Source organism: Aquarana catesbeiana, linkage group LG02 (genome assembly GCF_042186555.1).
Source record: "Aquarana catesbeiana isolate 2022-GZ linkage group LG02, ASM4218655v1, whole genome shotgun sequence".
In the NCBI taxonomy this organism is placed as follows: Eukaryota; Metazoa; Chordata; class Amphibia; order Anura; family Ranidae; genus Aquarana; species Aquarana catesbeiana.
Window position 1 is genome coordinate 584,756,534 of NC_133325.1, and position 144,179 is coordinate 584,900,712.

A 144,179-nucleotide genomic window follows, 5' to 3' on the forward strand; every position below is an offset into this window, starting at 1 on the left:
GTTTATGTGTTGAAATTTCTCTATTTCTTCAGGAACACTCCAGTGCCCATACCCAAGGCATTTTTGTTAGGCTGGATGGTATCATTGTTTCATTTGTATGGGCAGGTAAGACTCCTACAGTGGCGTGGAAAACACTCCAACTGCCCCTCTCTCAAGGGGGATTGGTTCTGTCTAATTTTCAACTTTATTATTGGGTGAGAGTACTTGTCATGGTTTGCTGGTGGTTTAGTCAGCCTACACACAATGCAGTGGTTACTCTAAAGTCAGCCCTTCTGGGATCCTATGCTGCCAGCTTTGTTTATCAGGTTCCCAAAACCTATTCCTTAGTTACGTGACCCGTGCATACAACAATTAGTGTTTGGGTGCAGGCTAGAGCAGTCTACAGGGAGGATGCTACCTATTCCCCTCACATTCCCATTGGGGTAACACCTGTTTCAACTTCCAGAACCCCAGGTATGGGCGACTAAGGGAATTGTGGCCTTAAGGCATTGTATCACAGATGGGACATTTTCCTCCATTGCATTTGCGAGAAAAGTTTGGGTTATCGGCTTCCATGCACTGTTGATATAAGACACGCTGTTCAGGAACAATATCCTAAGCCACGTGTCCTGCAATCGGATTAGGTGGAGAGCTTGCTAACGTCTAAGGTGCTTGGAAATCCATTTATCTTCGTGTGTCTGTGGCGTATGCTCCTAATTCTATTAGAACCCTTGACAAATGGAAAGGTGACATTCCTGACCTTACAGATAATGACTGGGAAGACTGTATAGGCCCCTATGTTACTAATATGATTTCTGCTAGAGATAGATTTATACAGTTAAAGTTCTTACATAGTGTTTACTATACCCCACAGAGACCAGCAACCATTTACCCCTTGGTTAGGCCTCTCTGTACACGCTGTTAATCCTCTACTGGCACCTTCTTTCATATGGTGTGGCAATGCCCATCTAACAATATACATACAGGCCAGCACACCATGGATCTTCAATTGCAGTCCAAGGCTTTTATTGTAGAGCAATCACATAACAAAAGAACAAATGCAGCATTTATGAGCCACGCAGGGACCCTTCTTCAGGCAAGTGAAGGGGTCCTGTGTGGCTCCGAAAGTTGCACTTGTTCTTTTGTGATGTGATCTCTCTACAATAAAAGCTTTGAACTGCAACTGAAGATCCATGGTGTGCTGGCGAATATGTATATTGTTTTGTGATATCCTGTGTCCACCTGGTAATCGCTACAGCACCCGCTACAGATGAGCCTGTGATCGAGGAAAGTGTATGATGGGAATATAGGCAATGCCCATCTATTCGCTCGTTTTTGAAATCGGCGATTGATGCTCTGAATGCCCTTGGTGACTTGTCTCTACAGCTGGATTCGTGAATGATCTGTGAATGACCACAGCTCGTCCTCAACGGGAGTGGATGAACCACTGTACATCTTTACATGTGCTATATTCGTTTTTATCTTGTGAGTTTTTACTGTTATCCTTGAAATAAATGTTATATCGTTACTGCACTTAGATGGCGCTGCTCTCCTTCTGTTCTGCATCCGTGAATTATGTCACTGGGAATTATGGAAGATATAGGATCTAATAGATATTTTGAGCTATTTTTTGTTTTTTGCACTTTATTATGCCCGTAGGGATCTACTTCTAAAATGGAAAAAACCTGCTCCTATTGTGCATACGTAGTCTGTAAGTCTGGAAGTCTGCAGTGAAAACGGTTTTGCCATTGTATAAGATAACCTATGAGAGCAGAAACTGAAAAAGTTTTACAAAATCTGGTCAGCCTGGATTGATGCATATGGCTCAGAAGTGAACAATGATGTATAAGGAGGAGGACATTTACGTGACAGCTCATGTGGCATTTTTACCCTCGATCTACCCTCTACCTTATAATTTTCTTTTTTCTCCCCTGCCCCCCTTCTAAATTTAAAGTACAACTAAGGCATTCTGTATAAACAAGTAGCAAATCCAGTCACTATACTATGCACAAACCTCAACAAGGAAAAAAAAAATATTAGGCTTTTACCTCTTCGGACTGAGCCAAATCCTCCTTCATGTGTGTCTCCCATGCCCCCTTACTCTAGATCACAGGGGCAGTACTGCCAGTCCAGAAAAAAATGGGCAGGACTGGTTGCGGCCAGGTGCTCATTAGCAAGCTACAGGAACCAGCTTGTGAACCAGCAGTGACAATGCTCCCTGCACAACCCTTTTTCCTGTTTTCATCTGACTAGTGTAAACAGGTACAGCCTACATGAATGTGGCAACTATGCTGTGAAATCAAGAGCAGTGCAGCATTGTTACCACAGCATCATAGGAAGCTGCACTAGGTGGACTTCACTGACAGGCTCAATGGGTATTTGTGGGGCTTTGCAGAGGGACAAAGGGAAAAATGTAAGTGCAGATGTACTTATAATTACATGTTGTAGCACATATTTTTTTAAAGGTAGGAGACAGTTCTAGTTTAAAGTACATCTAATCGCAAACTTAATTTTGTTGTTTTTAAGCTATGCCTGTATGGTTCACTCATACAATTCACCAATAACTGGAGATTAGTTGAAATCATTTAAAAAAGATTTTATGCAGCCCCCATTTCTATAGAGGTGCATAAGAAAAGTGCCACCCCCCACTTACTCAATGCTGCCAAAAGCTTGATTCTGATATTCTGGAAAAAATGCAGATGCCCTCAATTGAGAATTGGATTAAAAAAGTTGAGTCTATCATGGCAGCTGAGCAATGGGTACATATCTGCCAGGACAGATACTATATATGCTATAAAATATGGGCAACCTGGATCAATTTTTTATCCTCTAGAGCAGCGATCCCCAAACTTTTTAGCACCGGGGACCAGTTGAGTGGACGTAAATTGTTCCAAGGACCGGGGGGGTGGGAGGGTGGGGGCAGGCACGCTGGGTAAACGATTTTTCACAGGCAATGGCTGGTGTTAGAGCTTCAATCATCACAGCACCATGCTTGATATGGTGTCAGGGTAATTGAAGCGCCTTAGTTCTATTATTACATTGTAGTAATAAATGAAATAGTTCAATTCACCATAATGCAGAATCAGCGGGAGCCCTGAGCGTGTAATTTTCAACTGTTGCCGGTCACCAGATGCGGAATGTCACTTGCCACATCACTTGCCACGTTGCCTGTCAACAAATGGGGAATGTCACTGGCCACATTGCATGTCACCAGATGCGGAATGTCACTTGCCACGCTATCTGGCACCACTGCATTGGTGGCAGCACTGGTCAATTTAGCACAGAGGCAGGCCTCTGTGCAGTGGTGGGTTCTGAATTGTGGGCAGGAGAGCGGTGATGCGGGGTGGGCGGTGAGAGATGATGTCATCTCTCTGCTCCCCGCTACACCTCCGACATTGAGGCTGACAAAACACCGGCTTGGAGGGCGGAAGAGTGGTGATGCGGGGGGCAAAGAGAAATGATCTTATCTCTGCTTGCCCGTCCGCTCGCTTCTTCCATCCACCCAGCTCTCATATGCCGGCCGCTCGGCTGTCTCATGCTGTCCACCCAGCTCTTTCATGTTGCCTGCCCGCCCAGGTGTCTCATGCCAGCCGCCTGCACCAGCCGCCCAGCTGCAGAAAGGCCACAGCCCGGTAGTGGGCCATGGCCTGGTGGTTGATGACCACTGCTCTAGAAATAGACATTAACTAATGAATAACTTGTTTTGACACATGTTGGAACCTGAAAAGGATGCCTTCTTTTGATGACTAAGTAAAGCCTGAGTTTGTTTTTATTATTATCACTGGTCCCTATGTATCCCTTCCTCTGTTTTTTCTTTGCATCCCATTCCACTATCTTCACTTCCTTTCCCTTTTCACTTCCCTTTACTACTCTACACTAATGTTAAAATGTTGAGTATAGCCCCGAGAGGGATACGGAGTATATATTGGAACGGATGCACAAGTTTGATTATCAAAATGAATTTTGCAGTGCATGACTTGATCTTATAAACATATGGTTGTCATATAACGCACTGTTTGTACTGTCATATAACTCTCTATTTAAGGTGACCAGATTTTTAAAATGAAATCCGGGGACATATTTTTTTTTTTAATTGGAAAATGGTAAACTATTTTATAAGCATATTTTCCTCACATTATATATGCAGTGTATGTGGTATGTGTTTATGGAATGATTGTATGATATATATGTTATTTCTCACATTTCGTCCATGAGATTAAAAAAAAAAGATACTTAGAATTTTTTGGGATATGACTATCAAATGTAAAAAAGATAAGATAGAGAAAAAACTTTTCAATGCACATTTTGTATTTTATTTTTACCAAATAATCTCAGAGGTGCGCTATGTACAGAGTTCAGGGGTGCGCTATGTACAGAGTGCAAAGTTCAGGGGTCAGCTATGTACAGAGTGCAGAGTTTAGGGGTGCGCGATGTACAGAGTGCAGAATACAGGGGTGCGTGATGTACAGAGTGCAGAGTTCCAGGGTGCGTGATGTACAGAATGCAGATTTCAGGGGTGCGCTATGTACAGAGTGCAGAGTTCATGGGTGCGCGATGTACAGAGTGCAGAGTACAGAGGTGCGCGATGTACAGAGTGCAGAATTCAGGGGTGCACAATGTACAGAGTGCAAAGTTCAGGGGTGTGGGTGTGTGATGTACAGAGTGTAGAGTTCAGGGGTGCGCTATGTACAGAGTTCAGGCGTGCGCAACATTAAGAGTGCAGAGTTCAAGGGTGCGCTATATACAGAGTTCAGGAGTGTGTTACGTACAGAGTGCAGGGTTCAATAGTGTGCTACGTACACAGTGCAAAGATCAGGAGTGCGCTACGTACACAGTGCAGAGATCAGGAGTGCGCTACGTACACAGTGCAGAGATCAGGAGTGCGCTACGTACACGGTGCAGAGATCAGAAATGTGCTATGTACACAGTGCAGAGATCAGGAGTGTGCTACGGACACAGTGCAGAGAACAGGAGTGTGCTACATACGCAGTGCAGAGATCAGGAGTGCGCTACGTACACAGTGCAGAGATCAGGAGTGTGCTACTTACACAGTGCAGAGATCAGGAATGCGCTACTTACACAGTGCAGAGATTAGGAATGTGCTAAGTACACAGTGCAGAGATTAGGAGTGCGCTACGTACACAGTGCAGAGATCAGGAATGTGCTACGTACACAGTGCAGAGATCAGGAATGCGATACGAACACAGTGAAGAGATCATGAATGTGCTATGTACACAGCGCAGAGATCAGGAATGCACTACGAACACAGTACATAGATCAGGAGTGTGCTACGTACACAGTGCGCAGATCAGGAGTGCGCTACGTACACAGTGCACAGATCAGGAGTGTGCTATCTACAGAGTTTAGGAGCACGCTGTGTACATAGTGCAGGGTTCAGGAGTGCGCTATATACAGAGTGTAGCATGCAGGCATGCATTACATAGAGTGCGGAGTTGCGAATTAGCTGATTCTCTTGAAAAGATTGCATTTGGTGATGATACTGACCACCAAACTCAGTATGGGATATCATTTACACTAACATGAGAAGAGAGAGATAGTACAGAGAGAAAGTTCACATTACTTTTATTGAGATTCATGGCTCTTGCACACAGGTGGCCGAGCCCATTCAGTGTAATTACAGCCCAGGAGCAGTGTACAGCCCGTCACTCACATGAATAGTTGTACACTGCTGTACTCAACTTTATGATCACTGTATAGAGTAATATAGCAGCACACAACTATTCATGTCAGTGGTGGGCCGTACACTGCACCTGGGCTGCAATTACACTGAATGGGCTCAGCCACCTGTGTGCAAGAGCCCTGGCCTAATGGCCTGGATGGAGGGAGGGATGGATGGTTGGATGGAGGGAGGGAGGGAGGGATGGTTGGATGGATGGTTAGATAAAGGGATGGATGAAGGGGGGATGGTTGGATGGAGGAAGGGATGGGTGGATGGAGGGAGGGATGGTTGGATAGAGGGAGGGATGGTTAAATAGACGGAGGGAGGGATGGATGGATAGAGGGAGGGATAGATGGAGGCTAGAGGGAGGGATGGATGGAGGATGGAGGGAGGGAGGGATGGAAAGAGGGATGGAAAGAGGGATGGAAGGAGTAGTCACTTTGGGCGGGAGGCCCATTGGAACCCAGAATCCCTTGGAGAGGTTGGGAAAACCTTGTTTCAGCTCCCCATGCACCTCCTATGTCTAATGCCTTGTACACACGAATGGAATGTCTGACAGAAAAAGTCTGACGGGAGCTTTTCATTGTATATTCCGATCGTGTGTATGCCCCATCGGACTTTTTACGTCAAAAATTCTGACAGACCTAGAAAGAGAACATGTTCTAAATTTTTCCAACGGAAGCAATTCCTATCGGGAAAATCGCTTGTCTGTATGCTGTTCCGACGTACCAAAAACGACGCATGCTCTGAAGCAAGTATGAGACGGAAGCTATTGGCTACCGGCTATTGAACTTCCATTTTCTAGTCCCATCGTACGTCTTGTACGTCACCGCGTTCTGGACGGTCGGAATTTGGTGTGACCATGTGTATGCAAGACAGCTTGAGCGGAATTCCGTCGGAACTCCGTCGGAAAAACCTTCAGAATTTATTCAGACAGGAAAACCGGTCCTGTGTACAGGGCATAAGTCACCCTGTGTCCCTAATAGAGGCACAGGGTGACCGAGAACCCCAGTCTGATCTGTGATAGGCGGACTTGCTGTATAGACACACTGGAATGTTGTATATATGTGTATATTGTGTGTTGTCTCATGCTATTGGACTCTTTGCTGGTATCGTTTGGGGTGTGGTTGTATTCCATTGTTCTATTGTGTCTGTCTGCCTTGGGAAAAAGTATATTATGGGATGTATGTCTACGTGGAGGGGGGAAATTCCTCCAGCACCCCTTCCCTGCTGATAAGACTGTTTACTGATTAGTGTCAGGGCTGGGCTCAGCCCTTCCTTCTCTGAGCTGTCCGCTCGGCTGTCAGCTAATTGCCAGCTCCTATCTCTCCACTGAGACTCACCTGTTGATGATATCCTGCTCGTCAGTCCTGCCTACTTAAGCCGTCCAGCCCAGATCTCTGCCTTCACCTTGGTCACATCTCTAGAGACGCTCTCCTGTGTTCCTGTTGAAGACTTGCTTGGCTGACATTCCTTCATGCTCCAGACCCTGCTTGCTGTTCCATTAGGCTCATCTCTGGCTCCCTGACATTTTGGCTTATCTGACTACCCGTTCCGGTTCCTGAACTCTGGCTATGTTTTGACTACTTTTACTCTGTTTACCTTTTTTTATTATTATTAAACAAGTAAGATTTAACTGTACTTCTGTCTCAGTCTGATTCATGGTTACTGACAATGAGAAGTTTGAATACACCTGACCTGTGTGTCTATTGTTATTGGACAGTTTACCCCGCCCTGAATGCAAAGGGAGGGGGAGGGGTTGTCCCTGAGCGTTACCTCTCTGTACATGTGTTTCAATAAACAGTTCATTCTGAGCAATAAAATGAGTACTGCCTTGTTATTAGTTGCCAGCGGTTTGGAATATCTGATATCTATATTCAGACTGGGAGAAAGTGTTATATCACAAAAGCGCTCAAGCAGAGTGTGGAACATTTCGTTACATTGGTGGCAAGCAGTGGGACGCTTCCTGAAGTCTGGGACATCCAAACCTCCACCTGGATCCAAGATCAGGATAGCAGACTTCGGTCACCCCAGCGGAAATATGGATCTGGCATCAGAGTTCCCGGGGCTGCTGCGGATTGTCCTTTCAGCATACCCAGGACTGTGTCTGTGGATGAATACCTGGATCTCAGGCAGCAGATTCGGGTAGGACTCTGGATTGAAGCCCTCCAGGTCGCTGGTATGCAACAGGGCAAGTGCTCTCCAACCCCAGAGCAACGGGCCAGTGACCAGCGGGCATTGCGGATGGCATTCCTGGGAGAGAGGGCCCAGGAGCAACGGGTGACTGAGTTGGATGAGCTGGTCCAGCAGGAAATAGAGCTGGACAATCAGTATCGGGCTCTACAATGGCATATGACTTTGGCGGCCCTGGATTGCTGTGGGAGAGCCTTACAGATTGTTTTGTGTTTGGCGATGAAGGAGAACCTACCCTTGAGGACCTGTGAGACTATAGAGAGGCTATGCTCGGTCTTGCAGGGGTCTCAGAGCTTAACCCTGATCTGGATTATTTGCTAAGGAAGGAATAGTATCTGGAAAGGGCATACAGGAAACTGCTAGAACACGTTTCAGCAGCATGCCAGAGAATTGGCAGTGGAAACTCCGGAGATTTCTGTCTCCAAAGCTGAAGTTCTGACAACATGGCAGAGCTCTGCTAACCTCTGCCCAGCACCAACAGCAGCTTCAGCCTCCCTGAGAGAAGAGGCAGTCAGCCTTTCTCCCACAATACTGACAGAGACATGGGATTTTCTGCCAGCAGCATCTGAGGAGTTACCAGAAACTTCTGCAGCTGAAGCGCTGACAACTGGAAAGAGGGTCCAAGACCTCTGCCCCACACCTGCGACAGTTCCAGAGGCTCAGGGTGAGAAGGAGATGGTCACTTCCCAGCAGCAGATTAAGATCCAGGGGAAGAAGGTAGAGGAGGTGTTCGTCGTCCCTCCCCAACAGTTGGCTAGGGTGGAGGAAGCTGTCTTTCCTCCCCAGCAAAGATCAGTGCACCTGGGAGACAGTACCAGAGACATGTCGTCCCAGCAGCCAGGTGAGGGTAAGGGAGATGGAGCAGCTGGCTCCCCTTCCCAGCAGCAGATGGCACCCCAGAATGATGCCACCAACCCAGCAGAGGAGCTGGCAACAGAGCAGAGTGCTGCTGGCCTCTGCCCTCAACTAACAAAAGGTGCAGTATCCATCTGTGTACTCCAGGGATGCTGGGCAGCGGCCCAGATCCCCAACAGCATGATGAAGTGAGCCCAGCCACCCTGACGTCTTTTCAGCGGCTGACAGGACTCCAGGGAGAAGGGCCAGTCCGCACTTCTCCCCAGTAGCTGATATGTTCTCTAAGAGAGGCAGAGGTTGGCTGGGTGAGTAATACTATGTTTGGGACAATTTATTTGGGGTACTGTTAGGGGCATAACTAGAAACCACAGGGCCCCATAGCAAAATGTTGTATGGGCCCCCCCTGCAAACCGCCTCCCCCCCCCACAAAAAAGAACTAATGCCATTGAACAACAGATTACCGCACCCATGCACAGTACCCAGGCAACAACTTATATGAATTTTGAAAAACAAAGTATGCAGTATACTGTATGCAGCCCCTGAAGGACACACATTGCTGACCTCCATGCCTTCTAACCAATTTCTGTTCTGTTCTATAAAATGAAATAGTTCAACTCACCATAATGCAGGATCAGTGGGAGCCCTGAGCGTGTCACTTGCCACCGTCGCCTGCCACCAGATGCAACTTGTCATGGAATGTCACTTGCCACATCACCCGCCACACGTTGCAGATTGTCCACTTACCACATTGCCGATTGTCCACTTGCCACGTCCCGGATTGTCACTTGCCACGTCACCTGCCACACATTACTGATTGTCACTTGCCACGTCCCAGATCGTCACTTGCCACACATTACGGATTGTCACTTGCCGCATCCCAGATTGTCACTTGCCACGTCACCTGCCACACATTACGGATTGTCACTTGCCACGTCACCTGCCACACATTATGGATCATCACTTGCCACGTCACCTGCCACACATTACGGATTGTCACTTGCCACGTCCCGGATTGTCACTTGCCACGTCGCCTGCCACATGTTACGGATTGTCACTTGCCACATCACCTGCCACACATTATGGATTGTCACTTGCCACGTCCCGGATTGTCACTTGCCACACATTACAGATTGTCACTTGCCACGTCACCTGTCACACATTACGGATTGTCACTTGCCACGCCCCAGATTGTCACTTGCCACGTCACCTGCCACACATTATGGATTGTCACTTGCCACGTCCCGGATTGTCACTTGCCACACATTACGGATTGTCACTTGCCACGTCACCTGCCACACATTACGGATTGTCACTTGCCACACATTATGGATTGTCACTTGCCACGTCACCTGCCACACATTACGGATTGTCACTTGCCACGTCCCAGATTGTCACTTGCCACTTCACCTGTCACACATTATGGATTGTCACTTGCTGTGTCACTTTCCTGCTGTGTCCCAGAGTCAGGCAGCAGATCATCAGTCAGGCAGCAGAGAGATAATGTCATCAAATGAGTACTGCCTTGTTATTGGTTGTCAGCAATTTGGAATATCTGATATCTATATTCAGACTGGGAGGAACCATTATATGACAAAAGCACTCAAGTGGAGTGTGGGACATTTAGTTACAGAGGGATATAGGGAGGGATGGATGATGGAAGGAGGGATGGATGGGGGGATGGATGGAGGGATAGATGGATGGAGGGATGGAGGGAGGGATGAACGGATAGAGGGAGGGATGGCAGAAGGGATGAATGGATAGAGGGAGGGATAGATGGATGGAAGGAGGGATAAATGGATGGATGGAGAGAGGGAGGGATAGAACACACAGACATCCTGTCCTGGTGCAGCTCTTCTAACTTTCTGTATCACACTGTGAAAACAGCCTCTGCTCTCTCATTGCTGGCAGAAGCTGTTTCTTTAGATTCATGGGCTCACTGCAGAGGCTGAGAATTGATCTTGTAATCCATCCTTCATGGCAGGCTGTGTTCCCTCTACTCCTCTCCTGTCCCCCTCCTATTGATCTGCTGGCACCTCCTCCTGATAGAGCTTAGCTTAGAAGTCAAATCAGGTGGGATGAGGAAGGGGGCGGGTACGCTTTCTCATTGGCTGAGGAAACAGCAGAGAAGCTCTATATCAATCTGCCTAGGCTGCTGGGTTCGACTAAAGATTATCGGCTTATGCAGCTTATGTGGCCGAAGCAGCTGTATCCCTCCACAGGAAAAAAGAGTCCCCTGCCTTCTGGCATCAATAGAGGATGTACAGGTACAAAAAAATAAAAATAAAATTGTGACATATACAATAAGTACACCCAAGCACCCACCTGGTGCCAGGGACAAGACCGGGCACAGACTTGGTTGGGGGACAGTGTCCTCAGTTCGGGGACTGCCCCTCAAAATGGGGACATCTAGCAGTATAGTCAGTATTATCTGGTGCTCCAAATGGAGTAATCCTTAGGTATATAGTGTGTGGCTGTAAAAGCTGGATGGTGATGTATCCATAAGTTGGGTGGTTGGAAAAGAAAGGGGTATTAAGGGTTAAAAAGGAAGGCAGCCATCCTTCAGAGTGTGTCCAGAACTCCGCAAGACATGTAAGGGAAAAAAACAGGGAGGGGGAGGCGTCGACCTGAGTGTAGTATTAAAATGATGACTTTAATAGGATAAGATTAAAAACACTTACAAGATGATAGAAGAAGATGCATGCTCGTCAAAGTAAAGTCGCATTCCACATGGCTCTGCGGGTCCCACCACTGTTTCGGGTAGCTGGAAAGGATTGGGCAGCTGTCTGGAATGGATCACAGTGTTTCTCCAGGAACCAGAAAGTTCCACGCTGAAGTGACGTCACAAAGTTGTCCATAAATATATATTGCTCACACATGCCATGGGTATATGTGAAATTACACCCTAAAATACATTTTGCTGCTTCTCCTGAGTACAGGGAGACCACGTGTTGGACTTTTTGGCAGTCTAGCCACGTACAGGACCCCGAAAACCAATCGCCGCCTTCAGACTTTCTAAGGGCGTAAATTGTTTATTTCACATCTCACTACCTGTCACAGTTTCGGAGGCCATGAAATGCCCAGATAGCACAAAAAACCCCAGATGACCCCATTTTGGAAAGTAGATATTCCAAGCTATTTGCTGAGAGGCATGTTGAGTATTTCGCAGATCTCACCTTTTGTCACAGTTTTGAAAATTTAAAAAAAAAAAATGCACTCACCATGCCTCTTAGGAAATAACTTGGGGTGTCTACCTTCCAAAATGGGGTCATTTGTGCTATCTTGACATTTCAGGGCCTCTGAAACTGTGATAGGTAGTGAGGAAGTGAAATCACCATTTTACACCCTTAGAAACCCTGAAGGCGATGATTGTTATTTTGCAGTCCTGTATGCAGCTAGGCTCCCAAAAAGTCCCACACATGTGGTATCCCCGTACTCGGGAGAAGCCGCAGAATGTATTTTGGGGTGTAATTCCAAATAAAAAATTACATTGACTCAACATGCCTCTCAGCCCATAGCTTGGGGTGTCTACTTTCCAAAATGGGGTCTTGGGGGGTTTTGTGCTATCTTGGCATTTCATGGTCTCCGAAGCTGTGATAGGTAGTGAGGAAGTGAAATCAGCATTTTACGCCCTTAGAAAGCCTGAAGGCGGTGCTTGGTTTTCGGGGTCCTGTACGCGGCTAGGCTCCCTAAAAGTCTCACACATGTGGTATCTCCGTACTCAGGAGAAGCAGCAGAATGTATTCTGGTGTGTAATTTCACATATACCCATGCCACGTGTGAGCAATATATCATTTAGTGACAACTTTGTGTAAAAAAAAAAAATTCCCCAAATTTCTGGCAAAATATAAAATATTCCATGGACTCAATATGCCTATCAGCAAATAGTTTGGGGTGTCTACTTTTAAAAAAGGGGTCATGGGGGGGGGGGGGTTGAACTGTCCTGGCATTTTATGCACAGCATTAGAAGCTTATGCCACACATCACCCACTCTTCTATCCACTGTTTATATGAAAAAAATATATTTTTTTTGCTAGAAAATTACTTTGAACCCCCAAACAGTGGGGCAAAAAAGTATTTAGTCAGCCACCAATTGTGCAAGTTCTCCCACTTAAAAAGATGAGAGAGGCCTGTAATTGTCATCGTAGGTATACCTCAACTATGAGAGACAAACTGTGGAAACAAATCCAGACAATGACATTGTCTGATTTTTGAAAGAATTTATTTGCAAATTATGGTGGAAAATGAGTATTTGGTCAATATCAAAAGTTCATCTCAGTACTTTGTTATATATCCTTTGTTGGCAATGACAGAGGTCAAACGTTTTCTGTAAGTCTTCACAAGGTTGTCACACACTGTTGCTGGTATGTTGGCCCATTCCTCCATGCAGATCTTCTCTAGAGCAGTGATGTTTTGGGGCTGTCGCTGGACAACACGGACTTTCAACTCACTCCAAAGGTTTTCTATGGGGTTGAGATCTGGAGACTGGCTAGGCCACTCCAGGACCTTAAAATGCTTCTTACGAAGCCACTCCTTCATTGCCCGGGTGGTGTGTTTGGGATCATTGTCATGCTGAAAGACCCAGCCACGTTTCATCTTCAATGCCCTTGCTGATGGGAGGAGGTTTGCACTCAAAATCTCACGATACATGGCCCCATTCATTCTTTCATGTACACAGATCAGTTGTCCTGTTCCCTTTTCAGAGAAACAGCCCCAAAGCATGATGTTGCCACCCCCATGCTTCACAGTAGGTATGGTGTTCTTTGGTTGCAACTGAGCATTCTCTCTCTTGCAAACACGACGAGTTGTGTTTCTACCAAACAGTTCTACTTTGGTTTCATCTGACCATATGACATTCTCCCAATCCTCTTCTGGATCATCCAAATGCTTTCCAGCAAACCTCAGACGGGCCCGGACATGTACTGGCTTAAGCAGGGGAACACGTCTGGCACTTCAGGATCTGAGTCCCTGGCGGCATAGTGTCTTACTGATGGTAGCCTTTGTTACGTTGGTCCCAGCTCTCTGCAGGTCATTCACTAGGTCCCCCCCCGTGTGGTTCTGGGATTTTTGCTCACCGTTCTTGTGATCATTTTGACCCCACGGGGTGAGATCTTGCGTGGAGCCCCAGATCGAGGGAGATTATCAGTGGTCTTGTATGTCTTCCATTTTCTAATTATTGCTCCCACAGTTGATTTCTTCACACCAAGCTGCTTGCCTATTGCAGATTCAGTCTTCCCAGCCTGGTGCAGTTCTACAACTTTTTTTTCTGGTATCCTTCGACAGCTCTTTGGTTTTCACCATAGTGGAGTTTGGAGTGTGGCTGTTTAAGATTGTGGACAGGTGTCTTTTATACTGATAATAAGTTCAAACGGGTGCCATTGATAAAGGTAATGAGTGGAGGACAGAGGAGCCTCTTAAAGAAGAAAATACAGGTCTGTGAGAGACAGAAATCTTGCTTGTTTATAGGTGACCAAATACTTATTTTCCACCATAATTTGCAAATAAATTCTTTCAATGTGATTGTCTGGATTTGTTTCCACATTTTGTCTCCCATAGTTGAGGTATACCTATGATGACAATTACAGGCCTCTCTCATCTTTTAAGTGGGAGAACTTGCACAATTGGTGGCTGACTAAATACTTTTTTGCCCCACTGTATACTATTTATTTTTTATATTTTTTGTTTGGTAAAAAATGAAAGAAGATCTTATGCCGAATACATATATACCAAACACGACATGCTTTAAAATTGCGAACAACCGTGCAGTGGCAACAAACTACATACATTTTTTAAAAGCCTTTAAAAGCCTTTATAGGTTACCACTTTAGATTTACAGAGGAGGTCTACTGCTTGAATTACTGCCCTTGATCTGACGTTCGTGGTGATACCATAACGGCATGGTGCAATTGCTGTTTACATATGACACAAGACCATGGGGGGACAGGGGTGCTCTATTTTTTACTTATTTTTTTAATTATTTATTTTGCTTTTTTTTATTTTTACACTGTTCCTTTTTTTTTTTCTTTTTTATAATTTTTATTGTTATCACAGGGAATGTAACTATCCCCTATGATAGAAATAGATAGTGACAGGTACTCTTTTTTTTTAAAAATTTGGGTCTATTAGACTCTAGATCTCTCCTCTGCCCTCAAAGCATCTGACCACATCAAGATTGGTGTAATAAGATGCTTTCATATTTTCCCAATGGCGCTGTTTATATCTGGCGAAACCAAAGTCATGAAATATTCATAGCTTCCGGTTTCTTAGGCCACAGAGATAGCTGGCAGAACTACCGTCTGTATTCTTGGGTTCCCCAGTGGGACAGGAGAACCCGAGAAAACCATGGAAGATGGTGAGAGATGGGGGGATGTTCCTTCCCACTGCTTGTAAAAGCAGTCTAGAAGCTAATTAACCGCTAGGATTGCTTTTACATGAAAGCCGACCGTCGGATTAAAAGAACAATACCAAGATGATACCTAAACCTGCAGGCATCATTCTGGTATAACCACTCAAAGTCCAGCAACATACCAGTACGTCACTGGTCCTTGTTGGGCATGTATTGTAATGTTCTTTTTTTTCATGCAGCCTGTGGGCTGCATGAAAAAAGAGATTGGTTGGTGGGTATGCCCACCATTAGAATACCGCCCTGCATCCACCCACTTCTAATAATGGACATACATGCACCGTTCTCTTTTTACAGCTCTGGATTTGCTGATTTACGTATCATGAGAGCAAACCCTGTTGCTGTCAAAATAAATAAATCCATGCTGCAGCTGAATGTACCTGAAAAGCAAACAATGGTAACAATAAAACATTAACTCTATAAAACAATTTTTTTTATTGCAATCTGTGCATAAAAAAATAATATATACATGCCGAAGCATGGGGGAAATCCGCCCTTAATGTTATGGGCAAATCACCCTCCACCCCTGCCCCCATGCTTCAGCATATATGCTCTTTTTTTAACTGTGGTGGTAAAATCACCTCCTACAGCACTGGAGTCCCTGATTTACGTATCGTGAGAGCAAACGCTGTTGCTGTCAAGATAAACAAATCAGTGCTGCGGCTGAATGGCGTACCTACAAAGAAACAATAAAACACAGTAAACAGTAAAGTATAAAAGAATTACATACCTGAAAAGCAAACATGATAAAACATAGCAGTTAAGCATAAAATACAGTAAAACAGAGCAGAACAATAGAGAGAGAACAATAGAGAGAAGAATAAGAAAATGACATACTGTTTTTGGCTTTTTTTTTTTTTAATTTTTTTTTTACACTTTTATTTGTAACTGTAACTGTAAAGGTTACAGGTTTGAGTCTCTAAAAATGCGATGGCATCTTTGGAGACCCTATTAAAGTGTGCCCTAGACTGTGCAGTGCTTTACCCTACGCTAATACTCCACTAGTGCGAAGGAAACATTCACCGATGCAGAGACCAGGTTGGTCAGGACAGGAGAGCAATAAAAGCAGATGTCACACCTGTATCCTAGTTTCCTACAGACACAACATCTTTTTTGGGGTGTTGTTTGGCCTGTGGCACCACAGAGGACTTCTGGGAAGTGCCTCCCATTTGGCTGGCTCACTGCATTTGCATTGGGAAGTTGGGGCACAGCACCATCTGGAAACAGAAGGGCTGTGACGATTTCTTCTTGGAATTTAAGGAAGGATCCAGTTCATCCTGACGCTTTGTATAGCACATAAGCATTCAGCAGAGCCAATTGGAATAAGTATACAGACACTTTTTTATACCAGCATCTGGCTTTACGGGCAATTAAGTACGGAGCCATCAACTGGTCATTGAAGTCCACCCCTCCCATATTAACCACTTGCCGACCGCCGCACGACTATATACGTCGACAGAGCGGCACGGGCAGGCAAAAGGACGTGTATGTACGTCCTTGCCTGCCCACGGGTGGGGGGTCCGATCGGACCCCCCCCCGGTGCCTGCGGCGGTCGGCAAATCTCCCCCGGCGATCGGAGGTGAGGGGGAGGCCATCCATTCGTGGCCCCCCCCTCGCGATCGCTCTCAGCCAATGGGATCATTTCCCTGCCTCTGTATTGTACACAGAGGCAGAGGAAATGATGTCATCTCTCCTCGGCTCGGTATTTTCCGTTCCGGGCCGAGGAGAGAAGACTGAAATGTGAGTGCACAACACACACACACACAGTAGAACATGCCAGGCACACTAAACACCCCGATCCCCCCCCCGATCGCCCCCCGATCACCCCCCCCCTGTCACAAACTGACACCAAGCAGGTTTTTTTTTTTTTTTTTTTTTTTTTCTGATTACTGTATTGGTGTCAGTTTGTGACAGTTACAGTGTCAGGGCAGTGAGTGTTAGGCCCCCTGTAGGTCTAGGGTACCCCCCTAACCCCCCCTAATAAAGTTTTAACCCCTTGATCACCCTCTGTCACCAGTGTCGCTAAGCGATCATTTTTCTGATCACTGTATTAGTGTCGCTGGTGATGCTAGTTAGGGACGTAAATATTTAGGTTCGCCGTCAGAGTTTTATAGCGACAGGGACCCCCATATACTATCTAATAAATGTTTTAACCCCTTGATTGCCCCCTAGTTAACCCTTTCACCACTGATCACTGTATAACCGTTACGGGTGACGCTGGTTAGTTTGTTTATTTTTTATAATGTCAGGGCACCCGCCGTTTATTACCGAATAAAGATTTAGCCCCCTGATCGCCCGGCGGTGATATGCGTCGCCCCAGGCAGCGTCAGATTAGCGCCAGTACCGCTAACACCCACGCACGCAGCATACGCCTCCCTTAGTGGTATAGTATCTGTACAGATCAATATCTGATCCGATCAGATCTATACTAGCGTCCCCAGCAGTTTAGGGTTCCCAAAAACACAGTGTTAGCGGGATCAGCCCAGATACCTGCTAGCACCTGCGTTTTGCCCCTCCGCCCAGCTCGGCCCAGCCCACCCAAGTGCAGTATCGATCGATCACTGTCACTTACAAAACACTAAACGCATAACTGCAGCGTTCGCAGAGTCAGGCCTGATCCCTGCGATCGCTAACAGTTTTTTTTGTAGCGTTTTGGTGAACTGGCAAGCACCAGCCCCAGGCAGCGTCAGGTTAGTGCCAGTAGCGCTAACACCCACGCACGCACCGTACACCTCCCTTAGTGGTATAGTATCTGAACGCATCAATATCTGATCCGATCAGATCTATACTAGCGTCCCCAGCAGTTTAGGGTTCCCAAAAACGCAGTGTTAGCGGGATCAACCCAGATACCTGCTAGCAACTGCGTTTTACCCCTCCGCCTGGCCCAGCCCAGCCCACCCAAGTGCAGTATCGATCGATCACTGTCACTTACAAAACACTAAACGCATAACTGCAGCGTTCGCAGAGTCAGGCCTGATCCCTGCGATCGCTAACAGTTTTTTTTGTAGCGTTTTGGTGAACTGGCAAGCACCAGCCCCAGGCAGCGTCAGGTTAGTGCCAGTAGCGCTAACACCCACGCACGCACTGTACACCTCCCTTAGTGGTATAGTATCTGAACTGATCAATATCTGATCCGATCAGATCTATACTAGCGTCCCCAGCAGTTTAGGGTTCCCAAAAACGCAGTGTTAGCGGGATCAGCCCAGATACCTGCTAGCACCTGCGTTTTGCCCCTCCGCCCGGCCCAGCCCAGCCCACCCAAGTGCAGTATCGATCGATCACTGTCACTTACAAAACACTAAATGCATAACTGCAGCGTTCGCAGAGTCAGGCCTGATCCCTGCGATCGTTTACAGTTTTTTTGGTAGCGTTTTGGTGAACTGGCAAGCGCCAGCGGCCTAGTACACCCCGGTCGTAGTCAAACCAGCACTGCAGTAACACTTGGTGACGTGGCGAGTCCCATAAGTGCAGTTCAAGCTGGTGAGGTGGCAAGCACAAGTAGTGTCCCGCTGCCACCAAGAAGACAAACACAGGCCCGTCATGCCCATAGTGCCCTTCCTGGTGCATTCGCCAATCCTAATTGGGAACCCACCACTTCTGCAGCGCCCGTACTTCCCCCATTCACATCCCCAACCAAATGCAGTCGGCTGCATGAGAGGCATTTTTATGTCCTCCCGAGTACCCCTACCCAACGAACCCCCCCAAAAAAGATGTTGTGTCTGCAGCAAGCGCGGATATAGGCGTGACACCCGCTATTATTGTCCCTCCTGTCCTGACAATCCTGGTCTTTGCATTGGTGAATGTTTTGAACGCTACCATTCACTAGCTGAGTATTAGCGTAGGGTACAGCATTCCACAGACTAGGCACACTTTCACAGGGTCTCCCAAGATGCCATCGCATTTTGAGAGACCCGAACCTGGAACCGGTTACAGTTATAAAAGTTACAGTTACAAAAAAAGTGTAAAAAAAAAAAAAAAAAAAAAAAACACAAACAAAAATATAAAATAAAAAATAATAGTTGTCGTTTTATTGTTCTCTCTCTCTTTATTCTCTCTCTATTGTTCTGCTCTTTTTTACTGTATTCTATTCTGCAATGTTTTATTGTTATTATGTTTTATCATGTTTGTTTTTCAGGTATGTAATTATTTATACTTTACCGTTTACTGTGCTTTATTGTTAACCATTTTTTTGTCTTCAGGTACAGCATTCACGACTTTGAGTGGTTATACCAGAATGATGCTTGCAGGTTTAGGTATCATCTTGGTATCATTCTTTTCAGCCAGCGGTCGGCTTTCATGTAGAAGCAATCCTAGCGGCTAATTAGCCTCTAGACTGCTTTTACAAGCAGTGGGAGAGAATGCCCCCCCCCCCACCGTCTTCCGTGTTTTTCTCTGGCTCTCCTGTCTCAACAGGGAACCTGAGAATGCAGCCGGTGATTCAGCCAGCTGACCATAGAGCTGATCAGAGACCAGAGTGGCTCCAAACATCTCTATGGCCTAAGAAACCGGAAGCTACGAGCATTTTATGACTTAGATTTCGCCGGATGTAAATAGCGCCATTGGGAAATTGGGAAAGCATTTTATCATACCTATCTTGGTGTGGTCAGATGCTTTGAGGGCAGAGGAGAAATCTAGGGTCTAATAGACCCCAATTTTTTCAAAAAAGAGTACCTGTCACTACCTATTGCTATCATAGGGGATATTTACATTCCCTGAGATAACAATAAAAATGATTAAAAAAAAAAAAAAATGAAAGGAACAGTTTTAAAATAAGATAAAAAAGCAAAAAAATAATAAAGAAAAAAAAAAAAAAAAAAAAAAGCACCCCTGTCCCCCCTGCTCTCGCGCTAAGGCGAACGCAAGCGTCGGTCTGGCATCAAATGTAAACAGCAATTGCACCATGCATGTGAGGTATCACCGCGACGGTCAGATCGAGGGCAGTAATTTTAGCAGTAGACCTCCTCTGTAAATCTAAAGTGGTAACCTGTAAAGGCTTTTAAAGGCTTTTAAAAATGTATTTATTTTGTTGTCACTGCACGTTTGTGCGCAATTGTAAAGCATGTCATGTTTGGTATCCATGTACTCGGCCTAAGATCATCTTTTTTATTTCATCAAACATTTGGGCAATATAGTGTGTTTTAGTGCATTAAAATGTAAAAAAGTGTGTTTTTTCCCCAAAAAATGCGTTTGAAAAATCGCTGCGCAAATACTGTGTGAAAAAAAAAAATTAAACACCCACCATTTTAATCTGTAGGGCATTTGCTTTAAAAAAATATATAATGTGTGGGGGTTCAAAGTAATTTTCTTGCAAAAAAAAATAATTTTTTCATGTAATCAAAAAGTGTCAGAAAGGGCTTTGTCTTCAAGTGGTTAGAAGAGTGGATGATGTGTGACATAAGCTTCTAAATGTTGTGCATAAAATGCCAGGACAGTTCAACCCCCCCCCAAATGACCCCATTTTGGAAAGTAGACACCCCAAGCTATTTGCTGAGAGGCATGTCGAGTCCATGGAATATTTTATATTGTGACACAAGTTGCGGGAAAGAGACAAATTATTATTTTTTTTTTTTTTTTTTGCACAAAGTTGTCACTAAATGATATATTGCTCAAACATGCAATGGGAATATGTGAAATTACACCCCAAAATACATTCTGCTGCTTCTCCTGAGTACGGGGATACCACATGTGTGAGACTTTTTGGGAGCCTAGCCACGTATGGGACCCCGAAAACCAAGCACCGCCTTCAGGCTTTCTAAGGGCGTAAATTTTTGATTTCACTCTTCACTGCCTATCACAGTCTCGGAGGCCATGGAATGCCCAGGTGGCACAAACCCCCCCCAAATGACCCCATTTTGGAAAGTAGACACCCCAAGCTATTTGCTGAGAGGTATAGTGAGTATTTTGCAGACCTCACTTTTTGTCACAAAGTTTTGAAAATTAAAAAAAGAAAAAAAAAATTTTTTTTTTTGTCTTTCTTCATTTTCAAAAACAAATGAGAGCTGCAAAATACTCACCATGCCTCTCAGCAAATAGCTTGGGGTGTCTACTTTCCAAAATGGGGTCATTTGGGGGGGGTTTGTGCCACCTGGGCATTCCATGGCCTCCGAAACTGTGATAGGCAGTGAAGAGTGAAATCAAAAATGTACACCCTTAGAAATCCTGAAGGCGGTGATTGGTTTTCGGGGTCCCGTACGCGGCTAGGCTCCTAAAAAGTCCCACACATGTGGTATCCCCGTACTCAAGAGAAGCAGCAGAATGTATTTTGGGGTGCAATTCCACATATGCCCATGACCTGTGTGAGCAATATATCATTTAGTGACAACTTTGTGCAAAAAAAAAAAAAAATAAATAAATAAATTGTCACTTTCCCGCAACTTGTGTCAAAATATAAAATATTCCATGGACTCAACATGCCTCTCAGCAAATAGCTTGGGGTGTCTACTTTCCAAAATGGGGTCATTTGGGGGGGGTTTGTGCCATCTGGGCATTTTATGGCCTTCAAAACTGTGATAGGTAGTGAGGAGTAAAATCAAAAATGTACGCCCTTAGAAATCCTGAAGGCAGTGATTGGTTTTCGGGGCCCCGTATGCGGCTAGGCTCCCAAAAAGTCCCACACATGTGGTATCCCCATACTCAGGAGAAGCAGCTAAATGTATTTTGGGGTGCAATTCCACATATGCCCATGGCCTGTGTGAGCAATATATCATTTAGTGACAACTTTTTGTAATTTTTTTTTTTTTTTTTTTTTTTTTTTTCATTATTCAATCACTTGGGACAAAAAAAATGAATATTCAATGGGCTCAACATGCCTCTCAGCAATTTCCTTGGGGTGTCTACTTTCCAAAATGGGGTCATTTGTGGGGGTTTTGTACTGCCCTGTCATTTTAGCACCTCAAGAAATGACATAGGCAGTCATAAATTAAAGACTGTGTAAATTCCAGAAAATGTACCCTAGTTTGTAGGCGCTATAACTTTTGCGCAAACCAATAAATATACACTTATTGACATTTTTTTTACCAAAGACATGTGGCCAAATACATTTTGGCCTAAATGTATGACTAAAATTGAGTTTATTGGATTTTTTTTAGAACAAAAAGTAGAAAATATCATTTTTTTTCAAAATTTTCGGTCTTTTTCCGTGTATAGCGCAAAAAATAAAAACGGCAGAGGTGATCAAATACCATCAAAAGAAAGCTCTATTTGTGGGAAGAAAAGGACGCAAATTTCGTTTGGTTACAGCATTGCATGACCGCGCAATTAGCAGTTAAAGCGACGCAGTGCCAAATTGTAAAAAGTGCTCTGGTCAGGAAGGGGGTAAATCCTTCCGGGGCTGAAGTGGTTAAGGTTGTATTCGTGGACACAGAGGGGCTTCACAACAACACCAATAGCCGTTGGAATTTGGACAGTCGTATCTGCATGAAGGGAGGACAGAGCGAAAACATTCCGATTATTCCTCCACTTCACTGCGAGCAAATTATTACTTCTCAAGCAGGCTTTCTCCCCCTGTCTAAGTCGGGATTCTACAAGCCATTGGGGGAAGCTCCAACAATTAGATCACGCGGTGCCATGTGCGCCAATTCCACAATCAAAAAGGTGACTAAAAAGTTGCACGCTTGTGTAATAATTGTCCACGTACAAGTAGTACCCCTTTCAGAATAAGGATGACACCAAGTCCCAAACAATCTTATAGCTGTTCCCTATGTAGTCTGGGCAGTTTGGGGGGGGGGGGCGCCACATGACTATGTCTTCCCTCGTAAACCATAAAAAAATATTTATAGCCTGTTGCCCTGTCACAGAGCTTATACAACTTGACCCCATATCTGGCACGCTTGCTGGGGAGATACTGTTTGAAAGACAAGCGGACAGAAAACGTAATCAGGGACTCATCAACGCAGACAACTTCAGGAGTAAACAAGGCTGCAAACTGTTGGTTGAAGTGGTTTACAAGGGGCCGAATTTTGTGGAGCCTATCAAATTCAGGGTCACCCCGTGGACGACAGAGTTCATTGTCATTAAAATGCATGAACCGCAAGATCTGCTCATATCGTGTCCTGGCCATGCAAGCAGAGAACACGGACGGGCATATGGTGAATTGGGTCAGTGTACAAAATATGACCGCAACTCACTTTTTTTAGTTATGCCCATGAGGAGGGATAGGCCCAGAAAGGTCTTAAATTCAGAAACAGTAATAGGTTTCCATTCTCTGGCAAGGGTCAAATGGGAATTAGCAGCGATGAATTGACCAGCATACAAATTGCTTTGGTCCACAATAGATCTATAGAGATCTTCCGTGAAAAACAGTGGATAAAAATCAAGTGGCGTAAAATCACCTGTTTCCACCTGAATTCCGGATTGACCAGTGAATGGGGGAAGTACGGGCCCTGCAGAAGTGATGGGCTCCCAATTAGGATTGGCAAATGCAGCAGGAAGGGCACTATGGGCTCTACGGGCCTGTGTTTGTCTTCTTGGTGGCTGAGGGACACCGCACCAGCTTGAACTGCACTTATAGGGCTCGCCACATCAGCACGTGTTACTGAAGTGCTGGTTTGACTACGACCAGGATGTACTAGGCCGCTGGTGCTTGCCAGTTCACTAGAAGGATGAGCGGCACTAGTACTGGCTCTCTGCTCCATACAAGAGCTCTGCGGTTCTTGCACCTCAGCAACTGAAGAACGGGATCGGGTACGCCTGATCTCAACAGGGACCATTACTCCATCAAGGAAAGATTACTCCTGCGCTTGTGAGGGTGTGTTAGGTTTAGATTGGTAGTATTGTAAACAATAGAGGAACTGAAAGGGATGGTATTGCGTGTCCCACTGCCCAAACTGACCCCGGGGTGGTCAGAGTAAGACTAAATGGAGAAGGGTGGATGGAGGGCGCGTGATCAATTGCTCACATCAAAGTGTGTATAATTTATTTATATATAATGAAATAAAAACAAATAAATAATAACAATACTATGTTTCATGGAAACAGGTAACAAAATATGCAATAAAAGGAAAAAATAGGTTAAAAGTAACACAAGCCCATGTTAAGGTGAGTGTTTAGAATCCGCTGACGCGTTTTGAGGATAACCTCTTCATCAGAGCCTTGAGAACCAGGGCACAGTCTGTATAGGCCGGTAGGCCAACATGTGTACATAAAAAGGAATGGCTAGTTGGGAGGTGTAGCCTGTGATGAATAGTTAGTTATTCTGAGCTCCATGGACGCTGCCTGGAATTGACGCTGACCCTAACTGACACTAAAACCTATACTGGGGGGCGATCAGGGGGTTAAAACTTTATTCAATAATAAATGACAGTAACTAGCTAACTGGCTAACTAGCGTCACCCATGACACTAAATACACTGATCAGAAAAGAGATCTGTACACTATATTAGTGACACTGGTGACAGGGGGTGAAAGGGTTAACTGGGGGGTGATCAAGGGGTTTAACCTTTATTAGGGGGTTAATGGTGGGTACCCTAAAGCTACCTGGGCCTACTACTAACTGCCCAAAGGCTGATTAGTGTCACAAGTGACACCAGTACAGTGATCAGTGAAAAATCTTAAAACTGCACTTGGTGACACTGTGGCAGGGAGTGAAAGGGTTAACTGAGGGGTGATCGGGGGGGGTAAAAAGTGCACCTATGTGTACTGTGTCAGGGTAGTGTTGGTGCAACTCGCTTTTAGATCTCCCCTCTCTCTAGAACTGAAAAGGATTCCAAAAGGGGAGGTGGCATCACTTCCTCTGCCTGTGTTTACAATTCCCAGGCAGAGGAGGCATTTCATTTGCCAGAACCGATCACCAGGTCCAGGCTAGAAAACATTGGCCTGGGCATGAAGACTGATCGGTTATGGAACGAATCCGATTGATGCGGGCACTGTGGCCGCTGGCACGAGCGCCGTACAGCTACGGCGACACAACGGTGCAATTGTGTCGCCGTATAACGACGGCAGACGGGAAGTGGTTAATCTTATCCTATTAAAGTCATCATTTTAATACTACACTCAGGTCGGCGCCTCCCCCTCCCTGTTTTTTTCCCTAACTGGGGACATCTGGTCACCCTATCTCTGTTTCATTCAAGTTTTCAACATTACTATCCTGTGCTTTCAAAAGAACTGTATGATTGTGAATATTTTTCTCTGTATACCCTTCGGATCAGGCTGTTTTTTTTTTTTTTTTACAATTAAAAAATGAGGAAAAAATATATATATACTGTATATATATATATATATATATATATATATATATATATATATATATATATATATATATATATATATATATATATATATATATATATATATATATATATGGTTTATGTTCCATGCATTTACAGAATTTAACAGAATCTTACTGTGGTCTAGTAGCTGTTGATCTTTTCTTTGCAGTTGTGTTGTCTAGATTGCCCTGCACATAAGAGTAATCTTTCAGTATAATCCACTTTTACATTAACACTGTATCTTTCAACAGGTGCAAGGATGTATTGGTGCTCAATGCAGCATATGCGGTTAAGCATGTAACATATAGCATATGTTTTTCTGCTGTGTTTAGGTCTGTGTGTGCCATGTGCACAGCTGTCGCTACCCTACACCCCCCCACTTCCAGTGTCCGGCTGAAAGACCTTGGGACTATTTATAATTTGAGACACACCCCCTTGGTAAGGCCAAGCAGAAGAAAACTGTATACACTTCGAACTGGTATATACTCACACAGTGACACACTATACAAAACACACGTGTATACAAATCACCGAGTATTCCCATTAGATTGTAAACACATAACAAAAATCAATATAAAATACATACACTAGTTTGTAGATGTAAAGTTTACTGTATCTGAAAATAACACAGAAACGCACCTAGAGACTTGTGCACATATATCACATTTTATTATTACCTGTAACACTTATTCACCTGACTTTATGGGATCAGAAGAGGACTTACGGAAGATCGGAAGGCGGCTGGAGAAGAGAATCAGTGAACAGAACATGGTGAGTGGAACTACGCAGTTTTTTTTTTAGATATTTGAGATGTAGGCTGAACTCAGGAGGAGAAATAGTACTATATGGAATACTTGTATAGTGTAGATCTTAATACAGGGCTGATTAAAAATAAACTAGATTGAGAGATGTAGTGTACATAGCAGCCAGTCACTTTTTGGACGCATTCACACCTGCGATTGCACCCTGCCTGCGATTAGATGCGAGAACCCCAGTGGGGGTACCTACAATTAGCTGTGAGTTGGCAGCCCCTTTAAAAGCATTAGGAGGCTGCCAGCTCTTACAGCAAATTGTACCCACTTGCATGTAAGTGCTCATGCAGCGATCACATGCGAGTGATTGGCCCTGGACACAGACTACCCGTGTTCACGGCCAATCACTGTTCTGTGATTGTTGCTTGAGAGATTACATGAATGTGGCTGCTATTTGCTGCTAGAGCCGACAGCCTCCTATTGCATTCAATGGGGCTGCCGACTCACAGCTAATCGTGGGAACCCCCTGCTGGGCTTCTCGCATCTAATCGCAGACAGGGCACATTCGCAAGTGTGAATGCACTTTTATGCTTCTTTGTCCTTGTGCAGGTTAGAGACTGAAACCCAGACTTGATGGAAATGGGTTTTAGACCCCATTCATACCTCCCAACTTATTGAGATGGGAATGAGGGATACCTATTGGCAAAAGTATGTGCACATAGGACACGCCCCTTGGCACACCCCCTTAAAGAATTGTACAAAAAAAAATGGTTAAACCCACAAGTGCTTTTTTACCACTATTATTCCTTTATACTGGCTTTTGGAATTTACAAATGCAGCAATTTAGAAATTGAATGAAAGGTTTAGCACTGGGAAAAACTTTTTGAAAGATAAAAAGTGCATTTTATGTGCAACTATATAGATCAGACTTAATGAGGCACAGATGAGGAGGAAAAAGGGACAGAGGGACTTTGTTCCAATTAGGGACAGTCCCTCGAAATCAGGGACAGTTGGGACCTATGCCAATCCACACCTATGTATTTGGGTTGCATACAAACATAAATGTGAATGGTCTTTGTTATTCATTTCATTTTGCATACACGCAAACCAGCCACATTAGAAGTGTATGTAAACCTTAACAATGGACTGCTATTATTTTCTCCCTTTCAAAAGTTTTTATTGTTTTAAATAGCTATTAGTTTAGTTAAAGTCCCTGTGTTGTTTTTTGCCTTACCTTGTAATGATGAGCTCACATGTTGCATCAGCTATCTTGTCCCTATGCGCCAAAGGAACAAGACCATTTCCTGTTCCGGGTCAAACAGCATCCAATACATGCCTCCTCATCATCTCTGTGTTGCATCACAAATGTGGGAGTACTAATGTGTTGAAACACCACATGAGTGAGCTCTATGTAAGTCTGTGAAGGCTCTGCCTGCTGTGTCTGTATCAGACCTAAGCTATGTAGATCTCACCTGCACCAGCACTAGATTGAGGGACCCAGGAATTGTGGGATATGTAGTTTCTTTACAGGAAGTGTCAGGTTTCTCACTACAGACAGAGGTAATGCATCAACCTCTGCACTGCTATGCTCACAAGCCTCACGTTTCAACACAAACTGAAACCGCTGACTTTGGAAATTGAAGATTTGTTCTACTATAGTTTGTGCATACAGGGCAACAAATGACACCATAAAGCTACATCATTAATGTACATCCTTTTGAGATGAAAAACACAAGGAGCCATTAGAAATTTTTACCATGCCTTTAAATCTATCATTGTTTTGTTATGTCTGTTCAAGTGCAAAAAAAAAATACCTGTTGGCTCTGCCTGAACTCTTGTAACCTGAAACATCTATTTCTATGAACAGTGGCGGCTGGTGCTCAAAATTTTTTGGGGGAGGGCGCAAACAAACTGAAAAATTCTGAAAAATACTTAAAAAAAAAACATCAATTGCAGCCTCACTGTGCCTATCAAATTCAGCCACTTTGCCCATCAAATGCAGCCACTGTGCCATCAATTGCAGCCACTGTGCCCAGCAAATGCAGCCACTGTACCATCAAATGCAGCCACTGTGCCCATAATATTCAGCCACTGTGCCCATAATATTCAGCCACTGTGCCCATCAAATGCAGCCACTGTGCCCATTATATGCAGCCACTGTGCCCACCAAATGCAGCCACTGTGCCCACCATGTGCAGCTACTGTGCCCAGCATATGCAGCCACTGTGCCCACCAAATACAGTCGCTGTGCCCGTCATAAGCAGCCACTGTGCCCAGCATATGCAGCCACTGTGCCCGCCAAATACAGCCACTGTGCCCATCAAATGCAGCCACTTGTGCCCATCATATGCAGCCATTTGTGCCCATCAAATTCAACCACTTGTGCCCGTCAAATGCAGCCACTTGTGTCCAGTATAAGCAGCCACTTGTGCCCAGTCAATGCTGCCACTTGTGCCCATCAAATGCAGCCATTTGTGCCCATCAAATGCAGCCACTTGTACCCAGTATATGCAGCCACTTGTGCCCAGTTTATGCAGCCACTGTGCCCACTGACCCCCCCACTGGCGGGGCTCGCGGGCTCTAGCAGCACCCCCAACCCCCCCCACGCGCGTCTCTGACAGACCCCCGGCACTTACCGCGGCGCCAGGCAGCAGCTTCCCTCCTCGCACCAGAGCGGCGGCGGCGGCCTCCGCTCCAGTGTGTGTCTCCTCCGCTCCTCTTCCTAAGCACCAGGCATCCAATAGGGTGCTCTGGCGCTTTGGCCAATCAGGAAACAGGCCTCCTGATTGGCAGGGAAGAAGGTTAATGTGAAAATAGCAATAATTAATTTGCTATCGTCACACAATTGGGTGGGATCAGGGTGCACTCTCTGCGCCCCAAGCCCACCCTATTTTGAAGCCTATTAGAGCCTCTGGCTCTAATCAGGTGCTTCAAAATGTACCACCCCCTCCCACCCCTGCCATAGGAATCCATGCGTCCGGCATCCTGAAAGGGGCCAGGTGCATGGATGGGGGGCCGGCGCCCGTGCGCCCACACCACTGTCTATGAACTACAAAACACCTCTCCCTATGCTATGGAATTGTGGGGTATGAGAAACATAGCCTGGAGCTCACTAAGATGGTGGCAAAAAAGTGCTACATCCTTTAGGCCTGAATGTAATATTTGAAAGTGTTGACTAGGGCTGGCCATACACGGAGCAAATTTCTTTCCTGCAATGATCCCCCCCATCAACCTAGACAGTGTTGATGCGGGAATCCCTCCTACCTGGCAATTGTCCTGTTCCTGCGGGGGGAATCCAGCAGGCTGGTGGTACCCATGTTGATCGATCAATCAGCTTGGTACATTCAGCCTGTCCATTCCTGCTGAACTGGTCAAGATCAAACCTTGTATGACCTGCCTTATTCCCCTCTAGTATTGCTAGAGGAAACTCATAACATGATATGTGGTTCCCAAATAGAGGAACCTATACATACTTCTGATAAAGGGTTTGAAACATTACCCTTGACAAGTCAAATATAGGTCAAAGTTTTCATGTAGAGAAAAATTCCAAAAATTTGCAAAAGTTTACTTGTCCCTGATGTTTTAAGCCCAGACAACCCTTGTGGAATGATGTTATTGCACAACCCAATCATGGCTGTATAGCTGGAAGAGTTTACAGAATGCTGCCCCGTCTAGAAGTCCCATTAATACCCACAAAGATACCAGGCCTGGTAGATGCTCTGATGGGAATATAGCTGATGTGACCCCAAATAAGATAGTCAGCTATCGCTCTTGGAAACATACTCGTAAAAGGTTTTTGAAGTGTCCCTTAGGGCAGTGGTTCTCAACCCTGTCCTCAAGTACCCCCAACAGGCCATGTTTTTTGAATTTCTCTTAGATAAAATAGCTGTTCAAAATACCAAGCCATAGACTCTAATTTAAAGCACCTGTGCAAGACAAAGGAAAACCTGCAAACATGGCCTGTTGGGGGTACTTGAGGACAGGGTTGAGAACCACTGCCTTAGGGCACAGTGGTAACAGACAAGTATAGAATTTACCTCTGGTTGCATACTGGGAAGTTCTCCTTTAAATGCTATTTGAGCAGCTGTGCAAGGAGCAATATTGCTACACAGGAAAAGAATGGGAGAATGATCCTGCTGAGAAATCATACAGGTCCAGTAGTGAGCAGGCTTGTTTAATTCAGAATAGGACATGGCAGGGGAGTACCCATGATGGTGACAGATGGCAGGAATGTTTTGTGAATGGTGCCAAGGGTTACAGCTTTAGTCAGAAAATGGCGATGTTAAGAAATACAAGTGTTCTGTCGAGAAGTGCCCGCTATCGAGAAGTTCCGGTATGTAATGCGTATGTGCCATACGGAACAGCACAACAGCTGATTTGCCCATCAGCTTTGCTGATGTAACCAGGGCGCATGTGCACATCATAGGAGGTATCTCACGATGGGAGATACCATTTCACAGGCACAATTTAAACCTATACAAACAGCAGGGGAGACCGTAGTTCTCAGATTGTGCATCGCTGCTGCTGGAGGGTGGCTAGTGCCTGTGTTGAAGAGCTGGTTTTGTCTGTGTTGCAACCTGCCCTTTCACACAGGCAAAACCGGCCTTTCAACACAGCAAACCTGCCCTGCAACACAGATAAAACCGGACCATCAGCACACTGTAAAGCCGCCCTGCAACAGTGAGGCACAATGTGAGAACTACGGTCTCCCCCCACTGTTTGTATAGGTTTCAATTGTGGCTGTGAAATGGTATCTCCCATCGAGAGATGCCTCCTATGATGTGCTCTTGGGCCCTGGTCACGTCACTCCAGCTGAGCGGCAAATCAGCTGAAGTGCGACTCCGTCCTGAGCATGCGCGGGCACTATTCGATGGGGGGCACTTCTCAACAGAACACCGGCCCGTGCTTTTGAGGTTCATGTGTTCCAACCCCAAGGTCAAACAAATGCAGGATGATATGTGACAGGTGGATGGTCTGTCACTGTCTTAAGAGGCAGTTAATGACTGGTTCAGCAGAAAAAGGGTGACTGAATAGCTATGAGACTGATTGTCAAATGGGTTGCCCCACAAAAATCCAGGCACTGCTCCTTCATCCCCAGGATAGGTTTGCTGTGTGTTTATGGACAGTCGTGCAGGGCACGTGTCCGGGCTGGACAGACAGGCACTTTAACAAGGCTTAAGACTAAGGGCAATGCTTTAGTCTGAGCAGTCAGGTAGGCAGGCTAGGGTCACAATAAGTAGGCAGAGGTCAAGGAGCAGGTCATAAGGCAAGCTGGGCTATATAGGCCATTTGGCACAAACACTAGTTCTGAGTGTGCAAACATGCTGTTGTATGCTGGTGTGCATGGGACTGCAAAATCCTGCAACTTGCAGTTACCCTAAGTACAGGGCCACTCGCTGGGATCTGAGCACATGCACGTGTCCACACACTGGTTAATTACATTGCACAACTTTACCATGCAACATTCCTTTTTGTTCTAGTGTCCAGCTGTACATCCATGACCACTAGTGTATATTGCATATAAAGTGAGTTGGTTACAGTTGGTTTCAGACTTTTAATAGAACATCATAGAGTAGGGTGGCTTCAGTTTTAAATGGTTGATCAAGTATAAAATTGGGGCTCGTGGAGGATGCTAGTTGACTAATTCACCGAGTGGTGTCTTTTATACCTTGAGGAATCCAGTGGTGAGATTGCTGCACTTGGGTTCACAGATGTGTCCATGTAGTGTGACATAAAAGGGGTGTCTCATACTGCCTCATTTGAAATCTGCAGATTGCGGGACCTTCTAAACCACATATTAGTTAAACAACTTTGTTTGCTCAGAAGTCGTAGAGACCTCACTGTTTCAAATAGTACTATTAAGTAGCTGTGAACATTGCCCCTATAGCTCATGTCCATGCAACCGGGACCTCCCTCTTTGGGCTTCCTTTGATCTTATAGATAGTTATATGATCCCCTTGGCCTCCATGCCTTCATCTGCAGCACCATCTGGGATATTTAAACTACATTATGACCCATACACTTTGGCTATGGGACTCAGTTAAATTCTCATCCGGTCTTATATTACCATATTTTGTTAGCTGAAATTGCTCCACTGTCCCCTCTTTCCTCCAGGCATGACAACCCTTTGCAGTTGGACTGGTTGCCAGACCATGGGTTCGTAGTTTAACCCCTACCAAAATTATCTCCTTTGATACTCTTTGTTCATACTCTGATATCCCATTATGGGAATATTTCCAATACTTGCAACTTCATTCACTCATTCTTCCCGACCCTCTGTTTACCCTAACACGATTTTAACGTTTTTGCAGCTTTCACCCATACTCCACAGGCCTTATTTCTCTACTATATTTCTCTATATTTCTTTTAAGAAGCCTCCAATATGCAACTAAAAAATGCAATGGAAAATAGAATTAGGAGAGTCACTTGACCCAGAGGATTATGCTTCAAGCCATCGCTAAATGTTCTAAAAAGATCCTTCAAAAAGCCTACATTTTTTTTATATTGCTGGCACTATACGCCAGCCAGTCTAGCTTGGTCTAGTCTAGCTTGGTTTATACTGAATTACCTTTCTACCTGTTTTCGGGGCTGTCCTCAGGATGGCTCAATGGTGCATATACTGTATGGTGGACGTGTCCAGTAGTGAGCAGATTGTGGACTGGGGTCTCCAATCTCATTTGCACTTTACTTCAAATTTTTGGAAGAACCCCTATGAGACCCTGCTCCATAAACATTCTGAAGCGCTTTTCTGTACCAAACAGCGGTTGATCACCTATATTTTTATGGCCACCAAGCTCATAATGGCAAAAGCCTGGAAATCTCCCTCCTTAAGCTTCAAGGTGATAAATAACCGATTAAATGATATAATGGTCAATGAAAAACTAACAGCAGTACTGACAGACAACCATAACAACTTTCTATAAGTCTGGCAACCCTGAATATCATATGCCACCCCACCAAGATTTGACATTTTGTTTCTTACCATTTAAAAGACATGTGACTCTAACCCTGTAGGATTATACCTCCCTTCCCTCCCTTCTTCCTTTACCCCACCCTTTTCTTTCTGTATCCTACAACTGGGCACCTGCTTTTGTATAATGATCATAGTAGTACTGCTGCCAGAGTATTTGTTCTATACTAACCTTAAAATTCATGACATTATGCTACTCTAAACTATTGTGAATTTGCCCAGAGTAGAGAAGTACTTATTCTGTAATATTTGCTTCACCAATGGAACGAATAACTATCCCTAAGAGGCTGCCTTCTTACTGGTTTATCTACTGTACTTGTTTGTATTTTCTGTACATGCTTTGTACAGTAAACCTTCTGTAATAGAAATCTGCAGATTGTGACTCTAAAGCTCTGTTCACATATATGCAAATTGGATGCGTTTTAACCCCCCCAATCCATACCTGGCAATTTTGGATCTGGTACAGATTCCAGGTCCCCCCCGTAATCCCCCCGTAATCCATACCAGACCCTAATCAGAGCATGCAGCCTGGCAGGCCAGGATCCTGGGGGGGGGGTGAGCGAGCGCCCCCCTCCTAAACCATACCAGGCCACATGCTCTCAATGTAGGGGATGCTTTTGGGTGGGGGGGCTCTGCCACCCCCACCCCAAAGCACCTTGTTCCCATGTTGATGGGGACAAGGCCCTCTTCCCCACAACCCTGGCCGATGGTTGTTGGGGTCTGTGGGCAGGGGGCTTATTGAAATCTGGAAGCTCCCTTTAACAAGGGGGCTTCCAGATCCCAGCCCCCCATGTGAAAGAGTATGGGGTACATTATACCCCTACTCATTCACCAAAAAAAGTGTCAGAAGGAAATAAAAACACAGTTTTTGACAATTCCTTTATTAAAAAAACAATGTCCTCCGGTGTAGATCCATCGCCAATCACGACGTCCGCCGCCACCGCTGACCGGAGAAAATTTTAAAAAATTTCCGCTCACGCCAAAGGCCCCTGCAGTCTGCCTGTTCCGTCTGACATTTCTTGAATATCTAAGGGGCGGGGCCACCTGGAGATGTCACCTGGTGGCACCGCCCTTGTGACATCACTGACCCAGCATGCCCTGGCATAATAGGCATTCCCATAACTGATGTGTGGTTCTCCATTCTATCTATTGTGATTTATGAGGAAGGACATTATCTTTGGTGTGCATACACTGAAGAGTCCAATTGAATAACATTGATCACTAGAAATATAGACTGCAAGGTAACTTACTCTTTTTCTTCAGGTTAGATTTAGTTTTTTTATCTTCTATAAACGTTTGTGTGGGAACGATAGTGTTCCCAGTGCTCCTAGACAAAATCATGCATTGTAAGTTTATACAGATGCAGAGGGTAGACAAAATACCATACTTTGATAACAATGTATTAACAACAAGAATTTAATAAGGAGCAGGGTCACTCCTTGCCTCCATAACATCTTTTATAGTTCTTGGAATGCCTTCACACAAATCCTGACCTGTAGAGTAAAATATTGCACAATTTTTTATGAAGAAAACCCTCCAGATCTTTTAGGGATGAGGAAGAAAATGTGATTTAAACCCTTTGATTACGATATTTCAGGTCTCGGAGGGAGTTCACCCTGGTGTTCATGAACCCACTTTTTATTTGTTTAGCTGCGTGTGTATTCGCATTCTAGAAAATGGGAACACAGGCAGGTGGACTTTATAAAGGCCTCATATTTGACCATGCAAAACAGTTCTTGGACCTAATGACTTCTACATAATGCTTGCTTAGAATATTACTGATTCCTTACTTCAGTTATCAGTATTCTGCATGCACTGTGGGTTTTTACTTTCTCATTAACTCATATTGGCAACAGGGTGAAAGAAAATAATTGAACTACATTATTTTTTTCATTGATTAAGGGTCTAAGTTTTCTTTTTGCTATATTAGGTTGTAAGTATTTGTGCACTGGCCTTGGATACAAACTCTTTCCAAATCGAAGCATAGCCATGGTGTACAATTTAAAACAGGTGTATCTGCAGGTTAAAGTGGTGCTTGCTATTCTTTTTTCTGCCATTTCTAACAGATCATGTGCATAGAGGCTGTTGTAAGCTCTTTATTAAACCCTTTCTCTTGTCACAGATCTCTAGCGATCCATAGATAAGAGCTGTGAAACCCTGTTTAAAAATCCACTTTACCTTCGTAAGTCAGGTATGCAGGATTGCAGAGTGTGCCTATGTAGTAAGTTGGGCAGCACAATGGTTTAATGGTTAGCATGCCTGCGTTCAGGGCTGGTGCAAGAATTTTTGACAACCTAGGCGAAAACTCATTTTGCTGCCCCCCCTCAATTGGCACCGCCCCTCACTGAGATTTTTGCGGCGCCTCTTCACCTATTTCTTCAACCATGGTCCACAGGCCTGCACCTGTGCCTCTGGACCCGGCCCGCAGACAAATAGTGGATGGCACCAGCTCGCTTCCTCGCGCCAGCCGTGGTCCACAGGCTAGGGCAGTATACAGACAGACTAAAGCCCCGTACACACGGTCGGACATTGATCGGACATTCTGACAACAAAATCTTAGGATTTTTTCCGACGGATGTTGGCTCAAACTTGTCTTGCATACACACGGTCACACAAGGTTGTTGGAAAATCCGATCGTTCTGAACGCGGTGACGTAAAACACGTATGTCGGGACTCTAAACGGGGCAGTAGCCAATAGCTTTCATCTCTTTATTTATTCTGAGCATGCGTGGCACTTTGTGCGTCGGATTTGTGTACACACGATTGGAAATTCCGACAACGGATTTTGTTGTTGGAAAATTTTATAGCCTGCTCTCAAACTTTGTGTGTCCGAAAATCCAATGGAAAATGTGTGATGGAGCCTACACACGGTCGGAATTTCCGACAACAAGGTCCTGTCACACATTTTCCGTTGGAAAATCCGACCGTGTGTACGGGGCATAACTGTGTAACTACCTGTCTGTACGAGCATACAGATACACTGTCAATGTTTTACAGGCTCTTACTAAAAATAATAATAAATCCACATTTTTGTACCTGCAAAAAGATCTGCATTTATTTATTTTTTTACAAAGGTGAACTTGAACCTTCACACCTCAGATCACCCCAATTCCTGTATTTTCAGGTCTCAGGTCACTACAATTCTTCCACCTTCACACCTCAGGTCACCCGATCACTGTATCACCCTAAATGGCTGTTTCCCTCTGCACCCCCCTCCTCACCTCAGTTCCCCTCTGCACCCCCCACACACATATCTGTACCCCCCTGCACATCTGTCCCCCCCTCCCCACACACACATTTATTCCCCCTCTGTACCCCCTGCGCATCTGTCCCCCCCTCTGTACCCCCCTGAACATCTGTCCCCCCCCTCCCCACACACACACACATCTGCTCCCCCTCTGTACCCCCCTGCACATCTGTCCCCCCTCCCCCCACACACACACATATCTGTTCCCTCTCTGTACCCCCCTGCACATCTGTTGCCCCCCCTACGCACACACACACACACATATCTGTACCCCCTACACATATATCTGTTCCCCCTCTGTACCCCCCTGCACGTCTGTACCCCCTCTGTACCCCCTGCATGTCTGTTCCCCCACCACATATATATATATGTTCCCCCTCTGTAGCCCCCTGCACATCTGTTCGCCCTCTGTACCCCCCTGCATGTCTCCCCCTCCCCCCACACATATATCTGTTCCCACTCTGTTCCCCCTCTGTCGGCTGCTCCTTGTCCGGGGTCTCTCCCCTCATCTTCTCACTGCTAGAGCGGCACTGCAGGCTGGGGACAGAGTGGTCCAGGATGTCTTCACAGGCGCAACCACCCCCTAGCTTGGTGGCTGGAGCCATAAGGCAGCATGTTTTTTAAAAATGTCAGTCCTGGAGGTATTTTAATAATCCGAATCCCCAGCGAGTGGCTGGAGATCTGTATTTTGCCGCCCCCCTTACCCTGGCGCCCTAGGCAGCCGCCTGACCCGCCTATTGCTAGCGCCGGCCCTGCTTGCGTTGATGTCTTGTTTGATTCCCAACCAGGACAGTATCTGCATGGAGTTTGCATATTCTCCCACACTTCAAAGACATGTTGGTAGGTTAATTGGCTCCTGCCTAAAATTAACTTCTGTTGTAAAGTTCCTTTAGCCCCTGTTCACATCGGTGCGATTTGACATGTCAAATCCCATGCCAAATTGCAGCCTATACCTATACCAATCAGTGCGGCACACCGATTATCAAAAGTAGTTCCTGCAGTACTTTTGGCGACTTTGGGGGTGATTTCAATAGACATCTGTGCATGAACTCGCACAGATGTCTTTCAAATTGCCCCCCCCCGAACTTGCACTGAAATGCGGGTTTAAAATTGTGCGAGTTCAGCTTACCTTTAACAATTTGTTTTTAATGACTGTTTAATTTCTAAAAAACCATATGGAGTGTTTATATATTATACGTTTTGTGTACCAACCTCCCGGGATATATATATAAAATCTTAAAACTTTGTCAGAAAAACTGTAGTTTTTCAGGTACTAAACTATAATTTCTCACCTTTGAGAAACATATATAGAACCAGACAGTATAAAATGATGCAACAAAATACATCTTAATCGCATAAATCATAAATGTTGTCAGTTATTAGCCTCCAAAGCCTGAACCCACCACATAACTCCTATAATGGCTCAAATATATTCATATACAAATGATCTATATATGTGTGTATATAAAACTTATTGTTCTTTCTTTACCATCCTTCATTAAGCTAGCCATACACAGATAGGCTGAATTAACCTATTTAAACAGCTCAGATGGATAAATCTCCTGCAGTGGGTTATTGTGTACTGATAGCTGGCATCGACGACTGTCAGAATACCCAAACAGTGCCTATATCTGAATGAATGCAGATGCTGTTAGACCGACAATTTTCTACCCTAGTCCTTGGACAAAAGTTGATTGAAAAATCAATCTTGTTGAACCAGGTGTTGACAACAGGGCCAACCATGCAGAGAATTTCAGCCAATTCATCAGGAATCTGACAAAATTTGATCCATGTTTGGCCAGCTTAAGAGGGAATGTATGGCAAAGCTTCCATTTGGGCAGAGCTTGTATCCACGTCTAGTGTACAAATACTCATAGCTCAGTATAGCGAAAACAAAACCTGGAGCCTTGAACAATGGGGAAAAAATAATATAGTCTAATGAATCATGTATGATTTATATGATTGAAATGTTATATACTTTTCCATTGAACTTTGGTTTTATACATATTTTATGAAATTTGTATAATAAAATATAAAACTACTTTACAAACACAAGAAGCGATATATTAGTAACTTGAAAATTCTTGACAAAGCTTGGAGGTTTTTCTGTTGGCTGATAATTTGCTTTCATAGCATAACACATTGACCAGTCACAATAATAAAAAAATGTCCAGCCAGTCGAGAAAGGAGAGATGATGTTGTTGTATCAAATTTCTCAAGGTAAGCTCAATTTTTATACAGTTTCACAGCTGCTTTCTAGAGATTGCTAGAAAGTTGTGACAGGAGACATTTCAAGAATATTCTTACAACAGCCTCGGGTGCGCAGGTACCGTTTTCATCATATCTCATCCGATCCGCCAAGATGGATGGCGAACGTATCGCCATACATCTGTTTTTAGTGGATAAAGATCCACTATGGAGTCACACATTCACACATTTGTTTATATGAGTTTGAAACCTGGGCAGTAACTTCAACAATTAATCAGACATCCTGTGGATCTTTATTTCACTATACAAAGCCAGTGTACTACTCTATGGGCTATGATTGTGATATGTTTTTGTGAGCGGTTCTGAATGTAGCAGCTGCATTTTGATTAGACAACGTTGTTTTATTTAACTCTTTTGGCTGAGGTGCTGGTGATGGGAATTTTTTACCCAGTTTTTTGTATTACTATTTGTAATTTTGTATTAAAGTTCCCTTATCTTAAGCTTGGTGGTCCTTAGTAATCTCTTTTAGGTGAGGTACTTCCCCACCTTGTTCTTTGTGTGTTTAACTCTTTAATTACCTGGATTACACCTTGACTGGTGATTCATCGACTTTAAGGGACGCTGTGCTTGCTCATATATTGAGATTTGCAGCGTTTATACCCTAGTGAGTTACTGACAATCTTTTTGTGTTTTGAAGATACTTATTACTGTCTGTGCCCCTTTGGGGAGATTCACCCCCTCTATTGGCCATTGACTAATGTAGCACCCTCTAGTGTGCTAGATGTAAATAGGTTAATTGTTAGAGTAGGAAAATTGGCTTGGCTGAGAGCCATGCTTGGGTGTGAATCTTGGTCAGGTTTTAGTGACTCAGGAACTGGATGACTCATCTGGCAGATCTCTCTGACACTTCCCCCTGGCCTGGAAGGTGATAGAAACTTCCAGAGATAAAGGGTGGGAGTAAGGAGAGGCTGCCACACATATTTATGAGATCCTTGACTAATCCCCAGCAAAAAGGGTCTGGAAGGGGGCAGGCCACCTCATAAATAGGCATGAGTCATGCCAGCAGGTGTAGTCAGGTGAAAGATGAAGATGGAGTGCTGAAGAGGCTGTCGGTGGCCCTTTGAGGGTGCCCCCTTGTCTGGGGGGGGCCTCGGCCTAGGGCTTGGGTGCTGGAAGATTACCCCTACAACACATGTAGGAAACCCTTCCTGGAGGCACAGGAGCAAGGAGAGAGGACAGCAGGAACAAGTCAACACGTCGATCTCCTGAGAGTCAGCAGAGTGGGCTGGTGAGTGTCAGTCTGGAGGACTATGGAGGGAGTGTCAGTCTGGTGGACTCAGGGTAGAAGATAGCCTGGAGGGCTAGTGAAAGGGGCAGCTGTGGCCAGGCAGGTTGGCAGTGCCTAAAGAGGTGGTGCTTGGATCAGTAGTCACAGGAGAAATGTAAGCTGGACACTGAACTTTTGCTGCATATCCAAGGGGCCTTGGGTTCCTGCCTATAACAGGCTATTGCTCTAATCTGAGTGCTTTTGTCAGATTTTTAACAAGTGTCTCAGCTGGATTTCTGCAAGCGATTGCTGGAGGAAGAAGTGAAGTGTACATAGACACCATATATAGGAATGTATATAGGAAGCGCTGTCACTGAAGTTGTTCTGAAGTCAAGTAGGCATCTCATAATCTACAATCCCTATCCAAGTTATTATCCTTCAATAAATAACAAAAACAAAGTCATGGTCAATTCCCTGACTCTGAGTGCCTGTTGAAATTTTGTGTATCTGGCTGTGCAGGGTGGGGGATACCAGTTTACTTGTGTCTCCTTAGGGGGTGCGCTACACTAATAATGAAATATGAAAATGGAAGAAAATCACAATCTTTGACTGGTCATCAGAACAGGAATAGAGGGCAATTTTTCCATTGGGAACTGGTGGCTCTGGTGACTACTTGTGATTTCCCCCGTTTTAGAGAGATTCCCTCTCACTTCCTGTTGTGGCTATGGGACACAGGTGGCAAAAAAACCTGGCAGGGGTTATAACTCCTTCTTACTATATCAAAACATTTTACCTAAAGTTCTACTTTACGTCTTTGGGGTGCCAATATTTTTTTGCTTATGATGTACAGACTTTGTTGAGCCTGGGTAACAAAAGATGCTGAATTTCATTCAGTGAAAACATTTGAGATAACACTTTTAGCAATATTATTACATGTTAATGTGAAACTGTTGTTCCGCTGCTGTTGCCACAATGTAAAAATTATATTCTGCTAAAAAAAAACATTTCCTTGCAATTCTTTTTTTGGCACCAAAGTTCAGCTTTAAGTATTCATCTTTCTCCGACCTTCAACTTGCAACCACAATTTCTCTTTGCCAGTCCCATGTCTCCATGTTTGGCATATATTGATATTATTTTTGAGACTGTTCCCCTGGAGACATTAAATAACTTTGTAAGACTTTCACACTTACAATGTGGGCACCAAATATTTGTTCTCTGTAGATTTCAGCTGCCTAATGTTGCTTTGAAAGCTAACATAACAAATTGCCAACGGAAACACAAATACTTCATCTGACACATACTGCTAATTGGCAACAGATCTAATTGTAATTTAAGACTTCAAAAAGAAACTCCTTTTATGTGGTGTTTCCTCCCGCCTGTCCACTTCTTGTTCATAGGCTGAGTTTCAATGTCTCTCTAGGTTATTTAGAAAAAAATGGCAACTACGTGAATGAGAAGAGTAGACAGAATAATGAGCAGTGAAATAGGTGAAAGTAAAAAAAATACTTTAAGACCCCTTCTGAGGCAGTTTTCAGGCGTTTTAGCGCTAAAAATAGCGCCTGTAAACAGTGGCAGTGCGCAGGGGTCCGCCCCCTCTCTCCAGCCATCCCCCTCTGTGTATAATGGATAGATTCATGCATTGCATGAATCTATCCATGGCCGCCGCGGCCACCCCCTATTCAGGCATCCGGCCCCTTTTTGGCACCTGAATTCCAGTGGCGGGGTGTATTTGTGAAGCACCTGATTAGAGCCATTGCACTTGCAGAGCACCCAGGTGTGTTAGAAAAGTGAATGAATATTCGCTTACCTAACACTGAACCACCTCTCAGCCAATCAGGCCTGTTACCCGACACCTGATTGGCTGAAAGGACAGGCACTACAATTGGACGCCTATCAGGAGGAGGGGAGGAGATGCACGGAGGACATAGTAGCCGCTGTCTGACCCTCTGCAAGGTCCCACCGCTCGCTGCCATCACCCTCATGCATGACCCGCCACCAAGACAGGGTAAGTGCCAGGCAGTGACAACTTTTGATGGGCACAGTGGCAGCATTTGATGGGGCAAGGTGGCAGCATTTGATGGGGCGCAGTGGCACTATTTGATGGGCACAGTGGCAGCATTTGATGGGCACAGTGGCAGCATTTGATGGGGCACAGTGGCAGCGTTTGATGGGGCACAGTGGCTGTGTTTGATGGGCACAGTGGCTGCGTTTGATGGCACAGTGGCTGCAATTCATGGGCACAGTGGCTGCGTTTGATGGGCACAGTGGCTGCATTTGATGGCAAAGTGGCTGGAATTGATGGGCACAGTGGCTGTGTTTGATAGGCACAGTGAGGCTGCAATTGATGTTTTTTTTGTTTGTAGGTGCCCCCCCAAAAATTTTGAGCACCAGCCGCCACTGCCTCTGAAGCGCCTGAAAACTGCCTCTCATGCCTCCCCAGTGTAAAAGTCTGAGTGCTTTCACACTTGGGCAGTGCGCTTGCGGGATGGGAAAAAAGTCCTGCACGCAGCATCTTTGGGGTGGCTTTGGAGCGCTGTATACAAACAGCCCCTGCCCATTGGAATGAAGTGCCTGAAAAGCGATTCAGAAATGCCGTAACACGGGCAGTTTTAACCCTTTCCTCGGCCGTTAGTGGGGGTTAAAAGCACCCCGCTATCGTCCAAAAAGCGCCGCTAAAATGATGGTACATCGCACCTAAATCGAGCGGCGCTTTACCGCCAATGCGGTATGGATAACTGATTTTAGAAACAGTTGCAGGGCTCCAAACAGGACGACTTTTAGTTGGCAATTGTTTAATTTAAAGTGTTAGTTCACTTTTACAGAAAAGCTCTAATGGTGACCTATAGAGTTGGGTGAACGGTTCGGCCGAGCATGAGTTCGGGCCGAACATTGGCTGTTAGCCCATTCAACGATTACCCCAATTATCAGTGTGTTAGTGCATGTTTACCACAAGATATTGCAGTACGTCAGTGTAATTTTCTTGATTAAAGTGAATCCACACATTTCCACATCTTTATTACATTTTGTTAATAAGCGTCCTGTCCCCCCCATCATGTCTGGGTAGGCCAACCAGGAGAGGCAGACATTCACATGGCACCGTAAGGGCCCTTTCACACTGGGGCGGTTTGCAGGCGCTATTGCGCTAATAATAGCGCCTGCAAACTGACCTGAAAGTGCCGCTGCTTTGTCTCCAGTGTGAAAGCCCCGTGGGTTGTTAAACCATCATAATCCACCTCATCCTCCGTCACCCAAGCAGAGACTAGTGCGCAGTCCACTGCAGCTGCCAGAGTGGCTTATTCTGCCTCTTTGTCTACAGCTACTCCTGCCATAGCCTCAGCATCAGGCATGAAGAAGTCAGTTGAGTTATTTAAACACACCAGCATTAGCCACTTGCACCTTGACTATGCGCAGCCATTACTTGATTCAGATCTTGGTTCTGAGGTTGAGGAAGGTAGGAACATGAGCCTACAGAGAGGGAGAGGGGAGAACACTGGTAAATTGGTAGTCATGTTCCCCCAACCGCAGCATGTTGCCAAGTTCTCTCCAGTAAAATGAGGATGGAGAGGATGATGATGATGAGGATGATGAGGATGATGATGACGAGGTCACTGATGAAACTTGGGATAGAGCAGAGGAGGAAAGTGAGTGTGAGGCACAACCCCAAAGAGGCAGCCATCATGGAAGAGTAGAGAGCAGCCACTCTATTCCACCAGATTGTGGAACTGTTGTTATCTCCCGGCCCACTTCCCACAGCTCAGCTGTTTGGGCCTTTTTTAGCACATGTGCAGCCGATCGCACTGATGCAATTTGCAAATGCTGCCACAAGGACATCAAGCGTGGCAAAAACACCAGCCATTTGGGTACCACATGTTTGACAAGATATGTAACCTCCCACCACTCAGCCCATTGGCAAGAGCACCTGAAAGCCACAGAAAAGGGACGCAATTCTGCTCCTCCTCACTCCTCACCTTTTCAGTCTACCCCTGCTATGCCTAATGACCTCTCAGCAGCCTTCACTGACAGGGATGATGGTATAGCGCAGGGTGTCCTAGTCCTAGGTCCTTGCAGCCCATCTGCCAGTAGAACACCACCAGCTGTCAACTACAGCAGGCAAATTTCTCTGCCCCACCTGCTGCAGTGAAAAAAAAATACAGTCACTGCCACCCACATGCTCAGCATCTAAATTCAAGCTTGTCAAAGCTACTTTACAACTCATGGCCAGGGACCATGGTCAGGGAAGATATATTTAGTTTACAGCACACTGGGTAACTCTGCTTGCAACTCGGAAGGATGCAGGACAGCGCTCAGTGGTGCAGCTTGTTGTGCAGCCATGTCTCAATACAGCTAGGGTTGATGATGTGAGATTTGTCAGCTCCATCCCCTCCACCTCCTCCATGCCCTCCTCTGCTGAATTGTCCCATGAACTACAAGTACCCTCTAAGCATTCAAGGGGCTAATAAATGAGTCATGCTGAAAGGTGCCATGCAATGCTTCAGCTGGTCGGTCAAGGGCACAGAAGCTACACCGGAGCAGAGATTCTGGCAGCTCTACAGGGGCAGGCCCAGAGGTGGTTCATGCCACGCTAGCTGGAGCCAGGAATGGAGGTGTGCGATAATGGCACAAGCCTCCTGTCTGCCCTTAGACGGGGAAAGTTGACACATGTGCCATGCCTGGCACATGTCCTCAATTTGGTGGTGCAGCATTTTTTAAATAGGTACCCAGGGTTGGAAGATCTGCTGAAGCAGGCCAGAAGAGTCTGTAGTCATTTCAGGCGGTCATACACAGCCAGTTCTCAGTTGGCTGAAATTCAGCGGGAATTCCACCTGCCCGTAAACTGCCTGATTTGTGACATGCCCACCAGGTGGAACTCGACTTTGCTGCATGTGCAACGACTGCCAGAGGGCAATCAATGAGTACCTCTGTGAGTAGGGCACAACGACAGGCTCAGGCCAGCTCTGCTTGTTTTCCCCACACCAATGGCTGCTGATAAAGAATGCATGCACTGTACTGTCACAATTTGAGGAGGCCACAAGGATGGTGAGCCATGACAATGCAAGCGTCAGTGATACAATTCCTGTTGTGTTCCTGCTGGAGCAGACTCTGCGTGGCATTATGGACAGGGCACTCAAGGCAGAGCAGCGGGAGAAGGAGGAGGACATCCTTCCCTCTCAAGGCCCGATTTATGCAGACACCATTCTTCCTACACAACAGAACACACAAGAGGAGAGGGAGGAGGAGGATTCTGGTAGCTTTGGAGGCATTGAAGAAGAGCAAGACATACGTTAACCCTTAACAGATGGTTTTCTGTCCCCAGAACCCTTGGGAATAGTACGTGGCTGGGAGGAGGCAGTTCCGGATACTGTAATCCTCAGTGATCCCGAGGAGTCTGCTTCTCATGCCTCCGCAAACTTGTGGTGCATGGGCGCCTTCATTCTTCAAAGCCTGCAAAAAGACTCGAAAATTTGTGGCATTAAGAAGGATCACTATTGGTTGGCAACCCTCCTTGACCACCGTTACAAAGGGAAAGTCTCAGAACTCATCCCATCCCCACAGAGGGAGCAGAAGATGGAATTTCTTGAGGACAGCTTAAAAAGGAGGAGTTTATGTAACGCCCTTCCCTACTCTGGTGGGTTACAGTCTGGTGGAAAACATTGTTTTGAGGGTTCTGTTGGTCATGAGAGGAGCAGTGGAGAAGGGGGCTGCCTCAGTAATATCTTTCAACATTTTTTTAGTCCTTGATGCCCAGGGCTGTCAACTTCCACATCCCATTGGCAGCGTCTTTCATCATAAGGTGGGAGATTATCTGGAGGCAAAAACGGATATGGAGAGCTTTCCAGATGACATCCCACTGGGTTACTGAGTCATGAGAATAGACCCCTGGCCACAACTTGCCCAGTATGCAATACAGCTGCTGGGCTGCCCTGCATCCAGCGTGCTTTCCGAATGGGCATTCGGTGCTGCCGGAGGTTTTGTGACAGATAAGAGAGCGCATCTGTCCACAGATTTCATGGACCGGCTGACATTTATCAAAATGAATCAGTCTTGGATTAGCAGCAGCTATCAAGCCCCTGATGCCAATGTCGCTGATTAAGTGCTTTCTGGATCTCGAATCTCTGAAATATTGTCTAGGCCGTCTAGCTTTGTGGGTCTTAATTTCACCTGGAAGAAATTTTTTGGTGTAGGTTTTATGGGCACAATTAACACCCAAGGACCAATTTTTATGCACCTGTTTGACAGATGCATATCATTGCAATTCTTCACAGCAAGGCCAATTCTTGCTTTGATCAAGAATACCTCGCAAGGCCTATGGTGTGAAGGCACCACCTACACCCAAAGACCTATTTTTCCGCAACTGTTTGAGCGGGGCACCAAATTTCAATTTTTGACAGTAAGGCCAATTTTTGTTTTCATCAAGAGTACCTCAATGGGGTTACAGTGTGAAGGCACCACTGACACCCAAAGCCCAATTTTTCCACACCTGTTACTTCTATCCAAAGTCTGCGAAAGAGACACCAGAATTTTTCCAAAAAATCTCTAATCTTGTTCAGAGCGCACTAAATTGTGGCCTCATCATACAGACTGGCTCCCCAAGCTGTTGTTTATAAAAATAAAGAAAATTGAAAATTTCATTTTTTTGGCTTTATAAATGTCATTATTACTGCAGCAGGCTCTATACACAGTACAGATGTTCCACATTACAGGCAGCCTAAGGGGACCCCCCAAGGCACTGTATTGAAATTATTTTTATTTTTTTGTTATTTCTCATTTTGATGGCTTCACTTTAAGCATCAGTAAATCACTGCTCATTTAATTTTTTTTTTTTTTTTTTACAAACTTTTTTTAAATTGATACATGTCCCTCAGGGCAGTACCTGGACCCCCATAACCATTGTTTGCCCAATTACTTGCATATACATTTGTGCTCATAAGTTTACATACCCTGACAGAATTGACGATTTCTTGGCCATTTTTCAGAGAATATGAATGATAACACAAAAACATTTCTTTCACTCATGGTTAGTGTTTGGCTGAAGCCATTTATTATCAATCAACTGTGCTTACTCTTTTTAAATCATAATGACAACAGGAACTACCCAAATGACCCATTGACGCAAAGGGGTTTGAATGGCTATTAAAGGTAACCATCCTCACCTGTGATTTGTTTGCTTGTAATTAGTGTGTGTGTGTGTATAAAAGGTCAATGAGTTTCTGGACCCCTGACAGACATTTGCATCTTTCATCCAGTGCTGCACTGGTGTTTCTGGATTCTGAGTCATCGAGAAAGCAAAAAAATTGTCAAAGGATCTGAGGAAAAAGGTAGTTGAACTGTATAAAACAGGAAAGGGATATAAAAAGATATCCAAGGAATTGAGAATGCCAATCAGCAGTGTTCAAACTCTAATTAAGAAGTGGAAAATTAGGGGTTCTGTTGAAACCAAACCACGGTCATGTAGACCAACTAAAGTTTCAGCAATAACTGCCAGGAAAATTGTTCGGGATGCAAAGAAAAACCCACAAATAACTTTAGGTGAAATACAGGACTCTCTGAAAACATGTGGTTTGGCTGTTTTAAAATGCACAATAAGGAGGCAATTGTAGAAAGATGGGCTGCATGGTCGAGACGATTGAAAGGAAAGGAGGGAGAGCGGACATACTATGCTCTCTTCACCTTCTTCTTCCTGACCCGGAAGCAACATTGACAGTTTACCCCGTCATCAAGGCCGAGAAAGAATGTAATGCAATGCAATCTACACTGCATTACATTCATGACTGAATGCATGGTAACATTGATTAGGCAACATCAGCAGGCAAATAAAGTGTATGCCATATGGGGTGGGGATTTGCATTTTGGAGGGGAGGGGGTGCGGAAGGCGGACAGTTGGTGGGGGGAGCATCAAATGCACCTTCACCTAAGTAGACAAAAACTGCACCGGCCCTTCTGCTGGACCCCGCCAGCAGCCATGATCTGCCTGCATTGTATAGAGACACAAAGAGACCCAGAGATGATATAATTCATTCTAGAATAAGGTATGTAATAAAAATGGAGAGATTTTATTTAAATATTTTATTAGCACATTGATGAGGATGAAAGAAGAAACCAGAAAGACATCATAAAAGCAGGTTAAACTTTAGCTTTAAGGCTAGTAAATTGACTAAAGTTGGAGAGGAATGGCACTAGCTGATCTAGAAGGATAAATACAGTTGACATCACAGAGTCTGATTATTACACTTGAAAAACTGTTTCTGAAAATTTAGTTATCCTTTAATAAAATAGGAACTAAGGAGAAAATGAACATGTAGTTATAGTAAGGAAGAAAATGATGAGCTAAGCCTTTGTGGAGAAAAAGAAGTAACATGATATTTCATGACACTTGAGATGGATAAGGGGAGACAAGCTAGTACGATAGGAATAGATATGAATAGTGAGGAATATAGAGAATGTAAGAGAGCAGGTGAAAGAAGGCTGGGGTGCATGTAGAGTGCGTCTTGTGAAAAACACAAAATGAAATACTGTATATGTATGGATTAGCTATGGGAATGCACCCACAGAGAACTGCTAAATTTAAACCTGTATTTATGAAATTGTCCCCAATGCAGGGGAGTTTCTAGGTTTACAAAAGATCTGGGGCTAGAGCCCATAGCAGCGAAGTAAAGAAAGTCATACGCTACAGTCATATTGTTACATATCTGAGTGCGGATCCCCCTTACATCAGGATCCCCAGAGAGCCCCCTTACATCAGACTCCCCAGAGAGCCCCTTCCGTACATTATGGTCCCCAGAGAACCTCCCCTTACATCAGGGTCCCCTGAGAGCCTCCCCTTACATCAGAATCTCCAGAGAGCCTCCCCATACATCAGGGTCCCCAAAATGCCCCTTCCTTACATCAGGGTCCCCAGAGAGCCTCCCCCTACATCAGGGTCCCCAGAGAGCCCCTTCCTTACATCAGGGTCCCCAGAGAGCCCCTTCCTTACATCAGGGTCCCCAGAGAGCCTCCCCATACATCAGGGTCTACAGAGAGCCCCCTATACATCAGGGTCTATCTACAGAAAGCCCCCTATACAACAGGGTCCCCAGAGAGCCTCCCTATACATCAGTGTCCCCAGAGAGCCTCCCCATACATCAGGGTCCCCAGAGACACTCCCCATACATCAGGGTCCACAGAGAATTCCTTCCTTAAATCAGGGTCCCCAGAGAGCCCCTTCCTTACATAAGGGTCCCCAGAGAGCCTCCCCTTACATCAGGGTCCCCAGAGAGCATCCCCTTACATCAAGGTCCCCAGAAAGCCCCTTCCTTACATCAGGGTCTCCAGAGAGCCCCCCCTTACAGCAAGATCCCCAGAGAGCCTCCCCTTACATCAGGGTCCCCAGAGAGCCTCCCCATACATAAGGGTCCCCAGAGCGCCTCCCCATACATCAGGGTCCCCAGAGAGCCTCCCCATACATCAGAGTCTATAGCGAGCCCCCCTATACATCAGGGTCCCCAGAGAGCCCCTTCCTTATATCAGGGTGCCCAGAGAGCCTCCCCCTACATCAGGGTCTATCTACAGAGAGCCCCCCTATACAACAGGGTCCCCAGAGAGCCCCCTATACATCAGGGTCCCCAGAGAGCCTCCCCATACATCAGGGTCCCCAGAGAGCCTCTTCCTTACACAAGGGTCCCCAGAGAGCCTCCCCTTATATCAGGGCCCCCAGAGAGCCTCCCCTTACATCCCTACATAAGGGTCCCCAGAAAGCCCCTTCCTTACATGAGGGTCCCCAGAGAGCCCCCCCTTACATCAAGGTCCCCAGAGAGCCCCCCCTTACATCAGGGTCACCAGAGAGCCTCCCCATACATCAGGGTCCCCAGAGCGCCTCCCCATACATCAGGGTCCCCAGAGAGCCTCCCCATACATCAGAGTCCCCAGAGAGCCCCCCTATACATCAGGGTCCCCAGAGAGCCCCCTATACATCAGGGTCCCCAGAGAGCCTCCCCATACATCAGGGTCCCCAGAGAGCCTCCCCATACATCAGGGTGAGAGAGAGGGGGTGGATGAAAAGGGGTGAGAAGGGTGGCTGAGAGGGGGTGAGAGAGAGGGGGTGGATGAGAGGGGGTGGATAAGAGGGGTTGAAAGAGAGAGAGGGGGTAGGAAAGAGAGACCCCCTAGCGCTGCCTGCAGTCCCTACTGTCCCAGCCCCTGTCTGTGTGGGTAGGCGTGTGTGATCCACCTACCTCCCCCCCCGTCTTCGGTCAGCCTGTTTTCTTCCTGTTCCATGACAGTCAGAGCGAGCTGGGAGAGGAGGTTGGAGAAGAAGTGCAAGCTCTGGGAGGCACCGGGTATGCTGCTCAGGGTGGTGGTGAGGCCTTGTCTTCTCTCTCTCACTCCCTCCTGGGCTCAGGCTGCCCAGGCCTCCCACTCCCTGTTTGAAGATGCTGCTGCCCTGCACCCCACCGCCACTGGACCAGCGGTGGGATGATCCAGTCCGGGACCATGACAAGGGGGCTGGGCTCAACTCTTTAGGCCCCATGAGCACTAGCGTGGAGGAGGAGGAAGTGCAATCCCCCACTTTAAATGCTGGGCAGAGAGGGAGTTGCGGCCATGATGTCACTGGTTGCTAGATGCTAAGCGACTCTAGCAACTAGTGGCCAAGAGTAGAGTCAGGTGGAGGCAGGGGCGGAGTTGGAGACAGCGCTACCACGGCTCAGTCCGCCTCTGTCCCCTGCATTCTGGACTGGGACATAACTGCTAATTGCGGGACTGCACCCACACAGTATGAGACTCTGGGCTATGGGCCCCAGACTCTGGGCTATAGCCCCAATAGCCACCCCCTAGCAACGCCACTGCCCCAATGTGACGAGAATTTATGCAGAGAGTATTGCAAGTTTTTGAAACTTTAAAAACAGCTTTATACACTGTGGAAATAGTGAACTATACTCTCTAGGAACAATTTTCAGGTCTCCATTGTGATCAGTGAGTTGTAGATACAATAATAAAAGCATAAATAATATAATCAACACTAACACTAACAATGCATTGGTGCTCAGTGTACACACTAAAACTGGCCAAACACATATAGATTTGTTCTGTTCAGCCCACATAATAGATTCCTCTATCAATACTAACAGCATGGATGGTTGGATGAAAGTCCCGTTTTGGTCATTTTTATGCTGACAGCTGGTGGTGCTGACTGTCAGAATACCCAAATGAATGCAGGCACTGTTTGATTGAACATTTTCCACCTGGCTCCTTTGGCAAAAGTGGACATTGCTGTGAAGAGTCCATGTTTGTGTAGCTTTAATAATCTGTTTTGCATTATTCTACAGTAAATACATGCACTTTGCCATGCTGCTGACCCTGTTTTTCTTTATTAATTCTAACGAAACACCTGTTTGGTAAACTGCAATTTACACTTATGCCGCGTACACACGGTCGGACTTTTCGTCTACAAAAGTCCGACAGCCTGTCCGACAGACTTCCGACGTACCTTCGGCGGACTTGCGGCAGACTTTCTTACGAACGGACTTGCCTACACACGACCACACAAAAGTCCGACGGATTCGTACGTGATGACGTACACCGGACTAAAATAAGGAAGTTCATAGCCAGTAGCCAATAGCTGCCCTAGCATGGGTTTTTGTCCGTCGGACTAGCACACAGACGAGCGGATTTCGGGTCCGTCGTACTTACGACGTAAAGATTTGAAGCATGTTTCAAATCTAAAGTCCGTCGGATTTGAGGCTAAAAAAGTCCGTTGAAAGTCCGGAGAAGCCCACACACGATCGGATTACCAGCCAGCTTTAGTCCGTCAGCGTCCGTTGGACTTTTGTAGACGAAAAGTCCGACCGTGTGTACGCGGCATTAGTCTTTGTCTGATCATTTTTATGGTTACCCATCCTATTACAGAAGCAAGGCTCAGTAAGTATATACCTTCTCTATGTAGCATAAAACTTCTCTATTCATATAAACATGAGCTTTGAACTCCAATGAAACTCCAAGCAATAATGCCTGAGGATTATCTGGCTGTACATGCACATCCTAATGCCCTCAATCAGGTTTATAGTCGCTTTGCTTATAAAGCCTTTGAAAGAGTAATTTTTATGTCCAACTACGCCAAGTGGAGCGTATGTGTGGCTGTTTTTATGAACAAAACAATTTAGTGCTTATTTATTGTTTTATATACAGTATGTGTTTTAAAAAATGGATCACATATGTTTTTTAATTAGCATTCTTCACCCAAAGAACCATTTATGAGACCATATCTAAATTTATAAGACGGAGAAAATAATTACGGATTGTTGGAACACTATCACCTTTCTGTATTGGAAAGGAGGATAAAGCCACGTACACATGAGCGGAATGTCTGACAGAAAAAGTCCGACGGAAGCTTTTCATTGTCTATTCCGATCGTGTGTGTGCCTCATCGGACTTTTCTTGTCGAAAATTCTGACGGACCTAGAAATAGAACATGTTCTAAATATTTCCGACGGAACCAATTCCTATCGGGAAAACCGCTCGTCTGTATGCTGTTCCGAAGGACCAAAAACGACACTTGCTCTGAAGCAAGTACAAGACGGAAGCTATTGGCTACTGGCTATTGAACTCCCTTTTTCTAGTCCCGTCGTACATGCTGTACATCATCACGTTCTGGACGGTCGGACTTTGGGTTGACCGCGTGTAGGCAAGACCGCTTGAATGGAATTCCGTCGGAGTTCCGTCGGAGAAACCTTCGGAGTTTATTCTGACGGCAAAACCGGTCGTGTGTACGCGGCATAAGAGTAGAAAAAGTGGATTGTTATAAATGACAATCAGAAGAAAAGCCTACATAATGGGAAGGTACCAAAGTGGGTGAGTGCCGTTCTGGTTTGAGGAGCGCAATCATTCTTGGGGAGAACTTTAAAAAAGACTGTATATGGTGGAGTGAAGAAAAAATTAATTGATTTATAGACTTTACAGTGCACATTTTATATATTGTTGTTGAAGGGGGATGGATTAGCGCAGATTGTTCCAGAAATATAGTTGATATAATTTTGAGTTAACGTTTATTTAAAAAAATATTTGTGGCCAGGAGGACCTCTCTCATCCTACTGGGTGATGCTGCATCTGAGGTTCGGTGGGTGACATTTTACAGAGGGTGTGAGGAATTTGTGTTTTCTATTAAACTCTGAGCTACTTGTTAATGGCCCCTGCGCTATTTGCTACTTACTACTGACCTCTGCATTACGTACTACTGACCTCTGAACTCTGTGCTACATACTCCTAACCCTTGCCACTGCATTACAGTCTATTGACCTCTGAACTCTGCATTACTTAACCCTGACACCCTCACTCTGTGTTACTCACAACTGAACCTTGCAACTTTACTTACAACCTGAACCCTTTGCATTACATGCTACTGATCTCTACATACTGTGTTATTTACTCCTGACCTCTCCACACCACTTTATATACTACTGACCTCTGATCTCTGCATTATATACTACTGACCTCTAAACTCTGCATTACTTACTGCTGAATTATGCACTCTTCAAATCATACTATCTATACTAGTAAAGGGGCCTTGCTAAGTTATCTCCTTAAAAAAAAACAAGTGAACTGCACCCTGGTAATCTTTGATTTCTTCCAAGTCGTTCACCTCTTCAGGGTTGCCTACCCCTGTTGTACTGTATCTATGGCAGAGCGGTGGTGTAATTTCAAGACAGGAAGTGTTTTAGGACTACAGAATACCTCTTCCTCTCTTAATCGCCATTAAATAGGGGGGAGATGTTCTGTCATTTACAGAACTAGCCAGGTCTGATAATACTGCTTATTTACAGAGTGCACAGGACAGCCCTGAATTTTTTGTCAGGATCAACAAGTATTTTTTTTCACATATTGAACAGATATAATAAAACACTTCCAATAGCATTTTAACCAGTCATATTGTTATAGGCTGGGCAAGCCTCTTGGTAAACATCATATGACGTCCTCCTGAACTGCACGCAGTTGAGAGGCCATGCAGCGCCACGATCTGCAATCAGCTGCGCCCACGGAACACAGCCAATGACTGATCAGTGTACTGGCTCACTGCCGTTACCATGTGACTGACGTGACCAATCACAGCAGGTTACATGACAGTCATACACAATGGATGGCTTCCTTTCTTGCAATTGTGTACAATTGTGATTGGTCAGTGTGATCACATGGTATTGACAGGGCCAATCACAGCCCATCTGTACCATGTGATTGGCTCTAGCCAATCACAGCTAATAAAAACAAAACAAACTGGATGAATCAGTTTCATTCAGATGCTTGCTTATAGCAATATAATGCACTGCTATAAGCAATCATAATGTGTAAAAAAAAAAAAAAAAATTCTGATCACTTCCCCAGAGTAGTGCAACGTTACTATGGTAACATTATATTGCTCTGGACCCAGTGTGTTAAAAAAAAAAAAATCGTAAAAAAATAAAATGAAATGTAATAATAAATAAAAAATTGAAAAAAAATTATCACAATTTTTTTTTTCGCACTGTCACTAGACTGTGTCACTGATCACTGCCACGCCAGTTATATGATGAAGCTGTACTGCACTGTTGACCGTATTTATTAATTTTCAAAAAAATTGTGACCAAAAATTACAACTTAAAACAATTCACCATGCCTCTTGTACTTAACCACTTGACGACCGCCTCACGCCGATGTACGTCGGCAAGGTGGCACAGACAGGCAAAATCACGTACATAAACGTGATTTGCCTTCCGCGGGTGGGGGGTCCGATCGGACCCCCCCCCGGTGCCCGAGGCGGTCGTCTTTTGTCCCACGGTGATCGGAGGTGAGGGGGAGGCCATCCTTTCGTGGCCCCCCCTCGCGATCGCCGCCGGCCAATCGAATCATTCCTTTGCTGCTGTATGCTAAACAGCAGCAAAGGAAATGATGTCATCTCTCCTCGGCTCGGTAATTTCCGTTCCGGCCCGAGGAGAGAAGACAGGTATGTGAGTGCACCAACACTACACAACACAGTAGAACATGCCAGGCACACAAAACACCCCGATCCCCCCCCCGATCGCCCCCCGATCCCCCCCCAATCACCCCCCCCTGTCACAAACTGACACCAGTAGTTTTTTTTTTTTTTTTTTTCTGATTACTGCATGGTGTCAGTTTGTGACAGTTACAGTGTTGGGACAGTGAGTATTAGCCCCCTGTAGGTCTAGGATACCCCCCTAACCCCCCCTAATAAAGTTTTAACCCCTTGATCACCCCCCGTCACCAGTGTCGCTAAGCGATCATTTTTCTGATCGCTGTATTAGTGTCGCTGGTGACGCTAGTTAGGGACCTAAATATTTAGGTTCGCCGTCAGCGTTTTATAGTGTCAGGGACCCCCATATACTACCGAATAAATGTTTTAACCCCTTGATGGCCCCCTAGTTAACCCTTTCACCACTGATCACCGTATAACTGTTACGGGTGACGCTGGTTAGTTTGTTTATTTTTTATAGTGTCAGGGCACCCGCCGTTTATTACCGAATAAAGGTTTAGCCCCCTGATTGCCCGGCGGTGATATGCGTCGCCCCAGGCAGCGTCAGATTAGCGCCAGTACCGCTAACACCCACGCACGCAGCATACGCCTCCCTTAGTGGTATAGTATCTGAACGGATCAATATCTGATCCGATCAGATCTATACTAGCGTCCCCAGCAGTTTAGGGTTCCCAAAAACGCAGTGTTAGCGGGATCAGCCCAGATACCTGCTAGCACCTGCGTTTTACCCCTCCGCCCAGCCCACCCAAGTGCAGTATCGATCGATCACTGTCACTTACAAAACACTAAACACATAACTGCAGCGTTCGCAGAGTCAGGCCTGATCCCTGCCATCGCTAACAGTTTTTTTGGTAGCATTTTGGTGAACTGGCAAGCACCAGCCCCAGGCAGCGTCAGGTTAGCGCCAGTAGCGCTAACACCCACGCACGCACCGTACAGCTCCCTTAGTGGTATAGTATCTGAACGGATCAATATCTGGTCCGATCAGATCTATACTAGCGTCCCCAGCAGTTTAGGGTTCCCAAAAATGCAGTGTTAGCGGGATCAGCCCAGATACCTGCTAGCACCTGCGTTTTGCCCCTCCGCCCGGCCCAGCCCAGCCCACCCAAGTGCAGTATCGATCGATCACTGACACTTACAAAACACTAAATGCATAACTGCAGCGTTCGCAGAGTCAGGCCTGATCCCTGCGATCGCTAACAGTTTTTTTTGTAGCTTTTTATTGAACTGGCAAGCGCCAGCGGCCTAGTACACCCCGGTCGTAGTCAAACCAGCACTGCAGTAACACTTGGTGACGTGGCGAGTCCCATAAGTGCAGTTCAAGCTGGTGAGGTGGCAAGCACAAGTAGTGTCCCGCTGCCACCAAGAAGACAAACACAGGCCCGTTGTGCCCATAATGCCCTTCCTGCTGCATTCGCCAATCCTAATTGGGAACCCACCGCTTCTGCAGCGCCCGTACTTCCCCCATTCACATCCCCAACCAAATGCAGTCGGCTGCATGAGAGGCATTTTCTTTATGTCCTCCCGAGTACCCCTACCCAACGAACCCCCAAAAAAGATGTTGTGTCTGCACCAAGCGCGGATATAGGCATGACACCCGCTATTATTGTCCCTCCTGTCCTGACAATCCTGGTCTTTGCATTGGTGAATGTTTTGAACGCTACCATTCATTAGTTGAGTATTAGCGTAGGGTACAGCATTCCACAGACTAGGCACACTTTCACAGGGTCTCCCAAGATGCCATCGCATTTTGAGAGACCCGAACCTGGAACCGGTTACCGTTATAAAAGTTAGTTACAAAAAAAGTGTAAAAAAAAAAAATATATATAAAATTAAAAAAAATAGTTGTCGTTTCATTGTTCTCTCTCTCTCTATTCTCTCTCTCTATTGTTCTGCTCTTTTTTACTGTATTCTATTCTGCAATGTTTTATTGTTATTATGTTTTATCATGTTTGCTTTTCAGGTATGCAATTTTTTATACTTTACCGTTTACTGAGCTTTATTGTTAACCATTTTTTTGTCTTCAGGTACGCCATTCACGACTTTGAATGGTTATACCAGGATGATGCCTGCAGGTTTAGGTTTCATCTTGGTATCATTCTTTTCAGCCAGCGGTCGGCTTTCATGTAAAAGCAATCCTAGCGGCTAATTAGCCTCGAGACTGCTTTTACAAGCCGTGGGAGGGAATGCCCCCCCCCCACCGTCTTCCGTGTTTTTCTCTGGCTCTCCTGTCTCAACAGGGAACCTGAGAATGCAGCCGGTGATTCAGCCAGCTGACCATAGAGCTGATCAGAGACCAGAGTGGCTCCAAACATCTCTATGGCCTAAGAAACCGGAAGCTACGAGCATTTTATGACTTAGATTTCGCCGGATGTAAATAGCGCCATTGGGAAATTGGGGAAGCATTTTATCACACCGATCTTGGTGTCGTCAGATGCTTTGAGGGCAGAGGAGAGATCTAGGGTCTAACAGACCCCAATTTTTTCAAAAAAGAGTACCTGTCACTACCTATTGCTATCATAGGGGATATTTACATTCCCCGAGATAACAATAAAAATGATTAAAAAAAAAAAAAAATTAAAGGAACAGTTTAAAAATAAGATAAAAAAGCAAAAAAAAATAAAGAAAAAAAAAAAAAAAAAAGCACCCCTGTCGCCCCCTGCTCTCGCGCTAAGGCGAATGCAAGCCGCGGTCTGTCGTCAAACGTAAACAGCAATTGCACCATGCATGTGAGGTATCGCCGCGAAGGTCAGATCGAGGGCAGTAATTTTTGCAGTAGACCTCCTCTGTAAATCTAAAGTGGTAACCTGTAAAGGCTTTTAAAGGCTTTTAAAAATGTATTTATTTTGTTGCCACTGCACGTTTGTGTGCAATTTTAAAGCATGTCATGTTTGGTATCCATGTACTCGGCCTAAGATCATCTTTTTTATTTAATCAAACATTTGGGCAATATAGTGTGTTTTAGTGCATTAAAATTTAAAAAAGTGTGTTTTTTCCCCAAAAAATGCGTTTGAAAAATCGCTGCGCAAATACTGTGTGAAAAAAAAAAAAGAAACACCCACCATTTTAATCTGTAGGGCATTTGCTTTAAAAAAATATATACTGTTTGGGGGTTCAAAGTAATTTTTTTGCAAAAAAAAATAACTTTTTCATGTAAACAATGAGTGTCAGAAAGGTGGTTTGTCTTCAAGTGGTTAGAAGAGTGAGTGATGTGTGACATAAGCTTCTAAATGTTGTGCATAAAATGCCAGGACAGTTCAACCCCCCCCCAAATGACCCCATTTTGGAAAGTAGACACCCCAAGCTATTTGCTGAGAGGCATGTCGAGTCCATGGAATATTTTATATTGCGACACAAGTTGCGGGAAAGACAAATTTTTTTTTTTTTTGCACAAAGTTGTCACTAAATGATATATTGCTCAAACATGCCATGGGAATATGTGAAATTACACCCCAAAATACATTCTGCTGCTTCTCCTGAGTATGGGGATACCACATGTGTGAGACTTTTTGGGAGCCTAGCCACGTACGGGACCCCGAAAACCAAGCACCGCCTTCAGGCTTTCTAAGGGCGTGAATTTTTTATTTCACTCTTCACTGCCTATCACAGTTTCGGAGGCCATGGAAAGCCCAGGTGGCACAAAACCCCCCCAAATGACCCCATTTTGGAAAGTAGACACCCAAAGCTATTTGCTGAGAGGTATAGTGAGTATTTTGCAGACCTCACTTTTTGTCACAAAGTTTTGAAAATTGAAAAAAGAAAAAAAAAAATGTTTTTTCTTGTCTTTCTTCATTTTCAAAAACAAATGAGAGCTGCAAAATACTCACCATGCCTCTCAGCAAATAGCTTGGGGTGTCTACTTTCCAAAATGGGGTCATTTGGGGGGGTTTTGTGCCACCTGGGCATTCCATGGCCTCCGAAACTGTGATAGGCAGTGAAGAGTGAAATAAAAAATTTACACCCTTAGAAATCCTGAAGGCGGTGCTTGGTTTTCGGGGCCCCGTACGCGGCTAAGCTCCCAAAAAGTCCCACACATGTAGTATCCCTATACTCAGGAGAAGCAGCTGAATGTATTTTGGGGTGCAATTCCACATAGGCCCATGGCCTGTGTGAGCAATATATCATTTAGTGTCAACTTTTTGTAAATATTTATTTATTTATTTTTTTTTGTCATTATTCAATCACTTGGGACAAAAAAAATAAATATTCAATGGGTTCAACATGCCTCTCAGCAATTTCCTTGGGGTGTCTACTTTCCAAAATGGGGTCATTTGGGGGGGGGTTTGTACTGCCCTGCCATTTTAGCACCTCAAGAAATGACATAGGCAGTCATAAACTAAAAGCTGTGTAAATTACAGAAAATGTACCCTAGTTTGTAGACGCTATAACTTTTGCGCAAACCAATAAATATACGCTTATTGACATTTTTTTTACCAAAGACATGTGGCCGAATACATTTTGGCCTAAATGTATGACTAAAATTTAGCTTATTGGATTTTTTTTATAACAAAAAGTAGAAAATATCATTTTTTTTCAAAATTTTCGGTCTTTTTCCGTTTATAGCGCAAAAAATAAAAACTGCAGAGGTGATCAAATACCATCAAAAGAAAGCTCTATTTGTGGGAAGAAAAGGACGCAAATTTCGTTTGGGTACAGCATTGCATGATCGCGCAATTAGCAGTTAAAGCGACGCAGTGCCAAATTGGAAAAAGACCTCTGGTCCTTAGGCAGCATAATGGTCCGGGGCTCAAGTGGTTAAATACCTTGTCTATTTTCCAAAAAAAGGGTCATTTGGGGGGTATTTGTACTGTACTGGCATTTTCGGGCCTCAAGAAATGATATAGGCCGTCAGCACATCAGGGCTGATCAATTTTCAGATATATACCATAGTTTGTGGACTAAATAATACAGACTAAATATATGCATTTTCACCAAAGAAATGTAACAGAATACATTTTGACCTAAATTTATGAAGAAAGATTATTTATTTGCAAAATATTATAACAGAAATTAAGAAAACGCATTTGTTTTCAAATTTTTCAGTTCTTTTTTTCATTTATTTAGCGAAAAAGTAAAAAACACAGTGGTAATTAAATACCATCAAAAGAAAGCTCTAGTTGTGTGAACAAAATGATAAAAATTTAATTTGGGTACAGTGTTGCACGATCGCGCAATTGTCATTCAAAGTGCCACAGCGCTGAAAGCTGGACATTGGCCTTGGCAGGAAAGGGGCAAAAGTGCCTGGTACTGAAGTGGTTAAAAGGTAACTCCACTTTTGTGGGCCAAAAAAATTGCATGGTGAAAAAAAATAATATAGCATATACAATTGCGACTCAAGTCATATTGTAATTGAATGTTATTAAAATTACCTTTCCATGTCAATCTGCAGCGCTGTCTTTTTCAGTAAAATGCAATGCATAATGGCTACCTGGAGGTGTTCTGTACACAGATGGTGTACAGAACGGCCCCTGAAAATGTAATTTCCTGCTTCTGTGATTGGCTACTGATTTTCCCAGAAGTCTACACTAAGATACAACTCAGATTTTTGGCATCCCCTGCAACAAAAATGTCATTTTTTTGTGAGATACCCTCAAAGGAAAATCACACCTAAAGGGATACAGACCCTGCAAATTTCCTCATTAGAGCCCTGCGGGTGCAGAAGCTGATTGATAATTATTAAACCACTCTCATACAGATTCACATGGACAGAAACAAACAAAAAGCTATTCCTTCAGAATAACGTAAGGTAGGACTCTACCAGTGGCGGCTGGTGGTATTATTTTGGGGGGGCGGCAAACAATCCACCCGCGGCCACTCACTCACCCCCTCTGGTCGGTCGGGTCACAGGCAACCCCCCTCTGGTTGGTCACCAGCCCTGCACTTACCCCATCTAGGTCATGGGCAGCGTTTGCTCCTGGCAGTGGACGGAGGGCAGCGTATCCTCTTCCTGGTGCTTCACGGTGACTTCCCCTGCATCTCCTCTCTCCTCCTTATAGGCAGCCAATTGGATCACTTCTCCTCTCAGCTCAAGACCTGCTTCCTGATTGGCTGGGAATAGAATCAGGAAGACAATAGCAAATATTAATTCGCTATTGTCACACAACTGGGTGGACTCCGGGCACAGTGCTCTGCGCCTTAAGCTCACTCTTTTTTGAAGCCTATTAGAGCCTCTAGCTGTAATCAAGTGCTTAACTACTTCAGCCCCGGAAGATTTTAACGCCTTCCTGACCAGAGCACAGTTTGCAATTCGGCACTGCGTCACTTTAACTGACAATTGCGTAGTTGTGCGACATTGCACCCAAACAAAATTGATGTCCTTTTTTCCCACAAATAGAGCTTTCTTTTGGTGGTATTTGATCACTTCAGTGGTTTTTATTTTTTGCGCTATAAACAAAAAAAGAGCGACAATCTTGAAAAAAACGCAATATTTTTTACTTTTTGCTATAATAAATATCCCCCCCCCAAAAAAAAAACCTACCTTTTTCCTCAGTTTAGGCCAATATGTATTCTTCTACATATTTTTGGTAAAAAAAAATCGCAGTAAGCGTATATTGATTGGTTTGCAAAAAAGTTATAGCGTCTACAAAATAGGGGATAGCTTTATGCCATTTTTATTATTATTTTGTTCTACTAGTAATGGTGGTGATCTGCGATTTTTATCATGACTGCGACATTATGGCGGACACATTGGACACTTTTGACAATATTTTGGGACCATTGTCATTTATACAGCGATCAGTGCTATAAAAATGCACTGATTACTGTGTAAATGACACTGGCAGGGAAGGGGTTAACCACTAGCAGGCGATGAAGGGGTAAAGTGTGTCCTAGGAAGAGATTCTAACTGTAGGGGGGATGGGCTACAACTCACATAACAGCGATCACTGCTCCCGATGGCAGGGAGCGGTGATCTCTGTCATGACACAAGGCAGAACTGGGAAATGCCTTTTTTACATAGGCACTTCCCTGTTCTGTGGCTCTGTGACACGATTGCCGGGAGACTGGCAGACATCGAGTCCGCCGGTCCCATGGGCACAGCCACCCTGTATGTGGCCCGCTAGCCCTGCCAATTAAAGGGGACGTACAGGTACACCCATTTTCCCACCGCTGCCATTGTGCCGACGTATATCGGCGTGCAGCAGTCGGCAAGTGGTTAAAAAAAAAACCCATTGGAATCCATGCGTCTGGCACCCTGCATGTAGATTAAGGGGCCAGAAGCATGGATTAGGGGGGCGGCGCCCCTGTGCCCTGCATTACGGGCCGCCACTGGACTCTACAACAAAGTTTTCTAAAATCCTTGCAATGTACATAGATCACCCAGAGGGGGATGTTTTTTTTTTTTTAAAGTGGAGATACTCTTTAAATAGTCCAAAGGGGAGCAATAAAAGAATTTCATTGTTAGGGTTTACACAACGATGACAACTAGTGAACCAAACATAGTTTTACAACATAGTGTGTTACCGATCAATATAAAAAAATGTTCTATAAACTCAATAGAGATTCTACCTTTCTCCTCCCTGTCCAAACTAAAGTAAAAAAAAACAAGCTGCAGTTTTCATTTATTATTTTCCTAATTTATATACAATGTACCTGGACAATTACTAACTTGTTTTCTAAAATTACTGATAGTACATATATATATATAAGTTATACTTGTAATCCAATGATTGGATCCCAAATGCGTCTTACCTGAAATTAAAGGTAACCTGTACTGAGAGCATTGGGAGCTACCTGTTGACCCCTATTTACCTGCACTGACCTAGAAGAAGTCTGTTCTAAATTTCACTCAAAGTCAACCATGCAACCAGGACTGTATTTACTAAAATGTCACTTATATACCAATGCCTAGGGCCTGTATCTCTATTCATAAAGGTTTTTGTTTAATCACTTATAGAGACACTGCAGAATGACTGACTCAGCAGCCTTGCATATCTCCATGCTTTTATTGTTTTGGTTCTCACTTCCACATTACACTGTCACATATTCCTTACTATTTATAGGATCGAATTCTGGATCTCCTAAAGGAACTGCAGAGATTTCCTGTGACAGTCCCCCTTCTTCGGGTAAGAATAGCTCCTGCTCCCAGGTCAGAGGCATGCTCAGATCAGTAAGGATTTGCTAGAACCCTAATGTGGTATAGGTTAAAGTAAAACCAAAATCTCCTGTATCACAGTCTAAACAAGTACCAAAAAGGTTATGTTTTCAACAAGACCAATGGTCAATATCCCTGCTATTTCCCTTACCCCCAGTCTTGTAACTTCCGCTCATTAGATCTGTACTAGAGCAAGCAGAATGTCATCATGCTGCTGCTCAATCTAGTAAGCGGGACCCTGGCATCAGACTCTAGGCCTGGCCCACCCACTCCCATTGTGCTTTTTGAGGGAAGGGCCAGGAGACCTCTGGCATGTCCTGCCCATCACAGCCACACACTGTTACGCTGCCCATTCACAGAAGATGTTTCCATTGCATCATGGAAACTGTAGTTTGCAATTGCAGGGCTTTTCAGAGAGTGAATGTGTTGCGCCTGCCTCTCTGATCCCTCCTCCACATCCCAGCCAGCCATGAGTTAGGCATCCCATAGATTATGCCATTTTCTTTTTTCCATCATGGGTGGAATTAAATAAACTCTCTCGATTCTCCAATCAACACAGGTAATGTTGATGGGGAAATACCTCCCGCAGCACTATTCTGTTCTGACGTGGGGGGGGGGGGGGGGATGGGGTACGGGAAGCCTTCCCAGCCAGCAGAACACAATGATTGCTTCTAGCGGCTATAGTTGCCAGCAGTAATCGCATGTAAAAAATCTGACAGGCTGGGTGTATTCAAGTCGTTACGTGGATCGACTTTGCTACAACCAACCTGCCCATAGATGGATCAGATTTAATGCTTGATGGGGTCATTTTCTGTTTTTACAATATGACTAGACTGCCGTTTTCCTTTCCATCCTCAGATCACAAAGATTGGGGTCACTGTAAACAAGTTAAAGAAACACAACAAGGACCATCACATTGTAGAACTTGCCAAAGTCATCATCAGGGATTGGAAGAAACTACTCGGTAAGTGGGCACAGTAATGAAAGAAAAAACATCTGCAGGTTTATATGCAAGTTACAATAATACACCACTGGTCTTTTACCCACATTGTGTAAATATTCTTAGAGAAGATTGTGGTCTGGTGGTTAAAAATTGGTCTGTTGGTGTGCAGTCATTCTGCCTAGATGTTATCATGCGCATGCTCCTCTAGACTGTCAGTTCTTATCTTTCTTCTAATTCAGAATTATTTGTTTCTTGGAATAAAGAAAACTGGGAATGGGATTGTATTTTAGCTAGGTCATAACTGTAGGTTGTGCAACAGTGACAGAGTCTATGGTATTAGTCAGTCCAATCACAAGTATTACTTCTTATTACCTGACAGACATGCGCTCATTCTTTACAGAATTAGCTAGCATTTAAAGTGTATGGCATAAGAGGAATGCGTGTTCCGGCACTGGACATCCGGGACACAGTCTGGATCCACAGGATGCAGGGATTTCGTTGAAATCCTAGGACAGTTCAGCAGAATCCGAGACATTTGGAGGTATGCTTTTCCTTAGTTACAATTCCATATTTTATCAGAGAAGGGACTGATATTCAGGTTTTGTAGTACAAAGATGGACATAAATGACATGGAAACAATTTGCTGACTTTGTACATTCTTCTACTTTCATGGTGATGTTTTCCTCTTGCCTGTATCCTTGATATATTTGTTGTTTTCCTGTGTGTTTTCCACCAGAATCCTCATACAAGAGTAATGGTTCCTCTGTTCCTGTGGTCAAGCAGTCTCTTGACAAGACTGAGCCTGCAAGGTAAATGTCAAAATGCCCCAGACTGCTTCTATTGTGCAAAGGTGGTTAGACTTCTCAGTTATGTTCCTTATTCTTCCTTTCAATAATTTTCCATTGCTGACATTTCCAATTATGCACAAGGAAAGAAAAAAAAAGTTGCACTGAAAGACGTTAGTGCAGTAATAAATATTAATGAGGAGGCTGTCGTTAGAATATAGCCATGTATGAGTAAGCTGTGATCTGTATTTGTAAGCTAATTCTAAAGATTCTACATCAAAGACTGATTTAATTTTTAAAGATGCACAGCTCTTTACCCATGGAAGCTTAGGGACAATGAACCATGCCACCTAAATATAGATTATCACAGAATCATGCAATCACAGAATGCATCATATTTTACTAGTCTATACTGAATTAATTGTAAGGTATTAAGTTACTGTTTACACTCAAAGATAATAAAGTGTCTCTACATATAATAATCAGTCTCGGTTTTTTTTTTTTTAAACTTTAGTCAAATGTCTGGATAGCATGGGGAATACAAACCGTCATATAATGAAAAAATTCAAACAATTAAATCACATGACAACTTCTACAATCTCACCTGGGTCGATATCTAAACAGATATCTCCAGGTTTAATAAGCTGTTTACTGTCTATGCAATCATTACACAAAGTTGAAATCCAGAAACAATGATGTCAGGACTCTAATGAGAGCTGGTTTATTGACTGACTGACTTCTAGAAAAGAGTGAACTGATATTGCAGTGTCCATGCTTATGCCCATGCAATGCAGCAAATACATTTTTTGCTAATTGTTGGCATTGTTTTTTTTTTTTTTTTTTTTTTTTACAATAGATTTTTATTGAAAAGATTTTCTTAACAATACAGATTGACATTGACACGATAACAATTGTGACTAACTTCTTTGCAATAGTTCTTAAGAATATTCTTATACAAATACAGTAATTGATAGTCTGTACCAGCCTACCCCTATTGGGTTCAAACTGTAGGCATGGATAGGCCATCAATTGCGTTAATTAGTTGAATACAGAAAATTGTAAGGAAAACAAAAAAAAAAAACAAAAAAAAAAAACACAAAAACACAAAAAACAAAATATATACATATATATATATATATATATATATATATACATACATATATATATATATATATATATATATATATATATATATATATATATATATGTATGTATATATATATATATATATATGTATATACACATACATACATCTAAATTAACTGAACAAAACTTGTTGCATAGGTTAATAAAGTGGGTCCAGGATGATATACTACATCTGAGGTGTGTTTATATATGACTTCAGTGTACTTCCAATTTGTCATAAGATTATATATTACATTGTTTTAAGTAACTGGATGCTTTGGGATGGGATATCCAAGTACTCCATTTCTTTCTAGCAAGGCTGTGGCAGGATTTAGTTTATTTAGGATGCCCGTGAGGTCTGCAATGAAGGAAGTTATTGAATTCCAGAAGCTTTGCAAACTTTTACAGTTCCATAGAATGTGTAAAAGGTTACCCGTCTGATCATTGCATCTCCAGCATAAATTAGATGTAGAGGGATATATTTTCGATAATCTATATGGGGTCAGATACCATCTATTGAGTATTTTTTGTGCATTGTCCCAGTGCTTGATACATGCTGACGGCTTGCTAGATATATGAATGGCTTTTTTCCATTGTTCCCAGGTAAATTTTTGTTCTAGATCTCTCTCCCATTTAATCATGTGTGTGTTTTTATTGTCAAATGGGTGAGTCGATAATAGATCATAAAAAAGAGAGATTCCTTTTATTGATAGTTGATTTTGACGTGTGAAAAATTGCCATATAGTTAAAGGGATTTCTACAGGGTTAGTCGGGTTGAAATCTTTTAGTTTGGTATGTTTCCTCAATTTATTTAGAGTGATCTCTTTATAATGCAAGGGTAAATTTACATAAAGATGATAACCTTCTTTAACCCATTCGTCAGAATTTAGACGTATTTTACAATAATTGATTGCTCCTGTCGGAATCATTAACTTGATTTTATTTTGGAAATTTTTAGTTTTTGAAAGTATATGTTTCCAAGCTATTAATGTGGTTCTTATACTGAGTAGTTTAGGTATATTAATCTTTGGTAGTATAGCGTAAGCTATTGCTACGGCATACAGGTCGTGTCTTTTTGTGACTTGTTTCTCTATGTTTAGCCATAGTTTGTCTTCCGTGTTGTTAAACCAATATCTCATCTGATCTAATAAGGTTGCATAATAGTAGTTTTTGATGTCGTTGGCATTGTTTTTTATGGTGTAGGGGGCAATTGGGAGAGGAATTATTATTGGGGCCCGCACCCAGGTCACAGAATAATTTTTTACTTGTTCCAGGCCAATGACTTAGAAAGCAAACATAAGGTAACGTCATAATAGCAAGAGGGTTTTTTTTTTTTTTACATAGCCTGTTAACAGATGAAGTTCCTGATTTCCCTGTTTTCCTTGGTTACATCCTATCTGCTTTGTTGTAAAAATCCTGTTGTCTACAAAGCTCAGTAGCACAAGCTGAAATGTACACATGCAACTGAATGAATAGGAAATCAGTCCTCTCACTGCCTCTCCCTGCAAACACCTCCTTCTGCGCTTTCAATAAAATGAAAGCTGTCCTGAAAGGGAACAACTACTGCTGTTCCCTAACTTTAGATAACCCAAAGTGCTCTGTGAATTAAATATTCACAAATTATTTGTGTATTACAGATTCTATACTTATATTTAATAAACTGGTTTACAATATTTTAAAATTGAATATGCTTAAAAAATAAAATAATACAGAAATACTACTGGGAAAGCCAACTGTCCAGAATAGTGGACTGGAATATTCACCCGATGCTCAAGAATTGGGTGCCACTTAAGCGTGCATTCTCTGAAATTCCTTTACATACCTGACCTTGGATCAAGAAAATCCATATCCCCAAAACACTCAACAAACACCCATGAATCAAAATGACCTTTCAAACCTTGCGACCTTTCAAACAAAAATGTTGACCTCTTTACCGATTGAAACCCCCTAATCCCCTTGAGATTTAGACTGAAACTCCCGCCAGGAATGTCTGACCTTCCTTAACACTTGGTGGATAAAGCCATTTCTCCCTGCTCAAACCTTATTTAAACAGGGTACCTTTCTTACTCTACAAGAAATACAAGACCTTACCCAAATAGGCAACATCTCACAGTGGTAATACTTACAGATCAGATACTTCCTTGCCCCAGAAAGCTGATGGTACTGTACTAGGCACCTTACAAATTTTGAAATGCTGCACAACTCTAACATTTCACTTAGTCCTACATATATTCAAGCTTATTACAGAACTACACACCAAATGGAGACTCTGCAGTTGTAGTCTGGATCAGACACCTAGATTTGCCCTACCAGAGAACAGCTGGTAATACATGAACACAATCCTTATAAAGGGTTCCATCAATGTCAATATACAATAAACAAACTTCAAACTTTTTAGTGGATGGTACTGCTCATCAGATTTGCTACATAATATATCCAAATTAGGGGCATCCCGATCCATATTTGGTGGACCTGCCCTCAGATCCAGCCTTTCTAGCAACAGGTACACCAATTGACCAAAAACATCTGTGGCCATGACCTCCTCTTCTACCCAGCTTTATTTCTGTAACATCATTCAACCATGCCAATCTCCACATATAAACATTCCCTTCCATTCCACTTAAGTAATGCTGCAAAAATGGTAATAGCAAGATTTTGGAAAACTACTAATGTGTTGGAAAATAAAGACTGGTTCCGATGGATAGGCCACATGGCGGAAATGGAAGAGTTGATTCACATCAGCAACGACAACATGACCCCATACATTAAAATGTTCTTTAATCTAACCAACACATACAAACAAATTATGCATTTCAGAACAAACTCAGCTCCTCATAAATGAAGGGAAAACCTAGACATGAAGTCCTTAACTCACCCAATATACATAGGCTAATACCTACCTACAGGACCCACTAACACATCAATCACTTGGCCTCTCGCCATAAAAACCTTCCTCTTATTATCCTGCTCTTCCCCTACCTCTGACCAACCTCCCCCAAAACCCTCTCCCACAACCCCTTTAGCACCCTATTACCCACGCCAACTTCTAGATTACCACAAACAGCAATGCTCCCACCTTGGCACCCAAGCTCCTTCCAATCACTCCAAATCCACTCCTAAATTGCTACCTGTCTTTCCTATCCCCAGCACACCATTTTATATCTCCAGTAGCCTGAACACCCTGTACTACCACCAAGAACATATCCATATGGAACTACCACCCTTTATCTCTAGCCATATATGGTTATTGCCCTCAGAGATGTAAGCCATGCAATCATCCACAGTTACCTGTGGTAACCTGAGAAATACTGTTTTTTTATACATAATGCTGTAATGTCTATCATAACCCATATAGTCTTTATCACTGTACTTTCTAATTTAAAACCAATAAAAATGACTTGCAATAAATAAATTGATAAAATTGATTCAACGCCATTACACTTTCCTTTAAGTAAACATTCCATGAGAAAGATTCAACTGGGTATAGGAATGCCTGGATTCATATGCCAATGCCAAACTTTGAAAGGAAATCATTTTCCCATTTTGATATGTAGGAACATTCAGTATGTATGTAAAACATGAGCTCATTTTCAAGTTTTTTTAAGTTTAACAATATATTTGTTATGCCTTGATTACCAGCAGGAATCCTTCATCTGCACATAAGAAGCCACATCCAACCAAAGAAAGGTACTTATTTCACTTTTTCAGTGTTTTTTTACTACAATCATATACAAATAATTGTTTATAGAGGTCCCTCTAATTAATTGTATATCCAAGGCTGCACTGGTAAAAAATGAAAAACATTGTTATTGCTAAGTGTTAATACTGAAGCAGAAACTGTGCCTTCACAGTATATATTTATATATTAAGCGCCCTGCAACAACCTGTACCAACTTCCTTCTATAAATGACTGCGATTCATAACCATGAAGGCTAGAAGGTTAAAAATAAGCTGAGAAATAGCTGAATTGTGCATAGACTGTTTTTTTTTTCTTATTTATATAATACTATTAACTGGTGGTCAAATTTTTTTTTTAATACAAATGATTGTTCATCTCCAAATAGCCCTTCCATTACCCAATTCAAATTTAATTATTCATTGTGTAAACAAATACCTTTTAGTGATGGTGCCAAAGAAAGAAATTAGTCCTCGATTCCCAAATAAGTAATGACTATCTATTACAAAAATTATGATATTGTTACATTCCAAAAGGAAACAGTTTTGGGTCATCACATTCGACCTTTCCTCAAGCTAATAATTGCATATACAAAACAACAACATTAGTTATGAGCCCAAATGCTATATAGGGAGCTGGTAAAATGGAGCATGTAAAAAGAAACTTTTAAATAAGCAATAACCACTTATTAAATAGTTGGGATTTGCCATCAAACGTTATAAATAAATAAGTATTTCCTCTATCATCAGTCCAATTTGCAGCTGATTATGACCTCTCTATGTGATACAAAAGCAAAGTGTTTATTTTCAGCTGAAATCTTCCATTATTGATTTTCAGGAGTTCAGTGGCCCAGTGGGGAAAATGATAATTAGATTTTCTACTAACCACATTTCCTTCTGCTTAAAGTTACTCATTAGAATTCTGTTTGTCCTTTGACCTATAAACTGAATCCATATACCGTATTTCTTGACTATTGCCTAAATTTTGCAAAACAGTCAATGTTACTTTAGCTAGTATACATTTAGTACAATTTTCATAGAAATATATTTAATCTAAATAATACCATATGCACATTTGTGCAAAAGGAATGTCTCATCTAAAACTATACCCCACTTAATGCTTATTAAAAAAGCAAAAGATACAATAAACATTAATTGACTACATTTTCAAGAAATCAATTTTCTATTACAGCTAGGAAGCTGTATATGGATAGTTAATACCATGCTATACAAAAAGAATACAAGGAATAAAGGACTTACTGTAAGTATATCTGAAGCTTGTATTTAATGCAGCAAAATATGAAGAGTAGAATAAAACAGTGACAACAAAAAATGTAATTCAACATATTTCTTTTGTGAGTGGACCCCTCAACTTCGTATTTGACAAAATGATAAAACCAACTTCTGCTGATCACAGACAAGACAATTTTCCAAGTATTTTACCAACAATGAAACATTGAAAGCAAATAAAATGTTACAATGAAATGAAAATGTGTACATTATTCCACATTCTAAAACATATTTTTACCCAAGGTGTTCATTGTTCACTATTCTAGAAAACTATTTTTACAAATCCCAAGGTCATGGAAATCATTTATGTAAATGGCAAAGAGAAAACATCTAAGTTTTGTATGTGCTAAAATGTACTAAAAATCATTTAGGTCAGGACCCAGAAAAAAATACAATGTTAATTGCTGTTGGCGGTTATCAATCTTTTTGAGAAGTGCCATATATTGAACGTTTTAGTGTACTGGATGAAATATTCCACTGTAACAAAGTAATAGCAAAAAATAAGGTGTTTTTTTTAGGCATCAAACATGTCAGACAATAATTAACAACATCATATTTATTAAGCCAGAAAAAGTTTTGCTGCCACTTTTATGGTCCACCATAAAAGTGGCAGCAAAATGTTTTCTGTTTGTTTGCTGGCTCTTGAAGTTAAATAGCCACAATTCTGGAAGCATTAATTAATTCGCTGGCCTTTCAATGGATGCATGGCCTGTCTATCTTTGCGTCTAGTTGTATTATTTTTCAACATATAAAAAAAAATCAGTGTCAGTTTTATATATTTTTTTCTATATATTTTAACAAATTCATGGGAATGTGAGAAGTTCTTGCGGCTGACAGTGAAATTGATGTATATTCTTTGATGGTTGCTAGTAAGATTTTTGTTTAATTTATGATTTTTCAACATACCTAGCACCTCATGTTGTGACCTGGCTTAGATATCATTAAATATTTTTGGCACCTATCCCCCCTTTTTTGTGGATTTGGAGGTCCTTTTTATCATTGCCTGGAAATTTTCCAGGTGTCTTTTGTGCTCTAACATTCTGTACCTCCTTGGTCCATTGGGGAAGGGGTTCATCTTCTGCAGGAAATATGATGATTTTGTACTGGTTCTAATTCACCACCATGACACTCATTCCCCTGATGAAGATTTGTATCAAGAACTGAAATGCGTTGGGGTTTACATGCATCTTTATGTCTATGTATCATAGTGTGGTTTTTATCTATTCATTATGGACCAAGTCTTTTTCTGTGATTTTTACATGCACAGTGTTTTCCAGATTTTAATAATGTGGCATAATAAATATGATGTTTTTAATTATTGTCTGATTTGTTTGGTGCCTACAAAATGCCCTTATTATTTTTTATTACTTTCTTATATTTTATGGAAGATACATAACCAAATTGGACTCCATCTCTTCTAAATATCCCACTAGCCAGCAATAGCGTTTCATGCAATCATTGTCATTCTTTTGTCATTTAGCGCTTCTTTGGATGTCCCTCGGTCCCCAAGCCTGCAATCTCCTGTAAAGGATCCAAAACAAAAAAAGTAAGCATACTAAGCAAATACCTTAAGAGATTTAAGATGGGTTATCATGAAACCATCTGTGTTTTTTTATGTTTTTTTTTTTTTTTTTTTTTGCTGAAAAGGCTATCATAGAGTTGCAGACCCAAGTCTCAGAGTCACTTATCCAAAACAAGCATGCGGCAAATAAAAGTCAGAGAAAAGTCAGAATTTTTCATCTCTATGTATTTGTTTTGGGTCAGTGACTTAGAAATTCCTGAAGCCTAAGTACTAAGAACTCATAAAGCCAAGAATCCCTGAAGACAAAAATCATCACTCTCCCAATCAACATTGATTATTTTTAATCCTCATGTCTAGCATTAGTAAAGAGATACAGTGGGGACGGAAAGTATTCAGACCCCCTTAAATTTTTCACTTTTTGTTATATTGCAGCCATTTGCTAAAATCATTTAAGTTCATTTTTTTCCTCATTAATGTACACACAGCACACCATATTGACAGAAAAACACAGAATTGTTGACATTTTTGCAGATTTATTAAAAAATAAAAACTGAAATATCACATGGTCCTAAGTATTCAGACCCTTTGCTGTGACACTCATATATTTAACTCAGGTGCTGTCTATTTCTTCTGATCATCCTTGAGATGGTTCTACACCTTCATTTGAGTCCAGCTGTGTTTGATTTTACTGATTGGACTTCATTAGGAAAGCCACACACCTGTCTATATAAGACCTTACAGCTCACAGTGCATGTCAGAGCAAATGAGAATCATGAGGTCAAAGGAACTGCCTGAAGAGCTCAGAGACAGAATTGTGGCAAGGCAAAGATCTGGCCAAGGTTACAAAAAAATTTCTGCTGCACTTAAGGTTCCTAAGAGCACAGTGGCCTCCATAATCCTTAAATGGAAGACGTTTGGGACGACCAGAACCCTTCCTAGAGCTGGCCATCCGGCCAAACTGAGCTATCGGGGGAGAAGAGCCTTGGTGAGAGAGGTAAAGGAGAACCCAAAGATCACTGTGGCTGAGCTCCAGAGATGCAGTCGGGAGATGGGAGAAAGTTGTAGAAAGTCAACCATCACTGCAGCCCTCCACTAGTCGGGGCTTTATGGCAGAGTGGCCCGACGGAAGCCTCTCCTCAGTGCAAGACACATGAAAGCCCAAATGGAGTTTGCTAAAATACACCTGAAGGACTCCAAGATGGTGAGAAATAAGATTCTCTGGTCTGATAAGACCAAGATAGGACTTTTTGGCCTTAATTCTAAGCGGTATGTGTGGAGAAAACCAGGTACTGCTCATCACCTGTCCAATACAGTCCCAACAGTGAAGCATTGTGGTGGCAGCATCATGCTATGGGGGTGATTTTCAGCTGCAGGGACAGGACGACTGGTTGCAATCGAGGGAAAGATGAATGCGGCCAAGTACAGGGATATCCTGGATGAAAACCTTCTCCAGAGTGCTCAGGACCTCAGACTGAGCCAAAGGTTTACCTTCCAACAAGACAATGACCCTAAGCACACAGCTAAAATAACGAAGGAGTGGCTTCACAACAACTCCGTGACTGTTCTTGAATGGCCCAGCCAGAGCCCTGACTTAAACCCAATTGAGCATCTCTGGAGAGACCTAAAAATGGCTGTCCACCAACGTTTACCATCCAACCTGACAGAACTGGAGAGGATCTGCAAGGAGGAATGCAGAGGATCCCCAAATCCAAGTGTGAAAAACTTGTTGCATCTTTCCCAAAAAGATTCATGGCTGTATTAGATCAAAAGGGTGCTTCTACTAAATACTGAGCAAAGGGTCTGAATACTTAGGACCATGTGATATTTCAGTTTTTCTTTTTTAATAAATCTGCAAAAATGTCAACAATTCTGTGTTTTTCTGTCAATATGGGGTGGTGTGTGTACATAATGAGGAAAAAATTAACTTAAATGATTTTAGCAAATGGCTGCAATATAACAAAGAGTGAAAAATTTAAGGGGGTCTGAATACTTTCCGTCCCCACTGTAGGAAAGATTATCATATTTACTTGTTTTATTTATTTTTTTTACATTTCTTCAGTTGCTTACTGGTTTCTTGCCCAGGCAAATTATGTCATACATCCCAGGAGTCCTCAGGAGGGGAGGAGAGGAGAAGAGATTATCTCAGCTAAGCACACTTTTCTGCATGCATGCTTAAGCTAAGGGCAGATGGATTCCAGGAAGTAAATGCTACATGAATCATCTGCCATTGCTAAAGATGGCTACAGCCAGAAATGCTAGGGGGGGCATTTTGCAAAGTGATTTCTCAACAAAATAAAGCATAGAGACATGGATGGATGAATGGGGGAGTTTGCTTTGAATAATCTTTCTTATTGGCTGTGGTAATGTCTTAACTGATAGTAGTGCCATTCAGCTATCAAAAATAATACCCTTTTGTGCCTTAATTGTGCATATTTAATCTCCTTTCATAATATCTTTTCATTGTGCATTTTTATATTTTATCCAATCTCTAAATAGTGTTTCTTTCCCTGGTAAAAAAAAAAATTGTTCCAGTGAGTGGTAGTATCCGTGAATTATATTCCCATTTTGCTTGTCTGTAAATCAATTCCAACACCCTAAATACATTCAATGCTAGCTCACTTGTGTCCTTAGAAAGCAAACAATACTGTTGTGGTAGCCAAATATCTTTACCCAAAACTGCCTTACATAATGTGTTTTCAATATTTACCCATCTTTTTTCTCATGAATTAAGTGTCCATTCCACTATTCGTGTAACAAAAAAAGCATTATAATACCTTTTGAAATCTGGTACAGCTAAACCCCCGTGTGTTTTGTCTTTACTCAATACTGCAAACTGTATTCTTGTTTTTTTATTCTGCCAAATGTACTTAAGTATCATTGCCTTTAATGTCCTAAAATATAATTGTGGCACATAAATCGGAAACATTTGAAATTTATCAAGCATTTTAGGTAAAATCCCCATCTTAACAATATTTATACGCCCTACCCAAGACAGTGGCCTTTTTGGGATTTTTTTTATTTCATCTTTGATCTCATTTAATAACAGGATGTAATTCGCCTGATATATATTTTAAGATTGTGTTAATTTTATTTCTAGATATTTTAGTTCTGTTTTCTGTAATGTAAACGGGAATTCTTCTTGTAAAACTTGCTCATTTTTCTTATTCACATTAATATTCAACATCTATGACTTTAAGGGGTTATAATAATTCAATTCGATTTGGTAGCGTTGTTCTAGGGCTGGAAAAATAGAGCAGAATATCATATGCTGCCACCTTATGTTCCTCTTCTCCAATCCTCACTCCTCTTATATCTACACTGTTCCGGAGGGTTGCCAACAGAGGTTCCAATGACAATGTAAACAGCAGGGGTGAAAGAGAACACCCCTACCTTGTACCGTTAAACAATTCAAAAGGTTGAGATAGTGTCCCATTAATCCTTATTGCCGCCATAGGATGTTTATATAGTGTTTTTATCCACTGAATCATTTTTGGGCCAAACCCTATTACCTCTAATGTAGTTATCATGAATGCCCAGTCTACCCTATCTAATGCTTTTTCGGCATCTATTGACAGTGTCAGGTCACCTTGAGGCTAGGTAGCAGATGCACACCGTTGGGATCAGGAGTGCACCGCAAGGTAGTGGACCCTACGGCTGACTGCTGCGGATGGGAGTCATGGTGTTAAGAAAGGCAGGGCCGCTGGAATACCAACACAGATCCCACTGGGGTTAGAATGCAAGATTCCCTGGGGCGTGGAGTCTAAGAGCCAGCAGATGTTCACCAGAGCCTCTAGTACTGAGGATGGCCTTAGTTGCAACTGGCTCCAGGTTGCGAACCCCAAGGTCCCCAGCTCACACCCACAGTAGGCAACAGGAGGATAGGGATAGTAAGGGAATAAGCCAAGGTCAGGGCCACAAGCAGACAAGGACAACAGAGTTCACACCAAGGTTCAGGGTCACAGGCACACAGGGATAGTCAGGGACACGCCAAAGGTCAGGGTCACGAGCAGACAGGAATAGTTGAGAACACGCCAAGGTCGGTAACAGAAACAAACGTAGAGCACATGGCACGCAGGAAACAGGAAGCCAAAACACACAAAGGTTGATCAGCAGGGCTGGCCTGCAGTGCAGATGCTAATATAGAGTTCTCTGATAGGAGCTGGGGTGGAGCCATGCTAGAGGAGAGATTATAAAAGCAGTCAGGTGAGAGTCAGCTGGTCTCTAGAGATGAACACATGGAGACAGGTAAGCTGACAGACAAAACTCTATTGCATAACCATGACAGACAGGAATGGAACTGGGGACTCTATTTACTTTTTGTAAGAGAAGCAATGTTCTCACCCCCCATTGTCTCTTCCTTCCCTTCCTGGGATAAACCCAACTTGATCTGTATGTATCCACTCTAGCATCAGGCCTTTCATCCTAGTGGCTAGAATGTTAGCATATGACTTTTTATCTACATCTAACAGTGATATTAGCCTGTAACTGAAGCACTGAGTTATATATTTACCCTCATTATGTATTCATCTTTGTGTTATATGTCACCTACTATGAGGAATTTATAAAAATGTTTGTTTCAAGGACATCTAAAAATAAAAAATAAAAACAATAACTTACAGGGTATATCTACGTCCATTGCTGCAATGTATGGATGCTTTACCCTGTTTGTGCTGTAAATGACCAGAATAAACACTGAAACAAGTATAATAATTTGTAAAAGCAACATTTGCTAAGCGATTATCGATTATAAATTTTGTCTGGAAAATAAGATTGCTGTTGTACAATAAAATGCATTTCTTGGTGTTCACTAAGGGACACAGGATTCAGTAGTTTTGAGAAAATTGGGTTTTGCAGCTGCCCCCAGGAGGTTTATGCTGGCAAACAGGTCAGACTCTGAATAGCCCTGCCCCTAACCATCATGCTTAGGTTTTGTGTACAAGCAGAACATAGGGCCAATAAACATAGTGGGGTGTACCATGTACAGATGTACAAAAGCCACTAAGAGATCCAACATAGTGGAAATCTTACTATAAAAATACCCAAATAAAGAAATGCAGGGCTACATGAAAAATAAGGGGAGCAAATACAAAAATCATCACTAAGAAGGAAACTCCAAGAAAGACTGGTGATCCAGAGCAGGGCAGGGCACTAAAGGGAGATTGCTTTCTGAATGAATAAATGATGGGCCCCAAGAATGTAGAGGACAACCAAACAACCAACATAAGGAAAAACTGGTGGGAGAAAACTTAGAGCAATTGTTAAGTGGTCAACAAAGAATGTTTGTAAAGTAAAGGCCAAAGTTTAGGATACTTAGAGAGATCCAAAATATTACATACCTCTCAAGAGTGATCTAAAGGGAGATAGGGAAGGAGACCTTCAATCTGAAACAAAGAAATGTGGAGTACCAAGTCCCTTTGATACACTGGGAAACATCAGAGACTGGGTTACACCAGAAGCTTTACCATTGCTGTGAAACTGAAGATCTCTCTGTGGCTAACTCTCTGTCGCTTTGTCTGCTGTGCCCTGAGTACAGCGGTGAAGTCCTAGTACTCAGCCTCTCAGTCACTGTAGCCAGACAAGTACTGGGCTAAAGAGACATATTTACACAGGCAGTCATTGGAGACTGGGTGACACCACAAGCTCTACTACTAGTGCGAAACTGGTACAGCACACATGGGTCTGAAAAGTGACACAATGTGAACACCAGTTCCCAAACCTCACATTCCAGATTATCTTTGTCTCTTTCTAGCCAATTTACAGAATGAGTCTTCAGAGACTGGGTCACACCAGAGGCTGTGCCATGGTTCTAGACCTTGAGAGCACCCTGTGGCTAACCAAGACAGTACATTAAGGGGGCTACTTATAAAAAAAATTGCTGTGCGGATGTCTCAAGCATTTGTACAGCTGCCAGGAATAATCCCTGTAATTTGCCTAATATTTTTATTTCCTTTTATCATCAGTTTCATCTAGTGGCCATAATGCAGAGTTTTCCTAAAATACCTCAGTCAGGGAAGTGCCACAATATCTCCACTAGATAGAAAATAAAGGATTGTTTGGAGAAAAAAAAAAAGAAAATAAAGGCAATAAATACATTATGAAAATTACAAGGATTATTTGTGACACTGAACTCATGGAAGAAAAAGTGCTATACACCGACGGAAAGGAGGAATTGTTTAGTTATATCTGGTTCTACTTGGTTTGACCACATATTTCTCTGACCACTGCCCGTTGATGTCTCTGGCAGATACTTAAACCTGGGCCTTAAACAGGGCCTAGATGGCTCCCATTGATTCTGAGGGCTTGGCTTTTTGCAAGAGGTAGGTGCCTCTGGGGGGTTCCCATTCCCACCCCCCCCTACAATTTTTTTTTTTATTCATTAATTATTTATTTTTTTACCTTTTCAATTAGCTTACTCTAATTGCAACAAATGCATTGATCATTCCGCATCGTCATATTATTCACATATTATATGTGATGACAGTTTTTTCATGCTTCACTCAAAGGGTATCTCAAAGGGTACCTGAGTATACCTTGCCCTCTTGAATAATTATGAGTAGTATTGCTGTCAGTGCCTGCTATATCTGGTTTTCAGGATGACTGTTAGGCCTCATGCACACTGGACGTTATAAAAACGCCAGTAGCGTTAGCTGTAGAAAGCTGTAGAATAGGTTTATCAGTGTTTTTGCAGTAGTGTTTTTTAACTGTAGTATTTTTTAGCTTTTTTTAACAAAATGATACTGCCATGGCTCAAAAATGCTGATAAACGCAGAATGGCCACTTTTTTGAGTTTTTCAGCTTTTTTCAGAGTTAGAACAGTTTTACAGCTGAAAAACACCTCTCAAAACCCACTAGTTCTGGGTTTTTTTCCAGCAAAAAAACCCACCCCTGCCAAAAACTGCCGATAACAGCCTGTGCATGGACACATAGGTTAACATGTTGGGGGGTTTATTAGCTGCAGAAAAAAATGTCTGAAGCCAAAAACAGCAGCTGTAAAAACATCCAGTGTGCATGAGGCCTTATAGTGGGAATTCCGTATCATACACTTGGAAGATAATATTATCTGTTGCAAATGTGGTAGTATTGTTATTGAGCCCTGCGGGCTTGTATTTTCTGCAAAACAAAATGTTTTAGTGATATGGCTTGTATATTTTTTCAAAATTAGAATAAAGAATTTATAAAAACAAAAAGAATAAAATGTACCTAGTTACATAGTTACATAGTAGGTGAGGTTGAAAAAAGACACAAGTCCATCAAGTCCAACCTATGTGTGTGATTATGTGTCAGTATTACATTGTATATCCCTGTACCTTGTGGTCGTTCAGGTGCTTATCTAATATTTTTTTAAACTACCGATGCTCCCCGCTGATACCACCGACTGTACAAGGGAATTCCACATCCTTGCCACGCTAATGCCCTGTCCACACGGTCGGACATTGATCGGACATTCCGACAACAAAATCCATGGATTTTTTCTGACGGATGTTGGCTCAAACTTGTTTTGCATACACACGGTCACACAAAGTTGTCGAAGAATCCAATCGTTCTGAACGCGGTGACGTAAAACATGTATGTCGGGACTATAAACGGGGCAGTAGCCAATAGCTTTCGTCTCTTAATTTATTCTGAGCATGGGTGGCACTTTGTGCGTCGGATTTGTGTACACACGATCGGAATTTCCGACAACGGATTTTGTTGTCGGATAATTTTATAGCAAGCTCTCAAACTTTGTGTGGAAATTCCGATGGAAAATGTGTGATGGAGCCCACATACAGTCGGAATTTCCGACAGCAAGGTCCTATCACACATTTTCCATCAGAAAATCCGACCGTGTGTACAGGGCATTACAGTAAAGAACCCTCTACGTAGTTTTATAGATACATAGTAGTAGTTCTTTCTTGGACACTAGTAAAAAACTGAAGCACAATGGTTAGGGACAAGGTTATAAGAGGGTTGGCTTTCAATGATTTTTTTCTGTTTGCCAGCATAACCCAATTGTCTCAGCACAACGGGATGCTATGTCCCTTTGTAAAGAGACTGGAAAATTATGGGAAATTCATTGGGGAGATCTATTGGCAGCATCTTTGGTCCAGCTCAAATAATGCCCTCCAGCTGAGTCCTGCCTGCATTAGTGATTTGCCATTATAGTTGTCCAGGTCAGTGGAACCATGGAGAAAGGGAAAACTAAGGTTCACCCAGTACTGTTGCTTTCCTCTACCTGCAGTGTCACTCTGTACTGCTCCCTTCTCCCTCTCCTGCATCTTTTTTAGTGTGTGTTTCTTCTCAACCACCAGCACTTCCCCCTCTCCTCTACCACCGTCACATCTCTTGTTCTGCACCTCTTCTTAGGATATAGTGTTGCGGGGATAGTGCTCTCCTCTCTCTCCAGTGTTCCCACATTCTGTATTCCTTATATACTATGTATCACCTCAAGGTTGAGGTACTATAGTGATATCTGTGCAGTAATATGTTTACAGGAAAAAGCTGATGTTCACATCATAATTTTCTCATGCAGGGAATATTCCAAATTTAATTCTCCATCTCTGACAGAGCAGGCAACTACAAAGGAAACAAAGTTAAAAAGGTAAAGTTGTGTGTACAGTCAAAACTCAACCAAATTAGCAGCACATCAGTAGCACATAAGCATAAAAAGGGTCAGTGCTTCTTTATGTTACATGGACTGCAACTTATTCTGGACTTTTGCTTGTAAAATGAAAAAAAATTATGTGATTTTCTCTAAAGATACGTTTTCACTTCTTACCTTGCAAATCAGATGCATAACTTTGAGCCTGTGATTGGTGGTGGGGAAGTAGAGTTTGCTTCATCCAGCAGAGACTTAGTAGGATAAATGGTAAATTTCATATTTTAGGGTAACCCCAACTTGATTCTGGACCACCAGTTGTGATCCCATAGATCCTTCACCCCAGCTTTAGGAGACTGTGAAAAATATGCATATGCATTTTTTTGTAAAGGTTGTGTCATTCAATATTCCCCCCACCAGCTTTCTTGATAAATTTTCCCCCAGTAATGTAGTCAGATGAAGTGCAGTTAAATGTGCCGCTCAACACAAATGAGACATTATGTTTAAAAAGACTGAATCAAATTTTTTTGAGAGATGAAAAATCACAGCTTTGACAGTGAACTCCTAAAGAGTTATTCCATTGAGAGATTTTTCTTACTACCTGTTATGATGACAACTGGATTTCACCCTTATTTTTTCCAGTGAAAGACATTGTCTAGGCCAGTGGTTCTCAACCTTTTTGAGACCAGGGCCCGAAAAAATTATTTCAAAACCTTCCATGCCCCAACAGTAAAAAATAAAGTTTATACTCAAACAATAAAAGTGTAAAATGTGCATTGAAATGTTGGAAGGCTCTGGATGGAACTTAATGTCTCTGTGGGGGGGAAGATGGAGGTTGTGGAGTGGGATAGAGGACTGTGCAGTAGACTTGGTGGCCCTGTAGGAGCTGTGAAAGGTTAGAGAAGCACTGTGGGCCACAATCTAATCTAAAATTACAGTACTGTATAATTATATGAAATGGAAGCAAGAAATAAACAACATTAATAAGATTTTGGAGGCATGGCAAATGTCAAGCATAAAAATACCTATGAATCTATGTGTATATGTTGTTCTATAGTGAGCTGAAAATGAAATAGAGTCACATTATAAATGAAAAATACCACTGACCTGTTATTGAATTGTAGCAAAATCACCTTGCAATCAGCTTGAAGTGTGTTTGAACCCAAAATCAAAATTGTAATATTAAAGCTTACTAGTCCTTTATGTGGTGGCTGCATTTGCATTCTTTTATGCCATGTACACACGACCGGACTTTTCGACAGCAAAGGTCCGACGGAACGAATCCGCCGGACAATTCGATTGTGTGTGGGCTTCATCGGACCTTTGCTGTCGAAAAATCAGACGGACTTTAGAAATATTCAAACTGTTGGTCTACAAGTGAATCCGCCTATACCTATAATCCCACCACTGCGCTCTAGGAAATGAAATAGACTTTAGAAATAGAACATGTTTCAAATCTTTCCGACGGACTCGAGTCCGGTCGAAAAATCCGTTCGTCTGTATGCTAGTCCGACGGACGAACAACGACGGAAGGGCAGCTATTGGCTTCTGGCTATGAACTTCCTTATTCTAGTCCAGTTGTATGTCATCACGTTCCAATCAGTCGGACTTTGGTGTGATCGTGTGTAGACAAGTCCGTTGCGTCGGAACTCCGTCGAAAGTCCGTCAAAAAGTCCTTCAGAGTTCAGCCCGTCGAAAGTCCGCTCCTGTGTACAAGGCATTAGGCTTTTTTTCTTTATTTTCATCTGGTGATCCTGCCAGTAGCACACTTCCTAGGCTTTAGGGTGACAATGCTCACTCTCTGTACTGTATAGAGGAACAACGATGTCATTGTAGGATAGGACGTGTGTAAGGGCTACAAAAAACTTCTGCCTCTCTGTTCTATATAATGTGGGGTGTTCTGTAGTTCACATTCATGAACTGAGCAGAGCTAATAACATTGCTTGAAATAACACTGTAGACTGCACAAGACATAGGACAACTTTTTATTTTTTGGCAGAATAAACAGGTATTTTTTTTGTACTTATCAAACAGCTATAACAAAATGCTTTTCATTGTATAATTTACAGACCAAAGGGAGCAAATAAAATAAGTTCATTGTTCGGATATACCAATGCTTTAGAGAACTAGTAATGCAAATAACTGATTACGGTTACACATGGCAATATCTTGCTTCTACTAAATTGGAGCACTCATAGTTAACTTCTGTGGGTGTTTGATTGTAGTGGGTGCAAGCCACTGTGTTTGTAGCAATGCAGGTTTTAGGTTAAGGTATTATCATGATAACTGTGCAGTAATAGGTTTACAGCAAGAATCTGTTGTTCACATTACAATTTTCTCATGCAGGGAATGCCCTGAATTGAATTCTCCATCCATGACACAGCATGCAACCGCTAAGGAAACAAAGCTTAAAAGGTAAAGTGTGTGTGTCAGGACCCATCAGTAGCACATAAGCATAAAACATGCTATTTTACCATTAAAGGTAGTCCATGCACAGACTACTGTTTGCGATCTTGGAATCTGCTAGTGAAAAGAAGAAATTTCAACCAGCTCATTGTGATTTCAACTGCATATAATTTTTTGCTAGCAACAATGCAAATAATTTGAGCACCTTGAAGACTGTGAGTGGCGAAGTGCAATTATGTCTGGGACAGTAGTAGAAAGAACTGGAAACTGATATAGTTAAAATGATTCTAAATTGAAATTGAAAAAACAAACATGACATACTTACCGTTCTCTGTGCAATGATTTTGCACAAAACAGCCCCAATCCTCCCCTCCTGGGGTCCCCCACCAGTGCTCCTGGCTCCTCTCCCCTACTGAGTGTCACTTGCTATGGGGGGACTCGTGTGTTCGCTCCTGAGCCAGCTCTGTGTACTCATTGACACACAGGGTGCGGCTTGGCCCCACCCCCGCTCTCTCCTCACTGGCAGTGATTGACAACCACAGGAGCCAATAGCTTCCACTGCTGCCTCTCTGTCCAATGAGGAGAGAGAGAGACAGCCAATAAGGAGAGAAAGAGCAGAGAGAGTTGCAGTTCTTGTGCAGATGGCTGGATGGAGGCATGGCTAAGTATAAGGGAGGGCTGGGGGGAGCTACATGCAGTAGGTTTTTTACCCTAATGCATAAAATGCCCAATGAGAACTGACAGCATGTTTTTTTTTCACTAGTAATAGACCTTTGAGGGTATTTCATACTATGGTTTGTAGCTTATACACAGTCTCACACTGAGATCTCTGAGAGGCAGAGGGCCTTTTTTCCCCCTGGGCAAGTTATAAGAAGTTATGTTGGGCTGGTGGCCCTGAATGGAGATACTTCTTAATTTAGATATCAATAAGAGTAGTACGTGAGGTGCAGTCAATGACACATGGCTGGCATTTTATAGCTACCTGATTCAGACCTGTAATCTCAGTGTGTAGCAGAGGGAGGTCTTCCAGCACCAACGTCATTTGCGGCTCTGAGACATCCAGTGACTATGTGAGCCCTGTAGAAAGCTGGTGCTGCAAGATATGAAAGAATGTGTCACAATAAATCATGTCATTTAGTAAAAACAACCTTTTACCGCGCCCACCAATCAATGAGGTACCACGACATATTTTTCATGATGTACTCTATATAGTACACAGAAGTCTGTCCATAGGAAGCCAAAGGTTCCCAATCCTCCCTTGGCATTCTAGGGCATGGGTAGTACCAATGCTTGCCTTCTAAGCTGCTAGGGTGACAGAAGTTTAGTAGTATATGTCTAGAAGCACTGATAAATACATTTTGATGATTTCTTTCAGGTATGCTCTATATGCAGCCATCACTAGATTTATTAGTATAGCAGTATATGCTAATGTTGTACTCTTTGCAGGAGTCATTCTACTGATGTACAGTCTACATCTCATACTTCCAAGAAGCCAGAAAGGTAAGTTGGTATTTGATGTGGTTGTATAATGCAAGCTGAGCCTCCCTGATCATTCTATTTATGTATGTTTATTAGGAGGTTGTCTCTGAATGCCTCACCATCATCTGCCTCCAGTAAAAGTTTTACCACCCACAAAGAAGAAAGGTAAAAGCAATTGAATAGCATTAGCGTTTAAACAAGAAAAAGACAGATATTGATTGCTTTCATTTTGTTCCACTCAGAAGAACCTCTATTAGTAGTCCAACAACCAATGTTCGGAATGGATCCAACAAACCCTCCACAAATACCAAAGAAGAAAGGTGAATAAAGCTTTAAAGCAAACACAAAGTTATTTATCTCTCTGTTACTGATAAATACTTTTTATCCTGTAGGTCAAGTGATGCATTGGGAAGCTCTCCTACCTGTAGCAGTCCTCCTTCGTCTGCACTTCTACATCCCTCTTATGTGACAGGGAACTCTGTTAGGGACAAGTGTGTGGAAATGGTGGCAGCTGCTCTGAGGACTGATGGTAAGAATACAGATGTTAGATCACAGACAGATTAGGACAGAATGGGGCCTTAGGCCAGGTAGCAGCTTTTCCGCCCCCTCAAACCACCTCTTTTGATCAGTTGACATTATTAAGGTTTTTTAATCGGTTTATAGAAGATGCATTTGCAGTATGTGTGCTAGTATTTTCCACCTTCTTACTGTTATTATTATTCTTATACAAGATTTATATAGTGCCAACAATTTGCGTAGCACTTCACAATATAAAGGGAGACAGTACAGCAACAATACAGTTCAATGCAAGAGGGTTAGGAGGGCCCTGCTCCTGGGAGCTTACAATCTAATAAGCTGGTGGAACAAAAGTTAATAACTGAGGGATGAACTGATGGGAGAAATAAAAGACTCAGTTATTAGCTGAAGGCAGGATAGGCTTCCCTGAAGAGATTCGTTTTTAGGGATTGTCTATAAGTGGACAGAGAAGGAGATAGCCAGACAGATTGCATAACAAAGAATCGAGCCCTTCTCTATGCTATCCAAAACAAAAAAAAATGTTTCAGATGTACTTTAAGTAAATAAAGCTTTGCTAGTAAAGGAGTGCCATGAAATGTAAACTCCTTGGCAAATCACCCCCCAAGGTTGAGGAAAGCTTCACAGTAACAAAATGGGGTATCCTAAATATTTATTTCCCATCTTTCCTTCTAGGTGATTATATAGAGTATGAAGCAAACTGTGACAGGCTTGCATGGGAGATAGAAGAATATATCCTTTTGAAATGTGAATATGATTTATATTTCTGTTCAAGAAGAGCTCTGATCACAATAAAAATTGAATATTATCATATTTTTTTGCACTTGCATTTAATTGCAGTTGCACCTGTTACTGAAGGATAAAATTCGATATCAGCTCCCTGCAGCCAAAGAAGGAAGGTCTCCAACTCTTTATGGGGGGGGGGGGGGGTGTAGTTTATTGCTGGATGGAATTACATTTGGGGAAGTAAATACATTGTGGTCTAGAAACCTTCTATAGGTCCAAAAGTTTTTTCTTTTGACAATAGCAGACACTGGTCAATGACATATTTATGGCTGAATTTTGCATTGTCTCTGTGTTTTTGTCCTTTGAAGTCACTATTGTCATCTTAACGTTGCAGAAAATCTTTCTAGCAGGGCAAGAAAGGACTGACATAGCTTTAATATATGTCCTTAATTTCTTCCTGATGACAAATAAATAGTAAATAAACATGCAGAAAAAAACAGTCAACAACCTACAATGAAACAATCACAACCTACAATGTAACAATCACAACCTACAATGAAACAATCACAACCTACAATGTAACAATCACAACCTACAATGAAATCTCCCAATAGTGACAAACCATAAATCGTATAAACTTATTCTTAATCCTTTATAACTTAATAAACTTAAAACTTAAACTTAATCCTATATAACTAAAGAATAAAATACTATTGAAAAAACTACTATAAATAATCTTCTTCCAAAGTGAATTCATGTGTTTCTCATTTAAAAGATAACAAAATCAAACAACATTTTTTTTTTATATATTGCAGCATACAGTCCTTAGATGTGCTGGCTGCATTTGTTTTCTTTTTTTTTTAAAGCTAAAAACATTTTAATACTGAAAATATATTTTGGAAGAAATGCAGTGTCCTTGTCTCTTCCTATAGTGACATATATCTCTTCAGTTTAACCTCTCCGTAAGGTGTGCGCCCCTTTAATAGGATGTTGTCTCCATATCATAAACTGAAAAATAAAGTGCGTATATTATAAAACCCTTATACTATAAGTCCCAGTTCACACTATGAATTGCAAAGGAACGTGCTGTGCATTCCTGTGCAATTTACATGCAATTCAGTGTGGTGTGATTTTAACCCATTAATTTTGAATGGGCTGAAATCACACTGCATTGCACCAAAAGTATTGCACTACTCTTGGAAACTCACTGCGGTATTTGTACCATGGTGCAGGCAAAGGCACTGTGTTTGTGACCTGTGTTTGGGATGTTGTTAACTTAACATTGAAACATTGAACATTGAATGCACATGGAATGCAGGTTTCCCACACCAAGTTCAAATGTGAACCTAGCCTTATAAAGATAAAAGCATAACAAGTTGCCACTCACATGAATAAATGCATAACAGCACTATTTCAACAAGCATGAGAAATGAAATCTGAGTGCCTTGAACTTCTCCAACCTCTCTTGCAGTGCCTGCACTCCTTAGGATAGACTGCATGACAAGGCTCTGTACTGATGCGTTTCGTCAAACTGACTTCATTAAAAGCCAAGTCACAACCAAGTTACATAGGAGATTCTGCTACAGCCATAATGAAAATGAAACTCCTCCCAGCATTAGCAACATACTACATGTGCAAGCAGAATTGTTTAAAGCAAAATCTTACAAGATGGCTTAGGTTATACTATAGGCATGTTTGTCATGACCACCATGTAGTGACATTGGTAGGGCTAGTGAGCAATCATCAAGGTTATCTTACACAGCGTGGATTGTGTGCTTCTCATACTGTCTTTGCTTGTTGTTGTTTTGTTTGGAAAGGCTTGATTATACATCCTATTGTCGCTTTCCATGACATTCTCACTTGTATATAGAGAAATAAAGGCTACAGATATGAAATACAGAAACAGAATTCGGAGTCGGATTAGTAATTTAAAGGATCCAAAGAATCCATCGCTGAGACGAAATGTCCTGTGTGGCATTGTATCAACACAGAATATTGCAACAATGACAGCTGAGGTAACCAGATCTTACAGGACCAAGTACATTGTTTTGTAGACCATATAGTATTCTTATTAAATGGATATTTTTAAGATGCCCAAAGAATAGTGGCCAGAGAGTACAAATATGGTACATAAACAAGTTTTCATTCAAGATGAAAATGCATTATTAGTATGATAAAATTTGGGTGTTTGTACTAAAAATAGTTACAACTATATTCAAGTATTGAATATTTACTGTTAAGGCCCGTACACACGATCAGACTTTTTGACAACAAATATGCAAATTAGCTGTTTTAAGGCAACATCCGACCGTGTGTACGCTCCATCGGACAAACTTTTTCGGTTTTCATCGGACAAATGTTGGCTGTGCGAACAGACAAATTTGGCGGCAACAAAACTCCAACGTCGGCAAGTCCGATTGTGTGTACACAAAACTATCGGACTTTAGTACAAAGTACAAACACGAATGCTCAGAACCAATGCAAAAGATCAGACAACAATAGAGAAGTTGACTAAAGGGTGGCGCCGGAGAATTGAACGTCCTCTTTTGAAGTGTCGTCAGTACGTTGAAACGTCATTACGTTCGTGTTTTTTGCCTAAAAAGTGCCGTGTGTATATTTAAGTTCACGGCCAACGCCCTTTGTACAGAAATCCACTAGAAAGTTTGTATAAAGTCCAATTGTGTGTATGAGACATTAATATTATAACCTGTCCGTTTCCATATTATTTATTTTCTACATATAACAGCAATTTATTGGACAGACAGTGGTTTACAGGGTATAAAGAACTGGTACTAAATAACTACAAAATTCATGGTCATTTTGGACAGGAATCAGTTAACTGTTTAGATTGGGAGAAGTTAAAGCACACAGAGGACACTACCAAGAGCATGGCAGAACATACAAATCCCATGCAAATAATGTACTTGCTGGGATTCAAACCTAGGACCCCCACACTTTAACCACTTAAGGACCAGAAAGGATTTGCCCCCTTAATGACCAGGCCATTTTTTGCAATATGGCACTACGTCGCTTTAACTGATAATTGCCCAAGCGTGCGACACTGTACCCAAACAAAATTGATGTCCTTTTTTCCCACAAATAGAGCATTCTTTTCGTGGTATTATCACCTCTGCTGTTTTTATTTTTTGCACTATAAACAAAAAAAAAGCCACAATTTTTGAAAAAAAACAATATTTTTTACTTTTTGCTATAATAAATATCCAAAAAAAACCCAAAACAATATTTCTTCATCAGTTTAGACCAATATGTATTCTTCTATATATTTTTGGTAAAAAAAATAAGCGTATATTGATTTGTTTGCGCAAAAGTTAAAGCATCTACCAAATAGGGGATAGATTTATGGCATTTTTATTATTTATTTATTTTTTAATAGTAATGGCGGCAATCTGCGATTTTTAGCGGGACTACGACATTGCAGCGGACAGATCGGACACTTTTGACACTTTTTGGGACCGGAGACATTTATACAGCGATCAGAGCTACAAAATAGCCACTGATTGCTGTATATATGTCACTGGCAGGGAAGGGGTTAACACAAGGGGGTGATCAAGGGGTTAAGTGTTCCTTAGGGAGGTGTTTCTAACTGTGGGGGCAGTGTACTGACTAGAGAAGGAGAGAGATTGCTGTTCCTGATCACTAGGAACAGCAGATCTCTCTCTACTCCCCTGTCAGAACGGGGATCTGTCTTTTTACATTGACAGATCCCCGTTCTAGCTCTCTGAGGAGTGATCGCGGATGGCCAGCGGACATCGCATTGGGTCCGTCGTCGTACCGTGGCCGCACGCCCCCTATCGCACTTAAAGCAGCTGACGATTCGCGCAGCCGTGCCAACCTGCCGCAGTATAAAGATGGTGGCTCGTCAGCAAACTTCAGATAAAACTACGGGCCTTTTATAGTATGTCCTACCTTAAAATTGGACAGTGTCAGTCAGTAAAGTAGTAGACAGTGTCAGTAGGGCAGTGAACATGTTAGTAGAGTAGAGGTTGGTATCAGTAGGGCAGTGGATGGTGTCAGTCAGTAGAGCAGTGGACAGTGTTAGTAGGGCAGTGGACTTTGTCAGTAGGGCAATGAACCATGTCAGTAGAGCAGTAGATTGTGTCAGTAGGGTAGCGGTTGGCATCAGTAGGGCATTGGATGGAGTCAGTAGTTTTTTGTTTTTATCATTTTTACAATTGTATTTTTTATTATTTTTAACAATTTTATTTTTTACTTTACATTTTTTTAGCAGCTCTGTTGGGGGGCTTTGGTGAAATATCAGGGGTCTAAACCTAAATATCAGGGTTTAGAACCCTGATGTCTCATTTTTGAGCCAGAGAGAGGAGATTGAAGACACAGTCCTCAATCTCCATCTCTGCAGCCTCAGAATGAATGAACAGAAAGAGATCTGCACAGTCTCCCTGTCCATTCACATATTGAAGCATAGTAAACACAGTTTACCATGCCTCAGTTATGAACGAACACAAGGAAGGGACGCGATCTATCTGTCACCTGCCCCCGCAATCAACAGGTTGCCGAACCCCCATCCTAGAATGACCCTTTTCATGTGGACCCACACTGAGAATGACTGCCAGTTTCAAATGTTTCTTCTTCAGTGATCCCTGTAACAACTTTACATTACAACTGTATAACATTTTGCTACCAACTGTATTTGCTATCAGTGTTACTACAGATCAGAGGTGTGTTTTTGATCTACCTATAATTTCAGTTAAAGCAAATTCTGTCTGTTCAAAAATACACTGTGTTTGGTTCGTATCATCTAATTTTTATAACATTTACAGTATATGTGCACATTTTTTAAAATAATTAATACATTTTGTTTTTTAGAGTATCTTTTTAATAGCCATTATATTTGTAAATAACTTTACCATACTTTATATCAGAAACTTAAAGTGAGTTTAAAGTGTTTGGTCTCAATTGATCTTTTACCATAATGTTCAAGTATGCACAGCATATTTGCACAGTATGGTTTTCTTACCTTATCCCTCCATCACTGGAATGTCCAGAACCTCTCATGTCACTCCATTGCTTCCATTTTCTTCCTGTCTTACTGGTCAAGGAGTTTTCACCCTGGCACCGGGCACTTACTCCTGGCATGTGTAAGATGTTGCATGTGAAGTAGCATTCATAAAAAACTATTGGCAGGGCAAAATGTTATATGTCAGAAAAGACATACAGCGTCTCTTCTACCATATATAAAGTACATCTATATGCTAGCAACTTTTTACTTTTCAGGTTTAATTTTACCAAAAAGGAGGAAAAATTGCGGGATAATAATAATAATTTGTCATTTCTATGTACAGTAAAACCAGTTGTGTTAAAACTATCACTGGACAGCTTTAAAATAAATAGAAAATAAAATAACTCCAAAACAAACTATTGACCCCCCCCCCCCGGAAAAAAATAAAAATAAAATAAAAATAAATTTAAGCGAATCAAATCCCAGGTTCCTTTTATGCTATCTTCTGCCAATGTGTTAATACTGAGAAGTACTATAAATGACCAAACAAAAGCAGTGCTCTGAATATTGAACCACAATTATGATATCATATCAAATAGATAAAATTCTATAATATAAACTGCAACAGCATTATCCACAATAAAAATCGAATTAGCATTTTCAGCCGTGGAGAGCTCATTAATCATTCTCCCCCTGGCCGTCTGGCAAAACACTCAGGGAAAAAATATCATATGCTACGAAAAAATCAAACAAAAGGTCACTGCCATAGCGTGATACAATATTTCATAAAGCAAAGCAAATATAGTAAAATATACAGTATACAATAACAATGTAAGATGTGCATGTCATGGTCTGTTGAGTGTGAAAGTGGAGATCTAAAAGAAAAACTGTTACAGACATCTCACAATTAACAAATCAGTTTGTCCAGCATAGGATGTCCAACATCTTCGTCTCATTTGGAGCCCTGCTGAAATTTTGTAATTTTTTTTTTTTATACCTAGAAATGCCCCCTTTTTGCCAGTGCTGACATTTTCAGGCCATGACATGTGACTCTTTTGCCCCGTACACACAATCGGATTTTCCGACAACAAAACCGTGGTTTTTTTTCCGAAGGATGTTGGCTCAAACTTGTCTTGCATACACACGGTCGCACAAATGTTGGTCAAAAATTTCGAACGTGAGAACGTGGTGACGTACAACACGTACGACAAGCCGAGAAAAAGGAAGTTCAATAGCCAGTGCGGCTCCTTCTGCTTGATTCAGAGCATGCGTGAACTTTTGTGCGACAGACTTGTGTACACACGATCGGACTTGTTGTCAGAAAATTTGAGAACCTGCTCTCAAACATTTGTGTGCGTGAATTCCAACAGCAAATGTTCACTGGAGCATACACACGGTCGGACTTTCTGACAACAAGCTCACATTGAACATTTCCCGTTTGAAAATCCGACCGTGTGTACGCGGCTTAAGAATAAACCTCAAAGATTGGGATTTTGTAGGCAATTTAAAAGAAGATAATGTATTTATTAAACATATATATTTATTACAAATAGATTTGGATAAAATTCCATATTGGAAATACAAAACATCACAACAAATAATGATATCATAAATAAATTGATATGAACATAAAGTGGTAGTCCCCATCTACTTGCTATTTCTGCAAGTATCAATATCAGTTGATTGCGATGAGATGAAGTAGGTAGGGATACCAAGTCAGATTAGGGTACTTACACTGTTTGTATTTTAAAAGATATTTAACAATGTATTATGGAATACAGAGATAATTTGTGTAATTTAAATTTGCACAGATATAGCTTTGACTATTTTTACTTTGCTGGAGTACACTATTTTCACATCACGGGCTTGTGTTTTTCTTGAGGAATTGTGAATTTTTGTTTTCTCCTGACTGTTATACTTCTCCCAAGAAAGCATACTCTAGTAAGTGATTTGGACCACTCTTGAATGACAGGATATGGCAAGTGATGAACTGAAGGAGCTCAGGAATACGCTGACACAAGAAGCCATTCGAGAACATCAGATGGCAAAGACTGGAGGAACTACGACAGACTTGCTTCAATGTGATAAGTGCAAGAAGAAGAACTGCACCTACAACCAGGCATGTCACACTAGATTCATATTATTTGAAATGATTTTTGTTGTCATTATGGTTTAACTCTACGTAGCACAAATACCACTGATACCTAAAATGGAAAAATTCTGACAGAATGAGTAAAATCACTGCTGCTCAACTGCTTTGGTATTAAAGTGACCCTGTTGCTATACAAAAAAATTACAAGAAAAGCCTACCTGTAAAAGTGGAAGGTAAATGCTCACCTTTCCTGCTACCTAACACCACTCTGATTCTGAGAGATCTCCGAAGTCTGCTGGGAAACTGACCCATCCAGGAATGTCGATCTCATAGGCCCCTCGCTGCTTGCACTTTTCAGTGGAGGTCGGCAGTAGAAACCAGTAAGAGCTGTGGGGCAGGTTGAAAGTTAAGTACCCATTCTCTGCTGGATAATTTTGTATAGTGACAGCATTGCTTTAACATCATAAGAAAATCCATTCAAGTGATCCCTGATTTAAAGATCAAATTTTGATCTACTCTATATATGGCAGACTTAAGTGTCTTGAAAATGAATCCCTCTGGTTCTTTCAGTTCTGAGACTGCTAAACACTTGAAATGCTGCTGAGTATGCATGAAGTTATACTGTATTTCTCATTAATATTCATATAATTGATAATTTTATATCAGAAATACCCTGACGCAACCTGGAATCCCTCACTTTGGATGGGGTTTCTTCTTATGTCCTGTTTTGGCTATGGACAGGAAGTGAAGGGAAATTTCCCCAACAGGAGATGGCAAAAACTCACAGGGGTTATACTCTTTCCTTACTCTATTCAAAATGAAAAAAAAAAAAAAGTTTTTTCTTTAGATCTACTTTAAGGCCATTCAGAAAAGCTATAGAGGTTTAGTGAGTGGACAATAGTGAATCCTAAGATGGAAACTAGAGCCCCTTATCAGGCAGGCTGGGGTCGATTTACTAAAAGCAAATAGACTGTGCACAGTTGCTCCAGAGCTTAGCAAATGAGGGAAAGCTCACTTGAAGAATACCTTATCACTTGCAGGAACAATTAAAAAAAACAGCATTTTTGCTTGCATATGATTGGAGAATGGAAGTCAGCTGAGCTTCCCCTCATGTACTATGCTCTGGAGCAACTGCACTTGCAAAGTGCACAGTCTATTTGCCTATAAAAAAATCTACTGAACACTGTAAAATCCTAAAGGATCATCTACAAAAAATAAAACAGAATATGTCTATACAGAATGACTATGTGCCTTCTGTGCCTTTTGCCTGTGATCTTGTGCTAATAACAGCATGCGATTACAGTCAGTGTGTGGGCGCTTGCAGACCCAGAGCACCCTGTAGGAGATGCAAGGAACGTGAGAACTAACAGTAATTGCTGCCATATAGTGCTTGAAAGTGTGGCCAAGATATAATAGTATTTGATAGGGTTCATTTTGATAATAACAATCTTTTAGCACAGTAAAGTTGAATAATATCTGGTGGGACAGGTCAGTGTCATTCACAATAACTTACCTTGTCTCCTTTAGGTGCAGACACGCAGTGCAGATGAGCCAATGACAACTTTTGTACTTTGCAACGAGTGTGGCCACCGCTGGAAGGTTAGTAGTCCAGTTAATATCTTTACATTAATTTTCTTTTTATCATCTTCTAGTTCTTTGTCAGGCTGTATTGCGCAGAAATGTGGGCTCGAACCAACGACTAGCCTGGGTTTCTGAACACCTGTACTGTAGTAAAATGAATTGAGGGGAATTCATAAGGAGTGTCTAAGAAACTCTTTACAATTCTGACGTGCCTCCATGTGGCCAGCCAATGACAGCGGCTGGCAATCGAGACCCAAAATTTAGTGGCCCAAAGATGTCAGCAGCTAGGAGGGGAGCTTGGATGCCTAGGGAAATATGAAAGAATATGGAAACCCTGGTTGGAGGTTAAGAAACCCCGGTTACAGAGAGAAGGGAGTGAATGGGGGGGGGGGGGGGAGTGAATGACATATGAAACCATGTGTAAATGTTTAGGCAAGGCGAAAAGGAGGGATGGTGGAGAGTGGGGGGGTGGGTAATAGAAGGATGTGTTCTTTTTTGTATTTCGGTGTGTAAGAATTTGTAAGAAAAAATCTTTTCAATAAAAAAAATATTTTATTAAAAAAAAAATGACAGGGAGGGGGTAGCGACAACAAACATGCAGCTCTTCTACACTGTGTACAGAGACAGGCACTCTGCCTGTCTCTATAATCCAGCTTAGAGTAGGTCTTAATTACCTCTAGTTTTGTTATCTACAACCTATTAAGAACTACAGAATCTGGTGCATGTGTGAATAAAGTTCCCAAAATGGGTGGCAGGGATTCTTGAATCTGGCGCAGGCCATTTTAAAAGGCCATAGTTCTCTTCTACACTGCGTACAGAGACAGGCACTCTGCCTGTCTCTGTAAGCCAACTTAGAGTAGGTCTTAATTACCTCTAGTTTTGTTATCTACAACCTATTAAGAACTACAGAATCTGCTGCATGTGTGAATAAAGTTCCCAAAATGGGGGCAGGGATTCTTGAATCTGGCACAGGCCATTTTAAAGGGCCATAGTGCCATAGTGCTCTTCTACACTGCGTACAGAAACAGGCACTCTACCTGTTTCTGTAAGCCAACTTAGAGTAGGTCTTAATTACCTCTAGTTTTGTTATCTACAACCTATTAAGAACTACAGAATCTGCTAAAGTTTGCAAAATGGGCGACAGGGATTCTTGAATCTGGCACACACCATTTTAAAGGGCCATAGTGCCAGAAAAGTTTTGTAGGGGTTTACTGAATTCCCCTGATTATATTCTAAAAAAAGAGGTTAGAGGAGGTTATTTTACAAATTTAATTTTTAAAGTGTGCCTATCATTTAAAATCACCCTTCACATGAGTCAATAGGCAGAATGTTATTATAATCAAATCCAATTATATTTTTAGTTAAAATGTACTTCTCTCTTGCTATGAATAAAAAAATATAGATCTGAGTTGCTTTATATCACTTAGAGCCTAGGTAAACATAATATGGTGTCTGAGTGTTTTATATCAATAGAGACTTTCAAATCTATTATTGTATTTCAGATAGACCATATCAGGTAAGAGGATTAACAGGTAGCAGCACTTGCTTATGTAACGGGGAAATATGTCTGTGACCAAGAACTGTACAGAAAAACAATAGTTTGAAATGGTTAACATACTTTGATAAATGATTAACACATTTTGACATTCATCTGAACTTGCTACATCTATATAATATTAAAAAGGTAATAGGTCTCTTTTAAGGTCTCATGTATGCCAGGGCCGTCTTTAATATGTTTTGGGCCCTGGGCAAACATTTTTTTTGCCCCCCAATGCAATTTTGCTCTTCACCCCGATATCTCAAAAAACAGACACACACACATAGAATTATCTAAAAGAAAAACTTTGCAGACACCCTTCACAGCAGTCCCACGGTGTCCTCAGTTCCCTTTCATGTCACAGCACTACATTACATTGCATCCTCTTCACATCACAGCACCCCATTACATTGCAGACATTTTCACATTATAGTGCCCCTTTACACATCACAGCGCCCCAATTACATTAGAGTCCCCTTCATGTCATAGTGTCCCTTTATACATCACAGCACCCCAATTACATTGCAGCCATTGTCACCTCACACATTCACATGTATGTATTTTGGCAGCCAATTCATTTAAATGGGCTGCCATGCCTGCGTTTCCTGCAGAAAAAAATGTGCATGCAGCATTTTAAAATTGCAGTGGCCTTCAAATCCATTCTGCTTTTGCACCATGCGACATACCTGCAGTTCCTGCACACACAAAAGCACTGTGTTTTTAAAAGTGTGGCCTAAACATCTAAAAATGCAGCAAGTTTGCTGGTGCAGGAACTGCAGGTAAGTCACGTGGTGCAAAAGCAGAATGGACAGACAGTGCTGTATTTCATTGCTTGATGGGCATAGGTGTGCACGGCCTATTACATGATGCATGCACCTTTTTTTTGCAGGAAACGCAGACATGGCAGCCCATTCAAATGTGTGGGCTGCTGTGCCTGCGCAAATGTGGGCCGCTAAAACACATACATGTGAACCAGCCAGGCCCAAAATATGCCCATCAAGCAATTAAATATAGACAGTAATGCCATGTGCTGTAAATTATGCTATGTGCTCTGTAAAAAAAATACAGCCACAGTCTCACTCAGCCTGGACTGCAGGTATGGTCAGTGTTTTTAAACTTTCTACTATTTTACACATGGCATGGGGATGAGGAGCGGGAGCCAGGGGAGGAGAAAGAAGACCTACCTTGTCCTGGCAAGCTCAGCTCCGATCAATTCTCCACAAACACTGCTAGTTTCACTCGACCAGGCACCAAGCAGCATTCCACTCTGCGCCGCGGTCTGACTCCTCTCCATTAGTACAGACCCCCAGAACAAACCACCCCCCTCCATTAGTACAGACCCCTCCAGGACAAACTACCCCCCACCATTAGTACAGACCCCCCCCAGGCTAACCCCCCTCCATTAGTACAGACCCCCCAGGACAAACCCCCCTCCATTAGTACAGACCCCCCCAGGACAAACCACCCCCCTTCATTAGTACAGACCCCCCCCCAGGACAAACCCCCCTCCATTAGTACAGACCCCCCCAGGACAAACCCCCCTCCATTAGGGTACATAAAAACACCCGGCGGCAGCTGGAGAGGAGAGGACAGTGTGCAGCCGCGCAGCCTGGGAGGAGAACAGATCACAGCAGGCAGGTGTTAGACAACTTCAGAACCTAAACTCTTTATATGAAAAAGTAGGTGAGGCTTACTGGTAAGGAATGTTGCTAAAAGCATACCCAGAAAATAGATGGTCCACTTCACTGACAATCCCTAACCCCAAAAATACTAAGTTTTAAAAACCCTGTTAAAAATAAATTCTCTTGGCCTTCCTGGAGGTTACTGTGCCTGCCCGCTGACTCCCAGGAAAGCTGTGAGAATGTGCTCTAAGTCATTTTTTTTTTAACTTAATTTTTGGAAAGCTCTTTGAAGGGTAACTCCACTTTTGTTAAGACCCCCCCCCCCCCCCCCCCCGGGTGATCTATGTGCATTGCTAGGATTTTAACAAACTTGAGGAAAATTGCAGGATCTGCATCCCTTTAGATGTTATTTCCTAATGGGAATATCTTACCAAAAATGACATTTTTGTTGCAGGGGATGCCACAAATCTGACTTGTATCTTAATGCAGACTTCTGGGAAAATCAGTGAGCCAATCACACAAGCAGGAAATTATGTTTCTGGGGGTTGTTCTGTACACATTCTGTGCAGAGGTGTATTTAGGTTTTGTGCTGCCCTAGGCCTGACTAAACTTGTGCACCCCCCTAATTTAAATACGACCCACCCTTTCCTGTCAATCCCATGCCCCTTCCTATTTAAGACCCGCCCTGTCATCTGTAAACCACACCCTTTCCTCTTTAGGCTCCACCTTTTCTTCTTAGAGCTCCACCTCTTTCTCTCTGTACACTAACCACTTCCCACCTGGCCACTGCACATAAACGGCCGGGTGGTCATTTCCTTGTCCTGAGTGGACGTTCAGGAACGTCCCTCAGAGTGTGCTCGCAGGCGTGCTGCGGCTTGATCCTGTGATCATTATGATCACAGAATCCAGCTGAGCTGAATCGGGATATGGATGCTGTGATCGGCCCTCCCGATCACGTGACGGCTGTGTCCAATCGGAGCCGTCACAATGTAAAGAGAGACACATGTCTCTGTGACAGTTCTCCCCGCCGAGCTCAGTGCGGTGGGGGGGAGGGGGAATCTGCAGATCTGTGACAGCTCTCTGTGCGAGGATGATTTTACACAGAGAGCTGTGTAAAACAGATCACCCCACAAACAGTACACCAAGCACCACTGTCACCCCTGTCCCCATACACATGTCTGTGTCCCCATAAAACATATGTCTGTCCCCTATCACTACCAACACCAAATAAACACTGATTTGGGTTATTTTTACCAAAGAAATGTAGCAGCATCATTTTTGGTCAAAATTTATCAAAAGAAAATATTATTTGCTAAATTTTATAACAGAAACTAAGAAAAATGCTTTTTTTTAAAAAAAAATGTTCAGTCTTTTTTTATTTGTAGTTTATTTGTAAAAAATAAAAATCCCAGCGGTGATTAAATACCACCAAAGAAAAGCTCTATTTGTGTGAAAAAAACCCCATAAAAATGTAATTTGAGTACAGTGTTGTATGACTGCACAATTGTCATTCAAAATGTGACAGCGCTGAAAGCTAAAAATTGGTCTGGGATGGAGGGGGGTGAAAGTGCCCAGTATTGAAGTGGTTAAAAGTGGGTACCAAGTGCAGCCTCATCAGTGCCCATCAAAGCAGCCTCATCAATGCCCTTAAATGCAGCCTCGTCAGTGCCCATCAATGCAGCCTCATCAGTGCAGCCTCGTCAGTGCCCATCAATGCAGCCTCATCAGTGCCCAGCAATGCAGCCTCATCAGTGCCCATCAAAGCAGCCTCATCAGTGCCCATCAGTGCAGCCTCGTCAGCGCCCATCAATGCAGCCTCATCAGTGCAGCCTCGTCAGTGCCCATCAATGCAGCCTCATCAGTGCCCATCAATGCAGCCTCATCAGTGCCCATCAAAGCAGCCTGATCAGTGCCCATCAAAGCAGCCTGATCAGTGCCCATCAAAGCTGCCTCATCAGTGCCCATCAAAGCTGCCTCATCAGTGCCTATCAAAGCTGCCTCATCAGTGCCCATCAAAGCAGCCTCATTAGTGTTCATCAGTGCAGCCTCGTCAGTGCCCATCAATGCAGCCTCATCAGTGCCCATCAAAGCAGCCTCATTAGTGCTCATCAGTGCAGCCTTGTCAGTGCCCATCAATGCAGCCTCGTCAGTGCCCATCAGTGCAGCCTCATCAGTGCCCATCAATGCAGCCTCCTCAGTGCCCATCAAAGCTGCCTCATCAGTGCCCATCAAAGCCAGTGTGAACTGAGCCTAAGCCTAGGTTCACATTGGAGCAATTTGCCATGCGATTTGAGAGATCAAATCACATGAAAAGTCGCAGGCTATTGGAGGCAAAGGCACTGTTCCAATCGGTGCGACACTGATTTTGCAGTGTCGCACTGATTTGCAAAAGTAGTTTCTGTACTACTTTTGCCGATTTCAGGGGCGCCTTCAATAGACATCTGTGAATGAAGCTACACAAATGTCTATCAAGTAGCACCTGAAATCGCACTGACCTTGCTACTTTGAAATCGCGCTACTTCAAGTGAAATAGTGTGATTTCAAAGTAGCATCAATGTGAACCGGGGCTTAGAGATACAAGTAGCTATGAAAGGTTAACCACATATACAAGCAGACACTAAGGTGTTAAATGCCATTGATTCCAGAAGCACCAGCCTGCAGATATTGAGCTGTAAAGAGTTAACCATATATGTAAGCAGCAGTGTACATGTGTCCATTGAAACAGAGTAGTAAAGCACAGCAAGGACACAAAGGGTTAATTATCAGAGAGTCGTATTTCAGATAACAGGGAGATGATAGGAGAAACTAAGTGGGAGCACAGATAAGCCCTGTGTTAGGTTTTCAAGGAGAGACAGTGAAGAGGATGGGGATTTTACTCTCACCCTCCAGGATATGCAGACTGTAGCTGAGTCTGCCCACTGAAGACAATCTGAGCGGCCTGGGAATCACAACACCGGAGGAGACGCTGACAAGTTCTCTCTCTCCTGTCTGTGCAGAGGGGAAGGGGAGGGGGGAACTGTGAGCACACGCTGTGTGTGCTCCATGTAAGAGATGCTCGGCCAGCAAAGCAATGGACTGACTCGGGAGGCGGGGGGGGGCTTTTTTCGTGCGGGGGGTGGCGTGGCCGCCGCCCCCCCACAAAGTGCTGCCCTAGGCCTGGGCCTTGTTGGCCTAGGCCAAAATACAGCACTGATTCTGTGTACTCACCTCCAGGTAGGCATATTGCATTACACACAGAAAATTATAGAGCTGCAGAATTTTTTTAATTACATTTTTAATAACATTTAATTACAATATGACTTGTGTCGCAGTTGTTTATGCTATATTTTTTTTTTTTATTTGCTATTCCCCCCTCCCCATGAAAGTGGAGTTACCCTTTAAGCTATTTCTATTTGGGGGTGCTGGGTTGAGTGGGGCAGCTGTCAGTAAATGGGCATTTGTGAAAATATATGTGTCACTGGCGCAAAAACTATCCTATCAAAAATGGTGTAAGTGATATTTATAGCTGCTGCATCCAAAAAAATTTTTTAGAGAAAAAATTAAATTAAAAGTGCTATGTGAGTGGATGCGCTGCTCCCATCTGTGCTCTCTATATTGCCTGTGTATGTGCTATCTCAATAGCCTAATTTAGTTCACCATCCACCTAACAGGTTATATCTCATTTATACAATAATCATATGTTTGTATAATTCATCACATGTGAACAACAACTTAATCCAAATACTTTAAATCATATAAAAAGTCCAGTGACATATGTCACATCATGATAGACTCTTCTTCATATGTGTTGCGAATCATCCGTTATAATTGCCGTGGGCGGCGTGCTCTTGTGTGTGGTATCAGATTAAAAGTGACTTAGTGCTTCACCACCACCTGTGAGATTTGCCACTCACCAGATTAATCTTTAAAACTGCACCTTTGGTTCATTAACAGGGATAACCACTCCACTCAAAGGAAACTTTTCTCCAATATCTATACCAGGTCCTCAATGTTCCTCATGCAAACGGATAAAAAACCATCATCGCGCAATAACGTTTAAAACCTTTATTCCATACATAAAAAACACTTTGCACTCACATTTCCAAGTGCCATTAGGCCGGCACCGAGCTTTTCCCGCAGTTAAGGACGGGTGGGCACTGCAGCCCGGTTCGTCTAGTGTGTGCTAGATGGTCTCCGTTGCCGCTTACGTTTCCCCCTGTTTGCGTTCGCGTCCTCTCCAAACCCCGTTCGTTCCCGGTCACGTGGGTACGATAATCTCCCAGCAGCCTCTACGCGTTTCGCAATCAAATTTGCGTCATCAGGAAGCTTTGGGCATTGTAGTCCTGCTGCTTCGGACAGCTCGGGAACCAGAATGATGACCAGATTGGAACCTCTGAAACTGTAATGCTGAAAAGGCTGTATTGCGGATGGATCCACAGGGAAAGGCAAAACTCAGCCCTCAATGGAGTGTGGACATCATATAGGGAAACAGAAGAAGGCTCCCATAGTGTAAAATCAATTGGTATTTATTAAAAAAAACATAGTAAACACTCACATGTAAAAAGCAATTATCCTCTGATGAAAGGCAGTCTGTGACACCGGCCGGATGTTCACAGGCTGCCCGTCCTGCTGGAGTACAACGATGGAGGAAGGTGACGCGATGACACCGCTCAGCCCTACGCTGCGTTTCGCAAAAGGATTGCGTCTTCCAGGGGCACGGGCGGTGCATCGCGTCACCTCCCTTAAATAATAACAATAAATGAAAAAAGAGCCTCGCTCTGGGTTCCGTTGGAACCGGATATCCGCGTTCGTGTGGAGCGCAGGAGGTTAGACACAAGGGCGCATGCGCGCCCTGCATCACAGCTCCGATCACGTGATGCGGCGTCGGATCGTACGTAAGGGAAGCCCAGGGCGGAGTGAAAGCAAACAAAGGATTCCAAAGCGCCTGCACGCTCTGAATCTTAGATTATGTCACATGACAATAGGTTAGGTAAACGGCTGGATCGCCCTACTGCGCATAGGCAGCAGAGACCAGACACAGCAGGGGGGGGGGGGGGGTTGGGGGTTTTGGACAGGAAAACGCCAACATTTACATATGAACATTAGGTTCTCCCGCCAAGCCCCGCCAAAAGGGAATGCACAGCCCAGAGGGGGCCCACAATCCACCAAACCAGCGTGCGTCCGCACTGAGGTGGACAAGCCACATCATACCACCCCATATTATATAACCAATGAGTGGTGACACACATACAAAAAGTTAAAAATGAGACCTCTGGGGACATGACAGTGGCCAACCCAAATATTGCATACAGAATGCAATATTTGGGAATGTATTCCTAAATGCATGTATGAATCGTGTATGAATAAAGAATATGTACACAAATCTTTAGTGTAAAAAAGACAAATAATAATAATAAAAATATATAAAAAAGGGAGAGATGTGGAGTTAATCCATAGGTCGAGTATCTGCTACAATTATGTATACTAGAGATATGTGAAAAGGGGGGGGGGGACTCAACTGGGCCAAAACTCAGAAATTTTATCAAAGTCCTCATCCACAAACTATGACAATAAAGCCAAAATTAATTGTGTTGGTGCATACTACCAAAAAAATTTTTTTGGTAAGGAAATATGAAACCGAAGCGCAACAGGTGTTCCAATTATGTGAACCCAGAGCGGTGGCTTTAACAACGGATTCATAAATACAGTATATTTGTATCACATGATCAAATATTAACATAAGATTATATGATAAAAAGAAGAGAAATTTGAAAAAGGAGGGGGGGGGTGGTGGTGTGGGGGGGGGGGGTTGGGGGGAACAAAAGAAAGACCCACAATAAATTAGGCGTTATTGATGAAGGCATTTACGTCGGTATCGACGTTCATGCCAAATGGCACGTAACTTTTGACTTTGTATATCCAGGACATCTCTAACTTAGAGATCTCCCTAATGAGTGAACTGCCTCGCCAGTGGGGTTTATACTTGTCAATTCCTACAAAAAGTGTTTTAGAGGGGTCTCTACTGTGGACCTGATCGTAATGTCTGGAGACAGGGTGTTTATCATAACCTCTTCTTATATTCCCTATGTGTTCATTCAAACGAACACGTAGGGCCCTTTTGGTCCTCCCTATATATTGGAGCCCACAGGGACATTGTAGGAGATAGACCACCCCTTCAGAACAGCACGTAATAAATGGTTCAATGTCATGTGAACGCCCTGTGCTGGTAGATGTAAATGTTGTGATGCGTCTGGATCTATTGATGTTGAGAGAACACACTTGGCATTTTCCACACTTATAAAACCCCGTCAGATTTTGGAGAAAAGATCTAGTTTCTTGTGGGGGGTCTTGAACTGTAGGTGCTACCCTATTTCCCAAGGATGCTGCTCCCTTGAATATCACTCTAGGGTTGGATGGTAGAATGGTCTTAAGAGCTGCATCACTACCAAGAACGTGCCAGTGCTTACGTATTAGTTGCTTGATCCCACAGTGTTGCACTGAGAAAGTGGTGATGAATGGGACAGTGTCTGAGACCTCCATCCTACGTCTAGAAACATCAGAAAGTAGATCAGCCCTGTCCCTATCCCTTGCTGATTTAACCGCCTGAGAGAGGGAGAGCTGATCGTATCCCTTCTCTAGGAATCTTTTGGTCAGAATGGATGCTTGATGGTCAAAGGTAGCTATATCTGAGCAATTGCGTCTGAGGCGCAAAAATTGTCCTGGGGGATGGCCTTAATCCAGGGTTCGTGGTGGCAACTGTCTACAGAAATGTAGGCATTTCTGTCCGTTGTCTTGAAATATGTGGATGTCACGAACTGTCCATCCACGATCTGGATTTTCAAGTCCAGGAAGTGGATGGCATCCTGGCTGGCCTCAAAATTAAACTTGATGCCTCGATTATTGGCATTCAGGGTGTTCATAAAGCCATGGAGTTCGGCCTCACATCCATCCCATAGGAGGAGGACGTCGTCAATATATCTAGCCCACAGGAACACCTCAGGTCTTCTGGGGGCGTCGACGACGTCCTCCTCCCACTTGGCCATGAAAATATTGGCCAAACTAGGGGCGTACTTGGCCCCCATAGCTACTCCGCGGTCCTGCCGATAAAATTGGTGTTCAAACCAGAAGTAGCTATGGCTGGCAGCATATTGCAAAAGTTCCATGATAAATTGAGTTTATATAGGGGGTAAACCAGAATCTCGGTTCAGGAACAGTTCAACTGCCTCTAGGCCCAGTTGGTGGGGGATGATGGTATAGAGGGATGAAACATCCGCGGTCACCATCCAGAGACCCTCCCTGGGGGTGATGTTAGAGAGTGTGTTAATCACCTGTTTGGTATCCTTAATGTACGATGGTATCCTTCCCACCAACGGTTGTAGGAAATAATCAATATATTTGCCCACCCGGGACGTGATTGAGTATCAATATATTTGCCCACCCGGGACGTGATTGAGTATCAATATATTTGCCCACCCGGGACGTGATTGAGTATCAATATATTTGCCCACCCGGGACGTGATTGAGTATCAATATATTTGCCCACCCGGGACGTGATTGAGATAGCTTGGCCAATATTTTCATGGCCAAGTGGGAGGAGGACGTCGTCGACGCCCCCAGAAGACCTGAGGTGCTCCTGTGGGCTAGATATATTGACGACCTCCTCCTCCTATGGGATGGATGTGAGGCCGAACTCCATGGCTTTATGAACACCCTGAATGCCAATAATCGAGGCATCAAGTTTAATTTTGAGGCCAGCCAGGATGCCATCCACTTCCTGGACTTGAAGATCCAGATCGTGAATGGACAGTTCGTGACATCCACATATTTCAAGACAACGGACAGAAATGCCTACATTTCTGTAGACAGTTGCCACCACGAACCCTGGATTAAGGCCATCCCCCAGGACAATTTTTGCGCCTCAGACGCAATTGCTCAGATATAGCTACTTTTGACCATCAAGCATCCATTCTGACCAAAAGATTCCTAGAGAAGGGATACGATCAGCTCTCCCTCTCTCAGGCGGTTAAATCAGCAAGGGATAGGGACAGGGCTGATCTACTTTCTGATGTTTCTAGACGTAGGATGGAGGTCTCAGGCACTGTCCCATTCATCACCACTTTCTCAGTGCAACACCGTGCGATCAAGCAACTAATATGTAAGCACTGGCACGTTCTTGGTAGTGATGCAGCTCTTAAGACCATTCTACCATCCAACTCTAGAGTGATATTCAAGGAAGCAGCATCCTTGGGAAATAGGGTAGCACCTACAGTTCAAGACCCCTCACAAGAAACTAGATCTTTTCTCCAAAATCTGACGGGGTTTTATAAGTGTGGAAAATGCCAAGTGTGTTCTCTCAACATAAATAGATCCAGACGCATCACAACATTTACATCTACCAGCACAGGGCGTTCACATGACATTGAACCATTTATTACGTGCTGTTCTGAAGGGGTGGTCTATCTCCTACAATGTCCCTGTGGGCTCCAATATATATGGAGGACCAAAAGGGCCCTACGTGTTCGTTTGAATGAACACATAGGGAATATAAGAAGAGGTTATGATAAACACCCTGTCTCCAGACATTATGATCAGGTCCACAGTAGAGACCCCTCTAAAACACTTTTTGTAGGAATTGACAAGTATAAACCCCACTGGGGAGGCAGTTCACTCATTAGGGAGATCTCTAAGTTAGAGATGTCCTGGATATACAAAGTCAAAAGTTACGTGCCATTTGGCATGAACGTCGATACCGACGTAAATGCCTTCATCAATAACGCCTAATTTATTGTGGGTCTTTCTTTTGTTCCCCCCAACCCCCCCCCCCACACCACCACCCCCCCCCCTCCTTTTTCAAATTTCTCTTCTTTTTATCATATAATCTTATGTCAATATTTGATCATGTGATACAAATATACTGTATTTATGAATCCGTTGTTAAAGCCACCGCTCTGGGTTCACATAATTGGAACACCTGTTGCGCTTCGGTTTCATATTTCCTTACCAAAAAAATTTTTTTGGTAGTATGCACCAACACAATTAATTTTGGCTTTATTGTCATAGTTTGTGGATGAGGACTTTGATAAAATTTCTGAGTTTTGGCCCAGTTGAGTCCCCCCCCCTTTTCACATATCTCTAGTATACATAATTGTAGCAGATACTCGACCTATGGATTAACTCCACATCTCTCCCTTTTTTATATATTTTTATTATTATTATTTGTCTTTTTTACACTAAAGATTTGTGTACATATTCTTTATTCATACACGATTCATATATGCATTCAGGAATACATTCCCAAATATTGCATTCTGTATGCAATATTTGGGTTGGCCACTGTCATGTCCCCAGAGGTCTCATTTTTAACTTTTTGTATGTGTGTCACCACTCATAGGTTATATAATATGGGGTGGTATGATGTGGCTTGTCCACCTCAGTGCGGACGCACGCTGGTTTGGTGGATTGTGGGCCCCCTCTGGGCTGTGCATTCCCTTTTGGCGGGGCTTGGCGGGAGAACCTAATGTTCATATGTAAATGTTGGCGTTTTCCCGTCCAAGCCCCCCCTCCCCCCCCCCTGCTGTGTCTGGTCTCTGCTGCCTATGCACAGTAGGGCGATCCAGCCGTTTACCTAACCTATTGTCATGTGACATAATCTAAGATTCAGAGCGCGCAGGCGCTTTGGAATCCTTTGTTTGCTTTCACTCCGCCCTGGGCTTCCCTTACGTACGATCCGACACCGCATCACGTGATCGGAGCTGTGATGCAGGGCGCGCGTGCGCCCTTGTGTCTAACCTCCTGCGCTCCACACGAACGCGGATATCCGGTTCCAACGGAACCCAGAGCGAGGCTCTTTTTTCATTTATTGTTATTATTTAAGGGAGGTGACGCGATGCACCACCCGTGCCCCTGGAAGACGCAATCCTTTTGCGAAACGCAGCGTAGGGCTGAGCAGTGTCATCGCGTCACCTTCCTCCATCGTTGTACTCCAGCAGGACGGGCGGCCTGTGAACATCCGGCCGGTGTCACAGACTGCCTTTCATCAGAGGATAATTGCTTTTTACATGTGAGTGTTTACTATGTTTTTTTAATAAATACCAATTGATTTTACACTATGGGAGCCTTCTTCTGTTTCCCTATATGATGTCCACACTCCATTGAGGGCTGAGTTTTGCCTTTCCCTGTGGATCCATCCGCAATACAGCCTTTTCAGCATTACAGTTTCAGAGGTTCCAATCTGGTCATCATTCTGGTTCCCGAGCTGTCCGAAGCAGCAGGACTACAATGCCCATTTAGACCCTCTGTAACGGGGGGTCATGGGGTTCCGGTAAGCGGCCAGGCACTTCATTTATGGTGGTGGACCCACACATCTGGGATTTCATTTAAATTGGACTTTTTTTGCACTTTTTTTTGCATTACCACAGCACTTGTAGGGTGTTTTTTTGCATATGGACTTTCCCTCCTTTTTTTACCCTTTTTTTTATATTTTCTCCAAAATAAGATATTATTTCTTTTTTTATATACTGCAATCCCTCACGGTTTTATGTATGAATTTGATTTGTTATTGAATATATTCCTTTAAGGGGAAGTGGGATCAATCTCCCAACCTAGTATTCAGTTTGTCACACTTATCATATGTTTATATTTTTATATATAGGCTGAGTACTTCTCTTCAGTCATACACATGTTAGTTTTTGCTTTGAGCGCGAGTCAATTTTTTTTCTCACCACATCTTAATGACTGCTAAGGTACAATATATTACATTTTTGGTTTGGGGTTTAATATTATTGATTGCTTTACAAATCCATCACTCATCAAATACATCACTTCCCCCTCCAGCATCAAAAGCAGTGAGTGTTTGTGATAAATGTTATCACATAAAAGAGTCTAAAAGGTCAATGGTATACTGATAAAATGCAAATGTCATCATTACCAAAGGATGGGTATTAGCGGTAATAGATGCTCATTAGCAGTACGATGACAAAAGTATAAGAGGTCTGTCCTCAGTGACAGATGGTGCCATGACCACTGCCCTTCAGCAGGGACTAGCTGAATTTTGATCCATGTATGGGCTAGCTGGTTGTGCACAAGTCGATCTAAAAAATCACTTGTGTACAACCAGCTTGTTGTTTTTTTCCTGAATTATCTGTGCCACCAGTTATAGCTGGCAACACTGACCATTGTAATCTGCCGGCGGGGAAGGCTCCTTGCCAGCAGAATACAATAGCACAGCATGAGGATTTCCCCATCCACATCAATTGTGTTAATGGGGGGATTGGATATATATTTTTTTTTTGTTCAACCCACTGGTTGAATGAAAAAAAATGAATCATGTATTTTTTATCAAAAATGCTTTCACATATTCAGCGCTAAGTTGGTTGTGATTTATTTTTTAGAACAGTTTTGTTTCCCTAATAATAATAATCCTTCTGTGGGGATACTGTGTGCGCAGTACCACGTGAATGTTTTTGAAGCACAAAACAAATGGCCTGTGATGTGATAGTACCAATGTGAGTCCAGTATTTGTATCTGGTTAGTCACAACTCGCATCTTTTGGTTTTGGACAACAATGGCTTTTTCATTGAGATTTAAATGCCTGTAGAATAAAAGAGACACATTTGGAAACATTTCCTATAGTCAATTGTCCCATTGGAGTATAGGTTGGGGGTGTGCTGTTTGATGGTTCTCAGTAAATCAGAATGATTATCAACTCTTTGTGGATAATATCTTTATCCTATAAACATATTCTGTATTTAATAATTATGTTTGCTTCCCTCTAAGATTAAACATCTTATTTTTTTGGATAAAATGTAATTCCCCTAAATTGTAATACCTTTTGATGTAGTGATGTAGTTCTAGGATGTAAATTTAAAGTGGCTGTAAAGGTAGAGGACTTTTTGCCCTAAGGCAGTGTTTCTCAACTCCTGTCCTCAGGACCCACTAACAGACCAGGTTTGAAAGGTAACTGAAATACATCACAGGTGATATAATTTGCTGCTCAGTGATTGCAGTATTCTAGTCTGCATCTCCCCAAGGTAATACTTAAAATCTGGCCTGTTAGTGGGTTCTGAGGACAGGAGTTGAGAACCACTGCTATAATGCATTCTCTACATCAAGGTGAAAAAGCTTCTGTGCACAGGATCCCCCTCCAGTCCCGCCTTATACTTTCCTGATCCCAATCTCGATCCAGTCATGTGCACAAAAGCAGCAGATCTCTCCTCTCGCTCCCCACTGGACATGGATGCAGCAGTGGGAGTCATTAGCTACTGCTGCCATAAATCAACATTTACCTATATTTCCCTAGTGTATTTCCTGAATGCACAATTTCTGTGTTCAGGAAACCATTAACTTGTATAGCAGACTGTACATAGCACCTGAGGCTCCCCAGACGTGGTGAAATGGAAAGAAATTTACACTGGATATTTTTTTAGCCTCACACTGACCTCTAGTGTGCTAGAGTAGAATTTCTGTTAGAATAGGGAAATTGTTTGGCTTGGCTGGCAGCCAAGCCTGTGTTTTTCTGGGTCAGGGTTTAAGTGACTTAAGGAGGGCTGGATGACTCACAGGCAGCATCTCTGAGACCTCCCCCTACTTTTGGAACTTGCTAGAAACTTCCAGAAGAATGGGTTTGGAGGTGAGGAGGAGCTGCTCAGAGTATTCTGAGGGCCCTGACCAATCCCCAACAGATGGGTTGGCAGGGGGCAGGCCCCCTTAAATACGTAAATAGGGTCATCCTAGCTGGGGCAGTGGAGTTTGGGTGGAAGCTGGAGATAAAGTGTTAGGCTGTCGGTGGCCCTTGAGGTTAACCCATTAGTCTGGGGGGGTTACCTCGGGCCTGGGCTCTGCAAGCAAGGGAGTGCAGGAGGAGAAGAGGAGATTGTATATATCATGGTGTATATAGTTGGTCCCAATTTTGACTGTCAATTATCTGGGCAGCTCATAAATTTCCTATCCATATCCAAGTGTCAGAAACCATGAAATCAGACCATGACAGAAGTACAGTTAAATCACACTTGTTTAATAATAAAAGTAAAAAGAACAAATGTAGTCAAAACATAGCCAGAGTTCAGTAACCAGAACGGATAGTCAGCCAAGCCAGAGGTCAGGGATCAAAGTAGTGGAACAGCAAGCAGGATCTGGAGCTAGAAGGGATGTCAGCAAAGCCAGTCTTTAAACAGGAACGCAGGAGATGGTTCTTGTGATGTTGACCAAGGCGAAGGCAGAGACCCTCTGACTCGACGGCTTAAGTAGGCAGGACTGATGAGCAGGATATGGACAACAGCTGAGTAACTGTGGAGAGAGATGAGAGCTGGCAATTAGCCGACAGCTGAGCGGCCAGCTCAGAGAAGGAAGGGCTGAGCCCAGCCCTGACACCAAGTTAAATTCCCCTCAATAAAATACAAAAAAAAAAACAAGTGCATGCACTGCTTTCATGTCTCTGGATGACTGAAAAGTGTATGACAGATGGACTACTACACCCCTACATTTGGGGGCTCGTCCGGGATGTCTGTTCACAGGTAACCTGCCAGCCGTTGCCCCTAGCAACTGAGGTTGATTGAGCCAGGGAACTGCACTTTGTTCCACTAAATGAGGAAATTAACCCAGGGGAAGGATTTATGTGCTCTGCCTGCATTCAGTATTACAGCATTGAGAGCCATTGTCCATAGCAACCAGCAGGAGCTGCCTGCCAAGTTATTGCCGCCCTGCTTACCCAGTTGCCCAACCGCGGCTGGGACGGACACTTGTGCTAAATCTACAATTCAGTAGCTTTCTACCATGTGCTGTCACCCGTGGCAACCACGGCGGGCGATCGTGCCCATGGATTACAAGGATCTGCAAGGAGGAATGACAGAGGATCCCCAAATCCAGGAGTGGAAAAACTTGTTGCATCTTTCCCAAAAAGACTCATGGCTGTATTAGATCAAAAGGGTGCTTCTACTAAATACTGAGCAAAGGGTCTGAATACTTAGGACCATGTGATATTTCAGTTTTTCTTTTTTAATAAATCTACAAAAATGTCAACAATTCTGTGTTTTTCTGTCAATATGGGGTGCTGTGTGTACATTAATGAGGAAAAAAATTAACTTAAATGATTTTAGCAAATGGCTGCAATATAACAAAGAGTGAAAAATGTAAGGGGGTCTGAATACTTTCCGTCCCCACTGTATATACCGTGGTGTATAGAGTTGGTCCCAATTTTGACTGTCAATTATCTGGGCATCTCATAGGTTTCCTATCCCTATCCAAGTTAAATTCCCCTCAATAAAATACAAAAAAAAATAAAAAAGTGCAAGGACTACTTTCATGTCTTTTCATGCTTAAAAAGTGTGTGCAGGGTGACAGACAGACTACTACACTTAGCAGCCCCTACGGGGTGGTACCACTACACATACTTACACATACATGCATACACTTGTACACATTCCAAATACAAAAAACAAACTCACGGCTGCACAATCACATTCCAGGCTGTGCCTCATCAATTGCAGTTTACATTCACACATCATGTGTCCCACAGGAGGGACCTAGGTTAGGGAAATAAGCCAAAAACTGCACACAAAAATCATTCACAACCAGTTTAAAATAAATGAAACACAGTACTCGTACTAGAAGATTTCACAACTGAATTTGAGAGGACAATCTGGGAATGCTGCCCTAAAATGATTAAACTTGGAGACAAGGAATACAACACCATAGGTAACCTCACTACTTTGGAGTAATGCACTGATGGGAGAGTAATATATTTTTCAAACCACTTGTCTATTGAATAAATGTGGTCTAGTTTTTAAAATGCAAATGATTCACGCTATTGAGATAAGATCAATAAATGATGGATTCTGATTAGTAGATGTTGGTTCCTGCACAATTAGAATCAGTACTTGTTAAATAACTAAGGCCATCATTTGCTAATGAACACATGTTAGCATTGATGCCTCTTTATTTTTAATTGTATTAGTATAATTTATCTGTATGCCATGGGGTTGATTCACTAAAAGCAGATAAGCGGTTCACTTTGCAGGGGGAATTTTCACTCTGGAAGGAAATTTCCCCTAGTATAGTGAAAAACAAAACATATTTGTTAGAGGAGTTGGAGAGAGAGTGGATAAATGGTAGGTAAATTTTTAAGTGCAAATTCACTTTATAAGGTCTTAATATGAAAATACTTTTTGCCTCTAGCAATGCATTTACCTCTCTAATATGATAGAATACATATATATTCGTTTCATCAGTTTTAATGCTCTAAACAATTTTTTTTCTCTTGCAGTTTTGCTGATCGATTACATCTGTTACAGCCACGTAGTTCTGTGATCTACAGTGACTCCAGAGTCAACGTTGTCTTCCACTGTCTTTGTGATTGTGTCTGTTTTGGAGGCTGGCCATAAATGTGCTTATCCTCACTTGAGTAGACTGAACATCAGGACCCTCCACAATTTTTGCTCAGTGCTTAAAAAGGTCCACTCTAATCTGGCAACTGATACAGTAATAAGCACCAACAACATTCTGCTTGTTTTCACCTCTAGCACATTAAATTAGCCTGATAACTGCAAGCATGAACAAAATTGCCCCAAAGCATTGCTTGCTTATTTGAGCCATTTATGGGCAGCCTTGCTTTATGTATTTGGTAGACATGAGTAGAGTATATTTCTTGTATTTTATATTGCTTTCTTACAGACAATAATTACAGAATATACCTTTGGGTAAATGCCTTATCTAAAATGTTCAGATAACATTTTTGAATTTAACACAAATAAGAATGATACATGAGTATATGCCTGCCAGTCATGTACAGCTGGAGAGAGGTACTACCAGTTCTTTAGAGCCACTATCTCCTGCAAACAGAAAACGTTTCCAACTACAAAAGTTACGTTTGCCAAATGGATCTTGTTCTTCAGTGCTAGAAGCTCACTGAAACCACTTTGGTCTTCAATCACCAAGGACGTTTTAATTAATATCTTGTTTCCTTTTTCCTTTTTTTTGAAGAGCTGAGGCAGAAGTATTTTACAAACTTGATAAAACATTGTGCTTTTCTTCTTTAAGCTATAAACTGATGACCTACCTTTACATAGCCTAATTTTTTGTTCTGAAATAAGAATATTGGGGTTGATTTACTAAAATTGGAGAGCGCAAAATCTGGTGCAGCTGTGCATGGAAACCAATCGGCTTCCAGGTTTTTTTTTTTTTTAAAGCTTAATTGAACAAGCAGAGGTTAGAAGCTGATTGGCTACCATGCACAGCTGCACCAGATTTTGCATTCTCCAGTTTTAGTAAATCAACCCCATTGCTTATCTTACTTGGTAACATTATGGCACTCTATATTATCGTGCTTTAGTTTCCTGGTTTTTCTAAGTAGGTTAGTAAGCTTTAACCCTGGCTTGCCCCTACGTAGCCTGGCCACAAATAGAGGCTTATACAGATGTTGTTACTACCTTACTACCTTGCAGTCAGTTTCTACAACAGTCTACAACAAAGTTGAATGTATATGTTAACCCTAACTGGTAACTCAATTTCCAGGAATCTTCCAGGACAGCATGAGACAGGCTCCATCTTCCTAAAACAGGAAAGACCTCATCTACAATCAATATAAAAGCATAGTGACCTGTTAATCTCAGTTTTAAGCAAGAACTCAAGGTATCTAATGGAATAACAATGACATAATACAACACAGAATATAGAGTGGGAATTCCCATTGTCCTGGAAAATTCCTGGAAATTGAGTTACCAGGTAACTAATATTGTTTTCCCCGATCTTCTTCCAGGACAGCACAGGAGAGGACAAGCGAGAAACAACCTATTAGGATGGGGCTATGGCTTGGCTTGCAGGACTTATTCCATAAGGCTCTGACAGGTGATTAGGCCAATCTAGATATTTCGAACCACCATGCAAAAATTGGACTAAGTGGTAGTTCTGTAGAGCTGTTCAGGCAATCCATTAGCTCCCAATCCATGCTGAGGCCAAAGACCTGTGAAATTACCTCTAAAAACACTGGAAGGGTTTATTTTTTAAAGTTTATAGAGTATACTCTGAAAACATAAATCTGATCCATCCACCTATAGTGTTCTGAGACATCTTAATAACTCACTTGGGTTCTGTGAATAATATCAAAGGGCTATTTTTTTGTTTATTGTTTTTTTTTTTTTCTTTCGGAAGCTAAAATAGTATGGGTCTGCATAATTCTAAGCACAGAGAAGTAGCTTCATATCCTTGGACCCTAGTGTGACCAGTGATAACAATATTAAATAACAAACAGTTTTGGTGTTCCTGTTAGGCCAAAGGAAACACAAATAACTAAGGTGACTAGGTAACTATACTCTTTTTATTGATTGTGGATGATGTGTTTCCTGTTTTAGGTAGGTGGAGGCTCTTTCACGTGCTGCCCTGGGAAGTGACTGCGGAAACAACTGCCACTCCTTTGTTTTTAATAAAATAATTTTTTTTTTTTCAGCCTTTAATACATCTCAGTGTTGCTGATCTCCTGCAGCCACTTTCTATTATTATACATGCACTCCAGTGAGGGCTGCAATATACACCCACAGGCCATATTATTAGGCACACCTGTTCATCTGCTTAGTAACAAAAATTGCTAATCAGACAATCACTTGGCATGAATCTAAATGCATTTAGGCATCTAGACGTGGTGAAGACGACATGCTGAAGTTCAAGCCGAGCATCAGAATGGGGAAGAAAGGGGATTTAAGTGACTTTGAACGTGGCATGATTGTTGGTGCCAAACAGGCTGGTCTAAGTATTTCAAATAAACAGAAAGAAGGCGCCTCTAATTGCAGAATTTAAACTTTTAATATCCCAAAAGGGTTAAAAACATTTACAAAAGAGATGATGAAAGGCAGGTGGTCCCGGTGTGTCTCTGTATAGCAGCAGAACATTCCAGAAAAGCCAGCAGATGGAAGCCACAGCTCTGAGGATACTAGAGGAACAGCCGCGCTGTCAGAATCAGGGTGGAACGTGAATCCCAGAAGTGGCGTCAGCAGGAGGGGACCAGCAACCAGCTTGGACTGCAAACCGGAAGTGAGGTCATCAGAATGGGATGCGTTTCAAAACTGCTGATTGGTTCCTTCTTCAAGCCAAGAGTCATTGCCTTGAAGGAGGAACCAATCAGCAGTTCCAAGGATGCCAGATCACCTGCCTTATTTTACATATGATGTGCTCCTTTCATCATCTCTCTTGTAAGTGTTTCTAACTCTTTTGGGATATTAAAAGTTTTAATTCTGCACTTAGAGGCACCTTCTTTCCATTTATCGCATTACCAGAGTTTGCTCTCCTCTTCAAGTGCTGCCTCAAGTTTTACAAGACTTCTTATCGTTTGAACATTCCCATTCAGTATAGACTACAATCTGTCCTTTTCTGATACTCAGAGCGCCCTTATACACACTTTTTATCTGAGTATTTCAAAAACTGCTGATCTACTGGGATTTTCACACACAACCATCTCTAGAGTTTACAGAGAATAGTCTGAAAAAGAGAAGATATCCCGTGAGCGGAAGTTGTGTGGATGTTAGAGGTCAGAGGAGAATGGTTAGAGATAGAAAGACAACAGTAACTCAAATAGCCACTCGTTACAACCATGCAGAATACCATCTCTGAATGCACAACACATTGAACTTTAAAGCAGATGGGCTACAGCAGCAGAAGACCACACCGGGTGGCACTCCTGTCAGCTAAGAACCAGAAACTGAAGCTAAAATTTGCACAGGCTCACCAAAATTGGACAATAGAAGATTGAAAGAAACGTTGCCTGGTCTGATGAATCTCGATTTCAGCTGCGACATTCAGATGGTAGGGTCAGAATTTGGCGTAAACAACATAAAAGCACGGATCCATCCTGCCTTGTATCAACAGTTCAGGCTGGTGGTGGTGTAATGGTTTGGGGGATATTTTCTTGGCATAATTTGTGCCCTTAGTACCGATTGAGCATCATTTAAATGCCAAGGCCTACCTAAGTATAGTTGCTGACCATGTCCATCCCTTTATGACTACAGTGTACCCATCTTCTGATGGCTACTTCCAGCAGGATAATGCACCATGTCACAAAGCTCAAATCATCTCACCACTGGTTTCTTGAACATGACAATGAGCTCACTTTACTCCAATGGCCTCCACAGTCATCAGATCTCAGTCCAATAGAGCACCTTTGGGATGTGGTGGAACGAGAAATTTGCATCATGGATGTGCAGCCAACAAATCTGTAGCAACTGCAGGATGCTATCATGTCAATATGGACCAAAATCTCTGAGGAATGTTTCCAACACTTTGTTGAATCTATGCCACGAAGAAGTAAGGCAATTCTGAAGGCAAAAGGGGTCCAACCCAGTACTAGCAAGGTGTACCTAATAAAGTGGCCGGTGAGTGTATATATTCTTTGAAAATCCTTACTAAAAGAATGCCACAAATCGAAGACAGAACACCATATTAAAGAGGAAGTAAATCCTGATGGGTTTTACTTCCTCTTTGTTTCCCTGCAAAGGTAAAGCATAATGGGCTACTATGCATCGCATAGTAGCCCATTATGTGTCACTTACCTGACACAGGAGCCTGCAATGTCACCGCTGTCCCCTCTTCCACAAAGCGTCCATCTTCCCTCTGGGTATCACAGCTCCGGCGCTGTGATTGGCCGGAGCCGCGATGACATCACTCCCACGCATGCGCGTGGGAGCCACCACTAACGCCACGACCGCCGTTAGAAACGGCACGCTCAGTGCGCCTGCACACCGTTGTCTACGGTGCAGGTTTAGGAGATAGTTCTTACACCTACAGGTAAACCTTAATCTAGGCTTACCTGTAGGTAAAAGAGGTCTGTAAGGGTTTACAACCACTTTAACCACTTGCCATTTTACATAAACAGACAGATGGTAGCATTTCCAGGATAGAAAGCAGTTTTAAAGCACTGTCCATTAGATTAGTGCAGATAACAGAAAGAGGGTACAGTACCAATGAGAGTGGCACTGTAGCATGTAATCATTGTGACCAATCACAGCATCCAACAATGTGTATAATGGCTGAGGTTAGCAGTCGGCTCTCACTTTTCGCTTGCATACTGAACAGTGTGTGAGTGGAAAGAAAGATTCTTGATCACAGTCAGTACCACTACCAGTGTAAACAAGTACCAGTGTCATTTAGCACCAGAAACAGTGTAATCCAGTACCAGTCTCCATTCACCCATCTACAGTATATGTCAGCTCCATCCTGATCTGATCTGTATATTAACCCCTCACCTTACTTAACCTGCACATCTGTACACTAATCCCTTCATCTCCATCCTGCCACTGTATGTGACCTGTACATTAACCCCTTAACCTCTTCCTCCATCTGTGTATACATTTATTGAATCAAATGCACTATTACTAATCCCCATGTTTTAACCCTCAATATGGCATGTTTTTTTCATTTCTAAAATATTTTTAGCAAAAATTTAGATCACCTTGAGGTGTGTACTTCCCGCAAAGGCATCATTTGGGGGGTTTTCATATTGTCCTGGCATTTTCTATTTGCTGTTTTATAACAGAAAGTAAGGAAAACAGTTTTTTTTCACATTTATGGTCTTATTTTCTCTTTATATAGTAAACAATAAAAATCTTGGTGCTTATTAAATACCACTGAATGAAAGCTCCATCTGACTACAAGAAAATTATATAAAATGAATTTAAGTACACCATTGGATGACCGAGTAATTGTCAATCAAACTATCACAGCGCTGAAAATTAAAAAATGGCCTGGACATGAAGGGGGTGTACCATGCTGGTTATCAAAAGGTTAAGGTATTAACATTTAAAGTTTATCAAGATATATTCTTCCAGGATGTATAAAAAAGAAAAGCTAATGATATTTGCATTTGCAAGCTAACAGGCGTTATGCAAGCCAAGTGGCCTGTAGTCACAAGTCAAATATTTCTTGAGCAAATCTTTAAAACTTCTATCTGTCCCTTGATATCTGGAACTGCTAGAAAATGCCTGATTATAGTGGCACATCAGCCAGCATGTATTAGGAGTAAAAAGGAACATTTATCCAGTTTAAATCTCCTGGCTGTCCTTTATTTCGTGCATAAGAACCAATTTCCCACCGCTGTTCCAGTAATTGGTATAAGCTGATACATATTGATTGGTACACATTTATTCATTTCACTCAGCTGTATCTTTCCGCACTTCAGTACAAAATTGAAAGCTGCTAGAGGAAAACATATTGGTTTTGTAAAGCTTCACATTTATAAGGGTCCTTCACTGATATTTTTCTTATGCAGTGATCTGTCCATCTTCGTGTCTGAACATTTTGCATCAAAGTCAATATCTTTGCCACCAATTTATCTTAATGTTGTACAATTAGTTAAATGCTACCATCTACAGTGAAGATACAAATCTTGCTCAAGACTCAGGTTATTTGTTCTTGTTTTAGAATGAATCCGATATACAGTACATGTGTTAGGAAGTGTACTTGGTTAAGCTCAGTGTGAGTTTTAACTTGTTTCCCTTAGATCATTGCAGGTAAGTCCTTGGGATTGCTTCTGGTAGGATAGCAATCTCAGGATAATCATTATATACCATGTAATTTCCAAGCTGATCCCAAGATGGCCATAACTACAGTGGGAATAAATATGTAGAATATTGCCACCCTACCTTCTAGAGCAGGGATCTCCAAACTACGGCCCTCCAGCTGTTGTGGAACTACACGTCTAATGAGGCATTGTAAAACTCTGACATTCGCAGACATGATTAAGCATGATGGGAATTGTAGTTCCTGAACAACTGGATTGCCACAGTTTGGAGACCCCTGTTCTAGAGTGACCCTTGTAGGTGTGTCTGAGGATCGGCTGCCGTAATTGCAGCTTGAGAATAGGTAGATTTAAAATACAAGTTTACAATACCACGGAATCTTGTAGTAGAGGGTGGGATGGTGCCCCCAAGCACTGGTGGGTTGGAAAACAAAAACATCACAAAGGTTGACTTTGTCCACGGTTTGTAATAAAATGTTAAACTGGTATGTGTAATTAGAGTGGACTATTTAAGTAAACCTTAGCCAGTGAAAGGCAATGCAACCATTTTACTCCAGTCCCTGCAGCTAGGTATCATTACCTTCCCTTCACTTCCCATCCTCTCCTTTCATCCATGGAAATGAAGTGATTTAAATGGAACTTCTAGGCATGGGGAAGCTTCTGACACACTCCCCTGTCATTTGAGATGTTGACCCTGCTCCTCGGTGTGGCTGCTTTCCCCGAGAGTGGTGTCTAAAAGGTAGTTGGTATTCCGCCAGGGAGCCCCTCCTGGAAGGTTGGGCTTAGCTGCCGGCTACACCCAGGTCACTCAACAGGTACGTGCAGACTTGGGGGAGGTAAGATACCAGGTGGCGAGGTACTAGAATGTGAGAGAGGCCTAAGGCATTGGGCAGCTGGAAGCAGGGCAAATCTGGAGGCTGTGGGTGCAGAAATGGTGCAACCATGGTTCTGACTGTGGGTCTTGCAAAGACTTCAGTGCTGGAGTGAGGCAGCGGGGACCTAGACTGTATATAAAGTGGAGACCTCAGAAGAAACAGAGGCTGTGGGATCTGCAGAAGATGTGGGAGCAGGTGCGATGCCATGGAGGTTTTGGGTACAGCAAGGACTTGGGATGCAGGAGATAGAGGGGATACTGTCATTGGAGTAGGGAAAATAAGTGACCGTGACACTAACCCTCCCCCCCCTCATATATGGTCTCCCCTCCCATCCAAGCCCTGGTTTCAAAAGAGAAGAGGCAATCGAATTTCCATAGAAGATGAGGAACAAAAACATCTGAATCATGGTCCATCCCTAACCACAGGTAATTGCTTTGTGTTCGGCTACACGTTAACAGTAATGGCCGCTGGCTGCCTGTCATTACTTTGTACAGGCTGAGCAGCCACTGCTATTCGCATGGACCTGTCATTCTGGCCACAACAATCTGCTGATTCTTGCAGCTGGAATCTGGTGTATGTGGGTAAATGCTCCTGTGAAGGAGGCCTTAGTGGCTAGGAGCTTGAAGCCTAACTCTAAACAAAAAAAAGTTTTCCCTTCCAGTAGGCTTGTCTCTGCACTGCAAGGGTTAAGTGCTTGTTTTGTCCAGGGGAGGGGAGAAAGACTGTACTTACCTGATCCTCTGCTTGGCAGAGGATCAGGCCTGCAATAGGTGCTCCCCCACGATCCAGTTCATATTCTGCTATGGAGCCTGCTCTGGGCTTGATGACATCAGAAACAGTTCACTACTCTAGAGTGTGGGGGGGGGGGTGCAGGAGCTGCAGGGACTGGTCTTGTGCGGTAAGGATCAGAAGATCAGGTAAGTATATCTCCTTTCATCTCTGCCCTAGACAAGAATGAGCAACTAACCCTTGCAGTGCGGGCATGGCCCTACTGCAGAATTTTATTTTTGCCAGCTTTACACAAAGCTTATCTCCTGCAGGGAAATGAAGTGATGGAGCAACAAATGGTACAGCTAAGCAGCTGGGGCTAGCATTTTGGGCATTCTCTTGATTTGCCTTGTAAAGGTTCACTTAAAGCGGTTGTATAGGCTCAAGGTTTTTTATCTTCATGCATTCTAAAATGTAAAGAACTAAACGAATAGCTTTACATAAGTCAGCAACATCCACACATGTAAGTCACACAACATTAAAGGAGATTTATCTTTACAAAACAAATACAACTTTTCATAGTGGTACTGACTTTCTCAGAATTCCTCTTCTCCCTCACTCAGCTAAAGTGACCCCAGTGCTGATGGAAAGGGGTAAACAAGGATGCAGGTGCCTGACATCCTCCTGATGCTCCAACTATATCAAGGTGTAGGTGGGTTGCACTATACGCAGTGGCAATAATTCCCACAGTCAGGTGCAATAGAAAACTTGTATTTAAGTACTGCATGTGTTGCAATGTGGAGAGAACAGGTGTCAGCCGGGTTGACAGCATTTTTTTTAAGAAAGTGGAATGCGGCCTGGCAGTCTCATGCCCAAGAAGAACCTGGAAGGCAACCCAGGATGCCTGGGCAACCTGGTTGAAAAAAGACTGATCTAGGTCATATATGAACTGATCCTTCTGAACAAGGAGTTGAGATCTCTATAGCAATCAAATAATTGGTAAAATGTACAGATGCTTCTGACAGTTGCATAGAAAGATACCTTGAAAGTTAAGATCAAATATTTCATCTGAGCTTGTAACCTACAATTTACAGGTTGTTTTTGTCACACATGGTGAAAAATTATTGGTGTATTAGCCTATATTTGTACCAGAAAAACTCAGAATAGGCATTATAATTTACCACAGTAAATTGGCCTCACACTCTGATTTTCTAAAGCTAAAGTATCTCGAACAAGCAAAAAGTCCTAGCGAACATGCAAACTCTATTAAAGTCTATGGGGACACGAACATCAAAAGTCCTCATAATAAAGGCTTATATGAAAGTTATTGCCATAAAAAGTGTATGGGTACTGCCCTAGGAGACATGTATCAATGCAAAAAAAAGTTTTTAAAGTGATATTAATGATGCCTAAAGTGAAAAATTAAATATTCCTTTAAATATTGTGCCTGGGGGGGGGGCCTTAGTCTGCCTGTAAAATGCCGCATCTGTGTGATGTTATAGAATATGCCACAGTAATAATTACATTTCTAAAGGAAAAAATGTAATTTAAACTTGCTTGTGGCTGTAATGTATTGCTGACTCCCGGCAATACATATATATATATTTTATTAGCCAATATAGAAAACTATCATCTGTTGCATCATTTGTTGCTAGGTATTTCAGCTTTTTTAGCTTTTCTCTTAGCTTTTACTTCTTTTTTAATTATTATTGTTAATTTATTATAATTTTTTTTGCCAGGGTAAGGGGTTAGAGTTATGGTTAAGTTAGGGTTAGGAGTTGGGGGTTAGGATTAGGTGTTAGGGTGTCACATACCTTGGTTGAAGGCGGAGTTGATGAGAGGGCTTCCCTTGCAACTCTGGTCCGAGCCCCCCTGAATGTGGTGACAGAGGTACAAGGCTCAAAGAAGCATGGGTGTCAGTAGCATGATAGCAGGTGTATGCCAGAGTCAGGGACATAGTCAAGGTGAGCCGGGTCATACACGGTAAGACAACAGGGTGGTCAGGCCTGAGCTCGTCTGTGTGCTGTAATACGTGCACGAGCATTAGCTGTATGGGAATGAGCAGTAGCTGCATAAGAATTTGCATTAGCTGCAGTAGAATTTGCATTAACTGTAAGAGAATTAGTATTAGCTGAACTAGCTTCCTGACATAGGGTTATTTTTTTTTTTTGTTTAGTTAGGGTTAAGGTGTTAATACTACTACTACTACTACTACTACAAATAATAATAATAATAATAATAATAATAATAAATTAATAAATAAATGTAGAATAAATACACACATATATGAAAATAATCATAAATAAATAAATACATTCAATAAATGGATACTAAGTAATAGTATATAAATAATTAACCTCTAACTCTTAAAAAAAAAAAAATAATAAATAACTAAACACCCTAACCCAAAATAAATTAATTATTTAATAATAATATTATTATTATTATTAATAATAATAATTATTTTTTTTGTTCGGGTTTGGGTATTTAATATTATTATTCTTTATAATAATTTATTTATTATTTTTTAAGGTTATCATTTATCTATGTATTATTACATATTAATAATTATTTTTTTTATTTATGATGATTTTTTGTTATTTGTGAATTTAGTTTACATTTATTTGTCCATATAATATTGTTATTTTATGTTTTACAATTTTTAATTTAAGCAGAAAATCGCGCACAAATGCACAACAAAATGCACAAATGTGCACAAAAAACAAGCAAATGGCGTATTTCTATTTATTTCTATGGGAATAAAAACGCGCCAAAAATGCTCAAATCAGCTGGATTCGAGCTACAAAAAAAGCTCCAGAACTTTTTTGAGCTTCAGGCGTTTGGAGTGGAGATGTGAACCATCTCCATAGAGAATAATAGATTTTTTTCTCCTTCAGCGTTTTGGAGCTTCAAGATAAAAAACGCTGAGGTGTGAATGTGGCCTCACTGTATATGATCTGTGTATGCTGCACCGGGAAGCCATAGGAATGTCCATGGATCTATAGCTCTTACCGTCATTGGGCCTCATGCACACAGGGTATTTTCCCAATACTCCTAGGCGCCTTTCCTCCTGGCAACAGAGTTTTGGCAGAAAAAAACTCTTGTGTAGCGTGTTTAGGCGAGTTTAGGCATGCAGACATGCCAAGTCTCCCGCGAGGCGTGGGAGTCTCCTGCAGTCTTGCAGTCTCCTCCTGAGTCTTGGGCTGCAGCTCCCTAACACCCGCGAGTGCCCAGCGATATCCCAGCTGCAGCACTGATCCTGGTCTGCAGTGGGTTCACAGCCGGGAATAATCGGCGCGGTGGGAGCTGTCAGCACCGATCTCCCTGCATGGCTTTTTAGCTGACAGCCGCTTCTCCTCCTCTCCCTCCCATGATTATCGGCTAAAAAGTTATACAGGGAGATCGGTGTTCACAGCAGTCCCTCCCGCCACACCAATCATTCCCGGCTGTTTCCTGTGTGCTTCTCCGGCCCCCTGTGTGCTCCTCCGGCCCCCTGTCCTCCTCCTCCGGCCTCCTGTGTGCTCCTCCGGCCCTCTGTCCTCCTCCTCCGGTCCCCTGTGTGCTTCTCTAGCCCCCTGTGTGCTCCTCCGGCCCCCTGTCCTCCTCCTCCGGCCCCTTGTGTGCTCCTCTGACCCCCGTCCTCCTCCTTCGGCCCCCTGTGTGCTCCTCCGGCCCCCCTTTGCTCCTTCTCCGACCCCCCTCTGTGTCCTCCTCCGCCCCCCCGGTGTGCTCCTCCGGTTCCCTGGACCCTGTCCTCCGCCCCCCCTTGTCCCCTGCAGCCAGCTTCCCTTCTCTCCTCTCCTGCCGGCTTCTGGGGGAGTTGTCAGGATGGAGAAGGGAGGAAGTGACCGGTAAATCTGTTATTTACCGGCCCCTTCCTTTTCTGAATTGGACACAGTGAGTGATTGCTACTGATCTCTCCTGTGTCCTGTGAAAACTGAGCAGAGTAAACTGTTTACTCTGCTTCAGTTTATGAATAGACAGGAGCCTCTGTCTCCTGTTCATTCATTTTCAATGCTGAGAAAGGGACTGGAGAATCTGTGTCCTCACTCCCTTTCTCTGTCTCAAAGGGGAGATGTCAGGGGTCTGTTTAGACCCCTGACATCTCACCAAAGTCCACCAACAGGGCTGATAAAAAAAAGCAATAAGTAATAATAAAATTAAATTGTAAACAAACTATAAAAAATGAAATTGTAAAAAAAAAAATATATATATATATATATATATATATATATATATAAAAAAACCTACTGAAACCACTCCCCCCTGCCCTACCAACACTGTCCACTGCCTCAACCCCCTCCCCTCAAAAAGCACTGTGAAAAAAATTAAAAACAGATTAAATTGTAAAAAAATCAATACGTAAAAATAAAAAACTACTGACACCATCCACTACCTTTCTGACACTGTCCACTACCCTACTAACACTGTTCACTGCCACATACCTCCACCCCTTTTCCCAGAAGCACTGTGAAAAGAATAATTTAAAAAATTATTAAAAAAATAATAATAAACAACAAAATTGTAAAAAATAATAGATAAAATAATAAAAACAAAAAACTACTGACACCGTCCACTACTCTGCTGACACTGTCCACTACCCCCACCCCCAAATCATTGTGAATAACAAAAAATACAAAAATAAATTGTAAACAATTATTAAAAAAAATAAAATTGTAAAAAAATAATAAAAATTAAAAAAAATTTTGACACTGTCCATTGCTCTACTGACACTGTCCACTGTTTTTAAAAAAATGAACAAAAAAATACTAATAAATTAAATTGTAAGAAAAGAATAATACAAATAAAGAACTACTGACACCGTTCACTGCCCTACTGACACCATCCTGCACATAGTACCCACCGCTGTACACTCCACACTCCTCACGTGCACATTATACCCACCTACATAAACTCTGCACTCCTCCTGCACATACTACCCACCTCTATACACTCTGCACTCCTCTTTTGCACATAATACCCACCGCCGTACACTCCGCACTCTTCTCTTGCACATACTACCCACCGCCGCACACTCCGCACACTCTGCACTGTACATTCCCTATTTAACATGGCTGCATTCTGCACTATGTAAGTCATCACAGACTCTATTAACTACTTCAGCCCTGGAAGGATTTATCCACTTCCTGACCAGGCCTTTTTTTGCGATACAGCACTGCGTCGCTTTAACTGACAATTGCGAGATCGTAAATAAAAAAGGAAAAACTGCGCTAGATTAGATTATATTGACAATATTGATTAAAAAGGAAAAAATTTAAGAAATTGAAGAAAAAAATAGTCCAAAGAGCAGCAGCTTATTGCGAGATACACAAAAACAGAATGGAGAGGAGAAGCTGCGCTGTGTGAAGGTTCAATCTAACAATAGCTTGTAGATATCAAATAAATTTAAAAAATGAGTGACAGTTCAAACGGATCCGGACAAACACCCAAGTGAGCCCAATCAATGAATTAGTGCCACCACCTTATAAAAAACTTGCTTACCAGATGGGAAGCAAAACCATACAAACGGCTAAAGCCCAGCCAAGGCCTTTGCTTGTATGGAAGGATCGTCTGGACAAGTTGGATAAGATTGGTACCTATATACTATATAAAATCGCGCTAAATTAGCAGAGCCGGCCAGCTGCACTACAAATCCTGTCCTCCTAGTGAGACAGCGTGGTGACGTCAGCACGTATCCTCCTCCAGACGCGTTTTGTCACAAGTTGACGTTGTCAATGGGGAACGGGTGCGTGCTCAACCACCACCTTTTAAATACACACCAGACCTCATTCTGAGTCCGGAGCAGAGCAGCAGATTGACCAGCTGGAGACTGAGTCAGTCCGTGGTGTAGTGGGTAGCACTCTTGCCTAGCAGTAAAAAGGGTCGCTGGTTCGAATCCCAACCACGACACTACGTGCCTGGAGTTTGCATGTTCTCCCTGTAACTGTGTGGGTTTCCTCCGGGTACTCCAGGTTTCCTCCCACACTCCAAAGACATGCTGGTAGGTTAATTGGCTTCTGTCCAAAATTGGCCCCAGTATATGAATGTGAGTTGGGGACCTTGGATTGTGGGCTTCTTGAGGGTAGGGACCGATGTATGTGTGAAGCGCTGCATAAATTGATGGCACTATATGGGTACCTTAAATAAAAAGGGATAATTGTAGACGCACCCACATTTACTCAGGATGGACTGGTGTCTTTATTCAACCTTACTAACTATGTAACTATGTAATGGAGAATTAACATTTGTGACGTGGCAAATTATGAAATCTCGAAATGCAGCGCACATTCTCTTCTTCTTTATTTAATGGGATAATAATGAAGCTGCTTTGCTGGTGATACTGATGGAGTTATGGCAAACAAATTTCCAAAGGCTTTTTTTTTCTAGTGATATCAAGAATAATATTATTATGCTTGTTATTTTTTTTTTTTTTTGGTGCAAGTTACCACAACACCATTATCCTGTAGTTTTTAAGATCAAAGATACAACTGTGTTGGTGTCCCTTGTTAATTTTACATAGTATTTTTTAAAATGTAACAGCCTATTCCCAAACTGTCATTTGAAGTAAAACACATAGCCAAGTATTATTCTCCACAATGTTTTCATTGTGCATTAAAAAAAGAAAACAAGTAAAATTAGACATGCTATCTACCAATAGAACTTAACCAAAAAGTGCATTCTATGCATCCAAAAATATAGAAAATATACCGAATCAAATCATTATTCAACCAAAAAATACTTGATGTGATTGTAGCCGTATTAGTGCAATTGTGACAGAGAAAATTGAGTACTGTCCATGATACTTTTTTGATTTGCACTAACATACAATTTTTCAGGACAAGCTTTCGGGGTATGTCCCCTTCTTCAAGGTCCATGCAGTACTGCTTGGACCTTGAAGAAGAGGACATACCCCGAAAGCTTGTCCTGAAGAATTGTATGTTGGTGCAAATAAAAAAAGTATCACGGACAGTACTCAATTTTCTCAAACAAAAAATCAAATAAAAGCCTCATGCATGTGTCCTGCTTCTTAATATAGGGGGTCAACAATGCCAAGAGTTGGTGAAAGCAGGAGTCTGTCATCCGGAGATAATTCCGAAAATCATCTGGATTATTCTCCTGGAGCCCTCGCAGCAAAGGCATCTGACATAATTGGTCACGATTAATAAAGCAACCAATTTTTGGTCCAAGGAATCCTCCTCCTCCTGTTCCTGGACTGGACTTGGGTCAAAGCAATAACTCCAAGGCCAATAATAAATAACACATTATCTCCTGCGATTCCGCAACATGGCTGGTTGAGGAATGGCCATTCAGAAACGAACTAAAAAGCACAAACTGAAAAGAGCAGCCTGAAAAGCGCAAAATGAAAAATGCAAAATGAAAAGTGCGAATCCACACTCACCGAACTTCTACTAACACGAAATTAGCAGGAGGAGCCCAAAGGGTGGCGCTAAAGAGCTGAAAAACCACGTAGTACGTCACTACGTTCATGTTTATTGGCCGACAATTGTGTGCCATTTGTATGCAAGACATGTTTGGGGCCAACGCCCTTTGGACAAAAGTCAGAGGTTTTGTCTGCGGAAAATCCGATTGTTTGTACGAGGCTTAACAAGGCTAGTGTTTAGAGGCAGGAAAAAACCACCAGCTCACTTTAGGAACGGCATTAAAAACATTCAGTGTTCATGTCACACAAACCTAATGTTGCCCTCTTCCTATCCACAAGGTGTCAGTCTGCACGCTTTTTAAATTTTGGCTTCCCAGAAACATACCCACATCAGAATCTGTTTTAATTTAGGTCTCTCCCCCACTGTCTTTCCTTCTTATTTTCACCTCCGACCTGCAGTCATCATGTCTTTATTCACTTACAAAGGCAGGAAGACTGTGATATTATATAGCAAGGTAGAAGCTTTGATCAGAATACAGATATGCATTTCTAAAATCAGCCTGTCCCTTGTGAAACCCTTTCTATGCTGTGTACCGCCAAACCGCCTAATTCTCCTTATTAGTGAGCATGAATCCCAAACAGATTTTATAGATGATATGAGCAGAGAGAACCATTTAATAGAGGGACCCGTGGGACCCTAATGACCCTATTAACAACACATTAATATTCCTAGTGCTTAAATTCGTTTGCTATATCCTAGAGACGGAAAGATTCTCTGCTGTTTCAGATCTGCCACCTCTTCACCTGCCTGATAACATCACATAACATAACATGTTCTTAGTATACTAAGGAATAACTATTCCTATGTTTGTGTGAATATTTAGTGCTGCACAAGCATTTTTTGCAGATGGGTTTATTTAATAACTTGGAGCACAGAGCAATGGTGTACCCCCCCCCCTTTTCCCTATGATTCTGAAAGCAGGAATCTAAGAAGTAATATACACTGGTGATTGCATTGTATTATTAAATACAATGATGTGAATAGAAAGATGCACATACATAACACTCATTTGTCCTAGAGTGAAAAGAAAAGATGTTTCTAAGCAATACAAAGGCAGCAACACATGAGATCACCATGTCACCCAAGGCACATATTTATCTTAATAGGAAATGTGTTAACGTTTTATTGTTCTATGCATCTTTCGAACCACGAATGCATACCACAATAAAAGTCCCAGTTTCTAGTGAGTATGGTGCCAAATTGAGGCAGTCTGGCTTCATTAATGTGAGACTCCAGCCCTTTTTGAGAGTGGAAGAGTTAGAACCTTAAGCCCCTTTTTGGTGTTTGGAGAAAACGCTTATATGATCCTGTCCTCCCCCCAAAAGACTTCATCTCTAAAAGACTTAAGCTCCATATTTCTAGCTGTGGTGTCTGTAGGCGTACAAAGCATTGAAAAAGTAATGCACCACTAATTCTTAACCCTTACATTCATGATTGGAGGTGTGTGCCACAGAAATACACCAAAGCAATGCACACTTATAGAGACCCAGGGTAAATATCGGGGCAACGCACATAAGCCATGTTCTAGGGCAGCAGAGCTGTTCCCGCTTTAGAGGCATGCAGTATACAGTCGTGCTCAAAAGTTTGCGTAGCCTGGCAGAAATTGTGACATTTTGGCATTAATATTGAAAATATGACTGATCATGCCAAGGATAGCAATCACATGAAGCCATTTATTATCATGTAGCTTTTTGGATCCTTTTTAAATCAGAATGATAACAGAAATCACCCAAATGGCCCTGATCAAAACTTTAGACACCCTGTAATGTTTGCATGGACGTCCGCAGAACTTTTTTCAAGGGGGGGGCATCATTTTAAGGTCACCCATGCAATATAAAAAGATGTACATTCTCTAGGCTGTATGTATATGGGCATGAAATGGGGGTACGCCTGGCCTGAGTAACTTCCAATACAAAGTGAAGCTGAATTATCTCTTATATAACACATACATCTTTCTACTGGAAAGAAATAAAAACACAGACTTTAAAAAAAAAAAAAAAAACAAAGCAAAAAAAAGTGTCCCCCAAAGTAGATCCAACATCAATCACAATGCCTGCCACTACCGCCTACTCGAAAATAAAAGTTCTGCCCTCGAGGAAGGCTTCCATTGTCTGCCAGCTCCGCTGGTTAATTGTTTTTAAATAGCTAAGGGGCGGGATCACCCGGCGACATCATTAGGTGCACCCCATTACTTATTTAAGAACTGGAAGATGGCGGGAGCCTTCGTCAGGTACAGAACTGTTTTTTTTTCCCTTTTTTTTGGGTCATGGTAGCAGCAGGTGTCGTGATTGAAGTTGGATCTACTTTGGGGGACTTTTTTTTTTTTTTTTAAAGGACTTGTCAAAAGCTGTCTCTGTGTTTTTATTAACTTTTTACACTTTTTGGTGAATTACTCATTCACATAGAGGGGCTTCCAGTTTCCAATAAGTCACCCCCCGCACCCTCACAACTACTGGGGCAGGGTTGTGGGGAAGAGGCGCTTTTCCCCATCAACATGGAGACAAGGTTCTTTGGGGGGGCAGAGCCCCCCTGCCCCAAAGCACCCCCCCCATGTAGCCTGGTATGGTTCGGGAGGGGGGGGGGCGCTCGCTCATCCCCCCCTTTCCTGTCCTGCCGGGCTATATGCTCGGATAAGGGCCTGGTATGGATTGGAAGGGACCCTACGCAGTTTTTTTCTGCATTTTTCGTTGCCGGTAATTTTTTGTTTACATTTCAGTTGTCAGTGGGGAAGCCCGCTGACAGCTGATGAGTCATCGGTTGTTAAGGATGCGACGGCCGGCTTCCGGCTTGCTCCTTAACAACCAGCTATTCTTCACACAGAATTCAAATCGGTTGATAATTTTTCGACTGATTCAAGTTCAGATCATTCTGAAAATTTTAAATTTGTTGGAAACAAAACTAAATTAAATGAAACGAAATGAAGCTAAACAAATTCCGAAATGTATCAAGGAAACAAAATTAGTAACATAACAAATCTATTTGAAATGAAATAAAAATAGAATTTTCCGTTCTACACATGTCTACACTAAGCTAATGATCCCCTGTGTCACACTCACAATAAGCCTCATGCACACTGGACATTTTTGGGATGTTTTTACAGCTGCTGTTTTTGGCTTTGGACGTTTTTTTTTCTACAGTCAATAAACTCCCCATCATGTTATCCTACAGTATTTGTTCATGCACACATAGGCTGTTATCAACTGTTTTTGGTTGTAAAAAACAAAAAACAAAACTAGTGGGTCCTGAGAGGAGTTTTTCTGCTGTTTTCAGCTGTAGAAACTCTCTAACATAAAAAAAACGATGATAGCTGAGCAAGCTGTAAAAGCTTGTGGCTTGTACCCGGACCAGGCCTAGTCCGGTTACAAGCCACAAGCCTTTACAGCTTGCTAAGCTACCATCGGAGGTGTGAGGAGGACCCAAAGGCTAGGCCGGGTATAGGCCACAAGCTTCCCCAGCGTGTCTAGCTGGTAAGCCTCCAATCTATATGGTGGTGGATTCACAGTGCTTTTTTATGGAGGATATCTCACAGGGTGTCTCTAAACCCAGATTCTTCGTTTGAAAATTAACTTTTCTTGCAAAGACTTTATTTATTCAATGAAGCTGCAAGGATTTTTATGTAAAATTTTTCTTCACAGGTTTACTGTTATTGAATATTTGTTCACCATTTAATCACTTGCTATATCGGACTATTTTTCACTTAATATTTCTCAAAATTTTTTGTGTGCTCATTGGATCACATCCTACCTATGCTGTTTTTTCTTTGCAGGTTAATTCCAATCATTATTACCATATGTGGCACATGTTTGTTCACCTCACTGTGTATACCTTTCTTTCTTGTAGCGGAGCTCCTTTTTTTCTTTATGTTTGTACTTTGGACTTTTGGACTTTTGGACTTGTGTACACACGCTCAGAAAATCTGACAACAGACATTTGTCCGCAGAAAATTTTAAAGCCTGCCATCCAACATTTGTCTGCAGAAAATCTGACAACAATTGTCCGATGGAGCGTACAAACGGTCAGATTTTCTACCAACAGCCTGTCATCACACAATTCCCGTCAGAAAATCCGAAAATGTGTAATTTTTTTTTAGGTGAATGGGTAGGGGTACTCAGTCGCCTAGGGAAGGGGGCCGGGATCTGGGGGCTTTGAGGTGGGGGTGCAGGGCCCCCCCTGCCCGAAAGCACCAACCCCCCCATGTTGAGGGCATGTGGCCTGGTATGGTCCAGGAGGGGGGGTGTTTGCTCATCCCCCTCCTTTCCTGACCTACCGGGCTGCTTGCTTGGATAAGGGTCTGGTATGGATCTTGGGGGGAACGTCACGCAAAATTTGGGCGGGGTTCCCCATCAAGATTCTCAGCGCACAAGTCGCACCGCAAGTCGGAGCATCTTCCGACTTCTATTCAAATCAATGGACTCCCATATGGAACCATTGATTTTGAACAGAGACAAAGAAATGCCAGACGAGGCTTAACGCTGTGTACACAGCGCTAAGCCTCGTTAAATCTCGTTTAACACTTTTTATTGGCATCTGGCATTTTTACAGATCAAAAAAAGGAAAAGAATTGCGATAGATGCGTGTATAAAAAAATGAAAAAAGAAGTGAGGGAAAAACCCTTGAAGGATATCCTGCAGGCTAAGCACTATAACCCCGATATAGGGCACAAAGAAATATGTATAGAAATAAAAGTGCAGCGCTGGATAATAGTGTGTTTAGAAATCCAATTTTTTACAATATACCAAACATTGTGAACATGAATCAAAATAGCAAACAGACCATCCAGTGAAAAAAACAGTCCATATGTGATAACATATAATTGTATATGAAAAAAAACAAAAAAACATAAAGTGCATAAAAATATAAGAGTTCATAGAAAGATTTGTAATGAAGGACCCAAGGTCTGTACTCTCCACCACTTGTGCAGCCCGTCACCTTAAGGTACAATGGAGGCTTACCAGAAAGCCTGCGACTGCCCTTCTCAGGGGGGTCAAAACAGGCTTAGTAGAACCGATGGAGATACTGCCGGAAACCTCACACCTCCCTCATGGACGATCAGCTGATGCAGATGAAAAGTGCCTGCCCTAGCACATTTACAGGAAGACAGGCATTGCACAGCAGTGAGTGACCGAAGAACCTGAGACTGCACTCCGATGGATGACCACTTCCACACTATTTAATGATTTAAACCAAGAAAGGGAAGATAAAAGACTACGATAGTGCAGACGTTCCTTAAAAAATGTTATTGGACAAAGTCCCAGTAGTATAAAAACATTCCTTGCAAGGATAAGTAAAAAAAGCTCTGCTGGTATCTTTACATTCAAAACGCGCATGCGCCGTGCCCGTACCCTACGATCGTTTTGTCACAACTGACGTCATCAGGGGTACGCCACGACGCATCCGCTTTAAATAACCATACGGCAGAGCAGAGAAGCACAACCATAGGTTCCACAAATCGATACTCAGAGCTTATTGGACAACAAAGGGGTATGATCCAGCCAGAATCAGCCCAGCCTAATCAGTGGTGAAAGAAAAAAACTCTCCACTGACACCCTAAGGGCATCAAACAACATTGTTCAAAAGTTAGTATAAAATGAAATGGAACTGAGAACAGTGCCATCTTGTGGTCTAATATATTATTGCTGAAAAAAGAAGGAGAAAAAGGAACATACGTCCAAAGAGTAAAATTATTCAGGGTTTTGGCCTATGGTATAAAAAACCATTTAGAGAAAAAGGATACGCTCTTTTGGCCTATGGTGTAAAAAAACATTTAGAGGAAAAAAAGCATACGCTCCTCCACTCTGCCAAAACAACAATTACACATTTGTATCAATTTAGTAATACAAAGGGAAAAGGAGTATATAGAATAAAAACCCAATGCTATATGATACAAGAGGAAGGATGAATTGCATCACTTAATTACAAGTAAAACTATAATTAATAAATACAGAAAGGATAAAAAAGTATACAAAAGGAAGGGAATCCTACCATGAGAAACCAACCATAAAGGTATTGCTGGAGGGGACATCAACAGTTGTTAATAAAACAGTTGATGTCCCACTCCACGTTCAAACCATTGGGAACATGAGTACCAATCTTTTAAATCCAATTGGTTTCATATCTAGAGATAGTTCTCCTACCATTGCTCCCATGCCAATGAGGAATGTATTTTATTTTTTTGGCATTTTTACAGCTCTAGTGCTGGAGCCTCAGAACACGCTGGTCCTGTTTTTTTTTTTTGGAGCTTAAAAACACCTATGCCACTTACAGATCCTAAATGCCTTGGTTGGCATGAGGCCATAGGCTAACATGGAGAGTTCAAAAATGGGGGAAAAACACTTAAAAGTGGCTGTAAAAACGTCCGTGGGTATGAAGACTAACACCGGATAATTAGAAAAAACATATTTTTTTGCTTTGTCCCTTATTATACATATAAAATGAAATACACCAAAAGAAAGCCTTATCTGTCCTGAAAAATATTGTTGAATACATTACTTCAGTGTCATAAATAATGACAAAATTCATTGCTAAATCAGTAGGCCCATTGCAGAAATGTAAAAATTGCTTTGGTCTATGGGGGGTACACAGGGTCTACAGGAGCTTAAGTCGTTAAATATGGTAGTGATTTCTTATATGGGTATGCCATGGATGCCATCCAGTTTATGACCTCACAGAACTGTGCCATAAATAGGCAGAGGTATGCATGATGGAAGGAATGAGCATTATGGGAGGGGAATATTATAACTGGGGACATCTTCATAAATGCCAAGGACAATCTACTAGTTACCATTTTAAATAGACATGCAATTTCCATGTAGTCAAGGAAGCTGCCATCTTTGCCTCTGTTTGATCTGTAGTTGCCATGGTGCTCCACATGTGATCAATAGTAACACCAAAGATCTGATGGCTTGACCTGCAACTGTGATAGTTCTCATTCACAGCATTTTTAGAATGTGACTGTTTTGGAAACAATTAAATCAATGGTCTTAGGTCCACTTAAAGTGCAGCATGTTTTGATGTACCTTTGTGTGGATTTGTGTCTTTTGACTCATGGATGTCTTACTGCCATCTGTGAGAACTAGGCATGTAACGAATAACAATCAGACTTGTACAATAATGATATATTTTTTTACCATTGCCACTGCCATAGGAAGTAGACTATAAAAAGGAGCAGACTATGCTGTAAAATGGTTGCGAATTGTGTGAAATTTAATTTCCCCTGTAATGGGAGAGAGAAAAAGAAAAATGACTGGTATTAACTCTTTTACAGCCACAGGCATGTATACCTGTGTGATTGGAGAGATTTATGTCAGACATCTTAACTGTTTTTTTCTTTATTTTTCAATTTTTCTTGATCAGCTGCAAAACTGCTTGGAAACAGTATCCTGGTCTAGGAATGAGTGTAACTGAGAGTTCAGTTCCCTTGAATTTCAGCAAAAAATCAGGAGATGTAAGTAAATTGTCACCATTTTGACAAAATGCATTGGAGTCAACGAGGAAGCTAATATTAAAGAGGTTCTAAAGCCTGGAGGTTTTTCACCTTAATGCATTATTCTACGCATTAAGGTGAAAAACCTCCTGTCATGCAGCAGCCCCCCGAGCTCCCCTTTTACTTACCTGAGCCCCGTAATTCTCGTGATGGGAATGAGCACAACAGCTCCGGCCGGTGTCTTGTGTCCTGATTGGATAGATTGATAGCAGCGCAGCCATTGGCTCCCTCTGCTGTCAACTAAATCCAATGACATGCACGCCGGGGGGCGCCGGGGACGAGTCCTGCTGTCTGTGTCAATAGACGCAGCAGCAGGACTCAAGAGCGTGCCCGCACGGGTGTCCCGAAGGAGAGCGTTTCTTCGACGGGGCACACGAGAAGAGGAGGAGCCACCAGCGCCGCTGAGGGACCGCAGAAGAGGAGGACTGGGGCTACTCTGTGCAAAACCAACTGCACAGAGGAGGTAAGTATGATATGTTTGTTATTTTAAAAAAAAATAGGGCTTAGTAACCCTTTAAGGTGGTTTTTAGTAGTTTAAAGTGGAACTTAACCTAATTTTGAAAAGACTGTGAGCAGGGAGATCTTTATTGCAGAAAAGACATGCTATGTCTCTTCTGCAATAACACCCACTTACCTACCTGCTCGTAAACTTCTACTGCAGTGGTCTGCAAACTGCGGCCCACAGGCTAAATGCGGCCCTTTGCTTGCACATAGGGATATTTTTTTGAAGGCATATTTGGATACATATATTTTATTTTCTAGGTTTCAAGTAGGTTATATTGAGAAAGGAAATAAGGACTATTCTTTAAAAATACATTATCTTTTGATATTTTCCAAGCAACTTTTATATAATTTGCGTAGCCCCAGAAATAATCCAAACATATAACTGGTAAAGTCTTTGGCTTGAGAATAATTAGTCTAATCCTTGATGGGTCATCATGCTATGCTCTACAGCTAATAAACACCTGGCATCCTTTCAGGGAGTTTCTGGGAATGTGAGGGCTTAAAGTGGCTCTAAAGGCAGAAGTTTTTTTTACCCTAATGCATTAAGGTAAAAAACCTATGTGCAGCCCCCCCCCCCCCATAGTTACCTGAGCCCCATCAATCCAGTAATGTTCATGAGAGCAGCGGCCCTCCTGGGTCTCTCTCTTTCTCTCTCTTTCCTCATTGGCTCACACAGCAGCAGGAGCCAATGGCTCTGGGGACCCAATTTAATACCCATATTAAACTAGTGTGAAGTTAGAGTGTTTATTAATTTACTATTGTGCTAGGCCATGGATCTTCATTTGTTTGATGCATTGGGTAATGCTCATGTCCCCTTATGGGTAATAACATGTGTACATTACATTAAACTTGGGTTGATTTACTAAAAGTGGAGAGTGCAAAATCTGGTGCAGCTCTGCGATGATACCAATCAGCTTCCAGTTTTTTTTTTGTCAAAGCTTAATTGAACAAGCTGAACTTAGAAGTTATAGTCTACAATGCACAGCTGCACCAAATTTTGCATGCTCCAGTTTTAGTAAATCAACTAAATCTCAATGTTTTTTCATGCTTCACCCTGCTGTAGCATACAAACTTATGCCCTCTATATACATATGCACATACCTATATTACACAAATGGGAGTCCATTTTTACACTTTACAAACTGAGGCCCTACTGTACTAGTACCCACTGTATCAAATTGTCCTATCATTGTACCATGTTGTCATGTGTGTCACCACTAGGGCTGCTGATAAGGCAGTACAGATGGTCCTTCTGTACAGGGCCCATGCCCCATCAGTTAAAAGCAGGGAGGCCCAGGCACCTGCCGAGTAGGAGGCCTGGCTGTACTGCCTTATTGCAGACACTTGTGACTCTTGTGGATTGGGTTCTAGGTTCTGCACCCCATTCTACCTGCTTTCGTGCCCCCCTTCCCCCACATCGCTGACAGTTTCCCTCTTCTCCTCTCCTGTCGGCTGCTGCAGGCACAAAGGAGGATGTTTCAGGATAGAAATTAGGGGAAGGGGAGGTAAATATGTCATATTTACCTCCCCTTCTTTTACTGAGTGAACACAGTGACGGATCTGTACCGATCGGTCCTGTATCTATTCATCACTGAGGCATAGCAAACTGTGTTTACTGTGCTTCAGTTTGAGAATGAACAGGAAGCCTAAGAGCGCTTCCTATTCATTCATTGTCCAATGCAGCTGAGGCTTCAGAGAAAGGGACTGATGAATCTATGTCCTGCAGAGCAGCACTATTCGATTGAATTGGACTTGTTCGATGAAGATAAAATGTCTGCCATGGCTGCAAAGCATAGCATCATGGCATTTTAGAGAAAATATTGGTTAATATTTTCAAAGGGGGTGGGGGCCCTATCAGGTAGGCTGTACGGGGCCCCTTGATTACTAACAGCAACCCTTGTGCCACACTCTACCACCCCCCATTTAACCACACTGTACTTTACCTAACAACATGGAATATTTGTCAGTGTGTTTTTTAAGTAAATAATTTACGCCTGCAAACAAGGATTACAATTTCCCATTGTGCTTTGGTAAAATACATTTTATTTAGCATTATATTTGCTGAGCAGCTACATCAACCTCCTAAACTAAAACCATATGCTGTTTGATGAAGGGATTAAACGAATAGAAATCCGGCACCATGTAGTAACAATCAATGTATTGATTAGTTTGAAAAAATGTAATTACCATACTGTTAAAGTGCACCACAAACTTGTAAACTAAAAGATAAACGTCATACAAACAGCTAAATACACAGCAAAATGCAGTTTTATCTGTATTTCTGTACATTCTTTCCTGAGATTTACACCGCCCTGCCAGTCAGCACAGCTAGCTTGCTGACCTGACTTGTCTCTACTTTAGTTAAAGGCCAAGGTCATCTTTTTCCAGAAAATAGCCTATGCAATCCATTGGTCCAAGTGAATACCAAACAACTGTGCAGTTGTGTAAAATGTTCTTTAGTTATATTGTTATACTTGTTATGACTTGCCTTGTTGCTAAAAGGTGAAAGTCATTGCATACTCACTCACAGCAGCAGAGTGAAAAACAACGGTCCTAGCAACAAGGCAGGGCATTGAGATTGCTAAGTGGGAGTTTTTCTGGCCAGGCTTCTGGGGTACCCAAATGGTCTACAGGTATGACAATAAAATTACTAAACATTTTCCAAAGCCACACAGTTTTTTTAATATCTACTGGGGCTTAGTCTTTAAACAATAAAGCTTGGTTGCTTCATTATCCCAGGATGTGACTGGGCAATGTAGCAGACTGATGAGGTCATCCTTCTTATCTCTACTACAATCGGTATGTTCACTGTTAGCACATGTGCATGCATTAGAGCCCGACTGGTTAAGGCTGGCCATAGACGGTTTATTTTTTTTCCATCAGCCAGCAGGCTGATTCCCCTATCCACACAAGCAAGGTGGATAGAGGAATCCTTCCCACTGTGCCATTGTATTCTGACAGCAAATCAACTGCAAGCTGCTCATCGACAAAAGTTTTCCAATGGCCCTATTCGACAGAAGTCGATTGGAAAATGGCTATAGATGGACGAAAATTCAACCAGTCCCCACTGAACCAATCAAATTTCAATCAATCTATGGTCAGCTTACAATTGCTACCCCTCACACTTTCAGTCTTCTAGACAGAGGATTACAAGAGACTGATACCAAGACAAATTCAGTTTAGTTTAGTTTAAAATGTTTAATTATTAAAAAACTGCATTAAATGGAGGTTTTTGCGTATCTCTCTGGAATTCAGCTTGAAACCAAACCTAGTCTTACCTCCAGAGACGTAGTTTTGGAAGATTATAGAGAAGGTTGTCCTCCTATCATTGTTACTGATCATTTTGGAGTAAACCCCTCTCCTGTTAAAGTTCTTCAGCTATAAATTCTAAAAAGACATCCCCTGGACTAAGACTTAATTGTAGGTGTGTGTGGGTCAGTGCTTGTGTATGATGCAGCCTCTGTGCAACCATAGGAGACCTGGGTACAATCTCAGTGGCCCCTTTGGGGGTGTGCGCTACACTGATATGTACCCTGCGCTGTGCATTACCAGATCAGTGCATCTTCTAAAGCTAACCATACGCTTTTTTCATATAAATGTTTGTATGTAAAATCTGTTTAGTACTGTGCCTTTGATAATGCGATATACAAACAGAAAGGTGCAGCACTCTGAACAGGGGAATACCAACAGGCAGGGCAGAGTCCACAGGTGGGTGCTCAGGCAGCGGTATCCTCCAATCAACACTCAGATAGGTAGATAAAATTAAAAAATAGCCGGCAACTCCAATCCGTAAGAAATATTTATTGGCACATATAGGGAAACAAAAGAGCAGACGCGTTTCGACTGAAGAGCCTTGGTCACCAAAGTGACCAAGGCTTTTCAGTCGAAACGCGTCTGCTCTTTTGTTTTCCTATATGTGCCAATAAATATTTCTTACAGATTCGAGTTTCCGGCTATTTTTCTATTTTATTTACCTTTGATAATGCCATCTGAGACTTGACAAATGTTTTTTAACATTTGATTTTGGAATGCATGAACTTTCCCAAACAAAAACCACACTCACTTTACTAAAATTGGAGCGTGCAAAATCTGGTGCAACTCTGCATGGTAGCCAATCAACTTCTAACTTCACCTTGTCAATTAAGCTTTAACAAAAAAACCCGGAAGCTGATTGGATTCTATGCAGAGCTGCACCAGATTTTGCACATTCCAGTTTTAGTAAATCAACCAATAACTGTTAGAATTTCAATCGTTCACCAGTCCTGCTCCTTTGATTTTTTTCGCTACTGTGGTTAAAATTAATAGTTGATTTGACCCCATAAACTATTAGGAAACCGAAATAACATTCTAATAATGGAAAATATTTTCAACAGATTTCTACTGTATGTCCAGCGTAGCCTCCCTGGCGGTTTTCCCGAGTGTGGCTCGGGGTTAAAATTCAGGACCATTAGCGGTAACCCCGAGCCACACTCGGGATTACATCGCAGGATCCTGGTGTGGCTTTACTTACCTTGTCCCCGGGATCCTGCGATGTCCCCCGCTGTGTCTGCAGGCTCCGTCCTCCTCCGAAGCCGTGCCAGGCTCCTTTCCTGCGAGCGGCGCGACGCACGGGGGCGGAGCCTGGTGGCAAATTCAAAAAATTGTAAAAACATAACACATACAGTACTGTAATCTTACAGATTACAGTACTGTATGAAATTATTTCACATCCCTTTTGTTCCCAGTGCTTTGTCCTATGCCCTGCATGCAGTTTTATGTTATATATACTGTTCTTTCTGCCTGGAAACTGGAGATTGTCCATAGCAACCAAAAAGTGTCCCTTTACATCAAAAGTGGCTTTAGACCAGCTAGAAAACAGAGATAGTAAATTTGAACACTTGCAGAATTGAGCGATAGTGAATCGTGGGGAAATTTATTTTATTTATTTTTTTTTAATTATTTATTTTTATTTATTATATTATAATTTATGTTTTTGTGTTTCAAACTTTATCATACCCGGGATATCTACTAGACTCTTGTTTGGACAGATTTAAGTGTGTTATTGTTAAGAATTACAGACCTTCAATATAAAACGCCAAATTTCCATGCAAAATAATTGTACCGCTTTCAGCACCTAAAATCCGAAATAATCATACCGCCAGGGAGGTTAAAGGAGACTGCGAACAGACAGCTACGATTATTCTATCTCAAAAGAGACGTAGCTTGTATAAAGCTTCTGGCTGCTTTCAATTAATTGTTTTGTGGCTTTTAGGTTTTGTTTTAAGAGAGAAATTTACTAAACTAAATCCATATGAGTGTAAAATGCATAATGACCAAATATAGAGCGTAGGTCACAGAACTGAATGAAAAAGCAATGAGGGAATCTTTGTAAAGTTCCCCTATTGCTTCCTCAAGATACCAAAGTCATTGTTCTCTTTTACAGTTAGCTGGCCATACAATACAATCATTTTGTTTGAAAAATTTTGTTTCAGAAATGTATATTCAATTTAGGAATCATAAGTGGGGTTAAACCAACATTCATACAGGCCTCATACACAATTTTTTAACCCCCCCTTTTTTTTTTTTTTTTTAAAAGATCAGTATAGTTGATAAGGGCACTTTATTTCACTGGGGGGGGGGGGTTGTTTTTTTTTTTTTTTGGGGGGGTGAGGGGGGTGGGGTGAGATGAAGGGTAATTTCCAGTAAGAATAGGATGTCATTTGTTGACTTTTGTTCAACAATGAAGGAGTGAGGGGTGAGGAGGGAGAGACCTTCCCCCCTTCTTTTGTCTTTTTTTTTTTTTTCTCTTTCCTTTCTCTATTTAAGGTGAAGGGTTATTTATGTTAGATTGAGGAATGAATGTATTGTAACTGTATAGTTTTCATCAATGGTTTTGTCAAATGTAAAGCTGTATAAATTGTATAATTGTATTTATAAAAGGAAAAATAAAAATTTTGATTATAAAAAAAAAAAAAAAAAAAACAACATTCAATTTCCACTGCAGTCATGCGAAAATTTGAAGGAGCAGGATGGAATTTTTTTCTTAAATGAATACATTTCTAATAGTGCATGTGACTTTTGTTCAGGAAATGACATTCAGTTGAAAATTGAATGTTAAAAGCAAATAAAATTGTAAGTATTTTCAAATGACATTCATCAAATCAAGGAATGTACTGATGAGAATTTTCATAAATTTATTAATGTACGGCATCTTTAGTATCACAGTACCTGCATCTTTGGCTGAATCAATGTGCTCCTTAGATTCAATTGGATACGTTTAAAAATCTTGAGAATGGGAAATGTGTTTCCCATGTCAACCAGCAAGGTTTAAAGAACGAGCACGTTAGAAGCCTAGTGGTACCACCTCACAGGGCCGAGACAAGGGGTGGGCAGAAGAGGCTGCTGCCCTGGGCACTGTGGTATCATGTGAAGTGTAGGGGGCGATGGGGAGCACTGCAAGAAGATTGGTGGGGGGTTTTGTGTTGGGAGAGGGAATTTGGGGGGTGGGAGGGGTTAAGAATTAAGAATTGTTCTAGGATGGGAAATTGGGGGGGGGGTGCTAGGAGTGGTGATTTAGATGGATTTGTGTTGGGAGGGGGGATGGGGGACAAAGACTTATGCTAGGAGGGGGAATTTTGGGGGTTTGTTGTAGAGAAGGTGAAATGATGGAGGTGGGGAGGGGAATTGTGCTATTAGGGAAACTTTTTGATGGGGGTTAGTCCAATTTTTTTTGGGGGGGGGGGTTTGCTGACATATGTTCACCCTGGGCTCTAGATGACCTTGTCCCGGCACTGCTGCTATGGGAAGTTACCTTCTCATTTCTATTCCCACTATTTTAATCATTTGTTTGCAACTTGTTCAAATTACACCATAAATACTATGGCATTGTGACACTAGAGAAGAGCATATAAGCTAGAAGATTTAACATATACCCTGTCTTTTAGACACATTCACACTATAGCAGTACGTTAATGTGCGATAAATTGTGTGATTCTACATGCATTTTTGAATCGCAGAAAAAAAAAAGTGTCGTGCTTGCAGTGCCGTTTTCAAAGCTCAAAAAGTGTCACTCTGCTACTTTTGTCATGCAAAAGACTGCCTATTAAATTGAATAGGTGGCCCTGTGCGTGTAGACTAACTTCTCTTTTCCAGTCTAACAAACTAGGACATATAGCCTGTTTCCAAAACCTAGATATTAATAATTTGGCCGCGTTCAACAAATGTGAGTAATGCTTTTCTTATAAAACTTATGAAACAGGAAATGCAAGCCGGACTGGAGTTTGGTACCATCTAACCAGAAACTTATAAGACATTTCTTGTATGTGAGAACTTAGAGGTAGAGTGAGTCGATTAAATCAATTTTTTAATTTGTAAAGAAGTAAACGTATGATTTAACTCTCTCTCCCACTCTCTAATAAAGTAGGGGACTAAAGTATATTGGCCACTGAGGACCAATCTATACATTTGAGACAGCAAATGTCTGGGCGCAGAAATATGAGTACACAAAGATTCAAATGTAGTAAGTGTACTCAGGGGCCTCTCTCTATGTTTCAATGTATTAAAGAAGTCTGTCATTTGAGGGTATCTCCACCTGGCCATAGGCATATGCCCCAAGGATGGCACCAGCTCCACAAATGGAGATAGAATTCTCTGTGGGGCATATTTAGCACATGTAGTATACCCATCCAACCCCCATACCCCCCAAAATCCAGTTTCCTCCCCTGGGAGGTACCAAGGGTATCCCCCCAGAGGGGCCAGGGGAGATGTTTGAGAGGCATATTCACCCAACTTATTCATTCTGTCCCATACAGCTAAAGAGTTCTGGGTTAATGGGGATGTCATATCTGAGAGGCCCATAGAGGTGGTCGGTATCCATGGGGCACCTGCCAGGTTTCTACCCACCATTGTTTTGTTTTCTCCAAGGAAACCCATACTTTACTTGAGTCGTGGCACCAGTTTAAGATACACACCAAGGACATAGCTTTGTAATCCAAGGTCACATC

At 42.4% G+C, this 144,179-nt stretch overlaps 1 protein-coding gene across 2 annotated transcripts; it reads left to right on the forward strand.

Moving 5' to 3' along the window:
* Positions 1-25,633: 25,633 nt before the first annotated feature.
* Positions 25,634-115,479, forward strand: LOC141128747 (transcription elongation factor A protein 3-like). 2 transcript variants are annotated; one of them, XM_073616213.1, is made up of 17 exons: positions 25,634-26,083; positions 62,749-62,811; positions 63,699-63,804; positions 64,520-64,592; positions 69,333-69,380; positions 72,139-72,204; positions 80,693-80,761; positions 83,105-83,173; positions 84,611-84,664; positions 84,740-84,808; positions 84,889-84,963; positions 85,036-85,172; positions 85,853-85,909; positions 87,764-87,918; positions 92,854-93,000; positions 94,501-94,572; positions 112,952-115,479. In XM_073616213.1, the coding sequence occupies exons 1-17, from the start codon at positions 26,015-26,017 to the stop codon at positions 112,958-112,960; spliced, it is 1,338 nt and encodes a 445-aa protein (XP_073472314.1). In that variant the 5' UTR covers positions 25,634-26,014; the 3' UTR covers positions 112,961-115,479. The 2 variants fall into 2 exon arrangements, with proteins under 2 accessions (XP_073472314.1, XP_073472313.1); XM_073616212.1 differs by having other exon boundaries at positions 25,637-26,083; positions 84,886-84,963.
* The last annotated feature ends 28,700 nt before the right edge of the window (positions 115,480-144,179 follow it).

What these genes read in the sequence shown, in the direction of transcription:
- LOC141128747 (XM_073616212.1), top strand. Translation starts at nt 26,015, where the DNA reads ATGGGATCAGAAGAGGACTTACGGAAGATCGGAAGGCGGCTGGAGAAG. An exon ending in GGATTGGAAGAAACTACTCG is followed by an intron (nt 63,805 to 64,519) that starts GTAAGTGGGCAC and finishes GTTTTCCACCAG; the next exon opens with AATCCTCATACAAGAGTAAT. An exon ending in CCACATCCAACCAAAGAAAG is followed by an intron (nt 69,381 to 72,138) that starts GTACTTATTTCA and finishes TTTGTCATTTAG; the next exon opens with CGCTTCTTTGGATGTCCCTC.